We start from the raw sequence: 103,545 nt of genomic DNA on the forward strand, positions 1-103,545 counted from the left end.
TGATCGTCCGAAAGTTGCTGACCAACCAAAAGCAGTAGAGAAAGAACCCGAAGAAGGAAAGAAATATGTTTAGAAAGCACAAGACCAAAGAAATGCAGTTGACTTAGCTAGCTTCGGATGACTTTTGTGAGAGCTTTGTAGTCTTCGCTCGCTTTTGAGTTTTGCATGGAGTTGCATTTGAATTTGAAACGGGAAAGAGTAAATTAATAGGAAAAAGCCTGGGAAAGGATGAAGTGAGAGGGGGGAGCTGTGAGAGAGATTGCCTGATGGGTGTTTGAGCTCGGATCAGGTTGGCCTGGGTTAATTTGGACCAAGCAATTCTTCTCAAACCCGCCGGTTCGACGAGATTATTCGGGGGGCAAGATGGTAAATCAACATGTCGTCTTCCACCTCTGCTAGGTTTTCTCCTCTCTGAGGGCCATTCCAGAATTTCCATTCGTCCATGCCTCCTTCGTTTCGGTCATTCAAATCACGCTGTGGAATCCCAGAGTGGACTCATATATAGTTGGACATTTTCCTGGTTGGAAATCCATGAAATCATAATTAGATTGATGATCTAATTGAGTTCCAGCCTTTTGATCTGAAATCTTTTGCTGTCCATGGCAAATGGGGATTATTTAGGAACACATCGATCGTCATTTAGATACTAAGAGTCAATGATATATTTTTATTTTATTCTTTTGTTTTTTTGCAAACTATGGCATATGTAACTTTGCCACCTCCTGTTTTTTTTCTTCCTCTATTTATTTTCTTTGATTTTTAAATTTTATAATTTTAAAATAAAATGATATATTTTAGCAATCTTTTTTCAATGCATCAAGTTGATGGAAAAATCGACCATTCTAATTGAGCTAATATACTAAAATTAACATGGTATTAGAACTGAAAATTGTATATTTTAAAATAGATAATTCTAATTAGTTTGCTCAGAGAAGTTAACATTGGTATTAGAACTGAAGGTATTGGATTCAATTATATTTCTTTTTTAATTCACTTGTTTGTTATCTGGAATCTTCGTTTGTTATTTCTTGAGTCATTTTTAACTTATTTATATCTTAGTGCATGTTTTGGACTTAGCATGAGAAGGATAGATAAAGCTCCATATAAATTGCTGAGTTGAATTTCTCTTCTTATAAACTACTTAGATTTTTAGGATGTAGTGATTACTCAACTTAAGCTTTTAGAATCTAGTGATTAGCCAACAACATTTACAAACACATAGATAATCATCTTGGTTTGTTGGCATAGTTGCTGCCTCATGCGTTGATATCAGTGAAAAAATTAATCCTACGTTCAAGTAGCAAATTTTGGCCACCCACGACAAGGATAACTATTGGACCTCTAATTCTTGGTCCTTTCACCCTCTGCATATTGTCCAGTGTTGCCATCTGTTTGCATGTATATCCTTTTTAACACATACATACATACATTTCAGTTTTTCTCTAAGTAAAAGTCAATATACATTTACCAGATAAAAACCACAACCCTTTATGCTTCTTTTTATAGCACTACAGCTAAGTGATATTTAATTATTTTTTTGTATGAATATCCTTCTAAATATTGAATTTTATATGAATATCCTTTCAAATATTTAATTTTATACGAATATCCATATAAATATTTCTTTTTGCACATCAATCCATTAAGAGTATTTTAGTCATTTTATTTTAAAACCGTTAATTTTTTAACGGATGGCATGGATACATAAGCACAAATATAGATAAAAAAAGTAGAATAGTAAAAATAATTTCAAAATTATATTTTATTTTTTAATTAAAATAAATATGATTTTTATTAATGGTGTTAAAAAACTATTATATTAAGAATATTTCTGAAAAATAGTGACTTATAAAGATACAGAAAAAATATAAATTTTAAAAAGTTATCCGTGTAAATTTAAATTTTTAGAAAGATATTTATGCAAAAAAAATTAGTTAATTTTATTGCAGTGGTCATAAAAAGTTTAGTATAAAAATCTTTTTTCACAAAATAAAAACAGCGGTTGCTCGTTCGACGGTTACGCCTCAACCGCTCCCCAATCTATAGCCAGCCGATCGGACGGCCAAGAGGTCGGTACGATCACCGAGTAGTTGGCCCGCACGTCCGTTCGGTGATCCCACCCTTTCCCGCCGTACCTTAACTACCGAATATGTCTACGCGGCCCAATTATATTTCTCCACCATCCCCATGCCACGTGGAAAGAAAGAATCGAGGATTTATGGCTTCAATCACCAATTGGATACTGGCACGTGGCATAAGACGTTTGTTTGGTCATTGAATTGGGCCTCGTAGTATTTTTCTTTGCTAACCCGCTGTTTCCCTCCCTTCTCAGCATGATCGTGCTCCCCTCTCATCCTCTTCCTCCCGCCTTTTCTCTCTCCTTGATTTTTTTTCTTATTTTTTTAATGGAGAAATTCTCTCTCTATCACTCCGATTTTTTTTAAAAAAAAATCTTCAAATCTCTCTCTCTCTCTCTCTCTCTCTCTCTCTCTCTCTCTCTCTCTCTGTCTCTGTGTCGCAAATCCAATTCATTTGAGCTGTGGCTTGGCTCAGGACATCTAACGGCCAAAAATTGCTTGGCCGGGCGGGCTTGTAGGGTTATAGCTCCGACAAATCCTCTCTGCTTCTTTTTTTTTTTTTTCCAAAATCATCCTCTTTGCTGGAACGATCAATACGTTCTTTCAATAACATTTAGTTTTTCTTTTTTAATCTTTGATTATCGCTCTGTCCAATTTGATCGCCCTGTCCGTGATTTGCTCGATTCGGTTTGCGGAAAATAGGAAGAAGAGTTGGGGGAGAGAGGGATTCGCCGTAAGAAAATTGATGAGAGATGACCCGAGAAATGCCGGTCGGAGCCCGAGTTTCGGGTTTCCGGTCTAGGTCTTGAGAGCAATCTGGAATTGGGATCGGGTTCTTGAGGTTTTCGTTGATTCTTGTTCTTTATTTCAATCAAAATTTGGTTTTTGATCCATATCTTGTGGTTGGTGATCTTGATTTTTGAGACTTCGCAAATCTTTTGCATTCTATTTAAAGGATTACGAGGAGGAGTGCCTACCATCGAAATCAAGTTCTTGAAGAATCTGGAAAAGATTTGAATTTTATGATGCATTGGAGGTGAAAGATTTCATTTTGAGGAGTTTGAGAGTTTGCTCCTGTTGGATGTGTAGAATCCCTCTTTCCTCAAGAGGGATTTGGGTTGCAATTGAACAGAATCTTTGCGCTGTTTGAAGGTTTTGGTGTCGCAGAGTTCTTGGGGCAATGCAGTTCCATTGCCACACTTAATGTGTCCAATTTGTAATACCAGAGGAAAAAGGTGGTGTTTAGTTGTGCTTATGGGCTGCATTTGCTCCAAGGGTATTAGCGCAGATGAGGATGGTGAGACCCAGCAGAAAGATCTGAGCAAGTCCTTGAAGCGGTTCGCCACGCTCTCGAAGAAAGAGGAGGCTGTGGCAGCAGTTGCCGAAGTGGTTGTTGGAAATGACGGGGTTGCAGTCGGCCCTGCACTCCGAATGTCGGATGAGGAGAAGGAGAAGAAAGCCGCGGTGAATGCCGACAGGATGCGGAAAGCTGTTCGGCACCAGAGACGGGCGACTGTGGATGTCGGGGCAAATGGCAGTTCAACGGTCGGTGGCGGCGATGAGGCGGAGCCCAATTTGGCAATTGTTGATGTGCCCAATGGGTTCTCGGGGGAGCATGAGGCAGCTGGTTGGCCTTCCTGGCTCACATCTGTGGCAGGGGAAGCAGTAAAGGGGTGGCTGCCTCGAAGAGCAAATTCATTTGAGAAGTTAGATAAGGTCTGTTGTTTACTTTTGATTGCTGTATTCTCCTTTTACTTTCATGATTTGGTGTCTGACCTATTACTTGGTTGTTTTTTCTTTCTTTCTTATTCTTCACATGCATTAGAAGAACAAAAATGTTATCCTTGTAAACTGCAACTTTGTTATTGTATTGGAAACTACAACATTGTTATTGTATACTTTGATGGTTTTGTTTTGACTCTGGTAATCTGGCAGTGGCAGAACATATATAGAAACTTCTAAAATATAGATTCATATGCACCTAATGTCCTTATTGTGAAATTGATAGAATACATGTATATCTCATGTGAATTTGTCTGGGCACCTTAAACTGAGTCATTAGAAGTCATAATGTAATCAGTAACTGGTTAGAAGTGCACTGTTTCTTAATATTGCTTCTGAAGCTTCTGTTAGCGAAGAAACTTTGCTTACTTGCAATAAAATAAATAATATAGGCAAAAAGAAACACTAATTTTTATTGTGTATTTTGTTATGTCATCCTTTCATAGTTGAAGTGTTACTTTATGACTATTTTAATGCTTATGGATTGAGTGCAAATTTTTTGCCACCATAGTTAGGACTTGAAGTTAGTCTTTTGTTTTGCAAATTACTATCTGCATTTCATTTAATCTTCTTTAATCATCTTTGCAGATTGGACAAGGAACTTACAGTCATGTGTACAGGGCCCGTGATCTTGAAACTGGCAAAATTGTGGCACTCAAGAAAGTGCGATTTGTTAATATGGATCCGGAAAGTGTCCGATTTATGGCGAGGGAAATTCATATTCTGCGAAGACTTGATCACCCAAATGTTATAAAGCTTGAAGGTATAGTTACGTCGAGAATGTCATGCAACTTGTATCTTGTCTTCGAATATATGGAGCACGACCTTGCTGGACTTGCAGCAACGCCTGGGATCAAGTTCACAGAACCACAGGTCTTTTCTCCAATAAAATGTTTCCTAATTTTTATTACCCCTCGGTAGATCCTTCTGACCTAGTTGCCTATGGTCTCACATTCTCATTCAGACCATCTTCATGTGGATTCCAGGTTAAGTGTTATATGCAGCAGCTACTTCGTGGGCTTGATCATTGCCATAGTCGCGGGATTTTACATCGAGATATTAAGGGTTCGAATCTTCTGATTGACAACAATGGCATTCTCAGAATAGGAGACTTTGGCCTGGCAACAATTTTCAATCCTGATCACAAACAACCGCTAACAAGTCGTGTTGTAACACTGTGGTATCGGCCTCCTGAGCTTTTGCTTGGTTCTACAGAATATGATGTTGCCATTGATTTGTGGAGTGCTGGTTGCATCCTTGCAGAATTGCTTGCTGGCAAGCCAATCATGCCAGGAAGAACTGAGGTATAACTCTCCTGGCAGATGCTTAGTTATTAGATGAGGAATGTGCAGACATGTGCATAGATGTGCACAACATAACAGAAGGTTGCAGAATTCATGAATCAAATTGCCCATTTCTTTTTACAATTGGATGTTTGGAGGTTCTCCAATGAGATTCAAAGTAGCTGTATAAACTTATCTTTGATAACATTGCTCAAATTGGATTATAGGATACCCGATGTACTTCACCTATCCATTCACTTCGAAAAATAGTTCGGTTGGACTGAATGAGGTTTAAAATCTGACAATTGGACCTGTGTGAATATCCTTTATTGATTGGTGTAATGCCAATCAAATAATTTTTTCTTAAGTAACCATGCCTGTCGAAGACTTCCATACATATCTGTCGGACTTTTCATAATAAATTATTCTTTAATTTTAATTATACATGATGGTAATCTTTATCGGTTCTCCATAACTTTAGGCTTATATCTCTAAAATTTAATTTCACTAATAATATGGATTCTAATCCTGATTTTTCTTATGACATACATATATGGATTTGGTACATTTTTAGCTTAAGGTAGTTATTGAAGCTCAGCTGGTACTTGTCTTTGATATTTTTTTTTTCATTTGGCATTTGTTTTAGCATAAAATCATAGAACACTTAAGCATAAAGTAATTAATTTTTGTGGGAGTTGATACTTTGAGTTTGGCTAAGTGGCTGTAACTCTATGGTGCTGAATTTGGTAGATTTTCATCTGAATTCATTTTTTCTTGATTATTTGATTTAAATGAAATCAAGTTCTTAAAGAAGGCATATTTAATTTCCAGAAAAATGGGATAGATGAGTGATCATAAGGAAGTAATTGCAAAATTTGAAAATTCTAGTCAAGCTTAAAAATTTCAATTGCATAGCGACTTTTGTATTTGAGTCACATCCAAGTTACAACCACTAGTTCATACAATCAGAAATTGCTTTTACACAAAGTCCCAACTCCCAGTAGTACCACTATCATAAAAATTTCTGTAGCATCTATATTGCCAGCAATGTCACCATTGCTATCCTGGCAACTATTTGTGAGATTCAATATACTGCTTATCTGAAAAACTACATATGATCACAGATCAAAAATCCCTGTTTGTTGGCGCAACGAACATAACCACTGCAACTTACACAAATGCTGCAGCCATTAGCACTGCAACTACACCATCACCACTATTTCTTCCATTCTTGCTGAGATTAATATATATTTTTGTTCATTTTCTCCTTGTGACTAAACAAAAGAAAGGAATCGTGACTTTCTTTTATTTTTGTTTTCTTTTTGATTTTCTGTTCTGCTCCATTAATATTCCCTTTTGTCCACTGCTCTCTGCAAACAAACACAGCCTTAATATATTGGCCCTAGTTAAGATATTCTTCTGGTATTTCTTTATGATATTCTTTTAAAAATTTTAAATATATGTAGATGGATAGAAGTGATAAAAAAAAGTTTCTCTTTATTGTTAAAATAGTTTTTCCCCTCTCTATGATTGTTTGTTGTACCAAATTTCATTCTCATCTAATCCTTGGTGGCCGAACCACTGTTAGGTGGAGCAATTGCACAAGATTTTCAAGCTGTGTGGATCACCATCTGATGAGTACTGGAAGAAATCGAAGCTGCCTCATGCAACTATTTTCAAACCTCAGAACCGATACCGGCGCTGTTTTGCTGAGACATTTAAGGATTTCCCTCCTTCAGCATTAGCTCTTTTGGATTCCCTACTTGCAATAGAACCAGAAAAACGGGGAAGAGCAGCTTCTGCCCTTGACAGTGAAGTAAGTTCTGACTTTTTGTAACTTGCAATTTAAATCAGGATTGTTTTTTTGAGCTGTAGTTTGGAATGCTTCTAGGTACTAATTTCTGGCTCTTCCTGTATATTTTTTCAGAAATTTGTATTGTGAATGAATATAGTGTTAATAATTCCTCATTAGATATCATTCTTTAAGATTGATTTGCGTGTAATCTATCTTTATTTCTAATATTTTAACTTTCTTAATTCGGGAGTGATCTTTGTACCATCTTACTACAGGAATCTTTTGGGTAGTATCTTATTCTTAACTTGGGAAGTGTCTCACAATTCGCTATGGTAGGCAGTAAAGTTTATGTCCGCGACTGCATGCCTTTCTCTTTCAAAAAAACATAATTATCAATGATTTTCTTGAAGAATGATAATGTATTTTTTTTATGATCACAAACATTTTTTTCTTTTCTTCTGCAAATTGTTGAAGGATTAGCAATTATTTTCATGTTTTGTTCTTAATGTATCAAGTTGTTGCCTTGTTCATACTTTTATGATCACTAACATCTAGTTTCACCTTTCAGTTTTTCAGATCAATGCCACTTGCATGTGATCCTTCAAGCTTGCCCAGATATCCACCAAGCAAGGAGTACAATGCTAAACTTCGGGAAGAGGAAGCTAGGAGGTACCGTATCTATGACAAAAATTATTTACAGAAAGCTCCTTGTTTGGAAGAAATTTATCAAACATCTCTTAGTTAAGAGTTAGAGATAATAAAATTGCTATATTTATGGCAGTTCAGTTGAGATTGAAACCATTCAACCTCTTATGCTACATCCCTTTACAGGCAAAGAGCGGCAGCCAAAAGTGACCGGGGATCAGAATCTGTAAGGCCAGGAAGAGGAGAATCCAGAGCAATGCAAGTGCCATTAGAACAGCAGGTATCATTGCACGTTTTTAGTTATGTAGCTCTTCATTATTGTAACAAAATACTGTAAATAGAATAATTGAATTTTTACTTAAGAGATAAGACCCCTTGAGAAATAATGTCTGTCGATAATCATACTTAGCTTCTAGATCGGCTGCAGATTTATGTTCATAAGAAGAATCCATAAAAGAATTTGCATCGCTCTGTCTCTGTGTGCGCGCATGTGCATGTGCATGCAGTATCTGTCTGTCTCTCATGCACATTACAGCAACCCAAATTTTCTCTTCTTGTTATCAGTTAGCAGGTTCAACCATAGTGAGGAAGTTGGTATTCAGGCTTGATTTGTTCATAATTTGTTTGTTTTCTCACTGGCACAGAAGCGACAATCACAGGCAAATCCCAAAAGCACCAGTGATAAGTACAGTCCACTGGAAGATGGTGCAGAAGGATTCCCAATTGACCCACCCTCAGGAGCAGAGAATGGCTTCCCTCAATCTGGTCACCCTGGTCCATATGGAAACTTATGGGCTAAGAATGTCAATAAAGATGTCCGTTCCCATAGTTCTATGAGGGTGCCAAACGGTCCTCAGCTAAGGACACAGGGATCATATAGGCCTCAGTCTGGTGCCGACTTCTCCAATTTACCAGCTCCAGCAGCAGCAAAAGGCAGCTCAAACTCGAGATACAATCGGCTTGATGTGACTGAGCCCTCTGAGAAGCAGATGCTTGATAGGCCTTCCTCCACTTATAGGAAAGACTATGGAGTTGGAGGGAAGGACTCAACAGCAATGGTAAGTTCTGATAGCATACTATTTTTACATTGACTAATAAAGAGCAATTGCTTCACTTGGCAAGCGCTGAAGCTGTAGACCTGAGGACTAAACTTTCACATGCTTAGATGATGGAATGCCAACCTTAGAAACTTGTGATCTCAGCCAATGTGCTGTTCAAAAAGTTAGCCTGAATTAGATTCATGTCACCAAGTACCTGTGATTCTTGAGACATGGCTGAAGAGCCTTGTTCATTCATTATGTAGCCCCTCACATTTGCATTTCTGGTCCATGCAAATTGCATCATCTGCTACTTTGCCAGAGTCAATCAGCAAAACACCTGTCCTTGGGTTCAACCTTGCCATATATTAGAGCTTGGAGCTCTAATGATAATAATCATATAGTCTTCATGCTTTAAGTTTGAATTATAATGTTGAATGCTTGCCTGATTCAGGGTTATGGTGCTAAGAACAAAAGAATCCACTATTCTGGGCCGTTGGTGCCGCCAGGGGGAAACATTGAAGACATGCTCAAAGAGCATGAGAGGCAGATCCAGCAAGCAGTTCGCAAAGCACGCCTCGATAAGGTCAAGACCAAGAACTTATGAGAACATCACATTGACGGCCTTGCTCTTTCCAAGCAGGAATGGCAGTTCAGATGATAAGACGAGCTGGTTCTCACTTACATTCTTGAAATCGAAATAATGGTAGAGCAGAGTACCTTGCACAAGTCTGAATCATTTTACAGCACAAAGGCCACAATTGTCGTGATTAGCAAAGAAGGAATGTGATGTTGGATGTTAAAGTTGTAAGATAGCATGATCAAGAAGCTCATGGTGGTTCAAAACCAGTTCTTAGCCGCACTTCTACAGCTTCACCTGCTCATTTGTAAACTTAATGCAGAACGCCAATTGTATATTTCATGGGAGCTTTGAGTTATGGGGAAGTGTCGAAGAATATATCAATTTAAGAGTAAGGGCCAATTGGAATTTCTTGGGCATGTCTCTGAGACCAAGGGATTGGATCATGGAAAGCCGAAATAAGAGGGGTCTATTTTCAATTGCATATCATCATGTATCTCAGAGTCATCTTCTCAAAAGTTGAGGGTATCCAGACAAAGCTCTGTATATGTTTATATATTCCTTCTTCTTAGCTGCACCAGAACTCAAAGCTGTCATCTTATTGTTATGTATGTACTAATAATTGGCTGGCCTGCGAATGGATAATAACAGGATCATCTAACACAAGACATTGTCATTTGGAAGTTTGTTACTATTGGCCTTAAAGAGGTTTGAAGTATCAACAGCAGTGTTAGGAGCGAGGTAAGCTTCATTTCAACCTGGTAGCAAACGGTTGAGGTGTTAGGCATCCCGTGGTGCCTGCCATTCTGGCTTCCTCCCCTGATCTGCAGCCTCCAATTCCTCCAATCAACAGTGTTTAGCTCCCATTGAGAGGCCAGTTTAAGAAATCAATGGCCATAAAAGCTATGATTGAGGGAGTCTCTTGGCTTTGTCTTTAGGTTGGTCTCTTTTTACTGATTGTCTAGAGAAGAATTCTCTGCTCCAGCAACAACCCATAACGTAATTATTGGTCCAGATTTTACAGCCCCAAAAAAACCCTAATCAATACCTTCCCTCATGCAATGCAATGCAGGCAAAAAAAAAAAAAAAAACCTTCCAGTGGAGCATAGGTGTCTGTAGTTCATTTAAGAAGAAGATATCACGATAGCAGTGAACAAAGGGGATATTTAATAATTCAATCTAGCCATCCTCTGTACAGTTAATTCTTGCCTTCAGATAGCTCCAAGTTGTTGAATAAAATTCAAGTTTATTCTCATTTTTTTGTCCTTAGTTGAATGATCTCTGCAAGCAGACTGATCAAGAATCATCTCAAATACTCATGTCAATAATCTTACCTTATTATTTTGTGATCTTAGTTTATTTTTAAAACTTTTGATGAACCTTTTTCTCAGATCCCACTTGCCTACAATGCTACATATCAAACTTCAGGAATTTCGTTGCTTTGGCTTCCTGCTTTGGCCAAATTCTTTCCCTCATCAGTCGCAGGATCCTAGTAGCAACTCACACACGTTGTAGTATGGGAATAAGCGTGTCCCTACTTCAGACCAAGCTGTTGTGATGGTTCGGGTGAAGCTGTCCGCGGTAGAGGCATCCGAATCAACCAGTTGCATTGGCTTAAAACTTTCAAAAGTTTATCAACTAGAATACGAACATTTAATGTTGGTTAGCAGCTTTTACCTGCAGCTTAAACTGTAGTATCTTGTTCAAACCTCAGAAAACCCCAGGCCTCAGAAAAAGATGCAAAAGAACAATTCCATCTATTTAGTATGCAAGCAGCAACTTATCTCATGCACCATGTAGAAATATCTGGAACCAACAATTTTGTTCTATCCTTGTCGATGTCTTCACGTCTTTTTTTTTTTTTTTTTTGCCTTCAGAGTCACGGCTTTACATGGTACTACTGGAAACAGGCAAATTTGCTAGTACCCCCACCTTGCAAGTTCTTCATTCTTCCATGTTCCTGGTTTGGATCATGCAGATTATTGGCTGGCTAAATTATCATCCTAGGCAAAGTTCTCCCAAACATCTCCTTCCATGTCCCAAGTATTATTTAGAGAGCATATATTAGAACGGGCATAATGATGATAAAAATTGGACTGGCGCAAAATTCAGATGAAATTGGACCATTCATACGTGCTTGAACACTAGAATTGGTGCTCCCTCGGTGGTAAATGCCAGTGGAAACCGAGCACTCAACCTATTTAACAAGGGAAGGCTCCATCTATTTGTATAGTTTTAGAGACATTTTAAGAACCATTTAATTTAGCTTACTAAAGAGCAAAGGCTGATGGATTAAATACAGTAGAACGAATGAGATAGTCCACGAGTATTTCTACTGTTGCTCCTGGCAGCATACAGACCTTGGAGAGCTTTCAAGTTCAAGACTCTCCTAATTCATGTGCACCATCTAGCCATGCTGTGTGGACTGCAATGCCAACAGTGGAAGGACTAAATTGAAGCTGGCAACTATTTTATGACAGAATTTTATAATTTGACAAACTAGAAGTAGTTTCTAAGTCTGGATGTGACAGAATTTAGTATGTAACCTGTATGGAGAAAAGGAAGCTGTAGTAGTAAAGCGCCTCTTTGTAACACTAAATCAGAAACTGAACCAATTCTAAGCATTTGCTTACAGTCGAGAATATGATTAGAGAAATTAGCTGTTGCTACCCAAATGCTTCTGGATGTCCTGAAACGATGCCGTGGCAGAGCCCCTCATCTTAGCCTTCTTCTGCGAAGGATGCTCCCTCCATCCTGTCATGAAAATGACCTGCAGTGACCAATTTAAAACCCTGGTTATGGCTCTGCTCCAAGAAGCATATTCAATCAAAAATAAGTACAACCTGGTTAGACAGCGCCTTATCTCACTAGTACTAAAGGAAGAAACCTGACTACATGAGTCAGTATACTCGTGCAAAGAGGTGTCCCGTTTGCACGGATTCGATGCCTTTATTCAGTAAAATGGCAATAGTTCACCTATGCCATACCTGGAAAGTTGCCGGAACACTTCCATCTTCTGCTCCAAACATCGACTGGTACACTGCAGCAGTAGCCAAAGCTGTGTCTCTCTTTAGGATCTGACCCAATTATTTTGCAGCATGTTAATTTAAGCAGGGAAAGGAGAACCTAGGAAATAGTCGAACTTCTTAGGGAATTGCAAGCAAGTTCATTTTCAAAATGAGACTCACCGTACTTCTTTGAAGAAGGGCACTGGTCTCCCCCATTGCTCGCAGATGTTCAACGAGCTCCAAAGCTACAACAAATTCAAATTCAGGAATTCAAAAAAAAAAAAACAGAAAAACAAAGAAAAAGCAATTCTTGCAACAATTGCAATGAACTAAGCTTTTAAATCTTTACCAATTGCTTATGACAAATATCCAGATCAAAGCTGCTCACACCACAATAAAAGTATATTGCAGTGCATTATATGCATGGATTAAAACTTACTTTCCCCAAAACAATCTTATCTTAGCAGATAGATACTATCAGCTCCTCAGAAGTCAGCAGATATTGGTAAAATAGGCCTCTAGAAACTAAATTATGCAATTGGATAATTGCTACAAAATTGCTCAGGTACCCTTCCTCTCTTGATTGAACACTACAGAGCTCTCAGGCAAATGACTTGTATCCTCCATGGACGGTGGCAGTCTATGGGCCTAATATAAATTGAGGGAAGGGCTTCAGTCAAGGGAGGAACAAGCATAATTATGAGAAAATAAATGACACTATCTTCCCTGACGCTTAGCAATCCAATACTGCTAGCTACTAGATAGAGCAATGTGTCTGTCTGTGAAATTGTTTATTCCATGATATTTTAGTAGTTTGATGAATAACATTTACAGGCACAGAAAGCTCAACTTCTAAAAGTTTCTCCAAGAATGCAAATGCATGCGGTGTTTTTGTTTACAAATTGTCTAATTTACATCTACAACCATGAGATACTCTCCTTTGATGAAAAATACTTAAGGGCCTATAAATACGCTTCCTTGTGATTAGAAGCGGATGGCACAGCTCCGTGACCATCGTGGGTCAGGGTTCAAGGAATCACAAAAGCAGTTCGAGCTAAACAATAGTAAAGATATTTCTCATAGATACTGACCACTATCATATCTGACAGTATATTCATCAACATCAACACCAGGAAGAGTGAAACCTGCTCTTGTCAGAAGATTTCCTGCATCACGGACCTGAACAAGATATCCCAAAAGTCCATTCAGAAGCTTATCATGTATTTGGCAACCCTCAACACCTAAGTCATTATCTTCTTATTGATCATTCTCAACTAAAAATGGCACAGTATTTGCAGACATACATTTGCTGGATCACAAAAAATGTATCTGCAAAATGCAGAAGCACAATTGTGGTCTGCGAAATATATAATGAATTTATGATATAAGCAGCATATTTCTCCATGATGTAAAGCAAGGCGGATATGATGCAAAAGCATTACACGTTAAAGCATGCAAGCAGTTCAGCTTTGACTGCAAAACTTATGCCTGTGATAGGTTCAGGCAACTGAAATCACAACAAAGTTCAGAAAAATGATATTCAAGCATGCTTTATGAACAGGTTAGAGTTGTATTGCAATTGCAAATATAGAGAATGGAGTGAATTTTCCAGTGCCCTTTACTTCTTTAATATCATAAAGCACCTTCGATTTTTGCAGTTCATGATATTGAAGATGCACAAGGTTGCATAGTTACGGTCAGGCAAAGCCATTTAAAGAAGAATGAATTTACCTTTTCTTATGCTGCTTATGAAAGGCTTAGACAAGCTTAAGTTGCATGACTTACTCAGAAATTGTTTCTAGACTTCCAAACAGAATTCCCATGATGCCTTCAAACTTGTCCAAGCACAATAGTAACTTAAATGAGGTGCCATTAAGATTAAGAAACCAATGATTTAACAAGTTGAGAAAGATCAAAAACAACATAAAATTAACATACGTAAACATGAAATTACTGCACAACTGGAAGCATCAGAACAGACGGACGATATTGTCAAACTTGATTTGACTATAAATTTTAATCAAATCTGAAGACAGTGGTTATTTTGGTCTCTTAAGTAACTTCTTAAAGTGAACAATTTCAAATTATGCTCATATAATTAGGCTACTAATGAGAATATGTTTTTCAGTTCCTTCAATGCATTTGGAGGCATACACAACCTGCACAAACCTGCACTAGCAAGTGCAAGGACGTTAGAAACTAAGCATTCACAATAATCAGTCTGGGAAAAAAAAAATCAGACAAAATAGAAGCTCATAGATCTAGAAATTACATATATTTTATTTCTTAAATATGTTAAATCATGGCATTGTCTAGCAACTAAAGATTCTCAAAGATATAGAATCCAGAACATAACTTAAAATTTTGAAGAAGATACATACTTGTGCCAGAGGAGATAGTCGAGGGCTTATTCCACCCTCACGTTCCATTTGAGCAACAGTACAAGCTATCCTCAGCTCTCTGATCATCAATCCCAATTAAAAAGTCATATAAAAAAACAAAGCAGCATGAATGTTCAAAATTATGTAACTTTAAATTGACAAAATTTAACAACTTTAAAGTCTCTCCACCAAGGATAGCCGCTAGAAACAGACCATCAGGCTTCAATGCCAATCTACACTGCCATCGACAGAAATCAGATTTGAACATTTAGAGACAGCTAAGAAGAAAACTATAAATTGAGTTAAAGAAAGGGCATAGGGCATACTTGTATCATGGCCCCAGGAAGATCATTTGTCCAATGAAGTCCCAGGCAACTGATTACCAATTCCACAGAGCTTGAGAAAGAAAAAAAAAAGAAGAAAAAGGTCAGCAATTAAGAAAAGAAGGCTCTTATAAACCAAATCACTCTATCAAGGACACGGATGTGCTATCAAATGTAGAACAATGCTTATTCCATATGGCCCCTGTCAGATGGTAAAACATGCATACCTTTCTTTTATTGGCAGGAACTCTTCATCTCCAACCACAAAGAAAGTCTCCAAGTTGTTATTGGGAAATTTTTTTTCTGAATCTTTTAACCGCTTAACCATGTCAAATGATGTATCCATCATGATAAGCTTTTCAACACCACCTAGAATCAAAGAGCTGGATTAAGCAATGGGAAATATGGATCAGATGTGGATATGACTCTTAATGAAATCTGCAGATGAGCAACTTCCATCATTTTTAGTTACTTGAGAACTTAAATAAAAAGGGCTCGGTACAATACTCATAAGTGACTGATAACAGACAGAAAGAAAAAGCGATATCATCTTGAGATGGAAGAAAAAAAATCCAAACATGGGTAGATTTTAGAATTTGACATGAGCCTTTCGATGGCATCAATGCGATCTTGATGAGCATAGTTCTGAAGGCTTAGATAGTCATAAAAATAGAAAGGCAAGGCATGGCTGCAAAAAGATACATTTAACTGAAGCATAAAGGAAAACACAGTAAGAAATAGGAACTCACCATGACCACGTAACAAACGTCTAATTGCCTCAGAAGAACCTCCAAGACATAGTGCTGTAGGAAATGTTTTTGTGCAATCCTGCAAAATTAAAATGTCTTTTCTTTTATAAAACTGAGAAACTTCTGAAAATAGTAAATTAAAATTTCAGAAATCAGGTTTAAGGGATTCTAGTTCTGGTTTACTCTAAGTTATCCACCATTCAGCCAGCATCCCCAGATCTGTGCTGAGCCTGTAGGTCAAAAGAAGGTGCATGGGGTTGGGTTAGGTTCAACCAAGCTTGTCATCCAATAAAAAAGGGTATATTTGATCGATTTTCTCATAGCTTCCTGATTACACATCTCCGGTTTGGTACTACTTCATTTCAAGTCTCGGTTGAAAATTAAGATAAAGCAAGCCTTAAGGATATCTTCATCATGTACTAGTACACCAGCACGGCTGTTTTCTACGTCATAAACAATCTAGTCCTGTATGAAAATATAGTCTTTGATGTCAAGCTCATCTTGAGGATAATCTGTTTGGTCCTCCTTCCAGGGCAATTTGTCATCACAGATCAACTTGTTTTTATCCTATCTCCAGCTTCAACATGAGTGAGTAAAGGGCTGCCACCATTTGGATATAGTAAATCTTACAAAATCTAGTTTTCTTTCCCTTTTTTTTGGAATAAGATATAGAAGTTGTAGAAGTCCTTCACAGGACAAGTTTATTTTGAGTTAAAAGAAAATGACAAGTCACATCATTAACAATAAGGTTTTACAACAGAAATTGCTCCTATGACAACCTTGGATCCTACTTATCTCATTAAAATAGCTAAATAAGTGATCACATCCTGCTGCATCTGCTTGTAACCATTCAGTGTCACTATGTAAATAAATTAAAGCAGATAAGAAAAAGGGCAAAAGAATGCAAGAAAACAAGTAAAACACCACCGGGAATCCATCAGAAGAAGAAGACCGATTACCTCGAGGCGATCAAGAAGGTTTTCGGCCACCGCGTCAACAAAATCGTCCTTTCCTCCCATCAACCACGCAGCTCGATCCCTCTATAAAAATCCATGGACATTTAAACAACAAGGGTTTCTTCGGAGCAAAGAAGAGGAGAGAGAAGGAGGGACGACCTGCTTCCGCTTGAGGTCTCGATCGAAGATCTTGACGCGAGAGCTCTGGATTCCATCGCCGTCGGTGGAGAAGGGAGCGGAGGGAGGCGGGCGAGGGAGGAGGAGGGGTTGGGGTCCTAGTCTCCTCGCCCATTGCCGAGCCAGAGCTCTCCCGAGCCCCAGAGCCATCTCCACCCCCGCAAGGCGGCGAAGCCGAGAGCAGGAAAAATGTTCAGGGTCGAACAAGGAGTGAGTGAGTTCGGTCGGGTGCCACGGGTCAAACAATCGAAACCCAAGCTTATTGAGCCGGCAAGAGTTCGCGGATAGAGTTTATTATTATTATTATTATTATTATTATTATTATTATTATTATTATTATTATTATTATTATTATTATTATTATTAACAGCAGCCCACATACTACCAATGTGAATGCAGTTTGCAGATAGAAGTGGCATCCTCTCCGCTCCAATTTAGAGGTGGATTGGAACCGAGCCTGTCTTAACAATTTCGATCATTTGTATTGGCATCATGATCATATTTATATATATATAACTGATTTAACAAACAATTCGTTGTTATATAGTTTTGAACTAGTTTATACTTGTACATTCATGGCTTAATCTTTGAGACAAATATATGACTACTAGTAGGATTGGACTGGATCGACGAGGTAGCATGCCCTCCAGCAATGCCAAATTCCTGCCCCAGCTATCCTCGAGGGTGGTAACTATGACCGGCCAACCTTGGGATGGGATGCGGGGTCGAGGAGCCCCGGCCTGATGCATCCACCGCATCCGTGAGAGTGGAAATGGTAAAATAACTATTCGATCATTATTTCAATTAATGGGTATCTTATGTTATTGATCCTTACAATGGGTTTCCAACGAATGACTACAAGAAGATCCTGTCTTATTAGAGACATGCTCCACCAGTAGCTAGCCTTTATTTGTTTCATAAGTTCAGCAAAGCCATATTGCAAGGCCATCTCAATACATCCATTCATTCCTTCCAGGTAGCCTATGCCAATAAGCCCTCCACTTTCACTGAGATTAGCAACAGGATGAGATTTTATAATATATCAAGTATAAACTTGGTAAACTTCTAATCAACCATTTTTTACGTGCTTATAGATTTCATGGTACTCATTTAGCGATAGAGCAATCAGAAGGCATCTTGATCTGATGCTCTTCTATGGTTTACATCATTCATCATGCACTCAATTCTCCTATGCCCAAAGAGCCAGTATGAACCTATGGACTCTGATATGCTGTGATGCTCCATGGACTGATCACTGGACCATCACAGGCAAAAGGAAACAGCTTTGTTTTCAGTTCTCATTCCATGTTAGAGAAATCTGTTGGAAGAGCACAGCTGCTGAAAATTTTTTGCTATGGCTGCCCTGCGATGATCTCATAGCTGTTGAATAGGATGAATTAATATGTTGCATAAATTTTCGCTGACTTGCTTGGTTGATTGCATTTGGATGCTTATCAACAGCATGGACAAAAGGTCCATCTGCAGCCTGAATCTGACTGCCATCGAACTTGGATCTGTTTTGAAGAGTAAGTGAAACTTTTGCTATAACATCACACAGTATTGTTGGCCAGAAGTGCCACACATACACTATTCATAGAATTATTCAACCTGGGAGAATTTTTTGAAGCATCAAGAAAGTCTAGAAGAAAGGAAAATTCTTGAAGATATAATTATTTAAAGGGAAAATTGCTGAAAAATAAAACTGATTATTGGGAAATTTTCTGCAAATCATCTGCCCAGGAAAGGTTATGAATAACTGAAGAATAATTTAATAATCCAAGCATTGTGTATGGATGTAAATTATAAAGAAAGGCAACGGTACATAAATAACTGTTTAACTGCTATAAAGATATGGATTTGATGCAATGGGACTTCCCAACTAATATTATATGCTATCTGAGGGCTGCCAAACCTTCTTCATTCTTGCTTCCGTTGTCTTCTCTCCTGCTGGAAGCTGCCCCTATTTTCTCCTTTGATTTATATGTCATCCTTTTACAATAGATAAATAAATAAAACCTTTATAGCTTGTTAATGACTCCTTGCCTAAATTCAAGAATCAAAAAGTTCAGAAAAAGATAATCAGTTCTCATGGTAAAGCAAGCTTGTTCAAAGTGAAAAGGATGAGCATTTATGAGCATGGAACAGCTGAGGTCACATGGGCGCGCCTTCCATCGATAAATCTCCGATGAAACAAATCAAACTTTCCACCCTTGATTGCTTCCCGTATTGAGTGGAAAAAAGCCAGATAATGGTGAGTATTATGTCTGCATATGATATTATAGGATGCAAGTAAAACTGGGATGTGAACAAGTATAATCAAAACTACAATGTTGAGCAGCGATGCTTTAATAACTGGGAAAGAAGATTTTACATTTCTAGTAGGATCTGAGCCAGCATTTCATGAACATTGAGCAAGTGATTGATGTAAGCTCGTGTGTGATTCTGGCATGTGAAGCAGCTGCAGTTTTCGACGATAGGTGTTGTATCTTTCCTAAGGAACATAAAATGGCAAACAGTGAATCTTAAATTTTTAACTAAAACCATTTTTTCAATATTTAGAGATGTTTCCATCTAATGGCATTGGTAAGTGACAATACTACACAAGTCAAATGTCCATGCAATAAATCGTCGGTACAGACAAAACCGGATCAGGTACGGATTGGTTATTAGTAGATCCATATAGACAAGGATATGGGTATTAACCAGATACTAAAATCCATATCCATATTTGTTTCAAAGAGATACATATACAAATCATATACAAATTGGATGCTGAAACTTTATAAACCACCAAATTAAAGATATCAAAGTATGAAAGGTAAATTGAATTAAAGACATTTATACTGTCATTATTTCATTCGAAGTTTATAAGAGGTAATATGAGACTAGCTAGAATTGCAGAGTGGAACTTTTGGACATGGATCAGATAGCTGTCATAACCTCTTTTTTCCTTCTTTTTTTTGACATATATATATATATATGGATACAGATATAAGTTGGATGCTGAAATTAGTAACCATATCAGGCTATAGTGGGATACAAAAACTGATCTTGACAGATATTATCTGATCCATTTTCACCACTAACTGTAGGCCTTGTTTCTAGTTACACCATTTGGTAAGGCAGAGGCAGCTCTGCAACAAGACACCATTCCCCAGGTGGGTTCGAACATATTCATCAGTATAGCACTCAGAAAAGAAACTAAAGAGCACATTACTGATTAAGACTTGACACATCTTAGACAGGTCTTCTGACACCAGATGTGAAAACCAGGTGAAACGAGAACTTGCATAGCTATACATCATATAAAGTCCAAAATCATTCAAAAAATAACTGCTGCATATAGACACAATCAGGTATACGATTATGCACCTTGTTATATATCATACCAGTAAAATTTTGCTCAAAAAATAATGTGCCAAGGCACATACAAGAAACTAATAGAACTAACAGATTGGAGTTGAGAAAGACAGTCATGTGAAGTTGCAAGAGGCAGAGACATTTGAAAAAATAAAATGCAAACCTGTAAATCGTCGCCCGCAGATTTATCTTTGTGCAGTCACTACCTGTATCACTTAGCTGGGAGTGCATGATATCTCTCTCAACAATGTCAAGTGGGAAGGTAAGTGCAAATCCTCCAAGTGTAAGATGGTAAATATACCTGCCCACGTGTATAAAATCTGTCAAGGCACTTCACTGAGCAACTTAGAGTGAACAATGGAAATCAAGAAAAGGTGCTCAATTAAATTGCGTACGTGGACTCAAATAGATCAATGCCCGCAGCCACACCCTGCAAAACCTCCTCTATAAGGGGGATTAAGAAACATAAATGTATAAAATCAGCATGGTTCTCCAATAATACACATTGGCTATAAAATGACACAACAGTTACTTCAGACCTATCAAACTGACAAAACAAGTGCTTAAGACATCAATATTAAAATTACAGCAAGTTGAAGAAGTGAATAAGTCAGGCGCTGTCTAATAGTCACATGCCTTTCGAGATGGGCTAAAATACTTGTAAGACATCAATAAGGATAGAAATGTTGTATGAATTTCAAGCCTTGGACACTTTGGGTCTAAGCATTCAAGATGAAGATCACTAGGATGAGAATGTTGAGGTGGAAACAAAAAGTATAACAGAGCTATATCAAATGAAAGAATTAGCTGTAATGGTTGGGATTAAGGTGGAAAGATGGTTGAGATGGCACACTAACGTGCCAAAACAATCGAAAAAGGTCCTGATAAGTAAACTTGCTTGATTTGTACTGAAATTTATGAAAGAGGAACTCCAAACCTCAGAATCCTGAACAAAAATTCTTATAAAGGATTTGAAAGAGTTTGCTGTTGACAAACCTCTATAGAGACATGAGGTGTGAAGAGTTCGAAAACACCAACCCATCTAATATGGTCAGCTAAAATTATAATTATAACTGAAGATAGATTTGAGATTAGTTATTGACTCTATTTGGGACATCATTACCAGAAATCAAACAGGAATAAAAAAATGGTCCCCACAGGAAGGAATTATGTTGAACTGAACAGTAAAGAGACAGAATTTTCAGCTGTTAGTCCAGTGTCTTTTTATTTAATCACAATAAATAAAATTTACTTCCAAAGAAATTCTTGGTATGCCAGTTATAGTGATTGCGGTATATAACATCAATACCTGGAAGAGAGAGTCCAGATATCTGGCGAAGCTTTTTCTCCGGTAAGCTATCCTGAAAGATCAGCTTAAAACATCATACATCCAAGAAACTTAAGAGAGCTCATTCTCTAAACACTTAATTTCCGCAGTTTAACAAAATATAGTGCAATTAAGATAGTCTATAAAAAACTATTTAGGCAAGAAAAGCCCTAGTTATACAAAATGGATCTATTAACAAACTGGTGGCTATGGAATTCCCAGGTCGCCTATCCAGCTTTGGTGATGGGAAAATAATAGGATCCAAGGATGCAATTCAGCTTTATTCAAAATCAAGGACATGGATATTAGCACCCATCTGAGGCATCAGTATTAACACATAGACAAAGAGGTAAGTGTGTTATGTCCAACATGCTCAAATTACGAGATACGAGCAAATGAGCATGCTCACCTATAGCATTTACCATAAAAGCTAAGAAGCAAAGCTTATACAAGTGATCATCCACAAAGAAAATATAAAACCATATGCACTTAACAAGCATGTAAAATTGTATCTTCAGAATTTGCAGAGATGTTTTACTTTGCAAAACATATTTCTTTTCTACCATTGCCCATGACCATTTAGCTTGACCCTCTGTTGTACTCATTTCAACATGATTAAACCTAAAAAAGGGGCAGCATCAAACTCCCAGACAGGAAATGGCTGACCTGTATCTTAGTCATGTCCATTCTGCGTCCCGTACCCATATACGTACAATATGACATCAATAAGCATACTTCAGGCTAGCTAAATTATCTGGGTATCATAGGTATATCAACCATTAAATCTGGTTCCCTAATATAATCATGTATTTGCAATGGTTGCAACATTATAAATTTATCAGGAACAGGTGAGCCTTCCCCAGTGTTTTTGTTCATCATACCAAACTACTTGTAGACAGAAGTTGATCAGCATAGCAGACCACAGCTTATGCAACATATTGGAGCTCCTAGTTAACGAAGCATGAAGCTCAGCATATCACAATATTATCCTGATCGCAATGGAAGCAAGAATATGTAGCATTTTTTCCCGACCCGTAGTCTCCTGTGCAGGCGTGAACCTGAGGTACAATGAACCTCCAGAAAGCTTGCATGCCAACTGCTCCAATAATAATATCATAAACTCGTTGTCACTTGCATATGCAGATTTTTGCAGCATGCTATTTACTCCACATGCATAACGCTGCTGCCTATCACTCTCTAGTATCATAATCATCCAGCCTTATCAAATCTATACACGGTTTGTTTTTTGAGCCTTTCCCTGCTTACTCCTATCTGTAACCAGTTTCACATAAACACCTAGTGCAAAAGATGAAGAAAAGATCACAAGTTTTTGGGTCTTTAACTCATATGTTCAGTCACTCAACAGAATTCTTGGTTTCATAGTTTATATGCATTATATTATGATTGTTCTCTCACCATAACTGAATTGAGCAAAGCAGGACGCTCTTCCATACTCTCTCCAAGTCCAAAGCCTCCAATCCAGAAACCTGAATCAAGCATCAGATGGGGAAAAAAGGCTCAGCAACTCTGTTGGACAATATGGTTCCACTGTGTGTGTGTGTGTGTGAGAGAGAGAGAGAGAGTTTGGATTGTCAAAGACAATAACTGATTAAGATTAAATAACTGGCAATAGCATTCATCACTGACATGCCTTATCCAATCAATATGGTTGGACACTAAATGTTCGATTGTGTTTAATTTGTAATATTGTGTTCTCTCTCTATATCACCGTTAATTGTACACTAGATTCTTAAATTTATTTTACAATCTACCAACTTACAAGCCTAGCAGCCAAGCACATAACAACATCAAATTGTGAAAAACAATTTCGGTCATCATCTGAAAATTGAACTCGAAACACAACATACAGTATTCATTTATCCTTTCAACCGCAAAACGTCAAAAAATAAAAAAATATAGTCTGTAAAAAAGTCTACTATCTCTAGTTCATGCTTGTGATGATTGTGCTTTCTATGTGGAATTTCAAATCTGTTGGGCTTCCAAGAAGATTCTTCCTTTTTTTTGAGGGGAAAGGAGGACCTAAGCACACCCATAAATAGAATGACCTAAGCACACTTATAAATAGAATGCTTTGCAGCAGGATATGTAACCTTACTGTTAATCATATACAGGAATGCAACCTTGGCCCTCCAACAGCAAAGAATATGTAGAAAATGACAAATCACCTTTTCGTCCATTGTTGTGTGGCTAGCAGATTCAAAATCACTTCAGCTACCATTAAAGATATGCAGTCAGAATTTCCTAACACTTCCCTTGATCTCATTAGTTGTTGATATTCACACTTGAGTTTTTTGTGAAATGATTTGGAATTTTATTCCAAGAATGATCTTGCCAGGAATACTAATGGAACATGGCAGATGGATATTTGATGGCTTAAGATTATACTTAAGAAGCTAAGAAGATAATAAATGATAGTCTTGTAGTTATCCATCTGAGGAGAATGTATTCCAAAACACATATTGGTAAAATTGAACAGAACTTTTTGTTCCATTATAATCTGGGATACCTCTTTCTCAAACCAAGTTGGACATTACGTCTAGATGAATGGCTCCAGATTATTTCCAAAAAAAAAAAGCAAAAAAGTCAGTATTACAGCCTATTGTCTTAAACAAGGTTTTCAGTACTGCATGTTTTATCATACTGATTAGTACTCAGCATGGTACACACACGCTGTTTCATGTCTCCTGCCGCTATAGCACCAAGGTCATCATCAGCTTATATGTAGCACCTCCTGCAACAGCTTTGACCATACAAAATCATCAACAAACCTAGAGCGCGAACAAAATAGTCAGAAGCTTCCAGCTTTCAAACCATATTAGAGCAATCGTAACATGACTGCTAGACAACTAAGGAAAAGTTGAAAGCATGGTATTTGTAATAACAACTAGAACCAGGCTGATTGTAACTAGCATTCTAAATATAGGAAAAACACTTTAAAAAAAAACAAAATTCAAGTAACATAGGTATTCATCTAGCCAATCCATCTATTAAATATCATTCAAGACCAACAAAAAATGCTATGCAACATTGCATGCTTGATGGTATTATAGCATATAATGGAAATTTAAGCATAAAAAGAGTTCAACCTGATACATTTTGCATCGCTACTTTGGTTGCACAGCGTTTTCGTTCTTCTATAGAGGACCCTCCAACAATAGCTCCCAAAATGTTTGCTCCACCTGCCTGGGTATCAAAATTTACAGAAACAGGGAATCTTAAACAACCACGAAATACACCACATGCATGGCTGATTTAATAACATCATTATTTTTTTCTGCAGCACATTTGTTTATCAGTGCACTAGAACAACCAAAATACAACACGCAATAATTAATGTGCGAAAAGACGTATCATAAACTAGGAATCATAGATGATCTAACTGGGAATCCAACTCCAAAGACTAACTTTGATATAGTATTCTAACTATAGGAGGTTAGATATGTGCATTACCTTTGTATCTACATCGCAGCCTTAACCAGCAAATCTTATTGCATCTATAGGGTTGGCTTTCCAGGTAAATGTAAAAACCATCAACTTCTACAATGATTTACAACATGCATCGAATCTAATATCAACCTTGCATCAATTGGTGAAAATTCCTGGTTAGGACAATTTATTGCAAGAGAGGGGTGCCTGCTATGATACTTACTAGCTAGTGGGCAACAAAGGACTAACATTGTTGATCATGCAATATAAATTCATGCAATCAAGGAATAGCCATTCAAGTTTTCTCTAGACTTGCAAAGAATCTGGATGGATAAGGAAGAAGGTGAGATTAGATAATAAGGAGCCACATTCATCTAGGGATTCAGAATGTAGTACAGTGACACCATTCCCGAGAATATTAAGTAGCATCTGAAGCAGAGATAAAAATCCAAAGGTCTCTCTTATAACCTCTGTTTATCAAAAGTTTTGTTAAAATAAATTAGACGAAATAATCTGGCTCTATATGAAAATAAATATCTGCTAAAGGAAAAAATGTCCAAACATATATACAAAGGAACAGAAGAAGACAAGAAAATGAAAACAAGCTACAATGTTAATGGTTTTTATGCAGAACAATGTCATAGTCAGTGCAAAAGATTAGTAACTTCAGCAAAATTATCCCAGGTCAGCAAGTCATGCTTTCTCCATATTATACAATTCCTATTGCAAAAGATCAGCAACATGATAATTTAAGGCTATAAAATAAAAGAAATTTATTCACAGACCGGATCCAAAGCAAGGCAATCATCAAGCCAATGCAATGTTCTGTCCACAGAAGTCTTATTTCTCTTTTCAGAAACCCAAGCAGGCACCTCATCTGCCAAACTAGCCCACAAGTTGGGCTTCAATGAAGAAATCATTTCCATGTATTCTTTAGGCTTCACCTGAAAGAAAAAAAAAGTTGAACAATATACAAGAATAGATGTATGATGAAACATTAAATAGAGGTACAGAGATATACAAAGACACTACCAAACGGCGACCACATGGTGTTTCAAAAGAAGGTCCAAGCTTATTGGTGCCTTCACTCTCTGGCAGGCTCTCAATTGAATCCCTTGGTGCAGCTACAAAGATGCATTCGTGCAATCCCAGCATCTGATGCAATCCTCCAATATTTGAAATTGTTCTTGGTAAAGGGCATTCCAAACTGCAATGATCCCTCTTACAAAGTTTTATTAAATACTGTAAATTTCGTATTATGCATACTCAACAAGATTTTGATCAAAATCAAAAGCTAGGAAATATCCCCAAAGAGGTTATTTCATACACAGCACAACAATTGGAGATAAAAAGAGATATACAACAATATTTGAGTCCAGTGTAAGTTAATAGCACTAGACTGCATTGCATGAGTGAAGCATTTGAAATGTTGATAAGAAAAGTGCAAAGAAGGGTGCTAGCATTTATAATTTCATGGATAAAATGAGTGCCACTGATGAAGCCAACAATCAAACTTAGAAGAGAACAATGAACATATAACCTTTGCCATGTATACAACCTAATGGATATGGGTTGGTGTTTGAACTCTCCAAGAATTTACATAGGATTTTATTGGCAAACCAGTTAAAGTAGCAGTTATTATGAATATCAACAGTGTTTAGGATAAAGATAAGTTGGAGTAAGATGGCTGCACAAGCAGAAATTGAGTAATGCCAGTTTGGTTGGTGGTGAGATAGCTGGGACTCAAATTCATTCAAAGCAGCATCATGGAATGCTGAAGAACATCCTAAAACCTTTCAGTTCTCATCTGTGGAGCTCCATTTTGCCCAGAAAATTAACAAAGTAGCTCAAAAATGGGTCCCTTTTTGCAAAACATAAGTAAATATTGCTATCAGGACTTCAAAAGATGGGTCAAAAAAAGGTCCTCTTTGGCTAGACGAGTAAGTGCGAATTAGCATCAAAACTTCACCAAAATAAGTCAAGATCAATTTTCTTTTCTGTTTCTATTTTTATTTTTCCCCGAGACATGAGTAAGTGCACAATATCAGCATAACTTTCACAAAGGCGGCCAAAATCGAGTCTTTCTTTCATGACTACGTGCTGATTACCAGAAAAAATGCATTCACAAAGTTGTCCAAAATCGAGTCTTTCTTCGCGCGACATGAGTATATATCCAAGCAAATCATCGTTAGGTGCTATACGCATCACAAATTTTCATAGGCATTTCCTCAAACATCTTTCTTGTCCATCCAGAGAGAGAGAGAGACTTACAAATGCAGCGGGCTGACGTGAAGAAGACGGGAGTCAGGGGACGGGAGGGAGGCGAGGAGGTCGCGGGAGATGAAGGTGGGCAGGCCTTTCTTCGTGAAGAGCAGGAGAGCCGGGGTCTCGATGGGGGTGGGGCAGCTCCCGACATAGAGGGCGCCCGCCCGAGCCCTCCCGCCCCCGCCGCAGGCTTTCGTCACCACAAATCGCATTGCTCCCCCGTCTTTCACCCGCGCTCCTTCGCCGCCGCCTCCACCAAGCTGCGGAGACCGGTGAAAAGAAGCCTGTAGTGCAACTAGGGTTGACGGCGCGCAGGCCGGCGCTGTTTCAGGAGTCTCCGAAATATTTTATTCTTCTGAGTATGCTTGCGTATGCTTGTTCGTCGCATAAAAATCTCTCCCTCTCCCACCTGCGATTAAATTTATTTTAATATAGTTATTATTATTATTATTATTATTATTATTATTATTATATATATATATATATATATATATATATATATATTAAAAACTTAGCTCATGTAAAGCTCTCCATTAATAGTTTAGATGTTGGTATTATGATGTCACTAATAATATACCGGCCATGATTGAAATTTATTGCTTAATGTGCATACAAAAATTAATATTGAAAGCTTTTTTATTATAATTTATTATATTATATTTCAAAAGTAATTCGAAAAAAGAAAAAAAAATTGTACTTCCTGCAACGTGCAAGGTCAATATTTACGGTGCAAGTATAATAACAAAAATTACCAAATGAAAGACTCAGCGTAGAACATATGAACATCAACATTAATATGTTAACCATAGTTCATTGCTTAATAAATAACCGATATTGATGATGTTAATATTTGTGTTTAGCTATTATTGCAAAGACCAATTACAACCATTCTTATATGCGAGATTCTTTAAGCATTGGAATATCATAGATTTAAATATCTTGAATTTGTATGCCAAACATGTTAGTACACCAAACGAGTGGGTCATCTGTCTCCATAAATCTCCTCATTTCTTTGCTACAACCAATTCAGCCAATTTCCTTTCCCCCCTGCTCAAAAGCCATCCTCCATCCTCCCCAGTCGAAAGAGAAATATAACCCATCATCCATAGCGAAAGCTTTCCAGCTTTCATTCCTTTCGATGCATCTCTTCCATTAGAATCAAGCAACTCCTTTCATCTTTCCAAGCTTAATATATAGGCATCAAGACCCAAGTCTCATGTGACCAATCCAAAATTCCCAAACGAATTCATCTCTTGATCATTTCATCTCCTATGCTTTCCATCCATATCAAGTAGACAGCCAAATTCCCATTTTAATAGCAACCATGAAGCCAACGGACCCAAAGTTTCCCAAGCTAGAGCTCCCCCTCCTGGGCTTCTTCTTACTCTTTCTCATCCTCTTTTTACTAAGATCAAACCATTCTTCTCCAGTTCCACAAAGCATATCACAAAATAACCAAACTAGCTCATCAAAGCACTTACAAGATACGACACCTTCATGCGCAAACATTCCAAACTCCCTAGCAAGCATCTATCGCCTATTGGAGAAATATAGCCTAGAAATTGCTATATTACTATTTTTATTATTTTATATTAGTATTATAAAAGAATAATTTACTAAAATAAATTCAGAAGATTTAAAAGATCTGGCCTAAATCGTGGCGTGTAATGTACACTTGTTTAAGAATGTAATTTGTCCCCCTATATGCGGGACTACAGCAATCTCATCCCCAAAGTATAACAATTTGGCTCAGCTTGATCCTCTTCTAACGAACGCAATCACTGGGAAGCTTGAGCTAAAAGACTCCTTTAGATGTTTGGGAAAGGACAAAGAAGAAAAAGTGGAGAAAAAAATTGAAAAGCAGAAAGTATGGAAGTAGAGTGTTTATCAGACTGCAACAGAGCGCACCAAAGAAAGTGGATGTATAAGTATATTTTGGATATGCTAGTGCGATGGATTCAAAGACTATTTATAGACTTTACTCGGGTGATTTTGTGGTTTGAAAATTGTAGAACCCGATTCAAACCAAACCAAAATAATTGGTTCGGGTCGGTTTTGCAGTTTGGCTGATTTTCTTGCACTACCCTAAGCAATTCCATCACTCGAAGATTTTTGTCATACATTGAGGACAAAGATGTGCATTTAGAGTCCAACCTTTTTTTAGCTATTAAGTGGAGTCACAAACTTATTTATAAATCATTCCATTTAAGAGATACTTCTAATGCCACAATTGAAGAATAGAGCTACCGTTTTCCTCTAGATTTTCCTTAATCTCCTCTGTTCTGAAGAGATATATATGATTAACATCCACATAATTGGCTTTGTGGTTATTAGAGAAATCAAATGCATCCATGCCCACAAAAAGAATGGAGCCAACCATGGGTGAGCTCAAATATGACAATACTATATAAATGTATTAGAAATTGCATGTAAAATATGCATTGATATATCATTTATTATTTAAAAGAATAAAAATATTATTTAAATTCTCAATATGAAAGATTTAGGTAGCTGGATTCATGAAAGAAACTGAAGTTCTCCTTTCTTATTTTCCGAAAAAGTGGGGATAAAGTTTAACAATCCCCCTGCACCAACTCAGAACAAGTAAAAGGAAAGAGAGAGAACTGGCTGCATCTATTGGCCTATCATTCATTTCACCTGTAACACTCATCTTCTTTCGAAGAAAGCACTCGCTTTGATTCTTTTTATCTATTTTAACAAAGAGAAATAAAAAAGTAAACAACTTAAAATAAAAGCATGAGATTCATAAGATTAAGGGAAAATCTTAATTAAATAAGAATCAATTGTTCCCAATCATCCTTTAAGGCATAGAGTTGGATGGGCCAGAGACTCATACTTGTAACCTTGCGGTGTGGTCCCTAATATTTAGGGCTTGTTTGGTTTGCACAAGAAGAGAGAGGAGCAAGAGAAAAACCGCCAAAAAGTTTTCTATTTGGTTGGAGTTTTAAAAATGATGAACACAAAAAGGAGCATTTTTATAAAAATAAAATTTATATATTTTAAAATAAAAATTGGAAAACTATTTTTTCATTGATTAAAAATTAATTTTTTAAAAAACTATTCTTATCCATCAAAATTTATGAATAAAGCTTTTTTCTTTATTAAAAATATAATAGATATTTTATATTTTTTTTAGAAAATTAGATGCCCAATCAAACATAAATCACTCTGTACTATTTTCTTATGATCAACCAAACGTGTCAAAACTATTTTCTCAAATATCATATTTTTAATATATATATATATATACGAAATAAGTTTTTTAAATCTAAGGAGCTTAGTACAGTGGTGGGCAGAGCCTCCCGCTATGCGACGGAGATCATCATGACTACCACGTTATTCACTTTTGGAATAACTAGAGACATCTGGGATACCTGCTCCGCTGTCACAACGTCCAGATTTACCTTTTTTCTCTTGGGTACCCTCATCTCTTGATTATCTCAAAATGAATTTCAATGATACCTGATCATATTTTTAATATATATATATATATATACAAAATAAGTTTTTTAAATCTAAGGAGCTTAGTACAGTGGTGGGCAGAGCCTCCCGCTATGCGACGGAGATCATCATGACTACCACGTTATTCACTTTTGGAATAACTAGAGACATCTGGGATACCTGCTCTGCTGTCACAACGTCCAGATTTATCTTTTTTCTCTTGGGTACCCTCATCTCTTGATTATCTCAAAATGAACTTCAATGGTACCTGATCAGTGGATGGAGCACACAGAGAAGTGGACTTTGTGATTAGAGATCATCTGAGTAGGCTGATTGCAGCTGGAGGACGACGCATAAGCCGTCATTGAGGTAGAGTTACAGGTTGCCTGGGAGGGCACGTCCTATGCGAGGAGAGTCCTTGGAACCGACGGGATATTTCTAGAAGAGGACTCTGTCGCGGTAGTTGACTAGATATGGAGAATGGATCCGGATGGAGACAGGAACCCGTTGCTTCGCGAGATCCGCGGCTTGGCCAGGGAGACAGGCTTCTTCCAGATGGCACATATTTATCGAGACGCGAACAGTGCGGCAAATGTATGGTCCGGCATTCAGGTGGATTAATTTGGACTAAGGTTGGAGATGTATTCTTATCAATTTTTTATTTTTTTATTTGGCAGGCCGTACTGGCGTGGGAACATGTGAATGCTGCATTTTAACCCCAAAAAAAAAACCATTTACAACGTGAGCCAACAAACTCGGAAAAATTTGAGGACGTTTTGGTCACTTGCGTTGTACGCCTGAGTTAAGCACATAAATAGCAAACCTGTTTCCGCCACTTTTCCTACCACCTCTCCCTCGTCCCACTCCAAAACCCCTCGACCAGACCCTACAAATTCATCATAGATTTCAGACGCACAGATCTCAGAAGGGAAATCAATCATTTGAATCCGTCGACATGAGCAATGAATAGTAAGATTGGCATTTAATCTCCGATCGTTTTTTCCCTTCTTGTGTTTTCTTTTGATTTTTTTTTTCGCTTTTGTTTAAACGCGATCCTTTCCGTTTGATTCTCCGCAGCGATTACCTCTTCAAGCTCCTGTTGATCGGAGACTCCTCCGTCGGGAAGTCGTGCCTCCTCGTAAGATTCGCTGTGAGTTGGGATTTCTTCTCCCAAAAGAGTTCTCTTTTAAAAGATCCTTTTTTTGTTCTGTTGAAATTACGGGTTTGTTGAGGCTGTAGTTTTCTTTGATCGCATTCAGTTTCCATAAGTTCGCAAATTAAGGTTTCGATTTGGAGATTCTTATCCCATTTTGTAATAGTAATGCTAATGGAGCGTGCTCATCTGGAACTTGTTTTCAGGATGATTCATATGTTGATAGCTACATCAGCACGATAGGTGTTGATTTTGTAAGTTTTGTTAATTTATTTGCCTCTGATGGTGCTACATTGCGTCAGTTTTTTCGTTTGAAATTTGAGCGATTTATGTTGCAATTTTAACTTAAACTGTTATAATTCGCAGAAAATTCGAACAGTGGAGCTGGATGGAAAGACGATCAAGCTGCAGATTGTGAGTGGTTTTTGGGTTATTTTAGAAATCTTGCTAAAAGAATATTTCTTTCAGTAATAACATTAATTTTGGATATGCATCAGAAGGCAGTTTGGTGAGTTGTTATGTAGTCTAGGTCCTTATAACAGTAAATTTGGATGATTCCAAGGTGATAGGGGGTTGGTGAATGGGGTTGAGGAGTTGGGAGTTGGGACCACTCTCAACAACCAAAATTGTGTTAGAATCAACTATAATAAAAGGTGGGAAGTTACCATCCAAAACCAATGTTATTTTTGGTAGTAAGGGCATTTTCAGAGTGCAACTGCATTTGATCATACCTTCATTTTTCTTGCATTCCAGCACCTTCCAACAGCATTCGCCCACCTAGACATGCCATGAGCGACTTTTGTGATGCTATCTCACACATTAATCAATGGACGAGTGATAAATTCTGCAACTGCTATTATATAGATTTATCACCATTCATCTATTTGCGCAAGACTACCTATCTTACAATCTGTACATGGTTCTTCTGATTTCACCTGAGCCTACGAAGCTTTTGGCAATGATGGTGTGCCTGTGGCCCTGTTGGTGATATCCATCTGCCATGTTTCGTGACTTCATGATGGGTTTACAGAGTTTGGCTTTGAGGCATCATTTATGTCTATTTCAAACCCTCAAGGCCTGCTAGATTTGCTTGCTTCATTAGGTTTGAGTGGGTCCTCTACTATCCAACATTTGATGGTTTCAAAATTTTATACGTAAACCTTTATGCTAATAAAAGTTGATATTCGAGTGCCCTTGATTACCTTGCCTTTCACTAACCTCTATAAGTTTTCTGACGCTATTGGTGCATATGTTATCTAAAAGAAATATATGTGTACCATAAACTTCATTGGCAAGTCATACCCCAATATTCTCAGCTATTGGCATTGCTGCAACATATTAACAATATGAAAGATCAGTTTTTATTTTTTATTTTTTTTTTGTTGTTACAGGGAGGTCTAGCCTCAAAACAACAAAAAAAAAACAGTAAAAGGAGGGAAGCATACAAACTAAGACCTAACAAGGAAACAACCATAACCATCTGCAATATGAGAGGCCTGTTTTACACATGGGACAGGAGCCTATCTTTCGAGTATTCTGAATATGTATAAACGTTCTTAGACTTCTGGGATACATTTTTAGTTCTGTAATTTAGTCAAGAAAGGCTCCCTGTAACTGCATGCAAAAGGATAACATCTGCTATTCCCATGTATGTCCCTGCTGAACTTTATAGTATGTTAGTTGTACAGGTTGAATAGGATACAAGATTTTTTTTTCTCACAATAAGAGAGATGATGTACTTAATTTCTATATACATATATTTAGATTTGTGATTTGTTTTAATGTTACTATGGTAACAGTCTTTTTTACTTGTCTAGTGGGATACAGCTGGGCAGGAACGGTTCAGGACCATAACAAGCAGTTATTACCGAGGTGCACATGGGATCATTGTAAGAATTTCTTTTTCCATCTGGTCACTTTCTTGTCAAATTCCATCTTTTAGGACAAACCATCATGTCTCTTTTGATGTTTTCTTTTGCCTTTGAAGCAACCAATAGTAAGTGCAATTCCTTCTGAAAGATTTGATCCATGATTTTCACGTCCATCCTAAGTTACTTCATAATTTCCGTTTGGAACTGCAAAGTGTTTGTCATCATGTTATGAATGTTCTAACTTGTATGACAACAATAGGGAAGATGATGCTCGTGCAATCTAAATGCCCACAGGATTGTCATTCATCTAAGCCTGCCAACTCCAAAGTCAGTGCAGCAGATTGTTTTTCAGGAGCACATGCATGTGAAATCAACTCATCTGTTTAGTATTTCAAAAAGAAAAGTGCTAGCAACTCTCATGGACAGCCTGAAAAATCAGGGTTAGCACCCAAATAATCAAGTTCATGGATAAAAGCACATGCTTGGTGGCAGGACCCTTATATGCAGAGATTTTGGGAATGCTGACATGGGTTTTTCAGCATTTTCTGTAAAATTATTGTTTTCTTTGTATTCTTTGTTTCAAAGTAGGGAAACATGATATGTTCACACAAATGATGCCCCTTTTACTTTAGGTTGCCTAGCTTAAGCAAAGCAAGAAGCTCTTTTAGTATCTATTTTTAATAAATGCCCTCAAATCCATCAAATCATGAGTTTATGTGACTAACTGCTTGGATCTAATGCCAGTATATCTTTCCAGATTGTTTATGATGTTACAGAGGTGGAGAGCTTTAACAATGTCAAGCAGTGGTTAAGTGAGATTGATAGGTATGCAAATGACAGCGTATGCAAGCTTCTTGTTGGAAATAAATGTGATTTGGTTGAGAACAAAGTTGTGGAGACACAGAAGGCAAAGGTATTATCGTCTACTTGATTTGTAAATAAGATCTGTTTCAGAATCCTGTTTTATACTTGAGCCACTGCCCTTTGGCTTCGTTTTGTCATTATATTGAGATCATTTGAAGTATGGATGATTTGATATATGGTTTCCCTTTCATATGTTTAAACAGCTGAATGAGATCATGGTTTTCATGAAAGTCATATTTGCTGCAATTAAAAGAACAGAAATTATAAAAGAAACAATATGTTCTTATAGACTTCCAGGAAATTGAATAAAATAAGAAATTGAATAAAATAAGTGTTTGTCCAGCACCTTTTACTCTCCATGGCATCTAATGTAGGTGTATCATGGTTCACTTTGATGGTTTAATGGGGTTCCAACTTCCATGTTAATATCCACATATTGATGATGTCTTTATAGAACCTTGTAATTATAATAATGGTTATACCATTCAGTTATAAATGGAAGTCAGTGAGACAGAAGAACATTGCCTGTCGATCTGGCCTGCGATATATTACCTTAGGGATGACTCAGTTGGCACTATGATGTACTGCAGGAATTTGCAGATGCACTTGGCATCCCTTTCCTCGAGACAAGTGCAAAGGATTCGATCAATGTGGAGCAAGCTTTCTTGATCATGTCTGCTGAAATTAAGAAAAGGTAAAGTTAATGTTGCAACTCCTGATCTCTGCTAGTGCATTTCAGTCTTCTTCCATATCCAAAAGTTCGATGCTGTGACTATCTCATTGCAGGTTGACACATGTTCAAAGCTAAATATTTAAAATCCTTAATGTGCCAGAACAACATATGAAAATTGATGTTTGTTGAACTGATACTTTGTGAGCTCATTTGAAATTTTTACTCTTTTTTGGAGAGAGAGTAATTCATTACTCAAATGCTTTGACACCGATTCTCAGCTTTTCCTTGATAAATTCTTATGCCTATTATGTTCATTTTGGTGCAGACTGGGCAATCAACACAGCTCGAGCACAAAGCCTGCAAGCACTGTTCGGATGAAGGGCCAACCCATTCAGCAGAAGAGCAACTGTTGCAGTTAGATGTTGTTTCTGATATTGTTTCTGCAATATGGGCCAGCCCCATCTGGAAAGGTATAAGCAATATGCATGAAAAGGCTATGTATTGCATTCTGCATTTTAGAAGATGCTGAATGGCCAGTGTTATGTCAATGGAATGTATGATCTCCCTCCTTTTAGAAATATCAATATATAAGCAATCTTGCCTGGTGTCTATTTCCCATAGTTTTTCAGTAATTCGAAGGAGCCCAAATCTGTCACAAGCATACCATTTTTTTTTGTGGTAGAATAAGCACACCTGTTCGAAGCTGCTTATTACTTTTTAAGACAATATTCTTCGAATTTTTGAGTTATTATACACACTAGAGGAAGCCTTGATCTCCTGCGATATTTCTTTTCTGCTAAGATTCACTGCATACTAAGTATGGTTTCTTCCTATACTGATGTGTTTTCATTTCAAGGCCTGGTAATGAATCTTTACCTGCAGGAATCAAGCCCTTGATCCTTGTATATTGGTCTTCATAACCTAATATTTATATTTCTAAGTTAAGTTGTCTTGTGGGTTTTGTAATATCCTGGCCCAATTTGAGCCCAATACCTTTTTGGGCCCGTACTTGAGCATTGGGCCAGGACACCTAATGGGCCCAACTGGGGCCCATTGTTGGCAGCCATTTGATGGCTGCTATCTCATACCCTGAGGATGGATGTGACTAGGGTAGGGCCAGCTGGGAAGCTGTGGAGGGCCCGACTGTTAGGCCCTTCACAGGGGGAAGCTGGGGGGTGATATTTTATATTCCTAGAGCTCTCTCCCTCTCGCTGCACCCCTTCTTCCTTCTTCCTTCCTCTTCTCTCCGAGAGAGGGTTTGCCAAACCTACATCCGTCGCTGGAGAAGGTGCTCGTGGTACTCCCCGGAAGCTAGGTAAGCCCCCTGCCTTCTCTCCTCCTGATTCATTCAGGACAACAAAGAAAGAAGGGAGGAAGGGGACTGCTGGCAGGCCGAGGGCCACCGGCGACGGCCACCGGCTTCGGCCGCGATCACCGTCGGTGCGGGCGTCGGCTGCTGGCAGGCCGAGGGTGCGGCCACGGGCTCAACCGTAGGCACGGCTGAGGACGCCGCGAGCCCGGCCGCGGGCACCGCCGGCCGTGGCCTGGCCCTCCCAAGCTCGCCCTCTTCCTTCATGGGAGAAGAATAGAGAGAGGAAGAGAGGGGGGCTTGGGAGCGAGAGAGAATATAGGAGGGTTGAGAAGGAAGGTTGAAGAAGAAGAGGAGAGGAAAAGAAGAAAAGAGGAAGAGGGGACTCACTGGCTCGTCGTCGTGTGTGGCGGCCGCCGGCTTCGGCCGTGAGCACTGTCGACACGAGCGTCGACCGCGGGCGCGGCCGAGAGCGCTGCAGGCTCGGCCGGGGACGCCGCGGGGCCTGGCCGCGGACGCCGCCGGTCGTGGCCCGGCCTCCTTCCGCTTGTCGTCCTCCCTTCTGCTCACCATCTTCCCTTCGTCGGAGAAGAGAGGAGGAGAAAGGGTGAAGAGAGGAGGGAGTCCGGAAGGTTCTGGAGAAGAGAAGAAAAAAGAAAAGAAAAGAGAGAGAAAGAAAAAGAAAGAAAAAAAAGAGGAAAAAGAAAAAGAAAAGAAAAAAAAGAAGAGAAGAGACCCTTAACGGGTCCGGCCTAACGGGACGGATCGGGGTTCGGTTCCGAAACCCGTTAAGCCCAATAATAAGAAATTGGTTTAGCCAATTGAACCTGAACCCGAGCCCAATCAGATTGGGCTAAGTCTGGACGAGCCCAAACTGCAAATTGGGTCAAATCCGAACTGAATTAAGCCCAAATTAATTTGGGTCCGAATCCAATTAAGTTGAGTTAGTTCCAGCAGACCCAATTGAATATGAATCAGGCTCAATTTAAACCCAATTCAACTAATTTGAGGCCAAATTGACCCCGAGCTGACCTTGACTCAGGCCCAAATGAGCCACATTGACCCTGAACCAAAATTAAACCCAATTAAACTTGGGACTAAACTTATTGACCCGATCAGAAGACCGAATTGGCTAGAAAATGCTGGACTCAATTATGAACTAGGCCCAATCCTTTAATTAAAAACCTAATTAACCTATGTGGACCCAATCTGGTTTTAAATTAAGCCCCAAAGGCTCTAAATTGGATAAATTGGACTTGGGCTAGATCCTTGGATGAGATCCAAGCAAGTAAGTTCATCGTATGATGAACTAAGAAATTTTATAATAAATAAATGGGGAATAATGTAATCCCTATGATGTTGTTTTAGGTGATTAAGGATTTGTCACCTGAACTTGAGAAATTTGGAAAGCGAATCACTGTAAGTAACCTGTCCTAATCTTCTATGGTTCACGCATGTAAGTAACCCGTCTTAATTTTATTTTAGATCATGTATTATAAGAATGAGTGTTATTCATGCAATTTAAATTGCATATATGTTTTGTGAAAAATGGAAGCAATCTGTTCTAATCCTATTATGGATTATGTCATGTTTATTAATATTTTCTAAGTGTTATTTAAGTACATACTTCATGGATGATATGTTATGATAAGTAAGTAACTTGCCTGATTTCATAAATTATGGCCATGTATTCACCATGATTGTACTGATATTTTAAATCATGCATGCAAGTTAGTATAGCAAAATCCTATTTAGCCAAGAGGCACTATAAATGGGCTCAAAGATGCTACTGATCGAATGCAACTGAGCTGGCCTTGCTAGTGGCCGAGAATGACTGAGCCAGCCTCGCCAGTGGCTGATTAATAACTGAGCTGGTCCCGCCAGTGGCCGAGAATGACTTCGCAGTAGTATCCGAGAGAATGGACAACGGCATGCCGGGGCACGGTTTCATATGTATACTTTATGAAAAATTTTGTTTGACTTAAAATACTGCTTTGTTTACCCAGCATACATATTTTGCCATGATAAATTGTTAGATAATATGCATGTCAGCTTTTCAAATCCTGATAAACATGTTTAGTCTTTTAGTTGATCCGATAAGATTATGCAGGATTACTGACTGAGCCGCGTAGCTCATACCTGTTTATTTGCATTTTCTTTCAGATCCTCACCAGTGATCGCCATCAGATGCATTTTTCTTTTGCAATAGGGCTTCTTTCTTTTGGGGTACAACAAGTATACTTTTGTGTACATAAACTACATATAAGATTTGTATTTGGGTACTGACCAGCATGTTCTATCAAGAATGCTTTCATATATAAAGGTTTGGTTGGTTTGACTACCTTGTTACCCATGTATGAGGCTTCGTGCTATTGTGGGCGGTAGTCGGCAATAGCACGGCCGTGTCATGGATCAGGATCCGGGGCATGACAGGTTTGCAAATTCGGATAGGAGGCAGCATCCCTGCAATTTCTTCTGGACCTAAAAAGCATAAATGTTGCTTTGATTTTATTTCGATTTTGTTGCTCCTGCAGTTTGATGCATTTGGGTGGAGTCCTGGTCGATTCAATGACATCTAGGTTTGATAATTTATTAAAAGGTTGCTTGAACAAAACAGCAGTTCTAACCTTCATGGAACTTAGGAACCAAGCCGAAACCCCTGTGACCAGTCATGCGCCGGTGTTCCCTGGGCACTTGAAGAGAATGGCTTCTGTGGTTCATGCTGCAGCCAGCTTTTGCTTTCATGGGAAAATATGAAGCACATCTCTAGTCCTCATATCATTATCTGAGGATAATGTAATAGATTGTTGTCCCTAGCCCTTCTGCCACAGTATGGCCCAATAGTTCCCATCAAGACGACAAGACTTCTCTATCAGCTTAAAATTTAAAAAACTCTCTTGATAAGAATTTACTAGATGTCCTTGGGGTTCGTGCCTTGATATAAAACCAAGCAAAAGGATCAAAAACAGCAGATTGTGAGCTATAAGAGGGCTTCAAATTTACCTTTGGTATAATGTGTTCAGATGAGCTAGCCAGACTAGTATCTTAGAAAACCAGGTATCTATTGCCTTCAACTTACAGAAAGCATGGACTTCCGAGAAACATACAGCACAGCAAGAGAGATATATCATGGACTGCAGTTGTGACTTTGTAGCATCTTATAGTATGAAGGACCTGGAAGAAGGTCAAAAAGGAGCATCATCTGCAGCCTTCCCTATATTTTCTGAATAGAAAAGCTGAATTAACTAAAAAAGAAAATTTCAACTACATCGCATTAAAATTTTGCAGATACTCCACAATATCAAAATTTAACCTAACCAGTTAGTCTTGAGAATAAATTGCTGTCAAGTGCTCAAAGAATTGAGCGATTCCATGTTTTCAAAGTGCATTAAAAGTGAACTTTTGGGGCCCCCAATCTATTGACATAGCACCTAAGATCGTCCTTGTCTCTTGGGAGCCTCTACCTTCTGGCTATCTTAAAGTGAACTTCAATAGTAGTATTACCAGTGATGGAGACGGAGCAGGTGTAGGTTTTGTAATCAGAAGTCACGACTCACGGATGATTGCTAAAAAAAAGCGAAACACCGATGGGATGATAGCTATAGGAGCGGAGCTCAAAGCAGAATGAGAAAACATCATCTACGCGAGACAGAGGCTGAGGGCGGAGTGCATTATCCTCGGCCACGGTGCTCGATTGGATACGAAAGGAGGGCTGGAGGAGGGATGAAAGCCCTTTACTCTTGCAACATTCGTCAAATGATGGAAGACCGCAACGCCTTTTAGATAGTGTATGTGTATCGAAAAACGAACAGGACCGCAGACTGAGTCGCCTCCTATGCTGTGCAGCATTTCGAAAAGATCCTCTAGACACACCAGGGGGATCTCTCCTTCACCCTTTTGTCAGATTCTCGTTCTTGATTCTGCTGGCTGCACTTATAGTATAATAGAGTGAGCAGCTGTTGTTTTTTTTTTTTAAAAAAAAAGAAGCATTAAACCTTTCACTTTTTACTGCTTTATGGGAAGAATCTTTTATATCTATACTTCCAAGTAATATAACAGAATACTGAAAGCAAGTACACTGAGATCCAGCAGAAACAGAAGAAAGCAGCCTCAACCAAGCACCTAATCCCGATGAAGCACAACAAATTTGGTCCAGAAGCTTTCAATCCCAAAATTTACATCCCATAAATGCATAAGAATATGCGGCGCTAGTCACCACTATGTTGAGCAGCACTTCCTTGTACTGTTCTCTGATGCAGAGACTGTGATGGCCTTCCCTTCTTTAATGCCTCCAGCAGATCCTAACCCAGGCTCATCTGAGGAGATGTTCTTCTTGCTGATGATTCGGTAAATCTCAGCAAGAATCATTTGGAAGGCCTTCTCCACATTTATAGCCTCAAGGGCAGATGTCTCTATGAAGGATAACCCTTCCCTCTCAGCAAAGCTCTGTCCATCTTCAGTGGCGACTGCACGGAGGTGCTCAAGGTCAGTTTTATTACCAATGAGCATGATCACAATGTTGGAGTCAGCATGGTCACGAAGCTCCTTGAGCCATCGGCTAACATTCTCAAAAGTTGTGGGCTTTGTCACATCATAGACTAAGAGGGCTCCAAGGGCTCCACGATAATAAGCACTGGTTATTGCCCGGTATCGCTCCTGGCCTGCTGTGTCCCATATCTGTGCTTTTATTATCCTGCCCTCAACCTAGAGTAGGAAGGAATAAAGCATTATGCCACGAAAATTTGAGGAAAGACAGATATTTAAGTTCAGTATCAAGAATTAAAGACATATTCAAATTCTGCAAGGCATTCTCCTGAAATATCCAGACTAAAAACCTCAATAAGGTAACTGAGAAGACAGGTGATCACAACAATGTTCCTGGATGAATTGATGCTGATGCAAAACATAAGGATGATACAGAAAGAATGTTCAAAGAATAAAGGTAGCAAAGGCAGCAGAGACATGTGATGTACGATTATGGCTTCATCGTAGGCTTTTGACATATCAATCCTCGAAGGTAAACATATTGACCGCGCAAATCAACAGCCTATGTGCATCAGATTTTCATTTATTACAACCAAGAAGGATCCCAGGGACAAAGAACACCACCTCCACCAAGACATATTGAATTCTGGTGCCAAGGCGGCTACTGTTCTCTGCATGCATGTTGAATTGAAAAATATAATACAATGAACACTTGGAAGGATTACTAATGCATAGAAACTGCTTTCTGTGAGTTCACTACGAGATATTTCAGCAAATAATGTGATCACTGCTATTTATCAAGGCATTCTTAATCAAGCCACTTTTCAGACCACAAGGTTCCCAGGTTCCAACTACAGGTTAAGCTACAAAATGAACTTCCAGTCACTTATTTCCTCTAGATGGACCCCGATAAAGCAAAAAAATGGGATTTCCCAAGGCATGGTTGATTTTCTGCTCTTCTTTTTTTTTTCCAACAGAAATCCTGAATGGCCTTCAATGTTATAAAGGAAGACATACTTAGGCTCTGTTTGGGGGAGCTTTTGGAAGGCCAAAAAGCACTTTCTGGCCCTCCAAAAATACTTTTAGATAAAAAATAGTGTTTGGTAAAATTTTCGGAAAACTGTTTCAGCTTTTGCGGGAAGCTAAAAACAGCTTTTGGGGAGAAGCTCCAATTTGGAGCTTTCCAAAAATGTTGTTTTCATCTTTGTCACGAAGCTGTTTTTTTGGACCAAAATACCCCCATTTAAATCTCACTTTTTTCCCAAAACCTTCACCCCTCCTCTTCCTCTCTCACCCATCCTCTTCCTCTCCCTCTCTATCTTCTTCTTCCTCACAATGACGCCGCCTCTGTTCCTTCTTCCTCTTCTTTTTTTCTTCATTTTTGTTTTGGGAGCTCGTGGTTGCCCAAGGTAGCAGCCACCATATCGGCCACCACTCATGGCCGCCGACCCTTCTATATTTCAATGAAATAAAATAATAAATAAATAAATAACTAATTAAAATAAATAAATAAATAAAATAATGAGTGAGTGGCAAATAATCTAATCTAAACAAACAAATAAATAAATAAATAAAAATATTAGTAATTATTTAACCAATTTTATCACCTAGCTAGAAACTTTGTTAGAGAGATAAATGATCATTAGAAGGATGAAAAATTACTTTACACTAATAATTATAATATTTTATATATTTATTATTGTATTATACTATAAATATAATATTATATTACATTATATCATAATACATTGATATGTTATGTTAAATAATTTAATATTATATAAAATTATTATTCTATAATACATAATGTTATAGTACTATATTATAATAATATTATATTACATTACATTAATATTATATTATATCATATATTTATGTATTAATACGTATTATATTTTATTATGCTCTGTTGTATAATACTGGTAATGTCCTTTATGGTCATTTTGTCACACAAAAGTACTTTCTCAGTTTGTTTACCAAATACATGTTAAAGTGCCACAGCACTTTAGAAATATAGTTACCAAACAGTAAACAGCTTTTTATAAACGCTTTGCTTCAGACAACTCTACTTTCAACAGCTCTACTTCCAAAAGCTCTACCACTAACAGCTCCCTCAAACAGGGTCTTACTCTGTTCCAATTGAGACCTCCAAAATCTAGACAATGGTTATTCCAAGACTTTACATACTTTGTTCAAAGATTACTGACATGGAATGGGGTCCGGGCCACTGCCATATAGAAAGTACTTTCCTGTAGACAGAAGAAAGTTTCTACCCTCTGAACAAAGTTGGCAACTTCAAGTCCAACTCACTACATTTTTATGTGTGATCCTAAAGCCAACAGTCAACAATAGTTGGAAACAACATTAAAAGTTATAACGCAAATAGGCAAAACTCTGACTTGGAACACCCCAAATGAGAGATCAAATCATGAGGTACTGTACAAATTCATGGCAGCATCGATGCCTAATTACCGACTCTGTTGCCACTTTCCATATCCAAAGCACTCCTTAGCCTAGATTCAGACACAAATCCGACATGTACAGAAATAGATCTTGGAATTTAGCATCTTTACAGAACAGGACAACATCAAAATCAAGCAACCGCTAGAAATTAAACCACATATTAATGCATCTAAATAGGTCATAATAAGAACCAACAAAAACCGATCCAGATCTGAAACATAAGAGCAAGAAACTTAAGCCAGAAACCTATGATCCAACATAACACTAAAATTAAAAGAAATCCACCAGGAATTCAAGAAATCTCAAAACTTCCATAAATGTTCTTTTATTTTTTTGTGCCCAGGAAATGAAACGCGGAAGGACAAATCCAGTGATTTAAAGGAACTCTCGAAATTCGAGAAAAGAAACTTAAACATCAGCATCGTCAAAACCATCATTATTCAAAAAAAAAAAATCAAAAAGAAGAAAAAGGACAAGAACTTCGCAACACAGACAAAACCCAGACACATCGACGAGAGATCTCTGAAGCTTCGTCAAAGATAACGCAAAAATCCACCACAGAATTCCACAAAAAGACACCGAATTCAGCAAAAACTCACACAAAAAATAGAAGATCCAAGAGAGAGGGAGACGTGGAAGGGGGTCGGGGGAGAGATACTTGGAGGGTACGGGTGGCGAATTCGACGCCGATGGTGGACTTAGAGTCGAGGCAGAACTCGTTGCGGGTGAATCGCGAGAGCAGGTTGGACTTCCCCACGCCCGAATCGCCGATCAATACCACCTTGAACAAGTAATCGTACTCCTCCTCCGCTCTCCTCGCCGCCATCTCTCTTCTCTCCTATCTCGCCGTCTCCAGTCTCTATTCCCCGCTCTTCTGGTCGACTTCTACTGCGCTCTGACGCCTGTGTGATGGGAAATGATGTCGAGAAAGGGCACAAAAATTTGTTCCTTGATTCCCGGAATGCCCCCGAGAAAACTGCCACCCCTATATCAGCGAGACCAAAATAATAATAATATTTTTAATTAATATTTACATATATATATATATATATATATCTTTATTTTACTATTTTATTCTTTTTATCTCTATTTTTTCCCTCACTTCATCTAATGTCGTAAAAAAAATAACGGTGTTAAATTAAAATGATCAAATTATTTTTAATAAATAAATATAAAAAATATTTATAAAACGTTCACGATGAAAACAAAAAAAAGTAATTTCAAAATTTTATTTTATTTTTAATTAAAATAAATATAATTTTTATTAATGATGATGTCCATATTTATAAAAAAACAGTATTTTATGAGAATAAAAATTAAATATAAATTTCAAGAAGATATTTACATAAATTTAATTTTTAGAAGAATATTCATGTAACAGTAGCATATGTCACCACTGAGTAACAGTAGCACCTCAACCATTTTGGGTCTTCGTCCAGTTTTGGACCAAAAATACGCAAGCAAATCTTAATAATGGGTATTTAAAAAATAATCATAACTCGATTATTATTCTGTTGTAACAAGCATAACACTTTTTACCTAATTTATTTCTTTCATTTCAAATATTTTACCCACTAAAAATATATAGCGTAAATTATATTGACCCCCTTAGAATTTGAGGCAATTACAGATTTCCATCCAATGCTCGTGAAATATACACTCCACTATCTAACTTTTGCTATCTGCATAACATAAAACTGCTTACAGATATCTTTCTGTTAAATAAGCTAATGGACTTTACCGATATCATTACTTTCTAACGTATTTGAGTTTTAGAATATTTTAGTTGATTTGGGTCAAAGGTAAAAAGATTGGGTTACCCTTAAAAAAACTAAAGTTAAGTTAGCTAATTTGGGACACTTTAGCCTTTTTAATCTTATCTAAAATTGGTTAGAAATTGATGACTCCGTTAGTTTATTAATAGAAAGATAAGTGTGGAAGGTTATGTGTTATGCACATAGTAAAAGTTAGGTAGTGAAATAGGTATTTACAAAATGTTTGGTGAGAATTTGTAATTATCCCAAACCTTGAGAGTTCAATGTAATTTACTCAAAAACATATTATGAGATCAATTACTTAAAAAATAATTAATTTATTATTTGATCGATTGTAATTTAGGCAAATAAAGATGGTATTTTTATTTTTAATTGTTTTTCATTATTTTTTATTATTTGATTCAAGTTAATAAAATTTTGACATTATCCGATTGCCTATTATTATTACTACTGCTGCTATAATATATTTTTTTTAACAAAACTAGTTACCTAGGAAAGTTTTGTTACCATAATGGATGGCTAGTCAATTTGTTTTTACATCAAAAATAAATAAAAAACTTCAATTGGTTAGTCTGCTCCTTAACCTTCACACTAGTAAGAAATATATATGGCTTCTTTATAGCGCTTAAAAAACATATGAAAAAAAATATTATTAAAGATTTGATTATTTCTCAATCTAATTGTTCATGAGATAGGGCAAAGTGGTCTTTGACATGAGCAAACTATTGAGAGGAGGTTGACAGAAAGTATGTGATAAGAGCTTGATCAAGAGTTGAAAATGATCTTTGATTGATGAACCTGGGCAATGCATCTGGTTTTCCATGTCTTTTATTTGCATCAAAAGAAAAGAAATTGCTCAATGAAACAGCAGAAGTTTTAAATCCTTTTAGAATGAGTCTGGTTTTGGTGAACTAACTTGGCTGATAGGGTCCTTGGTCAAATTCAACAAGAAAGCCTTGCCCAATCCTCAGCTTCCTTTTTTTTTCTTGTTTTTTCCTGCTAGAGTCTGCAAAATATTTGGAAACAACACAATAATTTTTATGATGCTATGACTATGTTAGGATCTACAGTAACTTGGTTGGTAGTTTGTGTAAGTCCACACGTGGGACCAATCATATGCCTTTTCCAGAGGACCACGAACCACACGCCTTTGATCATCTTTCCCTCGAACCATGTACCGTCACATTAGCGCTCTCTCTCTCTCTCCTCTTCTTGGATAATTCAATCAATAATTTAGAGCATAAGGTAGATAGGCACTATTGAATGAAAGGTATTATTTGAATTTCTAAACTCTACCTAAATATTTAAGATCTACTCAGTGCATAGTCGACGTAGGATTAAGCACACATACATATGGATTCTCTCATACTCTCTTCGTTTACACTTTAGCGTCCTCACTATGCTAAGATCTGAATCTATTCAAATCCAATTACAAATACCACGATCAGCTCGTAGTCAACTCAAATAAGCCCATGGTGCAGCGTCTTCTAGTTTATATAAACCATGGGTTGCATCTGTTTTGATACAATTTGTCATAACTCAAATTTTTATCCAAAAAAAGCTGGCTGAAATGTATTATTTGGATTTCTTGGTTACGTATAAGTACTCAGAATCGATCTATTGCATAACTATATAGACGTTATCTTTTTACGTGTTGAATTAGAAGGTATTATTTGAATTCCTTGCATCCATTTGCAGGAGGAGATTATGCTATGCAGGAAAGACAGTCTACATGGAAATCACAAATAGAACATCAACCTGCCAAACAATCCATCAAGCAATTGGCATCCCTCAGCACATGATCAGCCTTGAAGTAAGGGAGGAAATAAAATAGTGAATGTCATTTACTAGAAACTGCAGGATGAAAAAGATCATTGATCCATGGGATGACCGTGGTCAAGGCCAAAATCAAACTCGCTTGTTGGTATACTCTTAACTCTGGGAAACCTTAGAAGCTAGTGTTTGCCACTGGCATTTCTAGGAGTGACAAGGGATCCGAAGTTGGATCCAATAGTCGAAAGAATTAGTTGTTAAAATATCATAAAAAATAGGAACCTCTAATTAATTTCGCTTGGTCATGTTTCAGCTTGTCTTGCTTGCCGGGACTAATTCAAGTGTAGCCCACAGTTCAGCTCACATAGTCAAAGAATCAAACAGAAAATTCTGTAGAAAATGAGGGACTAACACTTAACTTGTCCCTGGTAGTACCGTTTGAACTAGTTCCGGCACTGGCCATGCCGAGAATAGTTCAAGTAGTGAACTCTCCAATAGTCAAAGAGCCGGACGCAAAGTTTTGTTAAACATGGGGATCTATAGTTAATTTATTCCAGGTAACTTCATATCTAGTTTCGGCAGGGCTGTTGCCGAGACTAGCTCAAGTGTGTACCATAAGGTGAGCCTCAAGTATTTAAAGAATGGGATGCCAAAGATTTCAGAAAATAAGAAAGTAAGGATCAAAAGTCAATTTCTCTTGGAAATATTTGAATTAGGCTCCGTTTGGGGAAGCTTTTGGAGGGCCAAAAAGCATTTTCTGGCCCTCCAAAAGTACTTTTAAATAAAAAAAGATATTTAGTAAAAAAATTTGAAAGCTGTTTTAGCTTTCCTAAAAAGCTAAAAATAACTTTTTGAAAGAAGCTTCATTTTGGAGCTTTTCCAAAAAGTATTTTTAGACTCCGTCAAAAAGTTATTTTTTGGACTAAAATACTTCTAATAAAATACCCAATCCACCAAGCTTAAAATACCCAATCCACCGAGCTCGAAATCTCCCAACCACCTCTTTCCAACGACCCCTCTCCTCCAATCTCACGAACCCCAAATAAAAGAAAGACATCGAAGTAGCCGAAGTCGGCGGCGGCAAAGAAGGAGGATTGGAGAATCTCGTAAAGAAGCTCGGAGCCCTCATCCACCGTGGCCGTGGGCGCCACGACGTCGCAAGCTGGCCGTCGGCTCTTCCTTTTCTTCTCCGGAGAGCTTCATCACCCCTCCCATGGTTGCCTCAAGCTTTTCTCCTCCCAAGCTTCCCTCTCTTCTCCACAGGAGAAGATAGGAATGCCGCAGGCTGCGGTCACCTCGGGTGCCGCTAGGGCTGGAAGTGGGCCGGGCCGGGTCGGGCCAAACCCCTACCCAAGCCCGGCCCGAATTTTTTTTCCAGGCTTCGGGCCGGGCCGGGGCCCGAAAAATTTTTAAGGAACAAGGCCCCAGCCCGGCCCGAGCCCATTTGGGCCGGCCCAGAAATTAAAAGCTGCAAAGTTAGCCATGCCTCCAGTATCAGAAAGCGAAATCAAATCGAAGATTTTGAGTGGGCTACCAAAAAAACAAACCACCATGCTGTTGCCGTTCCCTCAGCTCCCATTCTCGAAGCTCAAGTGCGCCTTGTTGGGTTCGGCCAAGCACTCATCCGGGTCGGTGAGGATCTCCGAGATGAACTTGATCAGCGAGCAGAGCCCCCCCAAGAAATTGTGGTCGATAACCCCATTCCCCTCCATCACATGAGCGAAATCCACGAGCTTAACCCTAACCCCGCCGCCGGCCCTCCTGGCCTCGACCTCCTCCCTCGCGTACATCACCAGCACCGACACCGAGTAGAAGTGGAACAGCGTCTGGTCCTCGAACCACGCCTTGAGCTCCAGCAGCTGCGCCAGAACCCCGTCCGACCGGCCGTACACAGCGGAGGCGAAGGCGCAGTCCGGCGGGCCCGGATCCGACGCCGGATTCGAGGACACGAACTGCCGGAGCGCTCGCTTGACGTCCTCCGCGGTGAACCGCCGGACGGCCTCGCGATCGGGCCGCCAGAAGCCGGCGTCGCCGCCCTGGTGGATCCGCACACCGGAGATGCGGAAGCCGAGGGCGAGGCTGGTGGTGTCGCGGTCCTTCTTGAGGCATTTGCGGACGTAGTCGTCGGGGGCGGGGGGGTACCAGGTGCGCGCGCCGATCTTGATGTCGATGAGGGACGGGCGGCGGAGGCCGGCGGCGAGGTCGTCGAGGACGAGGTGCGGGTGCGGGCCGGAGCCGTCGGAGGCGGGGAGGAGCTGGGTGCCGTGGAAGCCCGGGAAGAAGGCGCGGACGTGGGGAGGGACGAAAATGGTGACGAGCGACGGAGCGAGTCGCGATTCAAGGGTTTTCCTTTAGGGCAAATTGTTGATACGGGCTCGGGCTTGGACGGGCCGCGTTCGGGCTGAGTATGGGCGCGGGCTTGGGTCGGGCCCGGGCCGGGCCAATGAGATACCCGAGCCCGGCCCGAAATAGAAATGGGCTGAATAATTAAGCCCGAGCCCGGCCCGAAATGCATTGGCCCTAGCCCATAGCCCGGCCCGCGGGCGGCCCGACCCGATGGGCTTCGGGCCGGCCCGAGCCCACTTCCAGCCCTAGGTGCCGCAAACGCTGCCAGTCGCACCGCCGGCCCAGCCGGCCCTCCCGAGAGCTTGATCGCCCCTTCCATAACTGCGTGGGAGAAGTGGGGAAAGGGAGGAAGAAGAGAGAGGGGAGGAAAAGAAAGAAAGAAGTAGAAGAGGAGAGAAGCTTCGTGAAGGAAGAACAAGAAAGAAGAAAAGAAAAAGAAAAAAAAATAAAAGAAAAGAAGAAAAAGAAAAAAAGAAAAATAAATAAATAAATAAATAAATAAAAATATTAGTAATTGTTTAACCAATTTTATCATCTAGTTAGAAAATTTGTTAGAGAGATAAATGGTCATCAGAAAGGTAAAAAATTAATTTACACTAATAATTATAATATTTTATATCTTTATTATTATATTATACTATAAATATAATATAATATTACATTATATCGTAATACATTAATATGTTATATTCAATAATTTAATATTATGTTATATTATGAAAAATTAATTATGCTAATAATTATAATATTTTATATTTTTATTATTATATTATATTGTAAATATAATATTATATTACATTATATCATAACACATTGATATGTTATATTAAATAATTTAATGTTATATTAAATTATTATGCTACAATATATAATATTATATTACTATATTATAATAATATTATATTATATTACAATAATATTATACTATATCATATATTTAGGTATTAATATATATTATATTTTATTATGTTCTGTTGTATAATACTATGCAATGTCTTTTATGGTCATTTTGTCATACCAAAAGTACTTACTCAGTTTGTTTACCAAACACATATTAAAGTGACACAACACTTTAAAAATATAGTTACCAAACAGCAAAAAAACTTTTTTAAATAAGCTCTTGCTCTTTAGTATGCTAATGTTAGTTGACCCATCAAACGAAAAAGCTCTACTTAAAAAATCTTTACTTTTAACAGCTCTACTTCAGAAAGCTCTACTTACAACAATTCTACTTTTAAAAGCTTTACTGCCAACAGCTCTACTCTCACAAGCTTTACTGCCAACGGCTTGTTTTTTAATCCGTGCCACCATGCCTGACGAGACTAGTTCAAATGTAAGATTAAGGAAAATAATAGAAATTCCTTGTTCCAAAAACCAAGTCCTTTTTTTTGTGGTAAATTGGCGTCTCACTAGTGAGTATACCTCGAGCAATCACAGTACAAAATGCGGGCTAGGCCCTGCGGAATAGAAGTGGTGCCCTCCCATACAAAATCTCCAGTATGATGTGCCGCAAAGAAAGCGACCCAATCAGCAGCACTGTTCGCCTCCCGAAGTACATGTGTGACCCCAAAGGAGTCGAACCCTTCCAAAAGGTGGATACATCATGAGCAATAGGATGTAGGTCTGGCATGGTGTGTCCACTCCTGATCCAGTCAATCACAACAGCCGAATCGCCCTCCAAAAGTATCCACCGAGCCTCTAGGTGCACTTTAACATGAACGAGGTCCTCCTATGCTGCGCAGCTCCGCCACTGGAATCGACTCGTCAAATATGCGCCGTCCCCCTGCTGCAGTCATCTGGAGGTCGTGATTTCTGATGACAAAGCCCACGCCACATTTACTGCTACTCGCTGAAATACTCCTGTCAAAGTTCACCTTGAGGAAGCTAGGGAGTGGGGGCTTCCAGGATACCATGGGTACCATTGCATGCCTGGTCGCTACAGGAGCCAAATGGAGCCCCCAGATGTCCCTATCATCCCTAGGTGAAGTCTCAGCAGCAACACTCGCTAGCTCAGCTACATGTGCAAGTGCTCTATCCACCATTGATCTCGGATAGAATCCTCCGCCCTTGAATATCCTTGCATTCTTGTCCAACCATATGTGGTATGCCACGTAAGCCAGCACAACTGCCCTCTATGCCTATCCGGGTCTCCGCCCCGAGTCCCTCAACTGTCTCAGGAATGTCTCTGTGAAAGTGAAGGTGTGTCGGTGGGTCAGGACAAGGCTCCACACTTGTAGTATCGACGGATATGTGAACAGTACATGGATGATGGTCTCCTTCTCCTCCGGGCACCTTTCACAATCAGTGAGAATCCGAACCTCTCTTATGGCCAGGATCTATGTAGTTGGTAGGATGCCCCAAACCACTCTCTATAAAAAAGGGCCTGGGTGAATCCGTGGCCGCCGGATCCAAGGCCCCTCCACGCGGCGAGCAGGCCCCGCTTGAGCCTGAAGCTCACTAGCTGTGAGCTTCAAATCCTCCTGTCTGCCGTCCCCAGGTCTTTGAAGCATTTTTATTAACAGTCTCTCGACGCCTCGACCTCGCCTTCCGCCCTCGCCGTCCACCCGTCCTCCCGTAACCCGGCGGCGGAGGCAGCGTCGCCACCATTCCCCCCAAATCCGTGGCTCTCAAGTCCGCGGAGAGGGCGACGAGGCCAAGAAGGCGCTGCCGCCGGACGGCCTCCCTTCCGCCCCAGCAGCCTCTCTGGAGATCTTCTCGCGCCCCCCTCTCGTCTCCTTCTCCCATTGCACGCCGGAGCCTCCTAGGTTTGTTATTGTCTTCGATCTCCTCTTCTCCCTAAACCCTAAAATATTAGCCTTTTATTGTGATGGCCCACGATAGTGGGTGTATCGACTCCATTGGAGAATTTTTTTTAATTATTTTATCGATACTAATTTTTCTATTGCTGTCGTTTAAATGTATTCATCAATTATTAATAGATTATTAGCTATAATTGGCTTGCCTTCTTTTGTTTATAATATATCAAGAATTTTGGTTGTCACATGGGGGGAGAGGCTCTGAATTAAAGCTAGCTTGATGCTTTAATTTTAAAATATTTGATCGGTTATTTTGTAGTGGCTACAATTTGTGTCTTGGCAAAAGGCAAAGATACTGGAAACAGTACACTTGATTAGGCCTTGTTTGGTTGCTGGATTGATTTATCTGTTGTATCTGAATAAATGAATAACTCTTAGGTACGTGTCCAACATGGCTGAATGGTGCTAACCGGGCTAAAGAGGAAAAATATGGAAAAAATGCTTGTCAATTTTTTCTAAAATTTCCAAAAAATAAATTTTCCTATTCTTACTTTATTGGGGTTATTCACTGTCCAAACTTATAGCTAGTATCAAATAAATAATCCACTACACCGCTTCTCCTTTTTATGTGAAAACAGTTTAGCATAATAGGTAAATACGCAAGTATCAGGGAAAATATAGCAAGACAAACTCATCTCTGTATTCTACTGTACCATGTGCTGGAACCTATGCAACAGGGTTTAATGAATAATTGGGAAAAGTTGAATTTGGTCAGCTGGGCCTTCAAAGTAGAATGCTGGTAGTACGATATCTGCATAATTCGGGTAAAAGTTATAACTTTAAAGAAGTGTAGAATCTAAAATAACTATGGTATTAATAAACAATCTTATTCCCATGTTTCAAGTTGTTTTCAATGTTCCCTTAAATTCCGTTTCCAGTTCTTTACTCCCTATGAGAAATCACCCGGGCAAGCAAATACATCTAGGCTCTGGATAACTTTCCTAGTGAAGTACACATTGCATGTAAATTTCTTATCAACTAAAAACATTTTTTGTTTTTTTGGGCTGCCAGTGCAAAATATGCTTATAATGGTAAAAGTAGGTTGGGGAACAATTTTCTTGTTTTTCATTCTTTGATTATGGCAGATTACTGCAGGTTGCAATCTGGCAGCATGATAGGAGCTATCTGTGCAGGTACCTTTGCATCTGAAGTCACAAAACAACTGAGGGAGCTTTATAGGGCTGATGAATAGGGTGCTAGTGTCACATTTTAACAGGAGTGGAAGATGACTGTAAGTATCCGATCTTGCCATGTCTAAAGCTACTATCTTATATTTGTTATGCAGTTCACATGCTAAGACCCATATTCATCTCATTGAACACTTAAAGCAGCGTCCCGATCCACTCTGTATAACTAGCATCATTTTCTCTAATACTTGATCAGGTATGGTTGAAGGCGGTAGGAGCACAGGTCCATGATCATCTAGTGAACTAAAGCTTAAATGTTCATAAGGTTATCTTGTCATATTTTGTTGTGTGATCAATGGTTTGCTTGTTAGGTAACTATAAGAGCTTAATCCTTCTGTTTTGGAATTTGGATACATTAGACAATTGTGTATATGTTCTGTGTTACTGGTTGGCTGCAGTTAATTTCTTTCGCCTTGTAAATATTCAGACATAGATAATGGCTCTCACTGTTTGATTCAGGGAGGTTGCACTTCCTCCTACACAAACATGTGACTATTTGGTGTACTTTTTGTTCTTGATTTTCTCAAAAAAATAAAAATCTATCATCTGTTGTTTCTTATGTTCTCTTAGTTAAATTTTTCAGATAGGAAATTAATGTTGTATCATGGGAAGATCAATTCTTATATAACTGTCATATCATGATTCATGCTAATTTAAAACAAACCAAGTGGCACCAAGATTTTTCATCATAGAACTTAAGGTAGACGGTTATGAGGGTGTATAGACTCCGAATTCAATGGTGCTATGTTCTGCCGCATTCTCCACTCCAGCCAGCTACAGTTCTTTTAATTAAACTGTAAAACAGTAAATAGAGGACTAATAATTTGTTCTTCGCATGAGATTATTGGCACTCATAGAGAGAAAGTAAATAGCTAGTTTCTAGGACTCAATAAATACAATAACATCCGAAGTTCAAGATAAGGTGTTGGAATATATAGGTAGCACACACAGGCCCAGTTCTTAGGACAGACACCAACAAACTTCACACAGGAAATCTCCACAAGCTTTATTGTCATCAGTTGCAGTAATAGCTTACTGTGAACTACTAAATTTGGAATATGTTATCCTGTATGGTTAGTGGATATGGAATGCCTTCTGTCACTGTACCTATATCAAAAAGCCCATTTTTCTCTGTTATCTGCATAACGGAGAAAGAAAAATATCAGTGCAATTACACCGTACCCTCTATTATTTCATAATTGATGCACTAAAAATACCGAGGAACCATTTGGCTAGACTAATCAAGATTTTCTGGAAAAAACTAGTAGTATCATTTTTTGTTTGAGAAAATTTCTTTACTTACTATGTTATCATCCATTTCTTGACAAATGCTACACATTTTAGAAACTTTAATGCCATCCATATTACAGAAAAGACAAATAAGAAGAGTATACAGGAACTAGAAACTACTAGGATGACTAGAGAGAGAGAATTGTAATAAGGATATATGAATATCACAAAGAGAATTTCCTTTGCATAAATATTCAAGAGACCAGAGATTATTTTATATAGCTTTTTACTTCTTATAAGTAATATTCATATGAGTCACGGAGCCTGCACAAAAATGATCATAATCTTAATTATTGTTGTGATAATTGTTTCATTAAATGATAGTTCAAGAAAAATGGAAAATATTAACTCATTTTTAAATATTTAATTACTTATCGTAACATGTTAATTTTGAAGATAATTTACTTGTCATCTATAAGTAGAAAATAATACCTAACATTCATGTGCAGATGAAAATATTTCCTTGTGCCATTAATACCAACTTTTACACTAACAGTACCTTTTCCTGAAGGATTTTATTAGCAGCCTTCAGTATGCCCTCCTGCACAACCAGAGAAGTATCAAATAGGTTGGAAACAGAACATTGCCAACATTTTTTAATTAATCTAAGTTTAAGGTTTTATGCATTAGAATAATGCAGAGTTGCAAGCATGCTCCATGGTCTTGACTATCAAATCTATTTATGTTTGATATTAGTAAGTTGATTAGTGCTCAGGACCAGTTTCAATCCAATGGTAGCCATCATGATTTTCCCCCCTTTCTTTTTGACAGAGGCGCATTCACAATCTCAAGGAAGCCTGCACGATTTAGATTCAGACTAACCTTGTTTTTCAGCAATTGGATCTCTTGGAACATGATCTGCATCTGTGAATTTAGAGATCAGTTAAGGTTAGACACTTAATTTCTTGAGTCATCTTAAATTGATAAAAGGCAATAAACAAGGCATCCTTGCCTTAGTAGAACGAATGTGACACATCCATATTTCAAGATGCCTCTCCAAGGCTTGCAATTCACCAAGTGTCATATGTCCCGCTCCCTCTCCGTGCATATACCTGCCACCCTTTTATCTTTCATATCTCAATGCAGAAAATGTTTGTTTGTCTTTTAGCTTTGTGTGTGAAAAAAGAAAATAATATATAATCATTTAATTGCAGAGAGAGAGAGAGAGAGAGAGAGAGACCAAACACTCAGAAAAGGTTAAGCAGGTGTTGAATTGTGCATAAGAGATCAAAGAAATGACGCTGTTCAAGTATTGGAAGGTATTTATCAGGCTTGATTAATGAACCACAAAGTTGATTTAATGAGCCGCAAAGTTGATTGAGGCCTTCAAGGAATTATATGAGGAGAACCAAGAGAAAATATCCTTAGGAAACAAGAAAGTTGTGCCATAGAGTGGAAACGATTGGCCCACATTCATCACTAGCATCACCATTTTTTTGTGCAAACAATCATTATATTGCCACAAATTAGCTGTAAGTCAGCTTAAATATAAATGATGCAAATGCAACAACTGTTCGGTTGTATTAGTTTATATGTTTCAATTTATTACGGTTTAGAGATGCACTAGATGGAATTAGGAAAGCAGACGTATTTCAATTTCTTACTAAATTATGATGAGTTCTTTTAGAAGGAAGTGCCCTAAAATCAGGGTCCACTGTTACCTGTTAGAGACTGAACGTTGTGGGTTCAAGGGAGTTTTAAGGCAAAATTAAGGACTGAAAATTGTCCTTTTAGCGTCTTTGCATTTGGTTTCTTTTAGAATGTGTATTTTCTTGGGTAAATTGTTGTCTTACTTTTCACTGAGACAACATGTGTTTCTTGCGGAAAGCTTCTAGTTGCTTAACTTGCTAGATAGGCACACCTTCCATGCCATGTGTGGTTCGTTTCCTAGCCATCTAAAATTGCTGACACGTGTTGTACAAGCATTTGCTATCACATATCAGTTTTGGATTTTTCATATTGAGGGATGTTTATTTCCTTATTTTTCACATAACCCTTGTTCTACGCTGTCCTTGGGAGTTCTGTAGATCTTTATATGATTACAAAGAACTCCAAAACAAGGTACAAAATTTAGGTTTTGGTAAATGGTGAGACTTAACCTGCTGAGAGATCTGAGAAAAGTAGCTAAGGGAAGAAAAAGGCTCCATCAAATATGGGGGTCAGGTCTTAGCAAAACAAAATATGGGGGTCAGGGGATGTTAATTGTCTTCTGTTGTTTTTTTTTCTTTTGTTTTTTTTTTAACTCTTCTTTATTCCTTTTAGTTTTGACTAAATGAAGGAGCATTTCCCTCCAGTTAAGATTGTGTATTCTCTCCAAGGGGTTCAATATTAGAAACTAGCTTCCTCCCTTCTCCTAGCCTTTTCTTTTTTTCATTTTCTTGTGTTGGACTGTGGATGGAGATGTATCTCATTATTTTCATCTGGGTGGATGGAGATGTATCTCATTATTTTCATCTGGGTGGATGGAGATGTATCTCATTCTTTTCATCTGGACCTTCGGCTGTATCTCACATAATGTGATTCTTCCTGCTCTATATTTTTGTTTTTCCCCCTATTGTTGTACTTTGCAGGGCACCAAATCGATTATTTGGGATAAACCAATAAAAATTCTTGTATACATTTTCTGTAAACATGGTTAGCATCTCAAAACACTGTTGGTTCCTTCTGTCATAGCATTGATTTTATGCACAGCTAAACCAAACTTGCTCTTACAAGAAAATGTTACATGATTAAATGTAGTTTTTTTTGGAGAACAAAATTGAATGTAGTTCTGTTGACATGAGAATTTACCTTATGCCCTTCTGCAGCAGATCGATCTCTTGCTTCAACATGGATATCTCCAGCTTCTCCAGCTCCGAGACCTGTCCATATGGAGAAAAAATATGTAAGCAAAATGAAGTAGAAGATGCGCAATTGTTCATATTTTCATTGATTTTACACATTCTTGTTCCTGTTGCTGGCTTAATATAGATATTTTCTATATTGATGCATGATTTGAACATTACTTCCACACATTTAGAGGATATGAAATGCATATATGCATAGAAGTTTCATCTTTCTCTCAGACCATTTATATCTGCCTTTACTAAAATATTAATTTTAAATATCACAAAAATGAAAAATTTATCACAGAAATTTGATGGAGCTGACTATAAGAACCCTTGATCAAGGAAGGATTGAGTCCGGTGAACTCAAGCATTTGGAGAGTCAAACAGTTAATCTCTAGTAATTTTGCAGTACAAGCATTTGCAATAAGCTGAGGAAAACTGCTAATAAAACAAGCTTACTGGTCTAAACTGAAAGGGTGCTTTGTAGACTCATTAGAAAAGAAGAATGCTTGTATTCATGGCATAATTTACATTTCCATCTAAATGATCCGAATAGAGTAGCAATTCAAAGTAGGTTTTACGGTAGCAATTTTATGATCTCTCCACAAAACATCTCACTCCATGACAAACATCAATACAGAGCTCACTGAGAATATATCAACAGAAGGGGCATTCCATGGTAGACTTATTGAAGAAATTCATGTGGCCATGATGGATGTACAAGCCTATAAATTAAGGTTAAGCATAACTTCTTTTGGATTAGTTATTGGTCCTCTATCTGAATTGTATTTCTCTACTGAGTATATTTTGTCTTGGTTTCCAGTTTGGATATGATTTCAGAAAATGGGGTAGGCAATCTTCTCGTAGAGTCATACTACAGGTAATTTTAGACTGAACTGGATAAATCAAATGAAGTGTTGTATTTATTTGCCAGCTTTCCTCCTTATTCTTTATATTTTCAATCAAAGAGGAGCACAAACCCATAGGATAAAAAAAGAAAAACTCACATTAGTTCTCGGTTTAGTTCGAACTCAAGTAAATAGAGTTTAAACAATAATCATAACTAGTCGACTTATCCCATTGGGCTTTTCTCAGTAGCAGTAGAAAGCCTTAATCTTTTGTGCTACTTGAGTGCCAGACTTTTGAGGATGACTGATCCAAACTACTGAGCCTTTAAAAAGATTTTCTGATTGCTCTCCTTGTCCATCCTTCTAGATGGGTAGGACAAGAGATTATACCTTCCAGAGGATATTAACTGTTAACCACCTTAAATCTGCGTTTGTGTTTCGCAAAGCAAAAGTGAAAAATTGTCCACAAATTTGATCCTTATTTGACAGAAGTATTGCTTCTTAGATAGATCTAGAGCCAACTGCTATCACTTTTAGTCTCTTTACCGTGCTTATATTGTGGTCTGCTGTACCCAAGCTTGCCTACTATGACAAATCTGTATAGAAAACACTAGCCATAACCAGAAGCCTTATCTCATTATGATTAGTTTGGCTTTAAAAAAATCTCTTCTCCCATGTTATTCCTATATGCATGAAGGTCATTCTCTCCATCACATGGAAACCCATTTAAACAAATAGAATCATAAATGGACAAACTAAAAAGTAAAATACCATGAAAAGAAGATGGACTCATGAAAATAACTAGATAAAAGCTTGGTGTTGTATCTCTGACTATATTTCTTTCGTCTCAACAGTTATCACTCTTTCCCCTATCTTGTTAATTACTTAATTTGCTATAAAGAGTTTACCATTCAGTAAATTTTCATTGTCTTCAAAACTTTACAACTTTGGCTTAATTCTGTGACCTATAGAGCATAAATGTAAAACAGACCTGGGGTTGATTCACTTCACCACCTTCAAGTTGAGCTTCTGCACCAATGCTCTTGTATCTCTCAATCAAACTTTGCATGTCCCTTTGATATTGACAACAATAAACTCATTAGTGACTATCAAGTCTCCCATGACCTTGCACCACACATGCAATAGATTACTATAAGTCACTGATAGGAGCTCTAAGCTTCACACAGTTGACATCTTGAGATAAATGGATACAAACCCGTTAGTGGCTAGCTCATAAAGCTTGCCATGGTTGGAGAATATGATGATGCCAATATCGGCGTCACACAACACTGACAACTCCCTAGCCTTCTTGAGCAGTCCAGCTCGGCGCTTGCAGAAGGTGACCTGCCGCTGGACAGGGTTCTCGATCCGTCTCATCTGCACCTTTCCGCGTGGCATCTTTTGTCCTCTATTGCAGACAACCTTCTACTAGTTTAGACTAGCTTTGTGGTTGTTGCACTACTTCAAGTTCTTTGCTCCCTCTCTCATGAGGCAACAAAATTGATCACCTTGAGGTTGGGGGTGACCTTCATATAGTAGTTCATTGGAGAAGGAATAACTTGTTGGCCAGTCTTTACACATCAGTAAGGTTGTCATCTCTACCATGCAAGCACCCTCCGGGGCCCTTCCCATAGGCTGGGGGCCGCAGTGGCCATGCTTATCCCTTTCTCCAGGAACAAGGCAATTTATAGCCGCCCTCTGCTGTGTCTGGTTTATACTCTCAAGAGACTATGCTTTAAGTGCATTCACGATTGGTGCTTTGACTGTTGTGATCCAACATGTCAAATCAAATACTTGGTCTCTAAGATCAATTTTTAAATTACTTATGTTCATCTGTTGCTTTGGCCTCTCAAAAGAAATTCATGGTGCCGCTACTAGAGAAAGAGAAGCAATCATTCTTGCTTCCCCCCCTCCCCCCTCCCTTTTTAAATATTTGAATTTTTTATATGTAACTTTTATGCACTTCTATAGTTAGTGGAGCCTCGTAGAGCAAGGCTGTCTAGTTTTTAACTTGACTAAGGGGCAACCGTTGATTTTTTGCCAGATTTTTAGAACTGGCTTTGACTGTTGAATTGAGAGTGTCAGTCCCATGTGTCTCTTTCAAACTAATTCCTTCCTGTAGGAAGGGATCTTGAATTTTGCATAAGACTATTCATGCTTGACTGTCAAAGCCAACTACTTGCTGTGTCTCATTAACGTCATGGAGCTTCAGCAGGACCACTTAAGTACATCAGCTGTTTCCTTCCTTTTTGGAGTTCTTGTTGGCAAATCATTTTTGCATATGAGACTGCTGTTATTTTACTTTATGCTAACTTGTTAAAAGGTCATACAATGGAGATGTTAGTTTATTCCCACTTAGAGGAAAAAGCAAAGTCTACATTTAGCTATATATGCATAACTAGACTTTAAGATGTGTACTTGGAACATGGCAAAAGATCCGTCAGCATTGATATTTGGTCGAAGTTGTAAAGTCAACTTGCGTCTTGTTAACCTCTGAAGGTAGTTTTTTTTTCCTGCATGTTGTGGAGCATATTTATGCTCTTTAATATCTTAAGAGTTTTGTCATTATTAAATTGTTGACAATCGATCGGTAATTTGAATTTAGGGGGAGTGTCGTCCTGGGTTATTTTTCAGGCTTAGTGATCCAATATTTTCTTTATGCATGCATAAAATTAGGACATCATCATATATCTAGTGCAGCTCAAAAGGCATCACTACAATGGCTCTCATGCTTTTGCTTTGTATTGATTTTAAATGAGAAAGCCACCAGCTCTTGGGTAGTTTGCTTTAAGAGTTTGCAAGCCTCTTGAGCAAATAAACAAATTTATTTGGGGAGTCCAAATATCCTCTCTTCCTTATTTGCTTAGAGGCCAAGAATCCATTCCAATCAATAATTCATGGGTGGAATCCTCTCCCTCCCTCCCTCTCTCTTATGGCAGATCTTCAAATCTAATATTGCATTGTTAGGGTTTGGAGGATGCCACATGGCACACTTGGAGGTGGCGACATCTCCTTGTGGTGTGCCACCTGGATGCTTTTATCCATCACATAAAGCTCTAAGATTCCAATCACTTTTCCTTATAAAATGGAACATGGGAGAGAGTTCATTGAACTTCGTTAAAGGTCTCCTTGCTGTCCTCTCATGAATGGCCAATTTCTAAAGTGCTGAGAGACTTGATTTGTTGGCCACCCTCCATAATACTACATGTAAATCACGGTGAGCAATATTATCAGATACACAGAGCATTTCTTTTTTTTTTTTTATAACATTGGCGTTCTTTTTTCCTCTTTACTGTATAATAAACTACTATGACAAATTGAACATTGTCTGGTTTGATTATATATTTTTCTTGACATTTTACAGGCCCAGAAATCAGATGTTTAATGCTGAGACAGATTTCCAACAGTTTTGATCTGGCTCTATGTACCTGCTTTTTTTCTCTCAAAGAGGTAAGACTTCATATTCTTTAATGAGTTTAAATTCATTTTACTGACTACATTTCCGGTCACATTGACCTCATGAAAATTCACCAATCTGCTGGTAGAATACTTTCTTTCATAAGTTCATATATGGGTTGTTTTTGTGAGAATATTTTTGGTAAACCACTGGGAGGTGAATTGGAAAAATTTCTTAAAAGGAAGTATCATTATAAAGCTAGCTTTCCCACCAAATATTTTGATGCGGGGGGGTGATGATTTGCAATATGTGTACATCTTCCACTTTATAACAGTATGAAGCATTCCTGTCAACTGATTTGATAGGAGCGGGCCATAGCTACCAGTCGAAGATCTTATTCCTGTCAATCCTATAGATGAAACCTAGCTTGATCAAATAGACTGTCCGGACCACTGAGTTGCTGAATCCTTGATTTTCTTATGCCTAGCCCAATGAATCCTTAGTTTTTGGCATGAAGCAGAGGAAAAGGCATTTGCGACTTAGTCAAAGAGTTCGATTGAGTTTAGAGCAATGATGTGCGAATAAAATCTGCTTCACCATTCGTCAAATATATTCGATATGGCCATGAAAGCTCTTAAAAGTCATTCATTCTGACTTTTCTTCAAGTTCAAAGATGTCTTTTATTTGGTTGTTGATTGGCCATTTAAGGCCTAGTCTCTAAATAGGACATGACTGAAGCATCAAGTCGCTTAGAAGGATAGTTTTTAGTACTTGAGAGTGATTTAGATTAAGAATGATAACTAAAACAATCATCAAATTTAAAATTTATCTAAAAAGAGTAAAACTAAAATTAAAGAAGTAAAAACTGTAAGTCAAATAGTTTATTTATATATTTCAAGTTACAGGATAAAGCATGGAAAGCAAATGCTGACAAAAAAAAAAAAATCTATCAGTCATTCATTAATGTCTCCTCGATAAGGCATGTAAAATTCAACAAATGTTGATGACTTCAAACCTCCAAAAAACTTGGAAGCAATTTAATTATTGCAGATGAGGCTTAAAGAATGACAAACGTGTTTTTTCCTGAAGCCTAGAAAATCTTATAACTGTGCTTATGTGTTGAGAATTTCATAGATTTATATGTTGTTAGTCAAAACATCACAGATTTCAACTGGTGGTAATGTTTGTTTTTTCTACTCCTTTATCTGAGTGCTCCTAATTGAGAAATGTTTTATGATGTTGTAGAATATTTTGAATGTGCGACTTGTTTGGCTGAGAGGAGATCACAAGGCTCCAAGAACAATACAAAGACAAGTGTTAAGAGATGGCAAAAAGGGGGCATTGGGAATGCTCCCCTTGGGCATGGGAACCAAATGCCTTCGTAGTGCCTATGAGATTCTCTAAACATGCGCATCCTTCGATAAAGAAGCATAGCACTTATATCTGTGCTTTGGCTTGGAAAGGGTTCATGTCTTTTTTCCAAAGGGTGGTGGTTCCAAGTTCCAACATCTACACAAACTTCCAAAGTCCCAATCAGCAAGGAGATTTCTTTACCACAAAGCAGCAGCTCTGGAGTGGAGACCACATGGTCCAGGAGGAGGAAGGAGCTTGGCTGGTAAAGTTAAAGATAGCTAAAAGGTAAAGCTAATGGTGCAAGGCCAAAAGATGGAGATGCAAAATAATGGTTTGTTTTGGTGGATGAACTCAAATAATGATTGAGGATATGTTATTTTAATTATGTCAGCCGACCATGGATGCGGACAGCAAAACCTTGATTCACCAATAATAGTTGTTTAGCGGTGTGCTTTGTATGCAAATGTGGGATAAAAATAGTTGGAAAAGTCTTGGAAAAACTTGCGAAAACACTGGAATTGAACCTTGATGGTTAAACCATATTGATTATGAAGTGCCATGAATAGGAACACTCTGAATTGCACCTCCTTCAAATCGAGGAACGGGAATAGCATCCATTTTGGGAGGATTGATGGATTGATTCCATCCCATTGGCATCACTTTTTGATGACCTGTACCCAGGATCTATGAGAAGAATGCCACTGTTGCAGCCTATTGACAATGGAACTTCAAGCTCTGAGGCCCATTCACAGAAAATGAACCAAACATGGCAACTTTTCAGTTCATTCTCTTTACAAGTTCATCAACAATGGAGGCCTCCTCTCTCTTTTCTACCAAGCAATTTGGAAAGCAATGGCTCCTGAGAAAGCGAAGGCTTTCTTTGGCTTGCTTTGAAGTACAGACTACGCACTAGTGAGGAGAAAAGGCTATGCAGCGAAATCCGAATGTCCTCTTTGTGGAGCAAATGTTGAAATCGCATCACATCTATATATCAAGTAGCCCCTGTTGGTTCTTTGAAGAACGCACTTATCATCTAACTGCTGGTTCACTAGTAATTGCACCTACAATGACAAACAAATACATTATCATTGTTGTCTCCAAATTGCATCACAAAAAGTTAATTCCTCCTCTTTTCCTCAGAAAAAAGAAAAATGCAACAAGAATTTGATTCCTCTTGTGAAAGTAAGAATATTTAAGTAGAGCTCTCATTAACCAAGGATCCGTTTGGTTTGATGTAAGTGGGAGAATGGAAAAACTCACTTCAGCCCCATGTTGGACCAATCAAATGCTTGAAGTGGGCTCCCATGAACCGAATTGAGTTTGGTTTCAATCATGAGCCGTATTTTTGGGAAATAAAACAACGACTATAATTATAACGGCTATTATCAGCCATCAAGCTGTGAAAGAATGAAAAATAACAGAAATATAGTGGCATGCTTTAGAGCTAGTGTAAACTAGAATTTTCCATACACGGTTGCTTTTAGGAATTAGTTGGATATTAGTTAATTATGGGAGGAAAGAATCCTTCCGATTGAATAAATTATAAAACTAAAAATTTCAAAAAATTGAAATATAAAAGGACACCTTCTGTACAATATTATGCACAAAATGAGAACACTCTGCAGTCAAGTCTTAGCAAGAACCAGCAGCAGATGAGAAAAATTTTGTATCCCATTGTTGAGCTCTCGAAACTAAAGAAAAGGACTGTTTTGAGATCCATTCAGCTGGCTGGTTGGATTCTCGAAAAAACATGAGAAATTTACACAAAATTAAACTCCTTAATGAGTGAATAACATCATGCAGCAAGGGTGGTTTGTAAGAGATACATGTAAAAGAATATCCTCGAAATCAGTCAACCACAACCCTTGAATCTCCTTCAGTCCAAACCCTCCCACATTGGCAGATTTCTAGCAGCTCTGATTTCTGCATCAATACAAGAGGAAGCAGCAAATAAGGAAGCATCCACCTTTATGATCGGTCCTTGCGAATTTCTTAAGAAAACCAGCACTACCTTGTTGGTCAATGAAAGAGAAGGCCCCATGATGATTTTAAACCTCGTTGCAACCCTACAATGTGACACTCCTTGGCCAAAATTACAGCGATTAGACATAGAAATAGTTATAGCACAATGAAGGATTAAGAGAGGCATGTAGGGAGTCGAATATGTTACTCCAAGAGGGAGGCATTTAGGGTTCGGAAGTAACTCATGTTTTTAGGAAGACGAATGATACTGCTGTCTAGCTAGTTTCATATGTGGCTAGTCATTTTGGGGACACCACTTAGAGGAATTTGTTTTCGATCCCCACTTAGCTCCATGATATTTGTACTTGGACTCTTCAAGATGTATTTTTATTAGGGTGATATGACCCACCTGCTTCATCAAAAATTTAAAAAAAAATATTGGCATATGCAAAGCACCCCGAACAGCAATACCACTGCTTTATTGTGCAATAATTGAGTTTAAATATAATTTTTTTTTTATGGAATAAGTTGCAACATTCTTTATATGAAAATAGACACAAAAGTGTCCCTCGTTATTTTTTCTCCATAGCAACGAAGTTTAATTTTTGCATTCCAGGACTGGGTAGTCTGTGTATCCAACAACAGGATCCGGTGTATAGAACGTGGACCTATTATACTTGTTAAGAGGAGCATTGAGCTCAAATCTTCTAGGCAGGTCAGGATTAGCCAAAAACTGGCGACCAAATGCCACCAAATCAGTGTAACCTTCTGCCACAACCTTGTTCCCTTCCTCTCTATCATATCCTCCAGCAGCAATGAAAGTTCCCTTGAAAGCCTTCCTCATCGGAAGCAGCCTGTGAGGTATTTGGCGCCTCCCATCCACAATGGCCATCCTGGGCTCAATCAGATGACAATATGCAATGCCATACTTGTTCAGTGCCTCCACCATGTAAAGACCAAGGGCTTCTGGATTTGAATCCCAGCACTCCATGTAGTCGGAGAAGGGCGAGAGACGCATTCCAACTCTGTCAGCTCCGATCTCTTCGACGATCGCTTCGGCTATTTCTAAAGCAAAGCGGCATCGATTCTCCAAGCTCCCACCGTACTCATCGTTCCGATCATTGACGCTGTCTTTCATGAATTGTTCGATGATGTAGCCATTTGCGCCATGAATTTCAACTCCATCGAAGCCTGTGAATCACAAGGAAATGTGCATCAAATGCTTGTCACGTTGGTGACAATATATGCATGCAGCATGCTTTTAAGTTTTTTCTTCTTCCTTTCCCTTTCTCGTTACAGAACTGAAACAGCGGCACTAGAGAGTGTAACAATTACCAGCTTCAATGGCATTCATTGCAGCAAGTCTGAAATCATTGACGATGCGAGGGATTTCCTCAGTTCTTAATCTCCGTGGAGGAGAGAACTCTTCGACACTGCCATCGTGAAGGGTTACAGGTGCGATCCCCCTGTCCGTGCTAGAAATCGGTGCTTGTCCATTAGGTTGGTAAGCTGTGTAAGACACAAACATGTTAGAAGCATATCTGATGATGTGGAGACACTATACTATCATGATGATGTGTGGAGATTTGTGTGCATGAATCTCCAAGGATTCTCATGTCTAATCCCTTTGATCATCTGATATTTATTTTTTGGACTAGATAGTGCAAAGAGTAGCAGTAGATGCATGCAGATGTGACGCTACAGTAGAGAACAATTAATACCGTAGCTAGAAGTCCTCCCCACATGCCAAAGTTGGCAGAAGAATAGCCCACCCTTGGCATGGACGGCATTCACAATCGGCTTCCAAGCTTCCACCTGTTCCTTTGTCCATATCCCAGGAGTGTCCGGATATCTAACAAAAGATCGACCCAAAAAAATAAAGACAATGAGATCGACTAGGAGAGTTTTTCCTTCAAAAATGTGGTAGATTAAGTGAAGAATTAATGACCATTTGAAGGATCTTATAAAGTCAATGCTTAAGAATATGACATGATAGAATGGATTAGAGCTTCCAGTGGTCATACCCTTGGGCCGTATCCGAGACCCCAGTGGCTTCGGTGACGAGAAGGCCTCCCTTGGTGGTCCTCTGAGAGTAGTACAAGATAGCATGTGGTTGTGGAACATTACCATAGGATCTTGATCTTGTCATTGGTGCCAAAACAATCCTGTGTACAAATGGAAACGAAAATACTGCCTTATATCAGAATCCTGTGTTCATAATTCCTTGCTTGAAATTAGAACATACTCTCCAAGGAGGGAACAAGTTTTAGCCTTTTTCCTCAAATCTCCCTTTTCTACGGATATTCAGAAATATATACATTCCGATTATTTGCAGAGGCAAAGCAATTAAGTTTGAGCAAAAACAAAATGAGCAAACATATTATTACTGTAATTTCACTCCAAAAAATTACTAGTAGAACTGACGCCATGGGTGTCATCATGTTGAGAAAGTGGTTGCCGACCTTATGAAAGTCTTTTGAGCAAAATGTTTGCTATATAAAGTTGCGGACCATATAAAATAGTGATATCTATCTATCTATATATATATATACATACATATAGCAATTTATACATACATACATATATGTATGTATGTATATGTATATATATATATATATATATATATATATATATATATATATATATATATATATATATATATATATATATACACGTATGTACATATGTACATATATATATATATGTATGTATATATATATATATATATATATATATATATATATATATATATATATATATATATATATATATATGTATGTATGTACATATATGTATGTACATATGTACATACATATATATGTATGTACATATGTACATACATATATATGTATGTATATGTACATACATATATATGTATGTACATATGTACATACATATATATGTATGTATATGTACATACATATATATGTATGTACATATGTACATATATATATATGTATGTACATATGTACATATATATGTATATATATATATGTGTGTGTGTGTGTATTACATATTTACATTTATGAATGTAGAAGAGAAACAGTGGAGGCCGAAAACTCTCAGCGTATTTGGGAAAAAATGTATGTCTGAAGCCTGCATTGAAAAGTGGCGTCGGCAATTTTCCAGCACCTCCATGGCAGATCTCCAACTTTGGTTGCATAAATTAGCTTTTTCCTTCGTTTCCTACATTTCCTTAAGAGTTCCAACAACCACAACAACTGTAAAAGTGGGAACTAAAACAACAAGCCTCCCAACATTGCTTCCTCGCCCTTAATTTCTTAAGCAATTAACAGCCAAGAGCGAATGGATCAAACCAAAGTATTCAAGATGCACAATTAGAAACCACTTGGAGAGCTTTTTTAATTACCAATATATATACGTAAATGGAGTTGAGAGATCAAATTTGTGAAATGATTACTGGGTTCTAAGAACAATTGAAGAGCAAGTAAAAAAAGGTACTGACCTATGAGAAAGATCGAATTTGCCCACTTTGTGCGGAGTCAGAAGAGGGATGGCAGCCATCTTAAGAAAAAATTATGTAGATCAGGCTCTTTAGAGAGTTGCTTGATGGGTTGGTGGAATCTCCGTTCTTCTGCTTTCCTGCTCCTCTCTCGGGAGCGTTGTATGGTATTTATAGAGAGGTTGGAGAGACGTTGAGGGGCATTTGTGGAATCTAATAGAGTCGCCGCAGCTCGCCCCAAGACCGCGCCGCAAGTCCACAGAGATGGGCTTCTTTTTTATTTTATTTTATTTTATTTTATTTTATTTTATTTTGTTTTATTTTTTTGGTATAATGGCTGTTCACACCCGCCGAAGGGGTTGTAGCCAACAAATTTTTTTTAAAAAAATGACAAATGGTGACACGTTGTTACTTAGATAAAGGCTTCAGAGTGGTAGGCTGCGAATGAGGCTGTCTAATCAGCCATACTATTTTTTTTATTTTTTGCGCTTTGGTAGGTTCATCATATAATGCGTGTACGAATACATCTAATAAAATCAGAGAATACGAGCTCACGGAATGTCCGAGACAGCTTCCCCTCTCTTAACCATAAGGTATACCTTGAATAGTTAGCCATATAAGCAGCCATATAGTCAGTAACCTCATTGGCCTCTCTAAATACATATTTGACCTGAAAGGCCACCCCATTCCTCATCATCATCTGGATGTTCCGTAGCAGAGGGTGGTCCGAGCTCACATCCCTTGGACCTCCTTGAATCCAACTGATCATCGTTATTGAGTCGTCCTCCAAGATGACCGAACTGGCCTACAGCACTCACCTTGCATGTTAAAAGCCCGCCTAGGCCGTCCTCAACTTTGCCATGGAGACCGAAGTGTCGAATAATTATCAACCGTCCGTTTTTTTTTGGTAGAAACGACTACTCATATCATATAAATCTAACGTGAGTATAACCTGCCAAATCATGGGAAAGTACTAAAAACAAAGGAGGAGGAACGTCTGAAGTAGACATCCAAAAAAAATCCCTGGAGTGTCGGGTTACAAAGGAGACGACCCAATCTGCTGCCCTGTTCGCCTCCCTAAACATGTGTGCTGCCTAAAAATCATCCATCATCTAAGCTATCCTAAGAGACTCCCGAATAAGGGGATGGCCATCCTTATACCTGTCCGCCCCCCAGATCCAGTCGATCACCACAGATGAGTCCTCCTCGAGGTACATCCGCTTGACACCAAGTACCTACCTGGCGTATAATATACTCTCCTAGGCTGCCCGCAGCTCTGCTTCGACTACTGTAAGCCCTGGCCTGCGCCGCTTTCCTGCAACAAGCATCCTCCAATGGTGGTCCCTGATCACAAATCCAATCCCTCCAATCATACTATCTGCTGATCTACTGCCGTCAAAGTTTACTTTGAGATAGCTAGAGGATGGGGGTACCCAAAAAATAAGGGCAAACTGTAGTACTGAATCAGCATGAGGAGTATCTAGATATCCCTAGCCATTCTGGAAGAAAACCGTCTCTTGTTCGTCGAAGTGTCTGAAACGGAGAAGCCCAAACATCCAATGTGATTTTCCAAATTGCCCTCCACTATTTGTTCACGTGATGGTCCGGTCAACGTGGAAATAGTCGCCATTCGCCTCTCTCTGACGCTTGGGCGGTTGCTGGTTTATTTTATTTGACTAGGGAGAACTCGCACGTGGCCCGCCGAGAATTATTTCGACTCTTCCGTCATCCCATACGTCATGGCCAACCAAATCTAGGAGGGGGACAATTCCAGTTCAACACCCTAATAGGGTGAGGTACTCGAGCCAGAGCTAGTGGTACTGGACAGCGATTCTAACCTCATGGTTCCAAGTTCGAGTCGCTGCAGCGACGATTAAAATATGGCTTCGACCACTGCTTGGACATGAGGCATAGGACCGCTCTTGGACCGCTAGTAGCCGGAGTGGTGCCAGGTGTGACGTACTCACACTTGGAACTCAAGCCAGAGCCCAGAAGGATAGCTGAGCCGGGCCCATGGGTGGGGAATGCATGAGTAAAACCGGTCGGGGTGCCCAACACATGGCCATTTCTATCCGTATCGAACATTCTCCTGGCGGGGCGGGGGCCCAGTGGAGGCTGCTACACGGGGGTGGGCTTGTCCCTTCCTCCCTCCTACCCCTTTTTATTAGCAAAAAAAAAAAAAAGGGTGAGGTACTTTGTTTCACCCGGTATTGTACCTGTTCAAGCTAAATTTGGAGTATAGCTCCTCTTTTTCTTTCATATAATCTAAAATCACGGTATTACCAAAATCATCATATTACCACAATCATCTTTGCAACCTTGCTTTGTCACGGGGGTGGGCTTGTCCCTTCCAAACACATCACTTGAGTCGAGAATACAAGTTCCATGCATCTGAATCAAGTACTCACTCGACACCATAAAACATGATATAATAGTACACATTCCAAAATACAATGAAATATATAGTTCACATACATCTGGTAGCAAGTATAATCTAACAACTCCTCACCTTTGGGATCCTGAATCATAATCGGCGAGCCCTCTGTGGCTCCAAAAAAAAGATATACAAAAGTTACATTAGCTAATGGCTAAATAAGAGATATTTCGTACCTTTTGTAAATGCTATATATATATATACTTACTCAAAAGAGTATAGTTATTAGAAATTCGTATGCTAGCAAATAAGCATTTATATTTTTATATTTGCTGCTCAACAAATCCAATATATGAATCACATATCATCAAAATAGAAATTCGAACATATATATCACATATTATCAAAATAACAATTTCATTCGATAATGGTTTTAAATAAATTATTTGATCTAAGAGGATTATCTGACTCGATGTTCACAGCTTTAGCCACTGTAGGTAGGGCTAGATAGGGTTCAAGAGCGAGATCCGCCATATTAGAAAACTAAATTTTCAAAGTTCATAGCTTGGTTGTACGACACTTGATTGAGATGATCTTTTTTTTTTCAAATCGGATAATTTTTTGAGATCTATAATATGGCACCACCCCTTACAAGATGTGAAGTAGCTAGAGCTCTGGCCCAATTTTCATTATTTGGATCTCGAAATAGGTTGGTCAAATCGAAAATTTTCTTTTTGAAAAAGTTTTGACCGGTTGTATCTCCTAATTCAGAAAGAATTAAGTGGAATGATTGAAGGCAAAGTTGATGTAGAGACTACATATCTTCCAAATTTTATTAGCTTTATGTATTTATTTTCATCAATCACGTCTATTTTGAAAGAGTTAGTTTTGTTCAAACTTGGAGAGGAATCCAATCCGAATTGTACAAAGAAGAACTTCATTATTATAAATAGCAATTACGTATCTCATTTTTTTTGGAAGATCAATGAAAAAAAATAGGACATAAATCCTACTTTCGCCAATTTCTCCATGGTTTTCAAAATTTTCTCGAGAGATTTAAGTGGAGTAGGTTAAGAAAATTCTTCTTTCTTTCCAATCAGATCAGGTGTCGACATGGGCGAAGGGAAGGGGGCAAGCGCAGATGGTTGCCTTCCTATATTTATCCGCCCGAGGATCCCATCCCAAACCACACCTACTCTCTTCCCCTCTCTGGCCCTCATCTCTTGCTCTACCACCACTCCCTTGCTAGACCCCATCCCCTAGTCCACAGCTGAGATGAGCCTCTCCACCTTTTGGATCCCTTGCTCCACCTCTATTTTTGTCTCCACCTTCCATGATTTCCTCATCACAGCCTTGGTCGAATTTTGCTACCTTATTGGCTACTGAGCCTGTAGCTACGCTAGAGTTGCTGTCCCGCTACCCCTTTAAGAGTGCTACATACTAGCAATTGAACCTGTTGCGGGCCTTCCGACCCAACAGCAGCACAGTCCTTCACGAGGTATTGTTCGCTCTGGGACTCCGGCCCGCGCGTCCAGCGCTACGGAGGGAATTTTTTTCCGGCCTGCGCGTCCAACGCTGACAGGAGGATACCCGCACGGTTTTGCCCTTCAAAAGGCACCTCGTGAGGAAAGAGGTTTCCCCTCCTTATAAGGCGCGGACCTTTTCGCTGCCTAGTTGGTATGGGACTAAATTTGGGCCCTTCCCACATCATAGCCCCCCCAGCGGGAAGGTCCTGTGCCGGTTTTCAGCCGGGACAGCTCCCCAGGCCCGGGGAGAGTTTCTATGTGCGGGCGAGCCCTTCCTCTAGCGCCATCTGTTGCGGGCTTTTCGATCCGACAACAGCACAGTCTCAACCAACTGACGACAGAGAACGGCCTGCGTCCCCCGTGAGGTATTATCCACTCTGGGATTCCGGCCCGCGCGTCCAGCGCTACGGGGGGAATTTTGTATCGGCCCGCGCGTCCAGCGCTGACGGAGGATACCCGCACGGTTTTGCCCTTCAAAAGGCGCCTCGTGAGGAAAGAGGTTTTCCCTCCTTATAAGGCGCGGACCTTTCCGCTGCCTAGTCGGTATGGGACTAAATTTGGGCCCTTCCCATATCAGAACCTAAATTCTATAATTTGGGTTCAAATAGGCTAGTCTAGTCTTCTTTTTTTTTTTTTATTTGGAAAAAGATTTTGATAGGATGCATCGCCTAATCCCAGTGTTGTCAGAATTGAACTGGACCAACTGATTCAACTAGTTGAATCGAGAACCAGTCAGCTAACCGATCCGATGTATACAATTTAAACTAGATTGGCTGAAAATTGGTCCAAAATTGGATGAATTATCCGAACCGGATGACCCATTTGAACTGGACAAATCATGGCTGGAATTTTGGTTTAAATACTTTAATTTAAAAGGTTGAATTACTTACTTGCTTACCCCAAACTCAAAAGCTCGGTACCCTAAACTAAAAAACAAATAGAACCCAAACAAAAGAAAGCTTCCATTGCGCTTATCACCATCACTACCATAATTAGATTTGCTTTTTTAAATATTAAATTAGGACATCATGCCGATGTCAGCATTTTATAAACTAGTTGAACCAGAAATCGACCAATAAAATGGTTCAACATCTAGTAAATTTTTTTAAAAAATACACAATTTAGGTAGAATTAGGTAGAGCGAGTGAAGATAAAGTTGATGTAGGTGTTCACATCTACCTTCTATAGGATTTTAGTTTTTTCGTACTAATTTTTACTAGCTCTGTTTATTTTAGAAAAGATAGTCTTTCTCAAACTAGAAGAGATATTATATCCAAATTATATATGGGTGGACCTCATTTTGTAAATAGATACTATATATCTTAGTTTTTTTGGAGGATCAATGAAAAAAATGGAACCTAAACTTTACTTTCGCTAAATTTTCTACTATTTTTAAATTTTCTTGAGAGATTTGAATTGAGTAAATTAAGAAAATTTTTTCTTCTCCTCAATCAGGTCAATATGAATGGGGGCTATGCCCGTTGGCTGACTCTTTAGTATGAGACAATAGTGGTGGTGATCGCTGTTGGGGGAAGGTGGGAGTGTTGCGCAGATGAATGGATATAGTGGTCATATGGCAGATTAATTCGATTCTTTGGAAGAAAAAGGTTCACATTTTTGATTGAGTACTTTAAAAAATGCCAAAAAAAAAATGCATGGTTTAAGGGCTCGCAATCATTATAGAACAATCCTCCTACATAAGATTTGAAATAAGAGACCTAAGTCTCCATTTTCCTAAAAAAAAAAAAAGGAAAAAAAGAATCACCACAACTATAAGAGGATCCAAAAATGATCATACAGACAATCCAGGCTAGAGGAGAGTAAGCTTGGCCCATTATAATTTCAGGTTTTTATGAAAATGTTAAAATTTTTTTATATAGTTTTCTTGATCCTTATGTTCTGTTATTCTTTTACATTTTTCAGTAAACAACAACTAACTAGATTACAAGTTCAAGACAATAAACAGAGCTATGACACAAAGCAGTGAAAAGTAATTGGGTCATGTGGACTCTCTCTCTCTCTCTCTCTCTCTCTCTCTCTCTCTCTCTCTCTGGTTTTACTTTCTACCCATTAATTCCAGCATGCTGATGCAAATCATAGACTTTCTCTGTTGACTCATCTGGTATCATTTACACGCCGTTTAGGATTTTGACCATGGAGACTGCTTTGGCTGACTTTTGGTCGAACATTTTGTTAGATGTGAGAAGATCTTGTGGCCTTTCCTTTGGGCTGGTTGGCTATTTACCTTTTTCAGTTCTTTAATCTTCCTCGATCCAGTTTAAATAATTCTGTATTTATTTTTGTTTGAAGAAGTCAACCAAGAAAAACACTAGTGTATATCAAACGTATAAAAATGCTATACTAATTTTACGTACGATCGTCATATAGTTTACCGACAATCTTTCCAAACTTAACATTACCATTTTCACATATAACCCCTATCTAATGCTATATTAATGAATTAGACACTGGTGAGATAAAACCACCTTACCGTTTAGACAATACAGCCCTCCGACACCCGATCCCCGTCTGTCCGAAAAAGGAGTGAAAGGAAAAACAGGGACTTGCTTCCAAGTGCATCAATCTAGAAAAATGATTGTATTTCATAGACTTCTAAAAAATTAGAATAAATTATAAATTTTTTTTCTGAGATTAGAGATAAATTATATTTATACAAAATAGTATGAAAAATCTATGCTTTAAATTATAAGTTAATAGAATATTAGTCAAACCGTTAACTTTTAATTGGACCCAAAATTTACGTTTATCACACTGATACTCAATATTTTGTAAAACCTCCAATTACACCCAGTTAAATTGACTTAGTGAAACTATTTATATATTGTAAAAAGTCAAAATTATCCCTATAAGAAAATATGGCTCCTCTTCACTTTTCCGACTTTTCGATCTCTTCAAAGTCTTCAATCCTTAAGAGTCTTCTTCTTTTCGAGATTAAGTAGCTAGGATTTCTTTCTTGATTCGTCAACTTGCCGTGAGCGTCCCTTCTCAACGAAAGCTACAACAAGCTTCTTTCACAATCAACATCTATAAACGAGCATCCTTAATTTCCGACTAGTATTTGACAACGAGCGTCCTTTCTGATTAGGTTTTGTTTTCGCTTTCTTGCCCAACATGTCACAGAGATTAGGGACACATGTGTATCATTTTGTTGATTTTGAGTTCTACTTATCCAGTATCGTAGATATGATTCTTTAACATTATTGCTGTAGATGAAGATTCCTATATCTATATATAAAATTATAATAACTCTAGTAGTCTATCATTAAAAGGATCCAAATTAGTATGTGCGTGAGAACTCTTCTTTTTGGATGGTGCATCAGTTGTAGTTCCATGGCCTGGTTTAAACTATGAAGTAGCTGGCTTAAGCGACAAAAACTCTTATTACTAGTTCCATGCAGCCGAAAAATTTATAAGCATCCACTTGCTTGAGAGATCTGGATTGTTTTTTTCTTGGTATAAAGCTCTTTTCTATGATTCATCAAGATCAAGCTCCAAACCTATGACGCCTTATGGATGCTCTCCTCCTTGGATAGATATCATATCACTTAAGACTAGTTTGTTATTTTCTAAAATTTTTCTATTATGGCATTTTAGTCTCATTTAAGTTAACGATTTGGCTAACATTTTATTATTGGTGGAAGTATTGAATAAAAATAAATCTTAGGAAGATAAGCATAGGTTTTTCAAACTACTGGATATAAATATATTTTATCTTTAATCTCAAAAGATATTTTATAATTTATTTATTACTTAAAAGCGATCTTAACTTTTTATATGAGATGAATGGATTCATTAACTTTGTTAATTTAATTGAATATGATGATAGATTTTATAAATTATTAAATATAAATATAATAAATATAAATATGAAGCGGTGGTTTTTGTAATTTACTCTAAAAGTTATATACCTCCCTGTGATTTTATTATTACAAGCACGCAGGACTCGAGGCAGAGCGATGACCGGAGACGCCGGCGGACGATCCTCGCGACGACTCGTCCTCCTCGCCTCGATTTTTCTCCAATTGATCCCAGGTTTGGCTCTCCTACGACGTCAAACATTTACTTCTTATTAAGAATTTATGGGAAAATTTTTCTTTTTTCTTTTTTTTTTCCTTTTTATCCATCAATACCTCTCGATTTCTCTTAAATTAGATCTCATATGAACTGCCCCCTTCCTCCATAATATTCTTGAAATTTCTTAGATTTTTCCTTCCTTATTGATCTCGGGAATCTGAGTTTAGGTTTTTGAGATCTTGTTCTAGGGAGAGGGTTAACTTTGTGAATTTAATTTTGCCTTTTCTCTCCTTGCAGTTTAATTTTCTTCGGATTGGTGGCATGTTGCTGTAGTATACAGTCACGATAATGATTTTGGCATCTATCTCTAGGTTTTAGTTTTTGAGTTTTAACCCTTAATTTCCTTTTTTGTGCTTTTTCTTTGAATCTAAAAATTATTCAGAGTATTTAATTTGTGGATTTTTAGCTCGAATTTACAGGGTTGGAGCAGTAGAACTGTAAGGATTAAGGACATAGAATTAGGGACTGAGGGCAGTCCGGATCTTCGAGAGAGAATTTTGGATGATGGGTTGACAAGCAGTAGCCTATGTAGCTTGAAATACTTTGACAACTTGGACGGAATCACTCACTCTATCATTAACATGAATATATGCTCATTTTATGCTTATAGAGATGTTACAGGGAAAGCGGATGATATTTACCGAACTTCTTTGTGCTTAATCTTGATAAGAAAGAAAATTGGATAATAAGAGACATTCTTGATGCTCTTTAATACTAATTATTGAGAAGAATTGAAGTGGCAAATGTTGGAAGTCCTGATCAAAACTTAGGATAAAGTTAATGTTAGGTTTGGATGAGTTAGGTTGATGTTGGATTGAGTTGATGTGGTTTTAGGGTATGATAAATGCTTAGCACCGTGAAAGAGTTTGTTGGTTTCGGAGTAAGCTTTTTAGTAGTATAGTTATGGTATTGTGAAGATTGAAGTAGTTGAGACTTTGCATATCTCTTAGCTTGGCTCATGTGGACTATGCACGTAGAGAACAAAGTAACAAAGTTTACAGTGGATTGAGAATTCTATTCCAATATGATAAGGACTCGGGAGTAGTGGTTAGTAGTTGTATGGCTTATCTAGCCATGAATCTCTAGAATGTGAAGTCTCTATTAGAGTGTGAGTCCAATATATATATCATAGAGAAGTCACTAATAAAATATTATTTTGTGTACTCATTCTTTAGCTCTCTCTCCTCCTTATCCCATCATGCCGTTCATGTTTTCTTAAACTCAAGCAGTTCTACAATTGGTATCAGAGCCTAGGAGAGGCCTGTTGGAGCAATGCTATTAGAGCAATGACAATGGCGACTGCATATTGAGCATGTAATGTCCCTAGAGATTGGAAACAAACACTCCTTCAACTGCAACTTAGAAGTTCAAGATGGAGTGGGTCATGGACACAGATTGGTGGATCTAGTCAGGACTATTGAAGTTTGATGAAAGAAACTTTGTGCATTGAAAGATCAAGATTTGGCATTTTTCATAAGTGAACAGCAAGATCTGTGCAATCTTCAACTTTCTAGTGGTTGAAGGAGTGCTTGTTGCAGATCTCTCGTGACACCGCTTGCTCGATATGTGGTTGTTCTTGTCATTGCTCTGCTTGGGTTCTCATAGTTGTAGAACCTTGCAGGTACAAATTAACATCGAAGGCATGTTGGGAATAGATGGGAGGAGATGAGAGAGATGCAAGATAACACACCAAAATAGTATTTGATTATTGAATTCTCTCTACCTAAAATTACAATCAGACACAAGAGGTATATATAAATTTACATGAAGGGATAGTAATTAACACCAATGGACCTGGTTTCAGTTCTATCCTTACTCTTCTTTTACCTATCCAAAAGAAAAGGTGCTTCATATGGACTCTAGCCACCGTACCACATCTCTCTACTAAAGACAAAACCTTGCATTTGTTAAGGACTTGTTTCCCCTATTCACCAAAAAAAGACTTACTTCTTGCACATCCAACTTATCCTATCTTATCATACTCCATAGTAGACACAAAGTCTAACAAGAGTTAAACAACAAGTTATGACTAAACAATATTATACATTTAAGGACCCAAGAGTTGGACTCTAACTTCTAGGTTTGGTTTATTCTTTCCAACAGTCCACCTTATCAATCCCATGAGTCACCTATGTTGTCAAAGCCATCTCCATCGCTGTGATTGGTATATGTGATGTATCACCATGCCATCAATCATCCCATGCTATTAATCTAGACCATCCATGCTTATGCACCTTCAAATCTTCCTTGTCAGCTGCACACAATTGGTACCATGGATAATTTACTCCAAAAATTTCTATTTGATCTGACATCATGCCCTATGGCAGATCATGATGACATACACCATCTGATCTGCATCTTCTTAGCTGCACTTATCATCTTCTATGCTTTCTTGGATCTTCTTATCAGCTAGGAGCTTCACATTAACACACAGTTTCTTCGTCAACTAACTCTCCTATAATAAAATCTCCTGAACCTGTCATTTAGAGGCACTAAAATCTCCAAACTGCCAATGATAATTGAATAGATATGAGCATCTTAATTTTGAGGGGCTCCTTCAGTCACAATTATGGATGCCTCTTGATGTTCATCTATGAACCGTTCTACATTGTATTATTCTATATGGATCATGTCCTCCGACTCTTTCCTGTCTTTTACAGGCTCAACACATGGATTAGCAACACAAATAAAATTAGATTCAGGAGAATTGGTAATACTAGATTATTGCCTTCTCATAGTGATGATCAACATAATTATTTCCATTTCCATGTTTATGATCACAATCACCACCTTCTCCATGATTTGATCTTGCTTCCTTCAGTCCTTGGGCTACAATGTACATCTTCTTTAGAAAGTGCCATGCTTCTTTCGATTTATGCACCCTTTTTATCTTCTCAAAGGTATTCTCATTGATGACCTGATAGATGTAGGATAATGCTTCTTTGTCCTTCTTTCGATCTTCTAATAGCATCTTCTATGCTTGAGGGAGTATCTCAAACTCTTGTTCGCCGGCTGCCTTACTGTAGCCATATTCAGTCACATCCATTAGCTCTTCAGATGTGAAAAAAACACATCTTGATCTTCCAGTGCTTGAAGGAGTGTTTATTAAAGGAGTGCTCTAATTGAAGGAGTGTATTAATTGAAGGAGTGTATATTGCCAATCTCTTGTGATGTCTCTTGCTCGATATGTCGTTGCTATTGCCAATGCTCTAACAGGCCCCTCTTGGGCTGCGATACCAATTCTAGAACCTCTTGGGTTCAAGAAAACATGGACTGCGTGGTGGGATAATAAGGAGGGCAGAGAGCTAATGAACGTGAACGCAATAATTTCTTATTGACTTCTTTTTAATCTATACGTTGAACCAGCATTCTATATATAAAGTTTTTCACATTCTATAAGCAAACAACTACGTAAGCCATGCCACTATTAACTAGTCCTCCCAAGTCCTAATCATATTATAATAGAATTCTCAATCCATTACAGCCGTTACTTTGTACTCTAATTGCATAGTGCACATGAGCAAGGCTAAGAGGCATGCAAGTCTCAACTACTTCAATCTTCACAATAACATAACTTATACTGCTACAAATCTAAGTCCAAAACCTACAAACTTCTACACGGTGCCGGGCATAGACCATTTCCTAAAACCATATCAATTCTATCCAACTTCACCCTAACTTATCCAAACCTATACTAAGTTTGGATTAGGACTTCCAACAGCAAAGCACTATTGTTGACTATGAAAAGATATGGATTAAATGGGTGGTGTGAATGTTGTGGACTCAGAATATTTATGTGCTGGGTCAGCTGTATGATATAGTAGGCTGCTTGAATTTTTTCTGTCATGCTGCTACATAATTCTGGGCACCATTTGGGAACCATGCCTTAAGTGTTAGTTTATGCCAGAGTTTCTCATGAATATTATTTACTCGGGCAGGCATTCTAAAATCTTTTGGTTTTGGCTTGTTGTGCTGATGATGAGCATGGCGACATAAATGCAAGTGATGATGCAGCATCTACCAGCATTAATGTGCTCATAAGATACATTAGATGAAAACATGAGACTTTTCGTTGCTAGTGATGTATATTGGACTAGGTTCGAATCTCTTACATTATTAGACTGTTTTAGTGAAGTATGTTGGCAGCTTCAAACAATATAAATTGGGGTTTCTTGTTAAATTTGACATAGGTCGAGCTTCCTCTAATTCAATATTTTGTACATCTCATTTGGGAATTGTGGCTTTCTGAGATAAGAGGCAGACATGGAAATCCTTAGAAGTGTCTTCTCAGTGTCAGAACAACATGAGTTTTTCTTGCTATGAGTGGTTTATGTATGTTATCCTTTTTGAAAATTGTTATTATATTCACCAATTTATCACCACCACTAACTCTAATACAAATTTGTACTTATGCCTCCAAATTAACTCTATTAGACACAAATCCCTGCTTATAATTTGTAAAGTGTTTTTGTTAAAAAATTTGACAAAATTGCAGCTCAGTTTATAATAAATCTTAAGAAGAAATGATTTGAGGCCTACAAACAGGAATTTGTGTTGACTATGAATCTTGGTGGCTTTAGTCTTGAAATGCACGGTTTAATTCAGTTTATTTTCTCTGACTTATATGTGCAAGCCAGACTTCAATGAGTGTAAAAATTCTCTCTCTGTCTCTTTCTCTATGTAATTTGTCTGGCACAATGGCTAAATGCGTGATCTAGAAGAAATTTCCTGCAGTTACATTTATATTAGCCTCTGACTTTTCTCATACTGCAAGTTACTTTTTACCTTTATTGGAGGAATGTCAACATTCTTCAGATTATAGATATATCATATATAAGAGATTTTGAGAAAATAATATATATAAACTCTGTTACTTCTAGTTCAGTGACAGTGGGATGAGTTATTCTCTCTGTTTTTGATCTTTGTAATTTTTAAACATGTTTTCTTTGCATTCATCATTGTTTCTTTGCACCCTGAGTAGAATATTTTCTTCTTATTAGGTTTATCTGATAATCCATCAACTCCTGATGGAGTAAAAGCCGATACCCATCCCAATTCCAGGAGCAACACTGGTCTTAAGGTGCTGTTCATTTTGCTTGGGGTGGCCACACTTGTGGTATTGTCTGTTTTCTTGTTCAAGAAGTGGCAGAAAAGGAAGAGAGAAGAACAACATGCCCGACTGCTGAAGCTTTTTGAAGATGATAATGAGCTTGAGCTTGAACTTGGTCTTCATGATTAAGAAGTTTACTTCTTCATCAAATGAATGCAATATATGGCAGAGGTCATATTGAATTATATATATGTACAATCTGTGTACTGAAGCTTGTAATATTACTCTGATGAGCTTTCATTTAGTCCTATTGCCTTAACCTTTTCATTTTTGTCAAAGCTCTCTTTTCCACTTTGAATTATAAGGAAAAAATCTTTCAGAAAAAAAAGTATTATACGAACAGAAATTTGACCTCCCTTGTGCTTCATCAATAAAGATTTCTTTACTACAATCTTCATTTAATGATTTTTCAAAACAAGGCTATCTTTTCTATAGGTTGGTTTATTTCCTGTGAACCCTTTGGTAGGTAGCTAGAGAGTTCTCATGCTATCAAATTACTTAATGAAATTCTGTGCTGGTAGAAAGGACACTTACAGTTAAGAAGCCATAAAGATTGACCAAAATACAAAGAACAACTTGGAGGAATGTTTCTTACTCATTACAAGGATTAGTAGATCTGGGATGCCAACATAGTAAATGAAAAGATAAGAATAAAAAGTTGAATGACAAGTTCAGAATCCAAAAGAACAGCTTAGAGGAATGTTTCTTCCTCATTATGAGGATGAGTGGATCTGAGATGCCAGCGCAAGTAAATAACAAGATGCAAATAAATAGTTTAATGGCAAGTTCCAAAATCCAAAGGGAATTACTTTCCATATATGGAGCATTCCTTCAGGTCATAGAGATACATTGGACAATAAAGTAGTGAACATCCTAATTATTATCTAAGTTGTAGTATTATGGACATACTACTAGAATCCTACATGCCGGACGGAAAGTATAAATAGTTCTTTTAACTAAGAGTTCATGGGCTTGGCTTCCCTTGGGCGAGTGACGCATGCAGTGTAGCAGGGAATGGGCTGTGGGATGAGAGAAATTATATTCTAGACTCAGTGTAGGATGGTGGGGATCACGAGGTTCCCGCTATTTATTGCAAGATATAATGATTATAAATAAGTTACAGAATTGTACTATCATAAGATGCGCACTTGATTGAAATCCTTTGGCACTTCGATAAATTATGTTATGAAAATTTTAATACAAGAAGCTAACTATTTAGCATGATTTTTTTTTTCCTAGGCCTGATTTATCTGGTTATCTGATTTATATTTTTACATAAAATTGATAAGTTGTTTCTTCAGACTATAATCTCTAAGCAGCCGTAAAATGCCATTTCTATTGATTGTCCCTTGGGGTACTTAGGTCTTTTGTCCTCAATACTTTGCATCTATCTTTTCATGAAGTTGCTTTGCTTTTAGGGTTTTTGACCTCGTGGGCTATGGAGAGCATACATAGATGATGAAGGAAACTCTACATCATGGTATACCGTATTGGTGTGAACTAGATAGTATGGGGTGTACCGTACTGTACTGGGTACGGTATGTAGTATGGCTGGCATACCAACACTTGATATGCCAAAAAAATTTTGTACCATACCGTACCGACATTGTACTAATATAGCACTGAATTTAGTACCGAAACAACGAATCTTGCTCTATATGCTTACTAAGGTGCTTGTTCCGCAGAGCAGCTGCAGCCTTGTGAACTAGCCCTGTGTGCAAGAGCTGTGTTCTCCTTCAATATTTTTGATTAGGAAGCTCAAAAGCAACTTTCAGCCACCTGATGCTGCCTTGGAAGATTGAATAACTAGTTTATATCACACTGTGAGGCCTTCTGTTTTGGCTCATGATGATCTCTGCTATGCTGAATTTTACAACATTTCAAATTGCTGTCAGTTCTAAAGGAATTTCAGGTCATTGAGATAAATAAAATAATAATAAAAAAACAATATTGGCATACTGATGATTGTCAAGGAGGTCATTTTTCCTTACACCGTTTTCATAGAGAAAAAATATTTATATGGTTCGAGGAGGTATATTTGAGGCAGAATCTTGGTTTTTTTAATTCACACTTGGTAGTTTGTGATTCTTCAGAGATTTTAATTGCATAAATATCCTATGTTTCTTTTGCTCTAAGCATTTCGATTTCTCTCAAGTTTCTTGCTCGGCGCTATCATAGTATGCGAGTTGCTTCGTATAGTTTGCTATTTGAGTGAACCTAGTATCCTTGTTGGTTGGTTTAATTTTTGCTTTACATTTGTTTCTCTTACTGTAAGTACTTTTGTTTCATATCAGCTCCTTTAAATTGTAGTCTAGACTGGAACCATAACTAGCTCTTTTGTTGTTGGTCATTGCACCATCTCCCTCAGAGTTGTACCATGCTTGTTATGAATTACACTAACCTTCGCTCAGTCCTTGAAACCACTGTCGATGACATTCTTCATGACTAGGATGCTCAAGTTTTTTCCTATACAAACTGCTCCATCTAAAGTTTTGCTTTCCATACAAACTGCTGCGACTTCAGGTTTTGCTTTCCAAAGGGGAGACGTTCCAGCCTTTTAGAATAATGGAAGTGCTTTCAGAAAGGAGAAGAAAGGGATCCCAAGCATTAAAAGCATCATGTCGTAAGAAATTTTTTAGACGTTTGACCTTTGGTGGGTGCCCTATGAGGCAGCTGCAACAATGTCAAGTGCACGGCCTCCATTTGGATGATATTAGATCTTGCTTAGCTTTCGGTGGTCCTCATAATATGTAGAAGTGACTTTAGGGTACTGTTGGTTGCAGACATCCAAGGGTTATAGGTGATTATTCTGCTAACCAAGGTTCGCCGTATTGGTGCCGGACTCCATACTGATGCCACACTAGCACTATATCGATACAGTATGGTATAAAGTTTTTTCAGTATACCGAACGTCGGTATGCTATCCGTACTGGATACCGATACCGAAATAGTATGGCACGGTATGTTCTGTACCGTTTGATTCAGGCTGGTACGGCGAATTATGCTGCCAACCCTCGAACACCTCTTTTTTTTGGCATGAGATAAAACTGCCTAAGTTAATGGCCAAAAAGAGAGTTAAACTAATTTAATATTATTTCACGAAGAAGTGTTGAAATATAACTCACCCTCCCTCCTCACTCTTATTTTTTCACATCTTTCCCTAAGTTATCCCACTAATCGTCCAACATCAATTAATTAATTAGATTTTTTAATTAATCAGGATAAGGGAATCTTGAAGGGTTAGCCTAGATTTAGGGTTGGTTAACCTAGGATTTGCTATCCTGCAACCAAACGTGGCCTAGAGATGCTATTTGCCCTTCATTATGCTTCAATTTAATGGACTTTCAACCAAAGGAAGGCATCACAGAGAGCACTAATTTATGTCTGCTTACCTTTCTTCCTTTTTGCTGAGTTCTCTTTGTTATCATACATGAAGAAATCCTTCTCCCTTCCATGATTCCATCCCATCCACCAGTAGTTGCATTGCTGACACAGATTGCACTTCTTTGCAAATAAACGCCTAATTTGTCTGTGATGCGACATTGTGATGGATCCCATAGCAGATAGCTGCAATTCCATGCTGATTTTGTTCAGAAAAATGTTTGGCCACAAAGTCATATTCTCTGGTCAGGAATAAATTTTGTTTTGATACGTCAATGCCTACTTTGAATGCTATCTATGTGAAGAACTTGCATGATCCCAGCTGAGGGCAAGCACCAGCATTTAGTATTTTCCCAACCAATGGACCTCCTGAATTAAAGCTGGTAGAAGAGATCCTGCATCAATCGGCTGCTGTTGGTCATCTAATGTCCAACTGATGTGAAATGCAGGTTACCATTCTGGTCCTACAGACTGCTTGATGTAGTCCTGTCATCCTGTGGTCCTTCGAGCTTTAAGCTTCAGTAGGAATTATTCTTTTGATATCAGGAATTTATGGTGTGGATAGTTTTTGAATATATGGAGTACTATTGACCATGCTTCAGCCTTCAGCTGGCAATAGAGAGAGAAACTGACCTACCATTGTTGGTTGGATAGGATACTTGGATCTTCAAGAGTAGCAGTGCTCCTCCGAGGATGGTGGCTGATAGAGTCCTACTATAGGCAGCAGAGTTTATTGGAACTACTGTGGTTTCACCTTCTGGGATGACTGGAAAAATTTGGGGCCTTCATTATGCTCTTGTAGTGTTCAAGACTATGGTCGTCTTCTGGGTGCCTTTTGGTTATCTCAAGGTGAACTTTGATTGCAGCATCGGTGACAGTGAGAGCTGTGGCAGCGTGTGCTTCGTCATTAGAGACCATGGGGCTAAACTGGTGGTGGCTGGGGGTTAGTACATTTTCGACACGTCTGCCATCTGTGCCGAGCACAGAGCTGCTTGGGAGGGTATTGCCTTCGTGAGGCGCATCTTGGGTGCAGATCGTCTCCTCCTTGAGGGTGACTCGGCCACGGTGATCGAGTGGATCCAGAGTCGGAGAGGCACTGTGGAGGGACAGTCGTTGCTCCACGATATTTGCAGACTACTAGGAGAGTATGGCTCCTTTATGGCCACGCATGTCTACAAGGAAGTGAATGACGCGGCTGACTGGGTTGCGTTCCACCACTCAAGAAACTGGAGAGTAGCATTTTAGTGAGCTACTGTTTTCTGATTTTGCTGGTTGCCTTCACACCCACTACGTGTGAGCCGCCGTTGTACCAAAAAAAATAAAATAAAAAAGTGGGAGTGAAAAACTAGAGAGTAGCACTCTTTTACAATCCATCCTTTCCAAAAATATGTAAATTATAAAGCCACTATTGCTTTAAATTATAACATAAAAAAATTATTTCTTGATTTAAGGTGTGTGTGTTCTTATTCTATTAGTTATAGCATGGAAAAATGGAAGATTAACTGAATTAGAGGAGAAACAAGAGAGAAACGGTGAACCTACATTTATTATGACTCGGTTTCTGTTTGCATTCGACATAACATTTGAGCTTTAAGTTGTCACCTGTAAATTACCAGATGGAATAAACGTGAGCTGCAGCATCAGCAGCAGCTGCATCCATTCAAATACAGAACAATTGCAGCAACTTTAAACAATAGCACTGTTATCCTCGTACAGCTTGAGCTGCAATGCACTTTTGGATGTTCCGGGGAAGTGCAGGAGAAAGTGTACAGGGATAGACCTGACGAATTAGAAGATAACAAAAGATTCATTCATGTTGATTTATTTGTTGATTATTTAGATAGTTTATTTCTTATTGTGAGTGATCCAATTGGGGAGAAGAAAGATTTTCTTCAATCCATCAACTCTTGGATTTTTTAAAAAAAAATTAGAAAAAAATGAAGGAATCTCAAAAATAGAGCTTCAAGTCCCATTTTCTTTCATTGATCCTCTACACCTCTTAAACTGAGGTATATAGCTCCTATTTATAATACTAGTGAGGTCCCTCCTTTCATAATTTGGGTTGGATTCCTCTCCTATTTCGAATAGCACTAGATATCCTAAAATAAATATAATTAATAAAAATAATTTTTAAAAAATAAAATTTTTGAGGAGGTAGATCTCGACTTACACATCAACTCTGCCTTCTGTTGCTCTGCCTGATTCTTCTCGGATAGAGAGCTATGTCTGGCCAAAATTTTATCCGATAAGGAAACTTTTAGTTTGACCAGTCCGTTTCGAGACCTAAACGATAAAATTTCGGCTCGATTTAATCTTGTAAGAAAATAAAAATAAAAGAAAAAGCTTGTAAGTGACATTTGGTATCACTTTCAAAATTTTATTTCTACTTTTTTTTATTTCTAAAAGTATAAACATGTTCATAAACTTAAATATATAAACACATGTAGTGGTAATAGTAGTGGACGTTGGTGGCAGCAGCAGTCGTATGTAATGAAGGCATTGACAGTGGTGACGGTGTAGCGGAGCGAATAGAAGACAACAACGATGGTGGTGGCGGCAACATCAGCATCAACAGTTGTAGTGATATCACTGAGAGTGGTAAAAATCCATATATTTTTTTAAAAAATATGAAAATAATAATTTTATTAATTTTGAGAAATAATAAAAATATTTTAAAAGATAAAAATAGAATAATAAGATCAATCCAACGTAAACTTTCCTGCCCTTCATTTGTTTTTCTTGAGCTTCAGCTCACACCAAACCAACTAGGAGTTAGGATGGGTTCGAGCTTTTCCTACCCTCCATTTGAACCTGTCACCATCCTGTCTTATCACCGTATTCTTTTGTGGTTTTATATTGAACTCGGCCTTCAGCTTCTGTGTAATTGCTTGGGACCATGACCTCCAGTTTCATTCTTTTGTGCTCTGCCCCCCAAGTTGCTTGTTCAAGGCCCAGATGATGCTTACCTATTCTTAGAAATCGAAGTGACTCTCTCTCTCTCTCTATCACTCTTTTTCTCTCTCTAAACTAACGTAAATATATGCAAACTAATATAATTATATACGTTTATTTTTATATACGTAAATTCCCTCCTCTTGATTTTGATGGTCATTTTATTTTTAGTTCTAGTCCTGTATACATTTAAGTTCATCTATATACAAAACTAATGTAATTATGTATAGAAACAGGTTACGTAGAAAGCAGGCGTTACTGCATGCACAAAGCTAGCCTAACCTTGTAAAAGACTCAAACATAAATGTAGCTGTGAAACAAAGAATAGGGTATTAATTAAGTTCCTTTACAACTAGAAAGATGTTCCAAGTTTTAATCCCTTATTTGACCACAAAATGTAGCTAATAATGCTTCATGGTAGGCCATGGCCCAAAAGAATCATGGGCCATAATCGTATCACAACCCACCTACTATCATTTAACTAGCACTCTCTGTGTTTCTGGATTGCTTCAATTTGCACAAAACATCATGTAACAACGATATAATGGCTGATTTAATCGTCGAATAACGATCGCCACCATTACCATTATTCAATGGGGTTGAAGTATCTTGCGGCCGTTCTACTTATACATCGATCCCTACTGTATAATGGGAAAAGGTTTTGTGGATGAACTCATGTGATGTATAAAACAAAGTCTTTTTATTCATTTTATTAACAATGTAATGACCTTTTAAGTAGTTCAAATGATGGGGACCCGGGCAAGTGGATTGCTTGTAAGAATGGTGTTCATAAGGGGACTAGAAACCAAATATATGCAACCAAGAAGAAAGGGATTCATTAGAGCTTAATAGCTTTTATATGCTTTTCCAAATTGAAAGGCATGCAATATCTTGGAGAGGGTAGCGTTCATAGAAGATTTCCTTCCGAGAAAGATTCTAGAGCTCCTCTCCGACCAAATATGTCAACTTGGACTTGATTTTCCTGAGATGCCAAGAAGTCCAAAGATCTTGAAAATTAGATGACCATCCTTCAATCTTAAGCTGCGTCTTTAAGATGAGTTTGAGGCTTCTGTCCGTTTCAGCATTATTGTTGCACATAGGGTACCCTAAAGAAGAACCCCATCCTTTTCGTGCTGAATTCTCTTCTATGTGCAACTTATTTTTTAGAGACAATCATATTGAAACTTTGATCTTTTATGGAGCCTCTGTCTTTAAAATGGCCTTATAAAAGGGCCATTGGCCGCATCCACACCTGTATTAATGTGTGAGCCGCCGTTGTACCAAAAAAAAAAAAGAAAAAAAAGGAGGGGCCATAAGATACCTCTTTGGTTAATAAATTTATAGAAAGAGTCCACCGTATATGCTCCACATCATCACATCGGCAATTCTTGATGGTCTGATAGATTCCAACATTTGTGACAAGAGCGCCAGTTCTTTGGTTTCTCCTAGGAATAGAGGACCAAACAGCTTGATGCACCATTTCATCTTTTTCCAACTCCATTGAGAGGCCAATGAGGTATTGACTTTCACTAGCTCATCAAATAAGTATGCAAGATTAAGGAACAGCACCCACCCATGCATTTTCCCAAAATGCCTGATATTCTTGTTATTGCCTAGTTTGAAAGAAGTGCAATGCCAAAGTGCATTGAGGTCCCTGCTTATATCCTTCGAAACTGGCGAAATATTCTACAAATACTAAATCAAAAATAACTTTTGGCAGCAAATTGCTTGTGGCATTTCTTATGATAATAATATAAGTTGTAGCTTGGTGGATAAGTGCTTGCTATTCAAACTAGGGATCACTAGTTTCAAAAAAAGCCACAAAAATACGGGCAAAGGGACTTACAACATTCTTTTTTTTTGCTTATACTGGCACTTAAAAATGACACTAATAACTATTTTTGTGATAGCATAGTGCCAAAGTTGTGAAGGCGCTACTTCTCCACTTTGAATGTGTATTAGGCCTAAAGATTAATCTATTGAAGTGCTCTCAGTTTGGAATTGACTTAGACAAGGATGAAGCCGAGTACACTCGCCATGCTTGTGAATCTTATAACCCTATCTTGGTTTGCCTTTTAAGTGATTACAAACTCTCTAAACAATATTGGTTTCTGCTTGTTAAAAAAATTGATAGGAGGCTTGCCTCTTGGAAGGGTCAATTGCTATCGTATGGTGAGAGCCTAGCCGCCATTAATTCAGTGCTAACTGCACTCTTTTTATACTATAATTATAAGTTCGGATCCTCGACAATGCATGTTTTGCACCATGGAGATCTGTGCACGGTTGGATGACGTCATGTCGCCTATCTCGAAAATGGATGGTTGTTACCTATCAGGTTGCTCGTGCCAACCATATCCGACAATGCATCGTCTTCCCCAGTGCAAAGCATGCACTTCGTAGTTTTTGTTTTGCCAAAGTGCTTCTTCTTCTTCTTTTTTTTTTTGGTACAATGGTGACTCACACACAACGGGTGCGGGTGTACTCCATAAGATCAAGAAGGATGACAGAGTACAATGGAGATGGAACCGAAGAGTGGGCGTCTCAGATGAAGCCTCCGAAATGCTGGGCTGCAAAGGATGCCACCCAAAGAGCTTCTTTTGAGAGGCAAAGAGATACCAACCTGCGTGTGTGAGAGAAATGATAAAAAGAGGCGAGCTTTCTTTTGGAAAGGCCGGTGGTTTCAATTGGCCTGTGACCTTGGAGGTAGCCTAAGAGAGAAAGGTGTCCTCGGCAACAAAAAACCTCAAGGATTGGAAGAACTCCGTGCATTCCAAATGGGCTTGGAGCCAGCTGCTTGAGAAACATTTCCCACGGCGAACCAGTGCTCACTCATTATAGCCGAGAACTCGTCAGTTTGCACGGCCTCTCACCCATCTGGAAGAACATCGGAAGAAATATGAAGCCATTCTCCATGCAGCTCGCTGCTTATCTTCCAATATAAGAACCGAGAATATACTAGTTTTGGGAGGATCATTGGTTAGGGTGCACTGTCTTAATTCTTCTTTTCCCAAGGCCTCTTTAAGCATGCAAAGGAAATAGAGGGAGTTGAGGTGAAAGCTGGATCATGAAGCTGACAAGGAACATTCACAACTGATTAGATTACTCAACCCTATTCATTAAGACCTTGGAGGGTGGCGGACCAACCTCTCTAGAAGTTAACTTCTGAAAAGGTTACTCGATTTCTTCATTCTATAGCTCCATCAACAATGGTGGTCCATACTACAATTCTTTACAGAAAGTAACAACTGCGAGAAGATCAAAATATTTAACTGGTTAGCTTAAGAAGAGAATTCATACCAAGGAATATCTTCTCACCGAGAAGGGTTGGAATGTTAATCCGTAGTCTGTCAATCACCTTCTCATCCCTATTCATTCTCTGCAGAACATATGGTCTACTATCAGAATTGAACATGTTTAAAATAATTAAGGAAAGGAACCATCTGAAATGTGTCTTCAATATACATTCAAACACTCTTTATTTTATTTTTATCTTTTGTATATGTTATATCTATCCATAAACTAATATAATGGAGGCATCCCTTGAAGCTAATATATTGGCCATCATATAACTGTATAAATCGTTGCCTAGAATATTAATTATGTGGAACTTTATGTGAATGGCGCCTAATCATTGCATATAACTTCCAGACGCATGAAACAATAACCTCAAAAGCTTATACACAAATTGTTCCATTAGAACCGATCCCCCGGTAAAGCTGCTCGGATGGTCACAACAGAGAGAATTAGGGAAAGCATCGAGGAAGGCCAGAATTAAGTCATACATGCTGTATTCTATTAAATTGAACCGTGCTTTTAGTGTTCCAAGGTGAGGGATCCATCGCTCTCTCTTCTGGTACATATCTATATATCCAAGGGGAGGAAAACAACCACCCTTGTATTCTCTTACCTTCCACTAGATAAAATTTTTATGTTGCACAAATGGATGCATAATTATATGTATGCAATTCTTTTGCTGATAAGGTATTCCTCTAAAATCGATTCTGCCTTGGGTCCTTTATTAAAGGGTCTTAAATACAAAAGCTATTATTTTAAGCAATGTAATTTCGGTTTCTTTTATTGGAGAGGCGTGTTCAGCTGAAATGGTTGGAAGGAAAGTTGAAATGGAAGTTTAAATGACCTTACGAGGGGAAATGAAACAGTCACAAAACTGGTGAAAGACTGTTCATGGTTAAAGTCCAACTTTTTCATTTCCCCGGTTTGGAAGAATTCTCACAGATGTCTCTTAAGCTATCAGATCTTTGAGCACTGCCTGAAATGTTCATGAAGTAGTTGGCTTGTTGACCCTCCTTGCTACGAAGCAAAGGGTGTTTTGAATGCAAGAAGTTTGGAGTGTTATCTGGCTTTGTTGAAATCTTGCTCTCATCAGTCATTTAGCATAGACATCACTTGCTTTGAGATAGACTTGGAAAGCCATACTAATATTCAAGAGAAATAATAGCAATATTAATTTTCTAAGGTTTGGTATCATTTCATGAGGTCCTCTAAAAAGAAATGCAATTTTGCGATATGATAAGCCGATGCACATTGCGAGGACAAGCATGCAATTTTGTGTATGGTCATTTCTCTTTGTTGATCTTTTGTAGAAGAACTAATTGAACTTCTGTTGTTCATGGAAGAGGGAGACCTATACAACTACTTAATTCCATGTTTAAGAATGGAAATTTTGGAGGAATATAGTGTGTATTGTCAGCCAACTGTTGGTATGATCCTGGCCAAATTATGGATCTAGGCCAACTTGGAGAAGGTGATCCGACTGAATGTGAGATAGGAATTGTGTAATTCATAAATCAAAACACAAGATCACAAGCCAACATTCCACGTACCTTCTCTATATTATCTTCTTAATGTGGCAATATAATGGTTTCCATCTGAGATTAGGCCTGTGTGCTTTCTTAAAACCAAAACACACTATCCCTGCATTAGCTTCTTGATGTGGCAATATTATCTTTTGCATCTGAGCTTAGGCCTGTTTCAATTTGACCTCTTGTCAACTACTTAAAATTCATCTGAAGGAGGACATGCAATAACTTTATTCAGAATTAGGTAGTATATATCAAGTTGTATGTGCATAGGCAAGGTGAATATAAGTTTTTTTTTTTTAAAGTCTAGATTACTAGAATTATTTATTTATTTATTAGAATTAGATCACTTAACTCTGTCATTGTCATATGTTCATATATCTAGAAGACCATCATTAAAATTATTACAATTAAGGTATGCTTTGAGAAATTTAGGCTTTCTTAAAATTTAGCAAGTGGATGCAAAGAGCTGGAAGGCATGACTAGGAGATTTTGTTCTTGTGGATTCATAACTGTAAACATTGATTGTAATGCTAGGTAGAAGATCACTACATTTCAGAATATTTGCTTACATTATATACAGAATTCTCATGGAGAATTAGTGCTGAAAAGTAATCGGTTATGAGGCTGTTACAAGATGTCAGAGGCTGTTATGGAATGTCAGGTGCTGTTACGCCGTTATGCTGAAACGTTCAGGAATCCGGTACGCTGCTGTGGGTGAAGCCAGAAGCGGTGCGATGAGATGAAATAGTCTGGAAGCATCAGCCGGGATATTCGTTGATTCAAAAGTGATATGAGAACAGGCCCCCTCAAGCTGAACATGTTGGACCAACGTGAAGCTTGGAGATGATAGAATGGTGTCGTTTGGTGGACAAGGCTTTTGTGAAGATATCAGCCGGCTGGTCTATGGAGGAGATATGAGCAAGTCTGATTTCTTTCGATTGAACTTTTTTCCGAATGAAATGGTAATCCACTTCAATGTGTTTTGTGCGTGCATGGAAAATTGGATTTGAAGCAAGTAACATGGCAGAGATGTTATCTGAAAATAAATCTGTGGAAGAGGAAATGGAAATTCGAAAATCTTTAAGTAACCTTCTTAACCAGATAATTTCGGATGTGGTTGCAGCAAGGGCGCGATATTCTGCCTCTGTTGAAGAACGGGCAACGGTCGGCTGTTTTTTTGCTTGCCATGAAATGAGATTTGGGCCGAGAAATATACAAAAACCAGTTGTGGATCGTCGATCACTCTGATTTCCTGCCCAATCGGCATCGCAGTAGGCAGAAAGATTTAATTTCCCCGGAGTGAATTGAAGACAGTAATTCATGGAACCTTGTATGTAGCGAAGAATTCGCTTCAGCATCTGAAAGTGAATGTTTAGTGGCCTGTGCATGTATTGGCTGATATAATTCACCGCAAAAGTGATGTCAGGACGGGTAATAGTAAGATATTGAAGAGAGCCTGTCAGACTACGAAAATATTCTGGATCTGAAAAGGTATCAGAATCATCTGAAATTAGTGTTTTAGTGGATAAAGGAGAATGCACCGGTTTGCAGTCTGACATTCCGGCCTTTTTGAGAATGTGTGCTGCATATTTGGATTGATGAAGAGTGACTCCGGAGGGGGAATAAGAAGCTTGAATGCCCAGGAAAAAGGAAAGTTGTCCCAGATCTTTGATAAGAAACCGTTTATGGAGTTGAAGAAGCAGATCAGAAACTGCAGCATCAATATTTCCTGTAATTAGGATGTCATCGACATAAATTAGAACATACATGGCAATGTCCCGTTGATGAAAAGTGAGAAGGGATGGGTCTGCGCTGCTAAATTGAAAACCCAGTTGTATCAGGAAGTCCGTGAATGTGGCAAACCAACGTCTCGGAGCTTGTTTGAGGCCATAGATTGCCTTGTTAAGCTTGCATACATAATTGCTCTTTAGGGGATCTATGAAACCACGAGGCTGTTCCATTAGAACCACTTCATCTAAGGTGCCGTGCAAGAATGCATTTGAAACGTCTATCTGTTTGATAGACCAACCGGATGATAAAGCCAATACGATTAAAATCCTGATTGTTTGAAATTTTGCCACAGGTGTAAATGTTTCAAAATAGTCTATTCCATACTGTTGCTTGAACCCTTGGGCGACCAATCTGGCTTTGTAGCGTGCAATGGAACCATCCGAATTTTGTTTGATACGGTAGGTCCATTTGCAGCCAAGAATATTTTGTGTGGAGGGTCTTGGAACGAGATCCCAAGTATTTTGTTGAAGCAACGCATCAAATTCTTGCGACATAGCTTTCCTCCAAAGGGGATCAGAAGATGCCGTTGTATAACAAGTAGGTTCTTGAGGAGATGTAGTCATAGTGACTAGAGAAAAAATTCTTTTTGGTTTTAGCGATTCAGTTTTGGATCTAGTGATCATATGATGGGTTGTAGCAGGAATTTCAGCAGGTTGTTGAGATGATAATGGAGAAGGGTGTGTAGAGACAGGAATATCAGAGTTGCAAGGTGGCTGTGGAGAGGAGAAGGAAGGATTCTGACTTGTGTCTGAAGGTGCTGTGTGATTTGTAGCAGGTGGGAGTGTAGTATGTATGTTGGAAGGTGGAACGAGTAATGGGAATGGAAGCAATGGTGGTTCTTGAGAGGTAGACTGATGAGCTTGAGAGAAAGGAAAACATGCCTCATTAAATCTGACGTGCCTGGAAATGAAAACACGTCCTGTAGCTGGATTGTAGCATCTATATGCTTTGTGATTTGCAGAATACCCAAGGAAAATGCAGGGAGCAGATCTAGGTGAGAGCTTGTTCTGAGCATACGGTCGAAGCCATGGAAAACATTGGCACCCGAATACTCGTAGAAAATTGTAGTCCGGTGGTTTTTGTAGTAGAACTTCATGCGGGGATTTGTGATTGAGAAGAGGTGTAGGTAATTTATTGATTAAGAACACTGCTGTATGAAGGGCCTCCACCCAGAATTGAGGTGGAACACTTGAGTGTATAAGCAGGCTTCGAAGAACTTCGATTATATGACGGTGTTTGCGTTCTGCTGCGCCGTTTTGCTCCGGAGTGTAGGGTGCCGACATTTGATGGACAATACCCATTTTAGAGAAGAAAGAATGAAAGATGGTGTTGTTGAATTCGCCCCCACCGTCAGACCGAAAACATTTAATTTTAGTAGAGAACTGGTTTTCAGCAAGGTTCTTAAAATTCAGAAAATTGGAGAACACTTCTGATTTACATTTCATGGGATATACCCAAGAAAATCTAGAAAAATCGTCAAGAAATAAGACATAGTATCTAAAACCAGATGCTGAGGGATGAGGAGAAGGTCCCCAAACGTCGGAGTGGATGAGTTGAAGAGGTATCGTGGAGGAAATTGTGGTAGAATGAAATACTAGGCGACTGCTTTTTGCCATACAGCACGAGGAACACAGAGAAGAAGACTGATTGAGCTGAATGCCCTTGAGTTTGGTTATGTGAGTTGCAACATTGCTGGCAGGGTGACCGAGACGAAGGTGCCATAGAGATGCTGAAGTATGAGCCAGCAGAGCTTTAGGTGTTGAAATGGTAGAAGACTGGTTGAAGTGGAAGGGGATTTTGTAAAGACCATTAGAACAGCGTCCCTGAAACAGAGTCTGAAGAGTGTATTTGTCCTTGATAATACACCCAGCAGCATCAAAGGTAAGAATACAATCATTTTCAGATGCAAGTTTGTGAACAGACAAGAGGTTGTGAGATATATCTGGAACAAGTAGAAGTTTGGATAGCTTAAACTTGTGGTTGGGAGTGAAAAGAATACCGTCTCCTGTTTGAGTAACAGGTAGAGTTTCTCCATTTCCAACGGAAACATTGTTGGAGCCAGAATAGGATGAAGCATGTTGAAAAGCAGCCGGAGAAGATGTCATATGAGTGGTGGCCCCGCTATCTATAATCCAGTCAGGGGAGGAAGCTTCAGGTGAAGAAGATGAGAGGAAAGCTTGATGTGCATTAGCATGTGGAGGTCCTCCTTTGAAGCTGGTGTCATGGCGATACCAGCAGTTAACTGCAGAATGTCCAGGCTTTTTGCATATTTGACATTCGATGATGGATTGGCCGCGACCAGAATAACGCCATGCTTCAGTTCTTGGATTGGAAAAACGACTGAAGCGTCCACGGCCTCTGGGAGATGCCTGAGATCTCCAAAAACGTCCTCGTCCTCTGGTGGAAAGTAATGCAAAGGACGAATCAAGAGGAGTTGATTGCTGACTTGATTTATTGCTGAGAATGATTTCTTCACTGGACAACAGAGCGTAGAACTCATCTAGGGGGATAGCAGAGGACCTGGTCCTAATTGCAGTTGCAAAGGAATCAAATGATGCCGGTAATCCATTTAAAATATGAAGAACAATATCTTCAGAATTAATATGGGAACCGGCTGCAGACAGAGCATCGATTTTGGTTCTGACGTTGTTTAGAAATTGAGCCATTGGAAGATCAGCCTTCTTGAGATTATGCAACTCATTCTTGAGTTGAATAATGTGCGACCGTGTTGAGGAGCTCAATCTGCAGTGGAGAGTTTCCCAAATTTGATGACAGTAGTCCAGGTTGACAACATATGGTAAAACGGAAGGGGAGATGATGGAGTTGAGAGCTGATGCAAGAAGTTGATCAGTCTCCAACCAGGATTCATAAGCAGCTGGATTCGTAGCACTGGAAAGAGTGATTCTGGATGAACCATCTAGAAAACCAAAATAGCCATTGGCCTTGAAAATCCTTGTAATTTGAGACTTCCAGGTTAGAAAGTTATCTGGTGTGAGGGAGGTGGGAACCAGAGAACCAATTCTGTTCAGCAAGAACTTCAACCTGGAAGGGATTTCATGATCTCCTACATTTCTCATTGATTCGTCGATCCTGGTAGCGTCGACTGATCCAGGAGAAGCCATGGGGAGGTGGACTTCGAGATCAATGGAATGCTCAGACATGGATTTTTGGAAGAGAAAAAGAGTTAGAGGTATCAAGCAGGACCTTCCTGCTCTGATACCATGTAAACATTGATTGTAATGCTAGGTAGAAGATCACTACATTTCAGAATATTTGCTTACATTATATACAGAATTCTCATGGAGAATTAGTGCTGAAAAGTAATCGGTTATGAGGCTGTTACAAGATGTCAGAGGCTGTTATGGAATGTCAGGTGCTGTTACGCCGTTATGCTGAAACGTTCAGGAATCCGGTACGCTGCTGTGGGTGAAGCCAGAAGCGGTGCGATGAGATGAAATAGTCTGGAAGCATCAGCCGGGATATTCGTTGATTCAAAAGTGATATGAGAACAATAACATGGCATATGCCTATGCAGATATGCCTTAAAAACCTAATCATTAGCATGAATTTTATTTCCATTTCTGGGTTTGGAAATAAATCAGATAATAATCATCCACAGCATTACATACACAAATAGAAAATATTATTTTTTATTTATAAATTTTGCACAGCAACCTTAAATTCAATTTACATTCGATCGGCACACACCTTTGGTGCGCGTGCCAGCACACGTGCATGCAAACACACAAACAGCACACGCACGCACGCGCACACACAAACACATGCGCGCATAGAGAGAGAAGATCTAGTACTTTTTTATTGGTAACAAGTATTCACTTGTGGCTAGTAGGGTGGATGGACATTTTACCATAGCACTAAAAAAGAAGTGTTCCATGGAGGGAATGTTCTACCTCTACCCTAAGCCCCCACAGAGCAACAAAGGGAGGTCACTAGCACTCAAATAGCATAGTATTGCTACATGTGCAATAAATGAGAGGGGAGGAAGTATTGGAGCCATCCATCTTAATGAATGGGGATATCTTGCATGAAAGTCTTCTCCACATGGGTCATCTCCAAGACCATGACCCACAAAAAGTAATGGGCTTCCATATGCAATCAAGTGGTACAAAAGCAACTATAGACATGCATGGGAGAGAAGCAAAAAGAAGTGGTCCATAGAATGAAGCGTAATAAAAGAATGTAGCAGGGTAGTTAAATGGTAGTAAATGGAGAAAAGTAGATGGTATGTGGTCCAAAGCCTCCACCATACATGACACACATAGTGTGAGCAGAGAGAGAGAGAAGAAATTATTTCCTACACTGTATGCACCATGTGGCCGTGCACGCCACCAATCACAACTGCTCATTTTTGTGAGCCGCATTCATCAAGCACGTATCTTAGTGCGCTGCTACAAAAATGAGCAATTATGATTGGTGGCATGGGTGGGGGGTGGGTGAAATCACTAAGATGATTTAGATGTGGAAGATCCGTTGTTTGGGTTCACAAATAACAAATAAAATTGAGCTTTTATTTCTAGGGGTGCAAAAATAAAATAGTGCTAAATTTTGTTGTTGATTTCATGCTCATATCTGAACAACTGGAGTCAAATATGATTAAATGCTTCCAAGAGAGAGAGAGAGCAGGAGGAAGCCATCTTGTGGTGTCCCACATTATAACTCAGGTCAGTATAAGACTTTATACCCAAATAAATATTGGGACCGCATAGAATCTAATTTGGGATTCAATTCTATATTTGGATTTTTTTCCAATTTAGGAATTCTTACCATGGTAGCAAAGTTTTGGACACATGGACTTGATTAGAGTAATTGGAAGAGAAACAGGCCAGCTCACCTCCAAGAAAGCGGTGGTCCTAACTCCTAACTTTGATAGGGATGTAGCAGCTGTACTTTGAAATTATTTCGTTTTTCAGTAGTAGCATAGGTGCTTGAGAAAACATATTGAAAAACTTTTATCCAAAGAAAAAATTTATTAGAGAAGACAATGACTACTAAACTACACTATCATCAACTAAGAAAGTTAAATGCAAAGATCGATGGTATGAAATTCCAGTAATAATGGTCATTAAATTGGCTTTCAAATATGACTGGACTTAGTTTGATCGCTTTCAATTTGATATCTGATGCCTATGATTTGAGACTTTCATGCCAAAGCATCATTGTTAGCACATAAGAAGTACAAACACAAAGTACTCTCTCTCTCTCTCTCTCTCTCTCTCTCTCTCTCACTCATTCACTCAGTCGCATGCACACATAGGGAAAGAAAGAGAGATTGGAGGTCCAAAGAAGATCAAAATGGGAAGAAGAAAGTAACATCTATCAGCAAAGTAGGGTTTCCCAAGGCAAAACTGATGGTGTAATGGTTGTGCAGTGTTCCACATGCCCATCTCTTTCAGCATCTCATACAATAACATATTAAGCTATATGAGGCAACAAGAAAACTTACAGGAACATAAAGCCATTTTCTGATGATCTAGAGAGCCTAGCTACAACATATTGGATATACTTTTCACTGCCCACAAGCAGCATCTTGGTTTTCTAGACTCCAACTCCGATTAATCCCAGCAGGACAAGCACTCTTGGATGAGTCAAGGATCAAGTCTCTATAGCATCTCTTTATAATATGCCTCACTCATAAGAGGTAGTTGCAGAAATTAAGATGGATATTATTTCCAATATAGTTATATAGAAACTTATCCTTCATTGTAACCATCACAAGCATATCCCATTATCATATCAGAAGCTTGTGTATTCAAATAACAGATTAGCCCTTTGACTTTGACTTTAGTTTAGAGTTTAGGCATTATTTTCTCCCTTTGGTTCCGAAAAAGAATAAAAAAAAACACATGGACAAGTTAGTGCAGACTACATCCGGATGGGCTTAGATTGGATCAAGTCCAACATAACAATCCGATTTAACTTGAGTATGTATGCAAGATTTGGGCATTGGTACGACATCCATCTAAAAGATGACATGTTATGTTAGATCTCTCCTCATATTTGCTCTAAAAAGTTTAAAGTTAATCCAACTTCAACCGTCGTCAAGATTAGGAGCACCTTCACTACTTTTTGTTGGAGCAGCAGTTGCCACTTTTTAATGGCAAGGTTTGGATATACTTGCTAAAGTGAGTGGAATAATCTTCTCAAGACTAATCAAAACTATAAATGCAATACATGATCGTTTGGCTCCATATTTTTGTGTGTGTGTGGTGGGGGGTGGGGTGGGGTGGGTGTGGTGTGTGGGGAGGACTTCTTAAGTGTTTGAATCAACAAGTATAATTCTAAATTACTTTTTAATGAACAATGTCAATGTGATCAATACAATATAATTACATTATAGATTTGTAAAGTATATATCAATTCATAATATGACTATAAATCCTAGAAGCATTCCAAGATTCCCGAAATTCAATGTGATAATATTGGTAGAATGTCCAACTTGGCAACATAAAGAACTTATTTATATGAGAAGGACCTCAGCTCATGCCGGCCTTCAAGAGTTTAGGCTATTCCTAAATTCTCATAATTTAATAGTTTCACAGCAATAAAAAAGTAAAATATCGAGATAGATAGATCTTCTTCTATAATAATTTATTTTTTTGGAAAAGTTAAATTTGTTTTATAGAGAGCTCACTGAGATTGAAAGGTTGGAGAAACATGAAGAAGTTTTGTTGAAGAGTTTTGGGAGTTTCTGTGATGGACGAGTCGACCCCAGGCTATCTCGAGTCGACTTCTAAAGATCATGAGTCAACCCTAGCACAAATGAGTTGACCCCTAAATAGCTGCAGACAGAAAATAGAAAGCAATCAAAAGTAACCCTCTCACGAGTCGACCCTTGAAGATCACGAGTCGACTCGTTTGTACCTAACAACAGTAATGGCTAGTTTTTTGTGAAACCAGAACAACCATATTCATTTCCAATGGCTAGAAACAGCTCTCCAATAACTTTTCAAGCTATAAATAATTTCAAATTAAATTAGAGAAAATGATGGATTAAGGAGATTGAGTGGATGAGGTAAAGAAAAAAGAATACAAGTGAACACTACTTCTTGGTCTTCAGCATGAGGATCAATATGAGAAGTGGCCATTCAAAACCTCTTTCCACTTCAGAGTGAGCGTCCAAAGATCCATAGAGAGAAAGATCTTCAACTGCCAATTACTGAATTCCATCACAAGTTCAAGAGCGAACAAGAAAGAGAAAAAGGAACAAGCTGAATTCTATTCACCAAGATTTCAACTTTCAGAGCATTCAAACTTAAGCTTCAACGATACTAATCCAACCTTTGAAGAGGTTATTTTGTATGTATCTTCTATTTTCTTTTGTGCATAAAATTAGAGAATCTCATATAGGGCTTTTGGTGTAATTGACACCATGAAAAATCAGCTGGCTTATAAGGTTTGGCTGTACCTGTGCAACAGCTAGATTGCGGTTGGCTGCCCTGAAAAATCGATTATGTTTTGTTGAGCTTGAAACTCAGCAAGGAGTTCCTAAATTTTGAAACTTGGGTCGGTCTAGTTGTACCGAAAAAAACAACTTGGTTTTTAGTTGATTTCCGAAAAGAATCAGCTAGGTTTGGTTGTGAGCCTATAAAATAATTAGACTGTAATCTTGGAAGGATTATAGTAGAAATTTCTAAGAAAGGTATCTTGGAGAGTAGATATAGGTGTAGGATTTGCATCAAACCACTATAAAATCTTGGTGTTTGATTTGTTTGTGCTTGTTCTTATTTCTGCACTTATTTTTTACATTCATTTCACTGTGCAAACTAGTGTTTAAATCAGTTTTATTTAATCATTGTCTAAGTTTGTAAAAAATTCTAAAAAACTCAATTCATCCATCCTCTTGGGTTGTCATCTTGGGAACACGGCCCAATCAAAATTCTTGCAAAAAAATATTATCTTTGTGAGGGCCATATTGGATGTTGCAAAAATATTGATTATTTGTGAGGGCAAAATCTAACTCTCATAAAAGATGTGATGCCAACATTTTAGTGAGGTCTGTTTATATATTTGCAAGGGCATCTGATGTTGTCATAAATAATTTTATATTTGACTAACTTTTTACAAGGGCCTTCATTTGACCTTGAGCAAACTAATATTAGTGAGGGCATAGTTTAGCCTTCATAACAAGTTGGTAGCAAAAGGCCCTGCTTCTAGTAGTAGCCTAAGTTGGAGATAAATAGTGGAAGTATTGCTTTCAAAAGAAGAATTACCAATTATTTTCAAATGTAAGTGAGAGAAAAAATGATGTTCAAGTTACGACTCTAGATTGATTTTTTATTCATCAAGATTTTTCTCAATTATTTTCCTTTTGGATAAGTTGCTTCCCCCTTAATTTCTTCATGAGTTTCTCTAAATTCTTTCCATTTGAAAAAGGTGTTCTCCTCATCAACTTCTTCACAAGTTTTTTTTTTCTCACCAAGTTCATTTGGTAATTTTGTTATGCTTGCTTCTAAAGAGGTGCATGCCTCGATAATTTTGAGAGGAGGTAGGATCATTCATCAGTTTTTTTGTAATTGGCTTGGTGGACACTTTTATATATAATCCGTTTTATTAGAAAAGTTGGAGGTATCACTTTTCTTCTTTTTCTTGGAAAATGGTACGCTACTAAGTTATCTTTCGAAAGTTCATGTGTGTACCAGAGGGAGACTTTGCTACTCAGTTGTTATTAGATTCTAGACAAACCAACCAAATTAATAGGATTAATAGGAGCGAAGAATGGTAATAACTTAGAATAAAAAACAAAAGTAATTTTTGCACATATAGCCTCATAAATATATGAAATAACATGAATATCTTTGTATACTTCATAAATTATTCTTTTTGCATATATACCCTCATCAAAATCCAAAACTACATGTATACCGTTGAAGATTTACTACTTATATGTATACCTTTATAAATTATTTTTTGTGCATATACCCTTATAAATTAGTTTTCAATGTGTGTATACCTTTAACATAA

The 103,545-nt window shown here is 38.3% G+C and overlaps 9 protein-coding genes and 1 long non-coding RNA gene across 27 annotated transcripts; 4 read left to right on the top strand and 6 right to left on the bottom strand.

The window, feature by feature from the left end:
* The first annotated feature begins 2,796 nt into the window (after positions 1 to 2,796).
* LOC103711089 (probable serine/threonine-protein kinase At1g54610) lies at positions 2,797 to 10,291 on the top strand. The gene is made up of 8 exons (XM_008797091.3): positions 2,797 to 3,794; positions 4,449 to 4,733; positions 4,847 to 5,164; positions 6,732 to 6,959; positions 7,507 to 7,607; positions 7,770 to 7,863; positions 8,228 to 8,641; positions 9,075 to 10,291. Exons 1-8 carry the CDS (start codon positions 3,282 to 3,284, stop codon positions 9,225 to 9,227), a joined length of 2,106 nt encoding a protein of 701 aa, XP_008795313.1. The 5' UTR covers positions 2,797 to 3,281; the 3' UTR covers positions 9,228 to 10,291.
* Positions 10,292 to 11,511: 1,220 nt separating this feature from the next.
* Positions 11,512 to 17,034, bottom strand: LOC103711090 (putative methyltransferase At1g22800, mitochondrial). Of its 2 annotated transcripts, XM_008797094.3 has the most exons (12): positions 16,777 to 17,034; positions 16,621 to 16,701; positions 15,662 to 15,740; positions 15,140 to 15,281; positions 14,916 to 14,985; positions 14,763 to 14,827; positions 14,590 to 14,668; positions 13,300 to 13,387; positions 12,389 to 12,453; positions 12,188 to 12,277; positions 11,834 to 11,970; positions 11,512 to 11,746 (listed from the first exon to the last, which is right to left on the bottom strand). In XM_008797094.3, exons 1-11 carry the CDS (start codon positions 16,942 to 16,944, stop codon positions 11,857 to 11,859), a joined length of 1,041 nt encoding a protein of 346 aa, XP_008795316.1. In that variant the 5' UTR covers positions 16,945 to 17,034; the 3' UTR covers positions 11,512 to 11,746; positions 11,834 to 11,856. The 2 variants fall into 2 exon arrangements, with proteins under 2 accessions (XP_008795316.1, XP_008795315.1); XM_008797093.4 differs by having other exon boundaries at positions 11,675 to 11,970.
* Positions 17,035 to 18,484: 1,450 nt separating this feature from the next.
* Positions 18,485 to 27,563, bottom strand: LOC103701626 (queuine tRNA-ribosyltransferase accessory subunit 2-like). 2 transcript variants are annotated; one of them, XM_008783763.4, is made up of 10 exons: positions 27,200 to 27,563; positions 25,961 to 26,135; positions 25,714 to 25,872; positions 24,589 to 24,685; positions 22,898 to 22,968; positions 21,464 to 21,515; positions 20,550 to 20,598; positions 20,318 to 20,455; positions 19,166 to 19,285; positions 18,485 to 19,058 (listed from the first exon to the last, which is right to left on the bottom strand). In XM_008783763.4, exons 1-10 carry the CDS (start codon positions 27,403 to 27,405, stop codon positions 18,923 to 18,925), a joined length of 1,203 nt encoding a protein of 400 aa, XP_008781985.1. In that variant the 5' UTR covers positions 27,406 to 27,563; the 3' UTR covers positions 18,485 to 18,922. The 2 variants fall into 2 exon arrangements, with proteins under 2 accessions (XP_008781985.1, XP_008781986.1); XM_008783764.4 differs by lacking the exon at positions 27,200 to 27,563 and having other exon boundaries at positions 25,950 to 26,125.
* A 3,912-nt stretch (positions 27,564 to 31,475) lies between these two features.
* Positions 31,476 to 38,789, top strand: LOC103701625 (ras-related protein RABD1-like). Of its 2 annotated transcripts, XR_603190.4 has the most exons (9): positions 31,476 to 31,624; positions 31,733 to 31,805; positions 32,015 to 32,062; positions 32,175 to 32,222; positions 33,626 to 33,697; positions 34,437 to 34,592; positions 35,134 to 35,237; positions 35,542 to 35,686; positions 38,689 to 38,789. XR_603190.4 is itself a non-coding variant. In XM_008783762.4 (8 exons), the coding sequence occupies exons 1-8, from the start codon at positions 31,611 to 31,613 to the stop codon at positions 35,633 to 35,635; spliced, it is 609 nt and encodes a 202-aa protein (XP_008781984.1). In that variant the 5' UTR covers positions 31,476 to 31,610; the 3' UTR covers positions 35,636 to 35,844. The 2 variants fall into 2 exon arrangements, 1 of the variants encoding a protein (XP_008781984.1); XM_008783762.4 differs by lacking the exon at positions 38,689 to 38,789 and having other exon boundaries at positions 35,542 to 35,844.
* Positions 38,790 to 40,537: 1,748 nt separating this feature from the next.
* Positions 40,538 to 44,396, bottom strand: LOC103701624 (ras-related protein RABA2a-like). The gene is made up of 2 exons (XM_008783761.4): positions 44,132 to 44,396; positions 40,538 to 41,229 (listed from the first exon to the last, which is right to left on the bottom strand). Exons 1-2 carry the CDS (start codon positions 44,297 to 44,299, stop codon positions 40,744 to 40,746), a joined length of 654 nt encoding a protein of 217 aa, XP_008781983.1. The 5' UTR covers positions 44,300 to 44,396; the 3' UTR covers positions 40,538 to 40,743.
* A 3,947-nt stretch (positions 44,397 to 48,343) lies between these two features.
* LOC120112227 (inositol polyphosphate multikinase beta-like) lies at positions 48,344 to 51,409 on the bottom strand. Its single transcript, XM_039131088.1, has 2 exons — positions 51,297 to 51,409; positions 48,344 to 49,370 (listed from the first exon to the last, which is right to left on the bottom strand). Exons 1-2 carry the CDS (start codon positions 51,407 to 51,409, stop codon positions 48,590 to 48,592), a joined length of 894 nt encoding a protein of 297 aa, XP_038987016.1. The 3' UTR covers positions 48,344 to 48,589.
* A 69-nt stretch (positions 51,410 to 51,478) lies between these two features.
* Positions 51,479 to 63,657, top strand: LOC108511098. 15 transcript variants are annotated; one of them, XR_005513639.1, is made up of 10 exons: positions 51,480 to 52,132; positions 53,269 to 53,414; positions 53,567 to 53,681; positions 55,432 to 55,548; positions 55,821 to 55,919; positions 57,468 to 57,544; positions 58,129 to 58,225; positions 58,312 to 58,368; positions 61,701 to 61,786; positions 62,979 to 63,657. It is a non-coding gene; the product is annotated as an uncharacterized LOC108511098 (long non-coding RNA). The 15 variants fall into 15 exon arrangements; XR_005513640.1 differs by having other exon boundaries at positions 57,471 to 57,544; XR_003384595.2 differs by lacking the exon at positions 55,821 to 55,919 and adding an exon at positions 55,172 to 55,228 and having other exon boundaries at positions 51,482 to 52,132.
* Positions 54,184 to 61,553, bottom strand: LOC103701714 (MADS-box transcription factor 26-like). The gene is made up of 7 exons (XM_026802436.2): positions 59,553 to 61,553; positions 59,328 to 59,409; positions 57,451 to 57,503; positions 55,613 to 55,712; positions 55,483 to 55,524; positions 55,160 to 55,201; positions 54,184 to 54,508 (listed from the first exon to the last, which is right to left on the bottom strand). The coding sequence occupies exons 1-7, from the start codon at positions 59,732 to 59,734 to the stop codon at positions 54,416 to 54,418; spliced, it is 594 nt and encodes a 197-aa protein (XP_026658237.2). The 5' UTR covers positions 59,735 to 61,553; the 3' UTR covers positions 54,184 to 54,415.
* Positions 63,658 to 65,188: 1,531 nt separating the features above from the next.
* On the bottom strand, positions 65,189 to 68,646 carry LOC120112143 (putative 12-oxophytodienoate reductase 4). The gene is made up of 5 exons (XM_039130809.1): positions 68,515 to 68,646; positions 67,073 to 67,213; positions 66,770 to 66,900; positions 66,384 to 66,557; positions 65,189 to 66,239 (listed from the first exon to the last, which is right to left on the bottom strand). Exons 1-5 carry the CDS (start codon positions 68,571 to 68,573, stop codon positions 65,647 to 65,649), a joined length of 1,098 nt encoding a protein of 365 aa, XP_038986737.1. The 5' UTR covers positions 68,574 to 68,646; the 3' UTR covers positions 65,189 to 65,646.
* A 7,678-nt stretch (positions 68,647 to 76,324) lies between these two features.
* On the top strand, positions 76,325 to 81,944 carry LOC103701622. Its single transcript, XM_008783758.4, has 2 exons — positions 76,325 to 76,464; positions 81,507 to 81,944. The coding sequence occupies exons 1-2, from the start codon at positions 76,389 to 76,391 to the stop codon at positions 81,743 to 81,745; spliced, it is 315 nt and encodes a 104-aa protein (XP_008781980.1). The 5' UTR covers positions 76,325 to 76,388; the 3' UTR covers positions 81,746 to 81,944.
* Positions 81,945 to 103,545: the final 21,601 nt, after the last annotated feature.

Source organism: Phoenix dactylifera, chromosome 10 (genome assembly GCF_009389715.1).
Source record: "Phoenix dactylifera cultivar Barhee BC4 chromosome 10, palm_55x_up_171113_PBpolish2nd_filt_p, whole genome shotgun sequence".
NCBI classification, from domain to species: Eukaryota; Viridiplantae; Streptophyta; class Magnoliopsida; order Arecales; family Arecaceae; genus Phoenix; species Phoenix dactylifera.

Coding starts and splice junctions, on each gene's coding strand:
- LOC103711089 (XM_008797091.3), top strand. CDS start 3,282: ATGTGTCCAATTTGTAATACCAGAGGAAAAAGGTGGTGTTTAGTTGTG. Junction 5,165..6,731: donor TCATGCCAGGAAGAACTGAG/GTATAACTCTCC, acceptor AACCACTGTTAG/GTGGAGCAATTGCACAAGAT. Junction 6,960..7,506: donor CTTCTGCCCTTGACAGTGAA/GTAAGTTCTGAC, acceptor TTCACCTTTCAG/TTTTTCAGATCAATGCCACT.
- LOC103711090 (XM_008797094.3), bottom strand. CDS start 16,944: ATGGCTCTGGGGCTCGGGAGAGCTCTGGCTCGGCAATGGGCGAGGAGA. Junction 15,282..15,661: donor ACGTTTGTTACGTGGTCATG/GTGAGTTCCTAT, acceptor CTTTGATTCTAG/GTGGTGTTGAAAAGCTTATC. Junction 14,669..14,762: donor CTTGGTGGAGAGACTTTAAA/GTTGTTAAATTT, acceptor ATTGATGATCAG/AGAGCTGAGGATAGCTTGTA.
- LOC103701626 (XM_008783763.4), bottom strand. CDS start 27,405: ATGCGATTTGTGGTGACGAAAGCCTGCGGCGGGGGCGGGAGGGCTCGG. Junction 20,599..21,463: donor ATCTGGACTCTCTCTTCCAG/GTATTGATGTTA, acceptor TCCCCCTTATAG/AGGAGGTTTTGCAGGGTGTG. Junction 20,456..20,549: donor ATTGATCTATTTGAGTCCAC/GTACGCAATTTA, acceptor ACACGTGGGCAG/GTATATTTACCATCTTACAC.
- LOC103701625 (XM_008783762.4), top strand. Junction 32,223..33,625: donor AGACGATCAAGCTGCAGATT/GTGAGTGGTTTT, acceptor TTACTTGTCTAG/TGGGATACAGCTGGGCAGGA. Junction 34,593..35,133: donor TGGAGACACAGAAGGCAAAG/GTATTATCGTCT, acceptor GATGTACTGCAG/GAATTTGCAGATGCACTTGG.
- LOC103701624 (XM_008783761.4), bottom strand. CDS start 44,299: ATGGCGGCGAGGAGAGCGGAGGAGGAGTACGATTACTTGTTCAAGGTG. Junction 41,230..44,131: donor TCGCCACCCGTACCCTCCAA/GTATCTCTCCCC, acceptor TTCCTACTCTAG/GTTGAGGGCAGGATAATAAA.
- LOC120112227 (XM_039131088.1), bottom strand. CDS start 51,409: ATGGTGGATAGAGCACTTGCACATGTAGCTGAGCTAGCGAGTGTTGCT. Junction 49,371..51,296: donor TTGGCTCCTGTAGCGACCAG/GCATGCAATGGT, acceptor TTTGCCCTAAAG/GAAAACCCTTGAATCGCGAC.
- LOC103701714 (XM_026802436.2), bottom strand. CDS start 59,734: ATGCCACGCGGAAAGGTGCAGATGAGACGGATCGAGAACCCTGTCCAG. Junction 57,504..59,327: donor GTGAAGTGAATCAACCCCAG/GTCTGTTTTACA, acceptor GAGCTGGAGAAG/CTGGAGATATCCATGTTGAA. Junction 55,202..55,482: donor TCCAATTGCTGAAAAACAAG/GTTAGTCTGAAT, acceptor CTGGTTGTGCAG/GAGGGCATACTGAAGGCTGC.
- LOC120112143 (XM_039130809.1), bottom strand. CDS start 68,573: ATGGCTGCCATCCCTCTTCTGACTCCGCACAAAGTGGGCAAATTCGAT. Junction 66,558..66,769: donor GGGGAGGACTTCTAGCTACG/GTATTAATTGTT, acceptor TGTCTTACACAG/CTTACCAACCTAATGGACAA. Junction 66,240..66,383: donor AATGAATGCCATTGAAGCTG/GTAATTGTTACA, acceptor TGTGATTCACAG/GCTTCGATGGAGTTGAAATT.
- LOC103701622 (XM_008783758.4), top strand. CDS start 76,389: ATGACCGGAGACGCCGGCGGACGATCCTCGCGACGACTCGTCCTCCTC. Junction 76,465..81,506: donor TTTTCTCCAATTGATCCCAG/GTTTGGCTCTCC, acceptor TCTTCTTATTAG/GTTTATCTGATAATCCATCA.